Raw genomic sequence first — 144,179 nt, forward strand, 5'->3', positions numbered from 1 at the left:
GTGTGCAGCTGCATAAATTCACCTTCTTCTTCTTCTTCTTCTAATATTTCAGTTGAATGTTATCCATCCATCTTCAGAGTGAGCCGAGCTGACTGGGTCAGTCACCTCAGCTCACTCTGAAAATAGCTGGATGGCATTCAGCTGAAATATTACAAGAAGAAGTTGAATTTGTGTGGCTGCATGCCAGAAATTTTGTGGAACAGTCTTTGTGCCATGAAAATAGGAAGATACATATCCCATCCTATCCACAGTTTTAGAGCTGTCAGAGTGAATGATGATGGCATCCTGATACTCCTAAAGAACTCAGAGGAACTGGTGCTGAAAGGTTATGGGGCAACTAAGACATTAGGTATGTGAAAGAGATCAGTCCTATTTCGTGGTTTGGGTACTAAGCAAGGTGGGTGGGGGAGGGGGGGGGTGGAGGAGGGAAATATGGGGAGTACATTCCAAAGAAGTTAGGCAGATGTCCCAGCAGAAGCCCTTGAGGCGCATTCCAACTGGTAATCCCATTTGGGGGTATGTGTCATGGGGTCAATGCTCCTGGTGTGCAAAAAGAATTTGTATAGTTGGATGAGGATAAAATTGTGGTGATTGCATAACTGAGCAAGAGTCGGAAATACTGGAAATGAAGAGAGGAAGATCTCTGCTTTGGCAAGGGTACTGTACATAGCAAGGGTTGGAACTTAAATAGTGGAAACTATTTATTGACAATCGATACAAAAGAGTTACATCTTTGGACCTGTTACTGTCCTTCAAAGTAGTCACCAGCATTGTGTAGAACCCATTGTCAGCGATGTATAACATTAGCAGAGCCTGTTCTCTTGATGGTGTGAATGGAGCGTTCTACTGCCTGTCAAATCTTTGGAACAGTTCTGAAGCGAATGCCACAAAGTGGTTCCTTCATCTTCAGAATCAAATCAAAGTCACAAAGACTTCAGTCCAGGGAGTATGGTGGATGGTACAGTACTTTCCATTTCCGTTGACCAAACAGAGCAGCAACAGCTTGCACTGTATGTTCCTACGCATTGTCATGCAAAATGATGGGTGGGTTGCACAGAAAGTGCCGCCGCTTCTTTCGCAAAGCTGGTTGCTGGTGATGCTCCAAAAACGAACAGTAATACTGTGCATTGATGGTCTGCCATGGAGAAACGTAATGCATTGGGATAACACCATCACAGTTGTACACAAGAACTTTCACCAAACTGGGGCTCTGACACACTTTCGCCTTTTGTGGCAACCCACAATAATGCCATTCGTTGGATTGGCATTTCAGTTTCGGCTCATATGATGTGTCCCATGTCTCATCCAGTGTTACAATACGGCATAAGAAAGCCTCTCCTTCGCACTCGTAGTGCTCCAAGTGCACCTGAGCAGCGTTTTAACGCATCCATTTCTGCATTTCTGTGAAGCCATGCCGAACCCATCAAGATGCAATCTTTTGCATGCCCAGGCATTCCTTCAGGATGCAAAGCACAGTCATATGCTCTAATCCGGTTTTGTAGGCAAGCTCACAAATTGTATGGCGTCCACTAATGCGGCAACAGATTGCACGTCTTCTTCAGAGACACTAGGACGACCTGCCCGATGCATATCTGCCACAGTTTGCGGCCTTTGTTGAAGGCTTTTACCCAATGTGTCACTGTTCTGTACGCAATGCCAATTCCCCACATGCCTCTTGAATACCTTGGGCCTGTCATGCTGTACGACCTCTGGCACATTCAATCTTGATCCAAATCTGTTGTTCCTGCTTCAAAAACATAGTGACACCATTATGTTAGACCACTTGCTCACAAGTGACTGTGTTTCCCTAGATTGTGTGCATGCCGGTGATTTGGGATGGGCAAGTCCATTTGCTCGGAGGTAAGGCAGGCATGTCAACAATGTGAGCTATAAGCAGCAGTGGTAGATTCCATTGTGTAGTGTCTCCACACCATTGTTGCCGCTATTTAAGTTCCAATGTACGTATGATTAATTCGGAAGGTGCCAGTGGCCAGTCTTATTCCACAATGATGGAGTGAGTCCAATAATTTCAAAGGTGAAGTGCCACTGAGCCATAAACCTGGCAGCCATAGTCCAATCAAGATGACATCAGGGCCCAGTAAATACAGAGGCAAGTAATGCGATCTACACTACAACAGTTTTTGCATGGAGTTAGTCTTTAGTTGATGAATATGGAGCAACCATGTCAGCTTTTTATCAAATAGAGGTCCCAAAAATTGGAACTGTGCAACAAGTGCTGGGTACTCAAGTACAATTTCCAGTCAGGACGGATCATGCTACAACAGAAATGCATTACTTGCATTTTCGCAGGAGAGCACTGGAAGCATGGGAAAGGGTCCAAGTGGATGCCCTCCAATGGCACCTTGGAGCTGTCAATTAGCTAATGCTATAGATTGGGAGATATTCCAAATACAAAAGTTCTGGAAATACAGTGTGGGGATGAACAATGACCCGAAGGAGGCCACTAGCCCATTGATGACAACGAGGAAGAGTGTAACACTCACCACAGAGGCCTGTGGGATGCAATTCTCTTGGATCCATGATGAGCTGAGTGATGTACCACATCTAACATAAAATAACTGGTGGAATAAAAAGTGACAAGTTAAAATTGTTAGGGAACCCTGAAAACCCCCATCATGGAGGGTAAGTAAAATGTGATGGCACCAAGCAGTGTTGTATGCCTTATGGAGGACAAAAGAGACTACAGTGAGGTGTTAGTGTTTAGAAAAGCTTGTTGTAGTGTTATTTACAATCTAACCAGATGGCTGGTTGTGGACTGTCCCTCCTGAAAACCACACTTACAGGGGGACAAATGGCCCCATGAATTAAGAACCAAGAGTAATTGTCAGGCTACAGTACTTCACGAAGACTGCAGAGCACATTGGAGAGGCTAACTGGTTCATAGTTGTCAATGCATGTTGCGTTTTTGCTCAGTTTAAAGATTGGGTTTATGATTCTCATCTCTTTGAAGGGAAAACACCTAGCCAAATGTGGCTGAATCATTTGACTATAAATCAGTTCAGGCCTTAGCCCACAGTGCTTGAAGAGTGAAGAGCCACAAGCAGTTCCCTCTCAGTGAAAGGTCCATTATGTAGTTTGGCATGATGGACGGGAGGTGGCACATAATGTGATGTCTTCAGCTTGTCCTTTATGCATTAGACGTGAATGCTGTCACAAAGTAGGTCACAAGTTGTTCACCAAGGACTCACACATCAGTACAAGTATCATAATTAAGGAAGAGACCCAGAAAAGTTGTCGATATTTAGTGGTCCAAAAGACTACAGAGCTTGACCCACACATGGGATTATGTATACATTCTCAAGGAGACAGTGCTCCAGCATTCCTCCTTATTGTTTTAATTAAATAATGGGCTTTAGCATGAAGTTACTTGAAAGTTGGGCAGGTGGTCTAAGGGTGGTCTAAGAAGAGACTTTGCAGGAGCATTGAACGATCCTGAGTAGCTTTTACAATGTTTTTGGTCCACCATGTCACCAGTCAGCAGTAGAGATGGCCTGTGGAAAAGGGAATAACAGTTCCAACAGACCAAGTGATCAGAGGTGTTTCTGACACTATCATTAATGAAAACAGATAAAAAGGTGCAAAGGTGACAACACTGTTATACAACAGTCAAAACAGCTCAACATGGTAATCTGTCCGTCTGGAGGCAATAAGTGACAGCATCATCAGGAAGTGGTCACTGTCACAAAGACCACTGTGTAGCAACCATTGTAAAAAAGCCACAAGATCGGGGGACAAGGTTGTAAGGTCAACAGCTGGAAAGATACCAAGGGCAGCACTGAAGAGGGTAAAATACTGTCACTGAGGAGCAACAGATTAAGATCAGAACGAATTCGGTCAATTAGAAGGCACGTATCAGACAAAGTGGTACTTCTCCACAGCTGGTGGTGGTGGTGGTGGTGGTGGTGGTGGTGGACACTGAAATCCCCAAATAGGAGAAATGAGATGGAGAGTTGTTGGATTAACATTGTAATCTCAAAGTAAGTAAGCGCTCTGCTTGGACATAAATAAACATTACAAAAGGTGAATAATCGGGTCGTTTGCACTTGCACTGCTATTGCTTCTGATGTGCTACAAAGGATAATCCACTCACTGACGACATCTGTGTGAACCAAGTTACAGACCCCTCCAAATGCTCTCTTGGACCCAGTACAATTCCGACAGAATGCATGGTGACCTTGAAGAGTTGGGGAAGGTCATCAGTGATGTGCATTTGTTGTAGAACAACAGAGATTGCAGAACAAAAGGAAATTAGTTGGTCTGGTGTGGGATAGTAGTATCCACTGCACTTCCATTGGATCGTGTTGAGAGTGTGAAAGGGCAGGAGAGATCATGCACAGGATCACTGACTGTCACTGGTGGGGAAAGAACAACAACAAAAAATGTCAGTTCAGAGTCTGAAGGCACAAAGGAAATCTGGTGCCTCTGGGGTCAGTGGAGCAGCCTTCTTCCAACGTTTCTGCTCCTCCTCCTAATCTTTCAATGCTTTCAACAGTTAAGATTCTAGGGAGGCCTTACCTACTGCAGGTGCAAAGTAGGCAGTCCTAGGATCCACAGTTTATGGCTCTTTCGGCCACTGGCTTGAGTCATGTCTCTGATAGGTAGATTTCTGAGGAGAACATTCCTGTAAGGGATGATGGAGGAGGATTCTGATTCTCCTGCTGGGGATGGGGAGTGCTCCCTGTACAGGGTGCTTCAGGAACCGTGAGAGATTAGGGCCTGTCACCCCCATGGTCAAGTTTATTTGCAGAATGACTGGATGTCAAAAAAGAGGGATTAAATATAACACATCCTGTTGATGATCTAGCCACAGTAGTGGCCAATGTTGATACCACTGAAACTAGACACAAATGATTATATTTTTTCTGAGCTTCAAAATATGAGAGGTAATCTATGACTGTCAGTTACTGGATTGTGCATTCCTTGAGAAGGTTAGCACACTTCAAGGGTCATGGAAGGGTGGTGGTTGTTGCAATTGACACACATGCACTATGTGATCAAAAGTTTCCAGGCACTCCCGAAAACATACGTTTTTCATATTAGGTGGATTGTGCTGCCACCTACTGCCAGGTACTCCATATCAGCGACCATTAGACATCGTGAGAGAGCAGAACGGGGCACTCCACGGAACTCATGGGCTTTGAACGTAGTCAGGTGATTGGATGTCACTTGTGTCATTCGTCCACATGCAAGATTTCCACACTCCTAAATATCCCTAGGTACACTGTTTCTGATGTGACAGTGAAGTGGAAATGTGAGGGGACACATACAGCACAAAAGTGTACAGGCCGACCTTGTCTCCCAATCTTTTGACTGACAGAGACCGCCGACAGTTGGAGGAGGTCGTAATGTGTAATAGGCAAACATCTATCCAGACCATCACACAGAAATTCCACATTGCATCAGGATCCAATGCAAGTGCTATAACAGTTACACTGGAGGTGAGAAAACTTGGATTTCATGGTCGATTGGCAGCTCACAAGCCACACATCATGCCGGTAAATGCCAAACGACACCTCACTTGGTGTAAGGAGCTTGAACATTGGACGATTGAACAGGGCAAAAATGTTGTGTGGAGTGATGAATAATGGTACACAATGTGGTGATCCAGTGGCAGGGTGTGGGTATGGAGAACGCCCAGTGAACGTCATCTGCCAGCGTGTGTAGTGCCAACAGTAAAATTCGTAGGTGGTGGTCTTATGGTATGGTTGTGTTTTTCATGGCGGGGATTTGCACCCATTGTTGTTTTGTGTGGCACTATTGCAGCACAGGTCTACTTGATGTTTTAAGCACCTTCTTGCATCCCACGTTTGAAGAGCAATTCGAGGATGGTGACTGCATCTTTCAACATGATCGAGCACCTGTTCATAATGCACACCCTGTGGTAGAGCGGTTACACGACAATAACATCCCTGTAATGGACTGGCCTGCACAGAGTCCTGACCTGAATCCTATAGAACACCTTTGGGATGTTTTGGAACACTGACTTAGTGCCACACCTCACCATCCAACAACAATACCTCTCCTCAGTGCAACACTATGTGAAGGATGGGCTGCCATTCTCCAAGAAACCTTCCAGCACCTGATTGAACATATGCCTGTGAGAGTGGAAGCCGTCATCAAGGCTATGGGTGGGCCAACACCATATTGAATTCCAGCATTACTGATGGAGGGCACCATGAACTTTTAAGTCATTTTCAGCCAGGTGTCCACATACCTTTGATCACATAGTGGTGTGGTAGTGAACATGTGTAATTATCTTTAAGTGGCTGACCACATTCTCCATAAATTGGGTCATATGGTCGTATGCACACAGGAGACACAAATCCCCAAAGCATTAGCATTTAAAGCACCACACCCAGGGGTGGGGAATGTAACTCCAGATTGCAGCAGTAACACATGATTTTTTTTACATTTTCTGGAAATGAGCATATCCCCCCCCCCCCCCCCCCCAAATCAAGTTGTTGTTGAACATGCTTGTGTTAACCTTGCCTAGTGGGCTTCAACGAACATGATGTAATAAGTGGATCTCTCACCTCTCTAAGTTTTCATGTAATTCTTTGTCTATCTGCAGGGTTAGGTCCCAGAGAAAAATTAATCCCTATATCATGTTTAGGTACTTATGATGTGTGATGGTAACAGGTAAATCATAAAATTGTTTAAAAGAGATTAACACCCACAAATGGGTAGGTTATGCCACCTAAGTTAAGATGATACCACTCTGTACGAGAGCTCACCAAATACAGGGAATCAACAAAGCTATCAGAACATCTAAAGCACAACACATTACCACACCTAACAGAGTACAGAAAATTGTTGGCATCCAAAACAATTTCCAGTCAGCTCAGAATGGATAAATAGAAGTCCTGCATGGTTTTCACGAAATCTTACACCATTCTTTCTGCAAAATAATTGCAAGTAACGATGACTGACAGGTTAGCGATCTCACACCCTCTCTCCAAAGTAGACCATAAAAGCTCACAAAACCAGTCCTGAACAATGCAAGCTGTGTGAACAGGGCCATGTCATCTTGGAACACAGCCCGACCATTCTGGACCAGCCAAAATATTCATACAACCTTGAAGAGTGCTAATCCAAGGAGTAATACATTATGGCTGCTAAACCACCACTGATCCCCTACGCCCTTAGGATGTAAACTTGGCCAAAAGTTGGAAACAGTGTGTAACAAGGCTCATCCAACCAAATGACCACCTTTCATTGCTCTGTAATCCAGTTTTCATGGCTTTGGCACCATGTTTCTCTGTTATGGGCATTTGCATCACTGATGAATGGTTTTGGAGCTCCAGCTCACCCGAAATCCCATCAAGTTATGGTACCGACAGAGTTTGTGGGTGCAACATCCAGTTCTGCAATGATTTTTTGCAGCTGTTATCCTTTTATTTTTTGACCTACTCCTCTTCGGTGACCGTCAGTCACAACCACTGAACATGCACTTTTGTTCACATTTTGATTTAGTGACAATGTTTTTTCTGCTTTCTCTGAATGCAGTATAAATCTCTGATATGGTGCATCTTGAAACACCAAACACTTTGGCTACCTTGATTACAGAAGCAACTATCATGTGAGCTTCAGTAACTTGCCCACATTCTCATTCACTTAGCTCCTATATAATGCGCTCCCAACTACACATAACACTGTTCCAATCATGACTGACACTATGTATTGAGGATATTGCTCAGGTGTTGTACTGGTATCTCACCAGGTCCAGTGGCCTTTTCTGTATAGAGTGATTTCAGTTGCTTTTCCACCCCTTCTTCACTTATTTCAATATCTATCAATTTGTTACTCATTCGGTGAGCAACAGATGGAAAAGATGTTTAATATTTTGGCATTTTCTGCATAATCCTCCATTTCAGTGCCATTATTGTCAAAGTGTCTTGACAGATTTGAACCAGTGATTTCAGCTCTCTGAGACTGCAGACGTGTGTGCAAGTTGCGTTTACGTGTGTGTGTGTGTGTGTGTGTGTGTGTGTGTGTGTGTGTGTGTGTGTTCGTGTTCTCTTGGTTTTCATATTTTTGTGTAATCCATTTATCTTTTCAAGATTTTTCACAAAGAACATTGGCTTAGCAGAGAGACTGTTCAGATACAATCCACAAACTGACAGTAGTAAATGTCTGCAAGTTGCTTGGTTGTTTTCCTCTCATGGCATGGTTAAGTATCTGTCTGAAAATACTCCTGAAGCTTTGCAGCCACTGCATTTCATGGCGTGAGATATCTCATGATTTATGTCTACATCTACACTTCTAAACCTATCTTCACATGTGGCAGAGGGTACCTTATGTACCCATGTCACTTTCCCCCTTTCCTGTACCAGTCTTGTATGCTTCTCGGGAAAAATGACTGCTTGTATGTCTGTGTGGGCTCAAATCTCTCCAATTTTATCTTCACTGTCTTTCGATATACACGTACTCCCTTTGTCAGAAAAGTTCCAGCACAGGATTTATTTTATTTTTTATTTATTTATTTTTTTAATTTCTGAGTTTGCAGTACCAAAAAGGAATAAATGTTTTTATGTTCCCTGGTAAGTGTGTGTTCTTGAAATGACCTTGGTCATGTTTCCACTAAACTCCCTAGGTGGCATGGTTGTGCGTAGCAACATACTGTTTTGGTTCTTGGCAAATTAGTTATAAAGACACAGTGGATGCTGATTGTGAGCAAAGAATGAACATTGAGTTTTGCGTTAAGCTCAGAAGAACCTCTAATGAAACATGAACAATTATTAAGCAAGCATACGCAGACAAGTTACTTTCAAGAAATTGTGTTCTCAGGAGACACAAAAGATTTTAAGAAGGCAGAGATTCAGTGCAACATTGTCCTAGAGCTGGTAGCCCATCTACAGCATATACCTATGTGAATGTTGAGCATGTAAGGCAGTTATTGGTAGAAGACCATTATGCAACTGTGCATGTGATATCAGAACAACTTAATTTGAATTGTGATGCATTTAATAAGATTTTATGCAAAAATTTAGGGAAATGGAAAATTAATGCAAAACTTGCAACTCACATGCTAACAGATGGACAGAAAGAGGAAAGATTTAGAATTTCTGCTGAACTTCTGGATAGAGGCAGATGTGATTTCACATTTCTGTCAAAGATTATAGCTGGGGATGAAAGTTGGTGCTACCAGTATGACCCTCACATGAAGTGTCAGAGTGCTGAATGTCAGTCCTGGATCACCAGTCTCAAGAGAGACCCCACACTGCTTTATCTGTTACTGAGTATCTGGCCAGACATTCTGTTAATACCGTCCCACATCGGCCATATTTTCCGACCACCTTGTTTCTGATCTTGTTGCCCCGAATGAAAAGGTGACTGAAAGGAAAGCTTTAACAAGATATTGCAGACATTCAATGAGCTGTGCAAATGAGCTTACAAGCATCACAGTTGAAAATTTCCATACTTGCTTCCAAGACCTCCAGAAACATTCACAACTGTGTATAAATAGCCAAGGGGACCACTTTAATAGGAGCTGGAATCGTTACTTGGTAAGCGCACGTTTTAAATTTTTTTAACTGTCCTGGAGCTTTTCTGACAAACAGAGTGTAAACAATACATTACATTTGTTTATGCTGAGAGTCAGTTATCACACGCTACACCAAGTGTCGATCCTCTGCAAGTCTTCCTCCATTTCACCAAAAGTTTCTAGCACTGTGACTTCCCTGTATACAAAATCGCCTGTGAAGAGCCTCAGGGAACTTATGATGTTATCTACTACATCATTTGTATGTACTGTGAAAAGTAATGCTCTTGTAACACTCCCTATGAGTATGTCCAAAGTTACTTTCACTACCGAAGACTTCTTTCCATTGAGAATGGCATCTGCATTCTGTTTGCTAGAAACTCTTCCAAACTAATCTGAGAGTTGGTTTGATACTCCATATGCTTGTATTTTATTCATTAGGCAGCAGTGCATAACTGTATTGAATGCCTTTTGGAAGTCAAAGAACATGGCATCTACCTGTGTGCTTGTATCTACTGCTCTCTGGGTCTCGTAGATGAACAGAGCGAGCTGGCTTTCACGTGAACATTGTTTTCTGCACCCATTTTGATTCCTACAGAGATTTTTGATCTCCAAAAACATCATGTGATGTGAGCACAATATCCAAAATTTTACAACAGACCGATATTAGGGATATATACCTGAAGTTGTGTGTATGTTTGATGATTCTTCTTGACAACGAGAATGATCTGTGCTGTTTTACAACCATCAGGCATGCTTGTTTCCTCCAGGTACCTACATACTCAATGTAAAACTGTACTGGTATCTCATCAGGTCCAGTGGCCTTTTTCTCTATAGAGTGATTTCAGTTGTTTTTCCATCCCTTCTTCACTTATTTCAATATCTATCAATTTGTTACTCATTCTGTGAGTAACAGATGGAAAAGAAGTTTAATATTTTGGCATTTTTATGTAAACCTCCATTTCAGTGCCATTATTGTCAAGGTGTCTTGACAGGTGGGTTTGAACCAGTGGTTTCAGCTCTCTGAGACTGCAGACGTGTGCCTATTGCAACACAGCATCTCCACTATATGGTGAGTAGCAACTTTCCTTCTCTGGTATTATTAGTTAGCTGTGGTGAGAGATGGTGCTTGTGTGGGGTTGGCAAGAAGTTGCTGTACTGTTGTGTAATGTCATAATCTGAGTTTCAGATGAAAGTGTGCTGCATCATAACAACAAGAATTAAGTGCTCTATGTGCCTGCGACAAATTATTTTGCGTACATATTTTGAACAAAATACTTGAACATCCTCCTGCAAGCAGAGCAATACTGTAAATTCTTCAGCCAACCAAGACATCAAAATACGTACAATGAAGACAGTAAGTTAAGTAATGAAAATTACTAAATTAATTTTTATTGCAATCTTTGATTTATTAATTATTTAACCTGCATTCCTATTTTTTTCTCAGGGCAGAACATATTACATAAACTTAAGCAAAGACATTAATACCAAGACTTGCAATTTAAAAAAAAAAGGTTAGATATCATAGTTAAAGGTACACAGGTATGAACCCCATAGTGGCAGTCCAAAAACGTGCATCCAAAATGCTCACAGAATTATCTGAATCTTCAGTTTAAGGCTTGCATTAAGCTCCAAACAAGAGGACCACAATTGGTTCTGGGAACTATGCTGCGAAACGCTAGCTCTGCTTTTACCCTGCAAGCAAGGCTAGTTGTCTTCTACGAAGTAGCCAGCCATCTGTAGGAAGTGAGGATGGCTTCTGAATGCAGGTGGTGGGCACCATTCATGCTGACATGAGCCACAATTTGCAGCCAGGTGCATCCAGTGCACTTAATCACTCCAAGCAGAGTCTCCACCACATCTCTGAAGACCCCTCCCCCCCACTCCTGGCTAACAAACTGAGTTGAACTGATATCTTTTTCTGACCTGCCCACTATTTCGCTGAAGGGCTCTGTCACCTGCCTAACTTTTGAGCTCCCAATTACAAGCAATCTCACCCTCTGTACTTGTCCAGACCACTCAGGAAGATAGACCACAGTCCCAACTGTCTTCTGCTGGCTCATATGTACTTTCAACAGCAAGCAATATCTGAAACTTGTTTTTAAGAAGTAAGGGAACAGCTGTGCAGGTAGTACCCATTTTCACTTTCCACTCAGAGATTTGCAGCTCCACCACTGTTCGCAGCTTGCTGTCAGTTAATTGTCGACTGGCCGGAACTTGTGAATCGGAAGGCATCAAGGATCTCACCACTGCGGTCCCAGGCAGCAGCCTACAACCTGTCAATGTGACCAACACAGCTTCCAGCTATTTATGGACAGTGATTAATTGCCTCTGCATCTCTACACAAGAAGCGTAGTCCCTATCCATCCTTAATTTTTGTGTTCATCACAAGTAATGTAACACTAACCGAAGAAGTTGATGTGTGTAATCTAAGATCTCCTGTTACACTACTTCTAGTTTATACTATACTCCATGATCCTGCCTGCTCCAAATGACGGCTCTCTCATGGGTGCCACCCAGCCAGAGCAAAGCCCTCCAGGTATGATGGCCAGTGCCTGGAGTCCTGGTGCCTCCAGACAGACAAGCACCCACTCCTCAACATATGCAGGGAGGTGAAAGCTTGGGAGTAACTAAGTAATTTGGGTTTGATAAAATGTGGAGGTCTTTGAAAAATGGGGCAGGGGCAGGGGCAGGGGCAGGGGCAGGGGCAGAACATGAATTGGTCAGTTGTGCTGTTTTCGATTCCTGAACACACAACAATTCCTTGTGGTGGCTTTGAATAATATTTCTGTGGCATTGACTGAAGTATAAAATGCAGCAGGGCAAAATCTGTTTGAGTTCTGCATTAATTCTCCTTTGCAGCATTTTAATTATTTTGAAAATGGTCGAATAAATGGTTTTGGTAGTTCTGTTGGCTGTGTTACCAAATAGAGGATATGAACTCTACCTATTTTTCTGTAACAGCCATGAATACAACAGTTTTAAGCCAATGGTGTCTGTTTTCCTTAGAAACACCCTCCGCACTTATTAGCTACAATGGGATAATCCTCTGTCATAGCCTCTGTCATTAGTAGTGTTTAATGTGTTTCTTCAGATATGCTACTATCCTTTTATTATTGTAGTAGTGCTAGATCACAAGTATAATTATGTTCGGATGAAAATCAGTTCTGCTGCTGTACGAGGAGGTACCCAAGAGAAAACAGACTGTTTTAACCTTACAAACCTTCAATCCCCTAATTCCATCTTTCAAAACATAGTTTAAACTCATCTTTTGTGATATGTGACACCAACTCCATCAGCTTTTTGTTCATCTCAGCAGCATCAGCAAAACACTTCCCTTTCATCATGTGTCTTTTCATTCTAGGGAACAAAAATTGGGGTGGGGGGGGGGGGGGGGGTAAACTGCCACAGAGACAGGGCTGTGTGAGCAGGGGCATTGTCATGATGGAAAAACCAGTCACACAACAGCCACATATCAGGCCACTTTTGCCACACACTGTTGCATAATATTTTCAAAGCTTTCACATAGAAAGCCTGATTAAATGTCTGACCCTGTGGAACAAATTCTGAATGGACAACTCCTCTCATATTGAAAAAGCAAATCAACATTGTTTTACTGTTTGATTCCACCTGTCAGGCATTCCTGGGGTGAGGCAAACCTGAAGTCTCCCACTGACTTGATTGCTGCTTTTATTCAGGATTGTGAGTGTAGCGCCAAGTTTCATCATGTGTAGTAATTTTTGAAAAAGTTGGGTCACTTTGGGCCTCTTCTTTCAAAGCACAGCATGCTTCGTGACTGTTTTTTGTTCAGCAGTTAGCAGTTGTAGCACAAATTTAGCAGCCACCCTTTTCATTCCCAAATCGTGTCACTATTTGCTGTCATTGCAGTACAGGCCACGCCTGACAGCTGCACAATTTCTTCAATGGTCCGTTGTCAATCTCTATTGAGGATTGCATGAACAGTTTCAACATTTTCATGTGTTTGGGCCATGGAAGGATGACCAGAACAAAGTTTGGCATCAATTGACATTTTACTATTTTTTAAATGTGAAGACCACGCAAATACTTGACTTTTTCTCCATAGCATTGTCCTTGGACACCATTTTTAACATTTCAAGAGTTTCTGTACCACATTTTTGGAGCAAAAAGAAGAATTTCAACACTACACACTGTTCACAAAATCAGACATTGCAAAAATGAGTCAGGCAAAACAGTTGCCACTATAAACACAACTGAGACTATGTTCTGACTTTCTTCAGTGACTGTGCTCTGCTTATTGACTCTGGAATGTTTATTCTATGTGCCCCTTGCGGCAAAACACTGTACTACAAAAGCTCTTCTCACCAAAAAATTAGTTCAGTTTCTTTTGAGTATTCCCTCATATTCTGTTGACTTTTTTTACATAATTTTGTTTGGACAAAGGAAACATGGAAGCAATAAAAAGTGAACACAAAACTGAAGAGTAATCATGTGGAAATGCTAGAAATGTGAAAGTATATACAATTTTTTGGCACAGTAATCAAATAACAAGCATGAACATGCTGGATTGAAATGACGGACATTTTTATATTACTTAGTTAGATATTTCATAATATAAATGTTCACAACCTTTACCAACTCCTCTTGATTCAATTTGTTAACATGTCAACCTGTAAAGACCAGTAACTTGCTTACACTGTGAATTTAAGAGAAAATAATTTATTTGAATTACATTTCACTCTTCTCAGCAGCTGTTATTTGGAATGTAGTTCTTTTATAATACAGTTTCATTACCGAGACAGCAAACTACATTATCAATAAGTAAACAAAAATGACTCTATTCCTACTATACTCCTATTAAAAGCTGCCATTACAAATGTATTTCATAGGCATCCCCATTTGATGTACATTACCTAATTACTTCTCAAACAATGCCACATACACTTTATCAAGTTTCAGTTGACACATGATACAGTACATTACTTATAAAATGGTTATCATAATAAATGAAATCATGAAAGTTAGTGCCACATGCACAGATCTATGCTTTGTACAGGGCATAGACAACATCTTTGGCTTTCTACTCTAAAGAAACAGTGGACAATTTAAACAAATTTTGTCTTGGTAATGCTTATTTATCTCACATAGAATTTTTTTTGGTTGTGTGTTCGAAATTGTGCGTTCTTGTTTGAGGAAACATTTTAGTTAGTAATGTGGAAGAAACCTTTTTGATATTTGAGAACCCTTTAACACATACCAAAAGAACATATTACACATCATTACTGATTTACTTTCTAATGAGATGCAGGAGTGAGAGAGTTCCTGATGTCGAAACACACAACCAATGTCCCTGAACTTCCTCTGATAGGAGGGAGGAGGAATTAGTATTTAACATCCCATCGACAACGAGGTCATTAGAGCACAAACTCAGATTAGGGAAGGATGGGAAAGGAAATCAGTTGTGCCCTTTCAAAGGAGCCATCTCAGCATTTGCCTCAAGCAATTAAGGGAAATCATGAAAAGCGTAAATCAAGGTGGCCAGATGTGTGTTTGTACCGTCACCCTCCCAAATACGAATCGAGTGTGCTAACCCTTGCTCATTTCCTCTGATAGCTTGTTACACTATACATTTCTTGACTTCACAGATACTTGACTGATAATCATTTACATTTCCTCTACTTTTCTAAAAGGAACTTGTAAACCAAATACATATGTAATACTGGACAGTGACAGACACTTACAGTTATTACTATGAAGTGGCTGTGACATCCCCAAGACAAGACAAAAACTGCATTGATGTGTATTTAAACACTAAACACTCTCCTGTGCTTATTTGAGATGAGATGCACTTACAATGGATTCAGCATTAACAAAGGCACTTATGAAATTGGTATTTAACACATTTCTCTCACTTCTATATTACTATAGTTCATCTCGTAATAGATAGTTTGGTCGTTGTGTGGCATCAACAATTCTCCCAAAGAACAAAATTACATCACATGTCTTATCAAAAATGAAGTAAGAAAATGGGTGGTCTGCTCTGAATATCTTCTCTTGTTCCAAACTTCTCCTCATCCTGATTGGTGAAGCTGGCAGATGATCAAAAAAAATTACTAAAACCATGATACAATGAATTTCTATTTAATGGCTGGTAATTCTAAACTTTAGACAAACACTTGGAAACAGAATAAAACTGAAACCAACTTCCTGTAATTTCATAAGCAGAGATTTACAGTAATTCAGAAACAGAATTAATTTAAGTAGCATGTTTCCAATTAATCCACACAATTACTACTATCAGTTAAGCCATAATGACTATGGTCAGTATATGGCCCATTTCCTTACATGAGCCTTGTAAGTAAAACTATTGCCTTAGACAAGTGTATATTCAATTTGTGAATAAGCTACACAAGGAATAATTATGAACTGATAGATAATATGGTAAATTTAACATCAGAGCTATGCATTCTAGACATTTTATAATTCCTCTGACTTCTCTTTCAAATATAGAATACAGTTTAAGGTGACACTGTACTGGAACCATGTTTTTGTTACTTTTAATCTGATGGGGCATCACACATGGGATAGGTAAGCACTTTTAAAAATAACAGTGAAATTGCAGTATAGTGATACTTAGTGTCACTAAAACATACTAATTCTGCATATGATTAGCATATTGATCCAATATTTCCATCCAGATAAAATTTATGGAAGAGCATACATTCAAACAAAAATGTATTTAAAATGTTTTTAAATAAATAATTCATTTGAAGTAATGTAAGAATTTCTTTTTACTCAGAGAGAAAACACAGTTGTAAAATATTTGTAATGAAATAAAGGTCACATTTTAAATACAAGAAAAAATCTGATTTTTTTTCCTTTTTTTTAATTTTCACTTTGAAATATAACTCACACTTCATAAATTTTTCTGAGACTAGATAGAGGTAATGTGACGTTAATCTCCAAGAAAGTATAATGGGTATTTAATAGCAAAAATTGTTAAATCAATATCAAAAAGACTGTGTGTAGCAATAGGGGATCATCTGGGTTAAGAAGAGTGACAATATTGTCTAGCTTATTTGTGGTGGACAATATTAAATGTGGGTGTGTGCAGTTTCAGCACACTCAGCCCCATTGGCATAGCTGTCATTTCAATTTATACCAGAGTCAAACTTTATCAAACTTAAACCATAGAAACTCCAGATTGGAATATCAGCAATGAAAGGAAAAGATAGATTACTACTTACTATAAAGATGACACTAAGCTGCAGACACGCATAACTAAAAGACAAATTATATATAGAAACAAAGATGAGGTGACTTACCGAACAAAAGCGCTGGCAGGTCGATAGACACACAAACAAACACAAACATACACACAAAATTCAAGCTTTCGCAACAAACTGTTGCCTCATCAGGAAAGAGGGAAGGAGAGGGGAAGACGAAAGGAAGTGGGTTTTAAGGGAGAGGGTAAGGAGTCATTCCAATCCCGGGAGCGGAAAGACTTACCTTAGGGGGAAAAAAGGACAGGTATACACTCGCACACACGCACATATCCATCCACACATACAGACACAAGCAGACATATTTGGTCTTTAAATATTTGGTCTTGAAATATGTCTGCTTGTGTCTGTATGTGTGGATGGATATGTGCGTGTGTGCGAGTGTATACCTGTCTTTTTTCCCCCTAAGGTAAGTCTTTCCGCTCCCGGGATTGGAATGACTCCTTACCCTCTCTCTTAAAACCCACTTCCTTTCGTCTTCCCCTCTCCTTCCCTCTTTCCTGATGAGGCAACAGTTTGTTGCGAAAGCTTGAATTTTGTGTGTATGTTTGTGTGTCTATCGACCTGCCAGCGCTTTTGTTTGGTAAGTCACCTCATCTTTGTTTTTATATATAATTTTTTCCCACGTGGAATGTTTCCTTCCATTATATTGATAACTAAAAGACACTTACACATCATCTTTCGGCCACACATGACAGCAACCTCTAGCAGCTTGGACCAGAATGCAGCTGTGAAGTAGAATGGAAGCAGCAATCTGGAGGGGGCGGAGAAGGTGAAGAGAGAGTAGTGTACAGGTGTGGGGGGAGGGGGGAAGAACACTGCTGGAGTGAGCAGGCACTAGACTGCCACCAACAGGTGCAGTGTCGGGGTCAGGAGGCTGTGGGCAGGGAGCTGGAAGTGGGGCGGGGGGCAGGGGGCGGGGGGCGGGCGGTGGAACATGGAGTGAAAATGGAGAGGAGTGGGGAAAGATGGGAGGGGGGGGGGGGGAGGAGAATTGGCAGAGGGTGACACATGAAGAAGATAGGAGACAAGAACAGGGAGAAGGTGATAGGGCGGAGGGGATGGAAACTGTTGGGCGGAGGGCATGAGGACAGTATGTTACTGCTGGTTGAGACTGGGATAATTTTGGGAGTGGAGACTGTGTTGTAAGGGTAACTCCCATTTGGGCAGTTCAGAAAAGCTGGTGGTGCAGGGAAGGATCCATGTAGACCACGTAGTGAAACAGCCATTTAAATCAAGTATGTTGAGCTCAGCTGCATGTTGGGCCTCAGTGTGCCCACTTTGCTCTTAGCCACAGTTTGGAAGTGGTTGTTCATCCTGGTGGACAGCTGGTTGGCAGTCATACCAATCTAAGAAGCTGTGCAACAACTTCAGCAGAGCTGGTATATGACATGGCTGCTTTCACATGTGGTCTGGGCTCTCCTGTCACAGTATTACCCTACCCCAACAGAGGCAAGACCACCTATAAGCAGCCATGTCGTATACCACCTCTGCTGCAATCATCGTGGACCTTTGATATTGGTACGTCTACCAATCAGTTGTCCACACTATGAATGGCCACAACCAAACTGTTTTGTCTCCTACCTTTTCCTTTTCCACTCCCAGTTTCTCCCCCCCCACCCCCCCCCACCCCCACCCACCCACAGCCTTCGGGCACTGCACCTGTTGGCACTAGTTCTGGCACACTCCAGCAGGCAGCGCTCTTCTCTCCCCTCCTGTACATTCCAACCCCTTCACCTCCTGGCCACTCCAGATGACTGCTTCCATCGTATGTGACAGTTTTGTGTGTGTGTGTGTGTGTGTGTGTGTGTGTGCGTGTGCGTGTGTGTACGGATCTGTGTGTTTCCTTTTTTGATATGGGCTGTGGTCGAAAGCTGACGTGTGTCTTTTAGTTGTGCCTGTCTGCAACTTAATGTGTCATCTTTATGGTAAGTAGCAATCTATCCTTCCCTCACATTGTTTACTGAAATTAGGCATTTATTTATTTTCACTTTTTGTTACTTTTAAAATGGAAACTATAAGCGAACTGCAATAAATTTTATGATCACAAAGAATTTGGCAGTATGAACCCACATATCAGTATGGAGTGGATGCTTGTGCTGATTTGTTGTGAAGGGTGCCATGAAGCTGTTGTATCATATCCTGAGAGAATCTGGTCTACAGAAGTTGTAGCTGGTTCTTGCTCTCCTGAATACTGGAACTGGCATGGAGTAGACACCAGAGCTAGTTCCACGCATTCTATGGGGGAGAGACCTGGGAGCTTGCTGGACACAGGAATATCTAAACGTTACACAGACAGTTCACAGACACACATGCCATGTGTGAATGAGCACTGTCTTGTGAAAAATGGCACCATGATACTGTAGTACGAGAGTAACACACGAGGACAGAGGACATCTGTGATGTACTGTTGTGCCAACACAGTTCACTCAATTACTGCCAGCCATGACCTTAAGTTGTACGCTATGATTCCCATACCATAACACCAGAGGTAACACCACTGTGCCTCTCCCAAATATTAGAAGAATAGGACCTATTGAAAGCAGTTCCATCCAAATACTCACTGACCACAAATATTACTTTGTCTTTGGCTTAATTATGATTACCTGCTACACGCACGAAGTAATACATCGTGTTTATTGTTCTATTCCTTATGTATTTTTGCCAATTTGCTAGAAGTTTGACTGAGACTTACAATGATAAGCCACAATAAAACAATTCTTGTGCTGTGTGTAACTGACGTGTTTGGTGCATGGGTGTGATAATTACCAGATTACTACTGCACTTAAGCTTATTCTATCACACTTCTATTTTGGCACACATAAGTCAGATCACTGCAATGTCTGATCCATTTTTTAAATGTGTATGCTTCATCCTCTATCTCTACTACCTAATTTTAGAGCTTTAGCCTCTCCATCTTTACTTCACTTCCTTATACCCTTTCCCTTCATATGTTCTCCTTTTTCTTTCTACTATTACCTTAATCAGCCTATCCTAAACATCTCTTTCTAAATATGTTTATGAAATGTTGTATAAATTTTGTTAATAATGGAATTTTTGAGCAAGTTTCACCATTGCTGTGTCATTCTCGATTTTTTATTACTGTATTTCTTATTCTTATTTTTTTAATGTAATTTGGTTCTCACATGTTATGTTCCAAATTTTTCATCTTTGCCAAAGTTTTTTCCCCTCAGCCTTGAGTAATTCCACACCTGGTAACGAAATTTTAATATTTCTGTGAATTATTGCACTTTTTGAATTATTCAGCAAGATTATTCATTCCCATTGTGCTTGGTATTAGTGGTGTAGTCAGTACTTGGTATTACTAACCTTATCCCAGCATGGCATTTTACATTTTTATGTGGTCACCAGAGTTTAAGATTTCATTTCTGCACATATTTTTACCACTTACCTAGCCTTTTTTATGTGTTGTGAACTATGGTTTCATGTGTGCTCACTGCTTGGACTCCAATCAGACTGTATGATATTGTTAATGCTGTCTTGATCACCTGTCCCAGATATACCAATTAACGTGCACCTGTTTTTAGCATCACCAACTGTACTCTGTGATACTTTCATCTTTTGTTGTTGTTGTTGTTGTTGTGGTCTTCAGTCCTTTACTTTTAGCAAAGTTGTGCCACAAACTCCTCTTCTCCCCAATTCTATTCAATACCTCCTCATTAGTTATGTGATCTACCCATCTAATCTTCAGCATTCTTCTGTAGCACCACATTTTGAAGGCTTCTATTCTCTTCTTCTCCAAACTATTTATTGTCCATGTTTCACTTCCATACATGGCTACACTCCATACAAATACTTTCAGAAACGACTTCCTGACACTTAAATCTGTACTCGATGTTAACAAATTTCTCTTCTTCAGAAATGCTTTCCTTACCATTGCCAGTCTACATTTTATATCCTCTCTACTTCAACCATCATCAGTTATTTTGCTCCCCAAATACCAAAACTCCTTTACTACGTTGAGTGTCTCATTTCCTAATCTAATTCCCTCAGCTTCACCCGACTTAATTTGACTACATTCCCATTATCCTCGTTTTGCTTTCATTGATGTTCATCTTTATCCTCCTTTGAAAGGAGACACTGTCCATTCCGTTCAACTGCTCTTCCAAGTCCTTAGCTGTCTCTGGCAGAACTACAATGTCATCAGCGAACCTCAAAGTTTTTATTTCTTCTTCATGGATTTTAATACCTACTCCGAATTTTTCTTTTGTTTCGTTTACTGGTTGCTCAATATACAGATTGAATAGCATCATGGAGAGGCTACAACCCTGACTCACTCCCTTCCCAACCACTGCTTCCCTTTCATGTCCCTTGAGTCTTATAACTGGCATCTGACTTCTGTACAAATTGTAAATAGCCTTTCACTCCCTGTATTTTACCCCTGCCACCTTCAGAATTTGTAAGAGAGTATTCCAGTCAACATTGTCAAAAGCTTTCTCTAAGTCTACAAATGCTAGAAACGTAGGTTTGCCTTTCCTTAATCTTTCTTCTAAGACAAGCCGAAGGGTCATTATTGCCTCACGTGTTCCAATATTTCTGCGGAATCCAAACTGATCTTACCCGAGGTCGCCTTCTACCAGTTTTTCCATTCATCTGTAAAGAATTTGTGTTAGTATTCTGCAGTTGTGACTTATTAAACTGATAGTTTGGGGTTTTCACATCTGTCAACACCTGCTTTCTTTGAGATTGGAATTATTATATTCTTCTTGAAGTCTGAGGCAATTTCGCCTGTCTCATACATCTTGCTCACCAGATGGTAGAGTTTGGTCAGGACTGGTTCTCCCAAGGTTGTCAGTAGTTCTAATGTAATGTTGTCTACTCCTGGGGCCTTGTTTCGACTCAGGTCTTTCAGTGCTCTGTCAAACTCTTCACGCAGTATCGTATCTCCCATTTCATCTTCATCTACATCCTCTTCCATTTCCATAATATTGTCCTCAAGTACATCACCATTGTATAGACCCTCTTTATACTCCTTCCACCTTTCTGCTTTCCCTTCTTCCTTAGAACTGGGTTTCCATCTGAGCTCTTGACATTCATACAAGTGGTTCTCTTTTCTCCAAAGATCTCATTAATTTTCCTGTAGGCAGTATCTATCTTACCCCTAGTGAGATAAGCCTCTACATCCTTACATTTGTCCTCTAGCCATCCCTGCTTAGCCATTTTGCACTTCCTGTTGATATTTTTGAGACATTTGTATTCATTTTTGCTTGCTTCATTTAATGCATTTTTGTATTTTCTCCTTTCATCAATTAAATGCAGTATCTCTTCTGTTACCCAAGGATTTCTTTTAGCCCTCGTCTTTTTACCTACTTGATCCTTTGCTGCCTTCACTACTTCATCCCTCAAAGCTACCCATTCTTCTTCTACTGTATTTCTTTCCCCCATTCCTGTCAATTGTTCCCTTATGCTCTCTCTGAAACACTGTACAACCTCTGGTTTAGTCAGTTTATCCAAGTCCCATCTCCTTAAATTTCTGAGACATTTGTATTCATTTTTGCTTGCTTCATTTAATGCATTTTTGTATTTTCTCCTTTCATCAATTAAATGCAGTATCTCTTCTGTTACCCAAGGATTTCTTTTAGACCTCGTCTTTTTACCTACTTGATCCTTTGCTGCCTTCACTACTTCATCCCTCAAAGCTACCCATTCTTCTTCTACTGTATTTCTTTCCCCCATTCCTGTCAATTGTTCCCTTATGCTCTCTCTGAAACACTGTACAACCTCTGGTTTAGTCAGTTTATCCAAGTCCCATCTCCTTAAATTCCCACCTTTTTCCAGTTTCCTCATTTTTAATATACAGTTCATACAATAGATTGTGGTCAGAGTCCACATCTGCCCCTGGAAATGTCTTACAATTTAAAACCTGGTTCCTAAATCTCTGTCTTACCATTATATAATCTATCTGATACCTTTTAGTATCTCCAGGGTTCTTCCATGTATACAACCTTCTTTCATGATTCTTAAACCAAGTGTTAGCTATGATTATGTTGTGCTCTGTGCAAAATTCTACCAGGCGGCTTCCTCTTTCATTTCTTATCCCCAATCCATATTCACCTACTATGTTTCCCTCTCTCCGTTTTCCTACTATCGAATTCCAGTTACCCATGACTATTAAATTTTCATCTCCCTTCACTACCTGAATAATTTCTTTTATCTCATGATACATTTCATCAATCCCTTCATCATCTGTGGAGCTAGTTGGCATATAAACTTGTACTACAATAGTAGGCATGGGCTTCGTGTGATATCTTGCCCACAATAATGTGTTCACTATGCTGTTTGTAGTAGCTTACCCGCACTCCTATTTTTTCATTCATTATTAAACCTGCTCCTGCATTACCCCTATTTGATTTTGTATTTATAACTCTGTATTCACCTGACCAAAAGTCTTGTTCCTCCTGCCACCGAACTTCACTATTCCCACTATATATAACTTTAACCTATCCATTTCCCTTTTTAAATTTTCTAGCCTACCTGCCCGATTAAGGGATCTGACATTCCATGTTCCGATCCGTAGAACACCAGTTTTCTTTCTCCTGATAACGACTTCCTCTTGAGTAGAAGTTCTTTGGATCTATACACTGACGAGTGAAATAGAATCTCCTCCAACATTAAAGCCAACTGTGGCATTTTGTGACAATATGGGAGCTATTAAACTTGCAAAAAATAATGACACCAGTGTAAGATCCAAATATATTGGCATAAGGCATCACTTTATAAGACATCATGTGGAACAGGGAAATATAATCCTTAGTTATCAATGCACAGAAGAAATGTTATCTGATCTCCAAACCAAGCCTCTCAGTTAGGACAAATTTCAGAAGCTGGTGAAACATTATGGTTTAACCTGGGATGTATAATATGGAGTATCCGAAAAATATTTGTTCAAGGGGGAGTGTTGGGGATATGTGAACAAACATTTTCCAGTGTACATAATGGCGCACAAGATATGATGTGCAGAGTGCATTACACTCTGTGGAATATACATGTTCCATGTTTGTGTATGGTCAATGTAATATATTTGTGTAGCCAAATGTATTAATAGGTGTTGTGCAGATAAAGCAAAAGTGTATTTTGTCTCTTAAATAGTTGTTACTTGTCATTTAACTGCATTAATCTGCATAAACTACAACAGAACTGACCCATCTACTGCAGTCCATCACAGTATTGTCCTATCCCATCAAACACAGGGCCACCTGTAAAAGCAGCTGTTTTATATACCAGCTCCACTGCAATTTCTGTACAGCAGTTTTCTGTGGGTATGACCACCAAACAGCTGTCCATCTGAATGGTTGAAACACTCCCAACTGTGGCCAAGAGTAGAGTAGTGGCAAAACATGTTGCTGAGCATAAAATGCTTCATTTCAATGGCTGCTTCACAATCCGTGCCATTTGGATCCTTCTGTCCAACAGCATTTTTTTCCCAACTACATTGATGGGAGTTGTTTCTGCAATCCTCCTGGACTCAAACTGCTGTCTACTCCTCCACAACCATTACTACCCTGTCACAGGATTCAATCTTCACTCATCCTGCACACAACCACTTTCCCCACAGCCCCCCTTTCCTCTATTCTGTTACCCCCTCCCAATCCACATCATCACCATCATGTGCTGCACAAACTCAATGGTGCTGGTGCCCATCTCTCATTCCTATCAGGCACATCTTCCCCTCCTGCATTCCTACCCTGTGCACCTACTGCCTTCCTCTGAGCTACCAGCCACCCCTTCCCAATGCTCCCTCCCACTTAACACCTCTTGTTCTCCTGCTCTTCCACTCTATCTGACAGTTCCTGACTCCCCAGTCAAGCTGCAGAGCGGCAGTCCTGGCATTGTCAAAAAAGTATTCTTCCAAAAGCTAGCAAATTGCAATCTTCTTTATGTGCCCGTCAATGACTTGACACCACTTCTGCTCAGCAAACTGTTACCCGAGCTTCTACCAGGATGTTTTATTGCCATACCTATATGCCCAACCAATATTTCACACAGTTTATTTATCTTATTTTAGCGTCATGGGGATTTCCCACAAAAAATCCTTGTCGTCAAATTTCTTCCTTTCACATTTTTTTCTTGAGGACTCATGCTTGCCTACTTATACTTATAAAATCAGTCTTTCTTCAGATACAATTGTTTGACACCAGTCATCTTCAAAATAGTCCTCTTCAGTCTCTACACACCTCTCACAACACTGTTGCCATTGCTGGAAAGCCTCGTTTGGTATGGTATGCAGCTGCTCCGTCAAATTCTGCATAATGTCGTCCCTGTTCTGAAGTCTGGTCCTTTTCAGAGTCTTTTAAGTTAAGGGAAAAGCCAGAAGTCACTTGGTGCAGGGTCACACGAACAGGGAGGCTGACAAACCACAGCCATGTAAATCCAGAACTCATCACCAGTGATCACTGTGTTAAGTTGGGATTACTGTTCACAGTATCCAGCATTTCCTGTGCAATTTCTGACAAGCTGCTCCTCCTCAGTTGTTAGCAATTTTGGCACAAATTTTGCTGAAAGACTCCTAAGGTCCAAATGTTCCGTTAAATTGGAATAAACAGATTCAGCAATAATTTTAACCTCACCTGCAAGTTCTTTAACTGTGATTAATCTATCTTGCATCAGCAGGGTCCTCATGGGACCAGGAACCTCATTTCCAGATGCTGAGGGCTTACCTGAAGAGCAGCCATCTTTGAGGTGGTGGTACCACTCCTTTACCTCTGTGGTACTCACTGCTTTTTCCATAAACAGGTGTCAAATTTTGTGGATTGTTTCAACTTTATAATCGCCAAGCTTAGAACAAAATTTGATGGATAACATTGTTCCACCACTACAAAGTCCGACGAATACCATTTACATGTATTCGCTTGTCAAAAGCTAGCTGGTACGTGTATTCACTTGTCAAAAGCTAGCTGGTACGTGTATTCACTTGTCAAAAGCTAGCTGGTACGTGTATTCACTTGTCAAAAGCTAGCTGGTACGTGTATTCACTTGTCAAAAGCTAGCTGGTACGTGTATTCACTTGTCAAAAGCTAGCTGGTACATGTATTCACTTGTCAAAAGCTAGCTGGTACATGTATTCACTTGTCAAAAGCTAGCCGGTGACTAGTTGTTTCTGCAGCCATGGAAAAAAAAAAAAAAAAAAATCAGGCATGTGGAGTATGTATGCCTAAGAAAATAGAATGTGCGGGCACCCCAGTACCATTGTTGGTTTTAGCAGTAAAAAAATATGGTCAGACCTTTTTCAACAGTCTTCATGTATCATTTTTCTCCGGTGTTGTACTCATTCACCACATGAAATGAATCATTGGAGAAGAAACTGGTATCTTTCAAGAAAGAAAAATGAATATTTTGGACATAGAAAGATAGGGCACATTACTCATCCACTTGCAATATTTAGACATTATGTAAGAGAAATAACTAAGTCATTGTAATGAGCATGTGGCACTGTCTTTATTTTTGATAGTGACAGTGATCAAACTACAATAAAAAAAACAGTTAAAGTAGCTACTTACTTGTTGAGGCAGCTGCTTCTGTGCCCTTTTCATTCACTTCAATGAAAGTTCTCTGCTTCACTTGGCTCACAAAGAGACCAGTATCAGAAATTCCACTGAAGTCTGCCAAGTTTCTGTCAAACATATCACTTAATCCCAACTGAAATAATCAATTATTTTATCTGAGTGTCCTGGTATGGATGGGAAGAATAAGAAAACAGTCCAAAGAAAGCAAAGTCTAGCAACAAAAATAAATAATGAAATTCAGTCATATAAATAGGTGCATTATACAGTAATGTGGGAAAACAAGAATGAAATATTTATTCTGATTGAAAACTATGTAGTTACTAAACAATGATTTACCAAGAGGGAAAAAAACCTTCAACTCACTGAAGAAACAGTAGAAGGATATAATAGAGAAAGAAATCTGCTCTCATACCTGATGGATCACAACAATGATCACTTTATTGAGATCAAATTTAATATGTATGAAACATACTTTTTATCTTCTTCATAGAGGAGAAAGACTAAAGAGTTTAATGACTATCCTCATCTAATGTATCTAGTTCATAACTGTGACCTGAATTACTAACTAATGAAAACTGTATTATTATTAAGTCCTTCTAAAAGATACTTGCTGGAGGCTGTAAAATGAAAACTGCTGAGGGATATGGATATACATCCATCTGATAGAGGGAGCATGTGAATGCACTGACTGTCCACAGCAGTCAGTAATGCTGAAAGCAGAGAAATGGACTCTTGAAAACAAGAGAAAAAGGATGCAGCACATTTTCTTACAGTGAAAAGAGTGCGGGAATGGAAATTCATTGATGAATAGCTGAAGTGTATGGACATCAATGAATGTCCATTGGAATTCCGATGCTCAATTCAGCCTGCAACTAAGGCTGCCATCATAGCTCTATTTTCAATAATGAGGGCATTTTCAATAATGAGGGCATTCACCTGTTGGACAAAAGTATCAGTAATGTGGTGTGGTGTACCACATTGTATGCCACTTGCCTGATGATATTTGTCCTTCCTTGAATTCCTTGTGCCATGGCTTGGGCTGTAGTTCAAGATGGTGGCCAGAGTGAAAGTTCCTAGAGTATAGTCACAAAAAAACTGAATTGGGCAGCAAAAAAGCACGTGTGTACAAAGTGCAAAACTGAAATTATCTCAAGTTTGCAATTCACTGTTGGCAAATTAAAAATGAATATCTATAAACTTCAGGGAGAAAAAATTGTGTTGTTGTTATAGCAAAATTCAGCAAATCTTCTGCAACACAGCTCAAGTGAACTAAGAAAAGCAGACGAAAGTGCCATATAAAAACAGAAGATGAAAACTACTGAAGACTGTGGCATACAAAAATTTAGTGAAAGACTTTTTTTCCAAATGCTTTCTAATGCTGATTGTAGAAAGTTGTGAACAGTGTGGAACCACATGGCAAGATCAAAGACTGCACAAGTAAGACAAGATAGTAAAGAATTTTACAACAGAAAAATAACCAACATAATGTGAATGTCAACAGTATTCATTTACCGACTATTAGAAATTTTTCTGACAAAAAGAATGGAGTAGAAAATGTGAATCTAGACAGCAATCTTCCCAAACAATTACATGTAAAATTGACATTTACACTAATAGCCAAGGGTGAGGAATAGCCTCTGAATTATGAAGTATGTGTAGACATGCATGGTAAATCCAAGCGCAGATTTCTCCAACATAACAGCAGTCACGAAAAAAATTCAAAACAATAGCGATTTTCATTTCTTTCTGGCAGGGACAAATGATGTAGGATGACACACACAAACACACACACACACACACACACACACACACACACACACACACACACACACACAGTGAGAAAAATTTTGTGCTTTCCCTTGAACAGTAACTGCACAAATTCAGAAATATAAATGTGATCGTTTTTTCTGCGCTGATCATCACGACCTACACAAATGGTCCTGTGTGAATGAGGAAGTGGTGAAAATAAATAAAGATGTGCAAAATGTACAGAGGGAATTTTCTACCATGACCAAGAGCAGTGACAAAAATGTTTGTTTACAGGAAGTAAACATTCCAGCAGTTCCAACTTGGACTGCTACATTGTTTCTAATTTGGATATGCACATGCAGATGAGTGTTCACTTTAGAATGAAAGCAAAGTCTAACATTTTGAAAATTAGGTAAGACTGTATACTGAAACTTCCTGGCAGATTAAAACCGTGTGCCGGACTGAGACTCGAACTCGGACCTTTGCCTTTCGTGGGCAGGTGCTCTACCAACTGAGCTACACAAGCACGACTTACGCCCCATGCCTTATGCAGGCAAGTGCAGGAACAATATTAAAGAATATAGTATCAGGGAAACTTTAAATATTTAAGATTCTAGTTGTTCTCTTCCACTTTATGTGTATGATATTGAGTTTATTATTTAAGACTGTAGCTGCGCCTTGTAATCCGACTGCATTACTGTTATCTGTGTTGTACTACGAGTAGTGTGTAACGTTGACCCAAAAAAACAATGCTGTCCTCCATTCACTAAGGTCAAAATTTTGACAGTCGTAAATATGTCTTTGTCTGATTTATGTATGTTAAGAATAATACCACACATGTTATTTTGGACACTAGAATATATATCCAGACATCACTGGAAAAATGGATATTAACGTTCCTAGACACAGCCTGACAAAAAAAGTGATCAAAGTGAACTGTCTGAAGTTTGTCTGAACTGTCTTATTATGATCTGATCATGCCTCTCAACAATTTCAATTTGGTAGTTGGCAACCAATTCCACACTATGAAACATTGTTTTGATACACTTAACATTGAAATTCATATTAAGATTATGATTTAAAAACTGTATAACTGGTGAATATAAGTTAATTTGTGCATGTAATGTGAACATTAGTTTTAATATTTTTATTTCAACTGTAACACACTATCGCTGAGAAAAACTATTCTGCTGTTTGTGGACAATGGCATGTAAGGAATCTTAATCTGCCCTTTACAGTGGACATTCTCTGCTCTTCATACACCTGTGTTTTTCTCTGATGAATTTCTGTTTCCCACTCTCCTCCTGCTGGCAGGAAACTTGCCACAACCTTTGACGTTCTTTTGAAACCTCTCTTTCTCTGTTTTCAGCATAACTGAGTGCAGTGGATGATTGACGTGTGTAATTGCTCACTCTGTCATCACATGGGTGTGCACCCATATCCCTCTACAGCCAGTCTGGGGCCTCAGTGCTCTTACAGGGGCCACACATTCTTCCACAGGTAATGATTTTATGATTCCTTCAGCAGTTTTCATTCTACAGCCTCTGGCTGATTTCTCTATAAAGGACCCTAATAAGAAGTAATAAGAGCAATACATTTACTACCACATACTATTTATGCCTTGTTCATTTTCCTTGTTTGATTTTTGTAAACATATATGGTACCTTTTTGATAAAATCATTGTTTACTGTATAACTTCTCAAAGAACTATTGTTTTCATATTTGTGGAATACTGAGATCTTTTAATATGATGCCTCAAGTCTTGTATCTGCTTCCAACAAATCCAGCAATAAAGTAAAAGAAATGTGGAATATTATAAAAAGGGAAGAGGGGAAATCAAAGCTACACACACGAACATAGAAATCAAACTCAACAATGAATTTATATCTGACTGATGACCTCAGAAGTTAAGTCGCATAGTGCTCAGAGCCATTTTTGCTCAGAATCTATATCTAATCCCGAAGTTAGAGTGAGCTCTTTCAAAATATTCTTTAGGAGCATAGCTGAAAAACTGGTCAAAAATAATCCCAACACAAACTACCAACCAGCAAACAAAAAATATCACACATGTTGCAGAATCAATTTTCATTACCAAAGTCACTGAAAATGATGATGCAAAGGCCCTCAGAGAGTTAAAAAATTCATATTCAGCTGGAATTGATGGTATCCCAGCAGCTGTCATCAAAAATTGTGTACACACAATTGCTGAACCATTATGTGACTGTTCTTTTCAGGTAGGTACTTTCCCTGAAGCTCTGAAACTTTCTAAACTAATTCCTGTCTTCAAAAAAGATGATGATAAAGATATGAATAACTACAGGCCTATCTCAATCTCATCCTGCTCTTCTAAAGTTTTTGAAAAAATAATGTACAAAAAACTGATTGACTTCATTGGAAAAAAAATAGATTTACTAAGTTTAGCTCAACATGGGTTCAGTAGCAATGAATCTACTGAAACTGCAGTATATAACTGCATAAATACGCTCTTAGATCTGTTAGATAAAAAACAACCCATAACAGGCATATTTCTGGATCTGTCAAAGGCTTTTGACACTGTTGACCACAAAATATTGCTGGAAAAAATGGAACACTATGGTATCAGAGAAATTGTAAAGCAAGGTGTACCACAAGGCTCAGTATTGGGAAGTAAGGTGTACCACAAGACTCAGTATTGGGACCTCCACTTTTCCTCCTGTATATTAATGACTTGAGCCTGAATGTGGATTCACACAAAACAATAATATTTGCTGATGACACAACTGTACTCCTCAAAGGGGAGAATACAGAGGCTGTTCAGAAAGCTGTGAACTTGACCAAAATCAACAGATTAACTATCAACACCAAAAAGACAGCTTCCATGAACTTTCACACAACACAAAATGCAAATTAGGACTCAGCCACTTGTCACTGTAAATAACCAGCCAATAGATACTGACACTGTTTTCAAATTCCTGGATCTGTGGGTTCAAGATAACCTGAAATGGAATACACATACAGGAAAGATAAATGCCAGAATTAGTTCTGGCTGTTATGCATTGAGTGTACTGAAATCATGTGCTAGCCTGAAAACATTAACCAGTGCATACTACGCTTACATAGAAGCCCTCGTAAAATATGGTGTGATATTTTGGGGAAATTCTCCAACTGCCCTGAGCACATTCAAAATCCAGAAGAGAGCAATGAGGATTATTACCGGGAGCAAACCCAGAGACTCCTGCAAACCCATCTTCAGAAAGTTGGAAATCCTTTCACTGTCTTGCCTATACATTCCCAAGACTAAAATTTTTCAGAAACCACTTAGTGCCAACTGACTCCATACATAAACACAAAACCAGGAAAAACTCAGATGTGCATGTTTTATGTACAAACACTCAACTGTGTAAAAATGGAGCTTTCCACAGGTGCCTTCAACTGTTCAACAGTCTTCCCACTAGTATTAAGTCCACTGAAGACAACATAAAATTTAGCAAAGCCGTGAAGTCATATTTGTTGTTTCACTGTTTTTACTCCATAAATGAATATCCAGAACAGTAATCTTGCTATTTATGTTAAACTGAAAACATTGAGCAATGGAGTGAAGTAAACTTAAACAATCTTTGCTATAGAATACATTAGGATACTATATGTTAACAATGTTAACTGATATTTTCTGACATCTGTAACACACTGTGTACCATCAGATCACATGGAATAAATAAATAAATAAACACCCTAATTCTTATACATTTGAAGATATAATTTCTTCAAAGAAAGTTCCCTGAAATAGTCATCCAAAAGGATACACTTTCCAGTCAGATGACTAAGGCAGTCATCACCTATGCTAGGCAAACAAGTGAAGATAGCAGAAGGCTGGCACTGAGGGAAGACAGGTCCAGTGATATGACCTTGTATTTAAATTAGGTATCTGTTTGATCTTTATAAGAACAACAATGCAGGAGAATAGGAAATAATGGAACTTTGAAGTTTTCCCAAAAGGGGGACCACATGGCTGAGTTGGTGGTTGGAATTCAATATTGGCTCAGCATTGAACTTCACAATCACAAGTTTATATGAAAGTGAAAAATTGCTGGAGTAATATGTTAATTAAAAGTTGATTTTATTCTGAATTCTGAGGCATGTGAAGGAAACAAATAAATTTCCTAGTTACTTTAATTTTTGTGGGATAACTAGTTTAGTATAATATGTCTGCCAGTGGCCTTATAGAGCCAGTATTCATCAAAGAAGTTGTATCAAGTGAATAATATAATACCTTATTGTTCAACTGAGCCATTTGTTCAGCTCTGCTGAAGTGTTTTCTCCACAGATTTTAACCACTACCACATTACCATTAAAATAAGTGGTCACTGCTGCACAGCATATTTGTTGGAAGATGGAAAGAACAGTAAGAAAGTGTTGCATATTTGACTGGATCCTTGTATGTATCATCATTACACTTACAAGGAGATGCCCTAGGGCAGGGATTGACTTTTGAAATTATCTATGTAGGTTATGGTCCTTAGTATCACACCTTTCAGTCATTCATGAAAGTGGGCTCTCATTTGTGAGTAATCAATGAGAAATGAATTCACATGATTCACTTCAGCCTTAAATATAAGAACACTGAGCAGAGTAGCAGTGTTGCATAGGAATCAAGGAATATTCCTGATCTGCAGAAAGTTGCAGGTTTGAATAATGTCAGGTGCTTCATTATTTTTTACTTTTTAATTTTTATTGAAAAGGCTATTTTGATTCAACTGATTACTTTAAATGTAGCTTTTTAAAAATTTCTAATCCTTTGTTGCATCATTTTAATCCTCATATTAACTTTTCAAGTTGCTCTCATTTTTTTCCTTCCCAGTATTGTTTTTTATTTGGAATCTTTTTCCACATCATTTTAGTTACTGTCATATATTAACTCTGATTTAATTTCTTCCATTTTATCAGTTTATATTCACTGCTGTTCATTCACTATTTCTATTCCTCATTTTGCTTGAATTTTGCTTCATTTAAAATCCATTCTTTCCTATATATCTTCATCTGCATTATTTTGTCCTTAGTGCAACAAGACATATGGTTGAATTGTTTGTATGACAATATCCATGAAAAAAGTCTACATCTTGTGGGAGTGAAAAAGACAATTTTACACCCAGTATAGACACATTACTTTATCTTTTGTTTCTCAAGAGATAGATCAGTATTTTCAAACATTTAAATATTGTGACAGATACATAAAAATAATTATAATCATCTGGGCAAAGATTCCAAATGAAAAATGATAGGAAGAAAAAAGGGGGAAAATGGAGAAGTTAATACAATGATTAAAATGATGCAAAAAAGGACTAGAATTTAAACAGAGTACATTTAGATCAACTAACTGATTAAATGTAATGCTCAAAGTCATTTTGATACACATTTGAAAGTAAAGAACTACAAAGCAACTGACAGAATTTGAGCACATAATCTTTAGCATGTCAAGAACATATCTTACCCCTACATTACACAACCTCTGTGCATAATTACTAATTAACTTAGATTTAAGGCTCTAGAGTAGCCACAATATTCACTTTCATCTATTACTCGCAAATGATGGCCTACTTTCATGAATGACCATAAGGTAACTACAATAACCTACATGGCGGATGATTTCAAAAGCTCAATCCCACCTCTGGGGTTCTCTCCTTGTTAGCTCTAGGAGAGTTAGCATGCACCCCAGAGCATCTAACATGTGACATATTGCCTATGAATCCATTCCTATAATATACTGTGTACTACTTCTCACTCTCATTTACAATAATAAGATTAGTTACTGTGGCTAACTATCATTTCAAATACATGTAATTTAGTAACTGTAATATAAATGAAAGTCTTAATCCTTGGTTATTGTGCCTTTGACAGTTAATATTAAAAAAGAACAAACAATTTGAGTCACGAATATGTGGACCTTAAAGTAAGAAACTACACTGACCTTAATAAGCGTAGGATTCAAATTTATGTCATTTTTTAGCATGAATCGAGGCAATGTAACTTCTACCTCAGCAGGATATATTGTTCTCAAAGCCTCTATAATATCTGCAACACGAAGTTGATTTTCCAGCATTCTCAAACCATCAATCTTGCGTGGCAACAAAATTACCATACTCAGGTTCCGCCCCTAAATGAGAAATTTTCAGTAAGTTCATTTTGTACATTAGCTTTACATAGAAAACTGAAAAACAAGACTAAACCAAACAATGAAAAATCCATGATGGAATGTAACAATATTATGAACAGGATAGTTGCTACTTACCACTAGTCGCTACTCAAACAGAAAGATTGTCAGAAAGTGAGCTTTCGACCAACAAGGCTTTTGTCAGAAACAGACAACACAGACATGCACATGTGCACGCGCACGCACACGCGCCCGCGCACGCACATGCTCAGTCTCTGACTGCTGAGGCCAGACTCAGAATCATATCTGTACAACAGGCATATGGCCAGACACAACAGCCAGAGACAGAGCCCGAAACTGTGGTTGTGTGTTAGTGCATGCGAGGGTGTGAGGGTGTGCGAGGGTGTGAGTGTTTGGTGTCTATTTGTGATGAAGGCCTTGCTGGCTGAAAGCTCACTTACTGAGAGTCTTTTTGTTGTGCCTATCTGTGACTTAGCATCTCTGCTATATGGTGAATAGCAACTATCCTTTTCATACTAATGAAAAGTAAGACTCCCACTTCTGAAAAATAACACAATGTCACTTATAGGCATTCCCCTACATTATTAACTCCTTAATGTTTTCCAAAAAATATTTTTTTAATGTGATTGTTAAATACATGGTTTATTTTTCATGAGTAGTAAATACTTTCTTTAACCAAATAGTGGTTTGAGGATAACTGCTTTACTGGGCACAGTACTGTTTGAGATGATGTATCGTTGCCTCATCTAACCTAAGGATGAATAAACTCATCCAGTTAAGAAGTAGCGAATGGGACAGTATCCATGTTACAGGGCAATTTCATTCTCAAAAGCACACTGTCCTAGTAGTCCCCTGTTGTACACGCTTTACCCAATTGATTTTCCAACAAGTCCACGAGTTCAGCTCATACTATAGACAAATGACATTGTTTCATATTAAAGTAGCATAAATGTCTAGCTCCTGAGTGCAGGCCCCGGACTTCCTGCAACAACTTAGTGACATGGGTGGCAAAACAGAAGGTTCCCTCAATGCAACAATGAGCCATGTAATCATTATGACATGACACTCAGTCCCCATGGAGCTGTGGCAAATGAGATCTTGGGTGGAGCTGTGCAGTTGGGACGCACAGTCAGGTACCTAGCTGTCACTTTCAAAAGGTGCCAAACTTGAACACCAAAATTTTGAAGAATTGTGTGTGAAAGTGACAGGAAGGCTGCACAAGATCTACCTACTGCTAAAGCTGCAGGACCTGGGATCTGTTCTGTACAAGATGCTGCTGCATCCAATTTTGGAATGTGCAGTAATAGTCTAGGAAACAAGAAATGATACATGTATCTATCACCCACAGGGGATGCAAAACTAAGTTCTTAAACTCACAATGCACCTGCCTCAGGCTCTCCTGACATCCAAACTCTACAATGTAAATACTTATGTCTGTGAAAAGTTCAGGTGATCAGAGAGTGACATCTACAGGAACTGTAGAATATCCTGGAACTGACATCTCCAACCTGGTCATCTCAGTGCAATGCCACAATGCCCTTTGATTGTTGCATCCACTGGAGACATATTAGCATCCTTCAGGATACTAATACAACTTTTTTACATGTTTCAGATAGGCCCACGAAAAAACTGTCAGAAGGAAAGCTTCTAGTATTGGATCAACAAAAATTTTTGAAGGAATAGCCCTGAGGACCTTAACAGGAGACAAGGAGCCTGTGTGATGTTACTGCCGCGGGATGGACAATCTACCAGGTCTGTTGTGGGCCAGTATGAATGTATGTTGGAATGCAAGCTGTCACATGGCTGTGACAGGCAAGCATAGCAGAAGTAAAGGTGGCTAGTAAGCCAGGAGGCCCAGCAGTCACCAGGGTTTTCCAGTCAGGAAGAGGGGTTTATTCCAGTGACATGGTCACAGGGCGAGCTAATATGGAGGCACCTGTAAGGTGAAATGTCGTCACTAATATGATTTTAAAGAAAATACATTACAACTCATTACAAGCATGCTAGAGAAAAACCAAGTAGAGAAAAACCAAGACAGTTTTGAAACCACGGCAGTGGGCCAAGCTCATTGAACATAAAGACATGTCTGAAGCTTTGTTAGAAAGTTATAGACACTACTACCATTATTTTTTATAGTAAATAGCAACAACTGAATTCACCCCAAAATTCGCACGCATGATACACCAGATGAAAGAGGATAATGCCTGCGATATAATTAACAGATTATTCTTCTAATCAGACAACTATAAAAAATGTTATAAACAGTTTAGTTTATTTAAGTAAGTAGTGCCATAACTATGAACTAGTCCACAGAGACGCAAGTTATCTTCTCAGCATGAGTTTCTTTCTTTAATATTCCAATAACTTTCAATGTGTATTCAATTGTACTTGTGATTTATACTTAGTGTTTTGACTAGTATAAAGTGTGATGATTTGTGTGTTTGATATTTGCTTAAAACTGTTAAAATAATGTACAAATGAATCTATTAAGAGACTAGAAAATGACTGCAAATATTTTCAAATGTTTCATCATAAGCAATTATATAAAACTATAAGAAAATTATGAATGATGGTCAGGATGAAAGTATCTGCACTGAATCGAGGAGTGGTCAATAACCGAACGCTTGAAAAGCATGCGGGGCAGAGCTTATGGTCTTTTGAATGACATCTTGTATCTGGAGTGTTGGTGAGCTGTTCCAGCTGGAGCTGGTAGTGCTATGGGCAGTGTGTTTGCTGAAAATGTTATTTTCCTGTTTTGGGACTTGTACATTGTGATTTAGTGCATACTGCTGGGCATAGTGCTAGATCTGCACAAAGTTATACCCGAATAATTTGCACTGGTGATAGACACTGTTCAGTTATTCAATGAGTTATTTCTCTGTGGCCACCATCCACATACTTGATGCTTTTTCAAAAAATTCGCTAAGGTCTCACTGCTACTATTAGGCTTTGGTATTAATATCATACTGTGTTGTTGGGCTAAACAGCGATGGTGTATGGCCTAACCCCTACTGCGTACAACAAGGCAAAAATCTCCATTAATGTATGAGTACAAAATAAATGCCCAGTCTTTGGAAGCAGTAACATCTGTCAAGTACCTGTGTGTGATTATTCGAAATGATCTTAAATGTAATGATCGGATTACACAAGTAACGGGCAACGCGCACTCTAGATTGTAGTTTATTGGTAGAATCCTGAAGCGATGTAGTCCTTCAACAAAGGATACTGCTTACAATACGTTAGTTCATCCAGTCTTAGAGTATTGTTCGTCTGTATGGGACCCTTACCAGTTGGGTCTGATTCAAGAGATTGAGAAGGTCCAAAGAAGAGCGGCAAGATTCTTTACTGGTACATTTAGCGATCGCAAGAGCATTAAAAATCACACAGTAAGTCTGAAGTGGGACACACTTGCAGATAAGACGACATACTAAACGGAAGGGGCTGCTCACTAAATTCCAAAATCTGATCTTCACCGAGGATGCACAGCATATATTATTACCAACAACTTTTAAATCGCACAATGATCACCATTCAAAGATAGGGAAATTAGAGCTCGTACTGAGGCGTTCAGACAATCATTTTTCCCTCACGTGACCCACGAGTGGAACAGAGGGGGGGAAATATGACTTTGGCGTGAATTGTACCCTCCGCCACACACCACTTGGTGGCTAGTAGCAGAGTACATATGTAGATGTAGATGTAGCTTTTACATTTGAGTGTTAGCCTATTTTCTCGTTCATGTCTTTAATTAGAAAGGGGGGCTCAGCACGCATATTAATTTTTTGATATCAGGACTTCTGAAATGATGCTCTTACATAAATACAGGAGGGCAAGCTAAACAAGAAATACCACAAAATGAATTTTTGAATGTGCCAGGATATAAGAGTGGTAAATGGAGAATTAGAATTAAGTAAATTAATACATTTGGAGAGGCCGTTAGTGGTGCTTACAGGAAGCTCTACAGTAAAGAGGAGACTTCCAAAATCACTGCAGTGGGAACTCATCCACAGCCCTACTGATTCTGTAGAAGAGTTCCTGGGTTTCATAAAATACATGGATACAGCTCCGTGTTACAGAACAAAATTTGTTGAGCAGGTAGATAGTGAAAGAAACCACGGCAGAGTTAAATACAGTAATAATTTCAAAGGAAATCTTAGGGATGGATGGAGAGATGATGAGTGGACATAATAATCACAGTAGGAATTTAAGAGATAGACAGCAAGGAGATAATGGGAATTATAATGAAAGAAGGAAAAATTTTGAGCAGAGTAGAGAGGACGTATGGCAAGAGCAAAGACTTCAGAGTGCACAGGGTGTAAGGCTTCAGGGCAGACCAGTGAAAAACTAATGGGAGCTTAACTGAAGGTCCACAGAGGGGTAATGCATATGCAAAGAATAGGACCAGACAAGTTACAATAGGGAAGAGAATTGTAGTGATAAACAAAGAAGAGAAATTGCTATATACAACATTGATGCAATAATAGGTAATTAAATTTGTGAATGGTTTAATAACTATAGTTACTGAAACAGGAGGAACAATATTAATAATACCACCAACATGAATAAATGTAACTTAAAATATAACTTCAAATTTAAAGTGGCAAGGAAAAGTGAAGAATTAAGAGTGAGCAGGATGCAAGGGAAATGGGCTGCTTTGGTGTTTTATCTGCTCTCTCTATCCATTATATGAACACTCTTACACATATCCCTTAAGGATCTGTTTAAGGAAGATGCAGATATAGAATATGGGGATATGTGTAAGAGTGTTCATATGATGAATAGGGAGAGCAGGAAAAACACTGAAGCAGATCCGTTGAAAGAGACTCAATTAAAAAAGTTGATTATTGAAAAATTTCAACCAATTATTAGTGTCACAGTGGGCAATGTAGAAAGTATTGCATTATCAGATTCTGGGTCTAGTGTGTCAGCTGTATCTGAATCATTTTGGCAACAGGTAACAAGCATAGATTTGGTGGGATTGGCTGTAAATGGGGTTAAAATAAAGACCACAACTGGGGGATGTAACAAGCCAGTAAAGATGAAGATTCTATTCGATTTTAATATTGAGGATCAGTCTTTCGATACTGACTGCTTTGTAGTGCCTGGCCTTGCTGTGACCATTATTCTCGGGACGAATTTTTTGGTAAGTATGGTTGCAGTATTATTGTAACAGAGTTCTGGAATTTAATGAAGGAGGTAGGAGGGCAAAAAGAAAAAGAAGAGTTAAATTTATAAATGAATTGATGGGAGGTAAAGTGATGGCTCACCTAAAAAGGGAGACTGCGTATAGTGAGGAGGCATATCCTTTAGAATAAATAAATGTAAAATAAAACATAAAACAAAAAAAACTGTCATAGGATCGAAGCTCTCAGCTCAAGGTACTAGTGAGTAAATGTATGTTTTCAGATAAGCCTGGGAAAGTAGTTGATTTTGAATATAATTTAGAGGTAATGCCCCATGAAATAATTAGTGTTAAACCTTTCACTATTGCTGTGGCAGACAAGGAAGCAGTAAGGTTCAGAATAAAGAAAATGCTAGACTGGAAGGTTATTGAGTTGTGCAGGAGTGAGTATAGTAATCCAATTGATACAGTAAAAAAGAGAGGTTGGTTGTGTTAGAGGCAAGGGGATTGAATTAAATAATTGTAAAGTGACTGACCAACCAGAAAACACAAATGAACTTTAGCAAAATTTTAACAATATACAGCTTGTGTTTAGTGTAGATTTAACTTGTGGTTTCTGGCAGGTGAGGTTTGCTGAAAACAATAGGAAGTATACTGCTTTGTTATTTGAAGGGAGAACATATATGTTTAAAGTGATTCTATTTGGATTAAGTATATCAGTGGTAGTGTTCATTAGGGCATTGAATCATGTTCTTGGGATGTGAGTTGTTGAGAAAACTTACTGTGTATGTTAATGACGTATTGATAACCAGCAGCTCATGGCAGGAACATTGCCAGATATTGGAGGAGGTGTTCAAAGCTATGTATAAAGTAGGGATGACTCTTAACCTGAATAAATGTGAATTTATGCAGGCATAATTGTCATTTTTTGGTCATCTGTTAACTTCTGAGGATACAGTTTCTAACTAGGAGAAGATAAAGCCTACTTCTGGGTTCAAGAGCAAATGAAGCCATTTATTGGGCTATGAATATTGTATTGGAAATTCATCTGTGATTATAATATGAATTCACCAAATATATGTAGACTGTTAAAAAAGAATGTCACCTGGAGCTGGTCTGCTGATTTAGATAAGGAATCTGAGGCTATCACAAATAGCTTAGTTAATAGTAAAGTATTATACTATCCAGGCATGTCATAACCTTTCTGCATTGCATCTGACAGTTCAATTATGGTATAGGATGAGTCCTGTTCCAGGAAAAAAATGATAGCTGGAAATCTACAGAAAAGAACTATAGCATTTGCAATTCAGATAGTATCTAAGCATGAACTAATCTATAGGATGTCAAAAAATGAGTTACTGGCTATAGAACTTGGCTTCCAAAAATTCAGGATTTATCTGGAAGGCAGGGAGGAATGTAAACTGTCGACCAGTCAGTTAAGGAGATGGGCGAAGTTTCTGCAGCAATTTAGATATCAAATTGAATATATAAAAGGGACAGAGAACAATATGGTACATTCCTCGTCCCAGGTACCAATCAAAAAGTGCAAGGAAGAAATGGAATCAGAGAAAGAATTCCAAATAATGTATATAAAAATGCAGAGGAAGAAAAGGAGATAAAAGAAATATGCCAAGATATGCACAGGCTCCAAAATGGGGATGCAACACTGAAATTCATTAAAGTTAATTTTGTGTGTAAAGGATATGAAAAAATTAAACAATATTATAAGGTTTATAATTGTCTACTATTTAGGCAAAAATAGTTTAGACAGTGAAGAATGTAAGCTGTGTTTTGCACAAGAACAGGTAGAAACATCAGTTAATTACATTCATTATGACCATGGGCACTAGAGAGCATGGAAGTGTTTAGAAATTATGCACTAATTGTCATATTTAATAACATGGTTAGAAGAGTAAGGAAACCGTTGGCTCATTGTGACCAATGTCAAAGGGTGAAGTTTAGCATAGTAGCTACACAGGGAGAAATGTAGATAATCATCCCCAATAGAGCAGTTTAGTTTCTGGTTATCAATTTGCTTGGACCCCTGCCAGCAGGTTGTGGTGGACTGAAATATACAAAGGACTACAAAGGACATTCAAAAAGTTTTGCACAGTCTCTCTATTTTTTTTATTTTTTGCAGTAGAAGAGTGAAACCTTTTGTGAACATACTTGGAACATTTAGCTAAAAGTTGGTATATAAAAGTATTTTCTTTTATTTACAGGTGAGCCATAATGGACTGTGAAGCAGATGTCAGGTTGTGACAACGGTCTGTGAAGGAGTTCCTCTTCAAGACCAGCGATAACTCTGCCATGCTGATTCACAGGAAGTTGCTCCCTGTTTATGGGGAGGACACAGTGGATCACAGCAGTATCCAGTGGTGGTTGCAGAAGTTTAAAGAAGGTGATTTCTCTCTATTGGACAATTCACGATGCGGTAGACCATATGGCAGTGAGTGATGTGAATAAGGAGACCATTGATCAAATCATCCGAAATGACAGATGTGTGACAACAGGACAGCTTGCTGAAATGACTCGTTTGTCATTGGGTAGTGTGGTATCACTGGTGCAGTCATTAGGATACAGAAAAATCTGTGCACGTTGGGTGCCTAGATTATTGACAAGAGAAATGAAAACGATGAGGAAGAATGTATTCGAGGGTCTCATGAAGACCTTTACTGAAGAGTGAAAACAGTGTTTTGACGGCATCTGTTTTTGTCAGAACCTGAGAGCAGAACCCAATCCATGGAGTTGCGTCATCAGGGTTCCCCTTGGAAGAAGATATCAAGACTTTCATGAACAGTAGGTTGAAAGGTGATGACCTCCTCCTTCTGGGATTAGTGTGGTGACATTTTTATTGACTTCTTGGAACCTGGCTCCATAATTAACTGGGATTGTTACTTTTTGTCATTGGACAAGCTGCAATGTACCATCAAGACCCACAGACCACAGCTTCAGAGTCAGTCATCAGACTACACCATGACAATGCCAAAGCCCTACATACAGCCCTTATGACACAGGAGAAAATCAGGAAAATGGGTTGGAAAATTGTTCCTCATCCTCTCTACAGTCTGGGCTTGGCTCTGTCTGACTTTTACCTCTTTGGTCACCTGAAGGCCTACTTGCATGGTAAAATACTTGATTGTGAGAAGGACCTTATTTCCTGTGTCAAGCGATGGTGTAAAAGTCAGTCCCCAGAATTTTACCAAAGCACATTTACATCATGGAAAGAAGGTTGGGCCAGATGTGTCACAGCTGATGGAGGCTACATTGAGTAGGCTCAATGTATGCTAAGTGTTCCAAGTATGTTCACAAAAAAATTCATTCTCCTCCTGCAAAAAATAAAAAAATTAGAGACGAATGCACAAAACTTTTTGAGCTCCCTTTGTATATTATTAGCAGTAGATGTAATCTCTAACCAATTCACTTTCTACCTTCAACCCACAAGTAAGAGTGTAGTTAATAAACTAGAAAAGGACTGGATAGTGAACATGAAATTGCCTGAAAAGATTCTATCAGACAATGGTGCACAATTTACTTACCGAGTGTGGGACAATTTGTAGAAAGAGTAGGCATTAGACACACAAGGATATGGGTGTTCCACACAGCAAGTAATCCTGCAGAGAAATGCATATGGGAACTGGATAGGTTGAGCACAACTTACTGCAGAAAAAAACACACTACCTGGGTGTGGCATTTTACTGTCTTTGAAGATCTTATGAGTACAGTTAAAAGTAATGCCACTGGTTTCTTGCCATATGAAGTGACGATAGGAATAAAACCCAAAAATTTGATAGCAGAGAATACTGAGTTTGCTTCAGATAACCTTTTAACCACAGTAGAGAGGGAGGCATTAGTTAATCAACATTTGCTAAAAATTGTTCTGAAAGAAAGAAGAGACATGATGGAAAATACAGGACTGTTAAATTTAAGTGGGGAGATATAGTGTTGGTCAGAACTAAAGAAAAACTGAGTGAAATTTATGGGAAAACCAAAAAATTATTTGTACTGTATCATGGGCCATTTGAAGTAACAGAGTGCCCACATCCTAAAGCCTATAGTCTGGGATACCCGATGTCAAAGAAACCTTTGGGTCTGCAAAATGTAACTGAGCTGAACAGGTATACTGAAAAGTGAATGAAGAGAATACAATGTGCTCAAGGGTATATGAAGCATATATTTATTATCATGTTGTATAGTTGTAAGTAATTTTGTGGGTTTCTAATTAAGTGTTTCTGCATGGTACATAAATGAAGAGTAACACTATTTTCTCAGCTGACACTGGTGGAACTGATGGCAGAAGTTTCATTTAGAAGAGGATTATAGGAATTTTACTCTTCATGAGAACACATGAATGGGTGTACTGTATAATAAAAAAAAAATTAAGCAATTTGTTATCTGTATACATGTGGAAATGTAGAGAAATTTAGGTTTATATAATCATATGATTGTCACAAAGGTTATTGACATTATTACCATTATTGTTTATAGTAAATTGTAACAAGTGAGTCCACCACAAAAGTCATACTCTTGATATACCAGATGAAAGACGATAATGCCTGCAATATTTTTACAATCAAGTAACTATAAAAATGTTATGAACAATTTAATTTATTTAATAAATAATGCCATAACTATGAACTCACCCACAGAGACACAAATCATCTTATCAACACGAGTCTTTCCTTAATATTCCAGTAACTTTTAACATGTACTGAATAGTACTTGTGATTTATAAAATAGTTCAAGTTAGTATTTTGCATGGTGCTGAATGTGACAATTTGTGTGTTTCAAATTCGTTTGAAATTGTTAAAATAATGTATAAATGAATTAGTTAAGAGACTGGAAAATGATTACAAAGATCTTTGTATGCTTTATCATAAGTAATTATACACTACTGGCCATTAAAATTGCTACACCAAGAAGAAATGCAGATGATAAACGGGTATTCATTGGAAAAATATATTAAACTAGAACTGACATGCAATTAAATTTTCACGCAATTTGGGTGCATAGATCCTGAGAAATCAGTACCCAGAACAACCACCTCTGGCCGTAATAACGGTCTTGATACGCCTGGGCATTGAGTCAAACAGAGATTGGATGGCATGTACAGGTACAACTGCCCATGCAGCTTCAACACGATACTACATTTCATCAAGAGTAGGGACTAGCATATTGTGATGAGCCAGTTGCTCGGCCACCATTGACCAGACGTTTTCAGTTAGTGAGAGATCTGGAGAATATGCTGGCCAGGGCAGCAGTCGGATATTTTCTGTATCCAGAAAGGCCCGTACAGGACCTGCAACATGCGATCGTGCATTATCCTGGTGAAATGTAGGGTTTTGCAGGGATCAAATGAAGGATAGAACCACAGGTCATAACACATCTGAAATGTAATGTCCACAGTTCAAAGTGCCGTCAATGCGAACAAGAGGTGACAGACGTGTAACCAATGGCACCCCATACGATCGCGCCGGGTGATACACCAGTATGGCGATGATGAATACACGCTTCCAATGGGCATTCACCACGATGTCGCCAAACACAGATGCAACCATCATGATGCTGTAAACAGAACCTGGATTCATCTGAAAATATGACGTTTTGCCATTCGTGCACCCAGGTTCGTCGTCGAGTGCACCATCACAGGCGCTACTGTCTGTGATGCAGCGTCAAGGGTAACCGCAGCCATGGTCTCTGAGCTGATAGTCCATGCTGCTGCAAACGTCATCGAACTGTTCATGCAGATGGCTGTTTTGCGAACGTCCTCATCTGTTGACTCAGGGATCGAGACATGGCTGCACGATCTGTTACAGCCATGAGGATAAGATGCCTGTCATCTCGACTGCTAGTGATACGAGGCTGTTGGGATCCAGCACGGCATTCCATATTACCCTCCTGAACCCACCGATTCCATATTCTGCTAACAGTCAGTGGATCTTGACCAACGCAAGCAGCAATGTCGTGATACGATAAACCGCAATCGCGATAGGCTACAATCCGACCTTTATCAAAGTCGGAAACGTGATGGTACGGATTTCACGTCCTTACACGAGGCATCACAACAACGTTTCACCAGCCAACACCGGTCAACTGCTGTTTGTGTGTGAGAAATCTGTTGGAAACTTTCCTCATGCCAGTACGTTTTAGGTGTCGCCACCGGCGCCAACCTTGTGTGAATGCTCTGAAAAGCTAATCATTTGCATATCACAAATCTTCTTCCTGTCAGTTAAATTTTGCATCTGTAGCACATATTCGTGGTGTAGCAATTTTAATGGCCAGTAGTGTATGAAACTGTTATGAAAATTAAGAGTGGTGATCAGGGTCAAACATTGTTATTTTGTCAGAACCTGAGCGCAGAACCTAATCCATGGAGTGACGTCATCAGGGTTCCCCTTGGAAGAAGATATCAACACTCATGAACAGTAGGTCAAAAGGTGATGACCTCCTTCTCCTGGGATCAAAGTATCTGCATTGAATCGAGGAGTGGTCATGTGACTGAACCTTTAAATAAGCATGTGGGGCAGAGCTCGTGGTCTTTTGCCTATCCTCTTGTATCTGGAGTGTTGGTGAGGCATTTCATCTGAAGCTGATAATTATCAGTGCTTATACTGTGAATTTTATTGCATGTATTGGGACTTGTACATTGTGATTTGTTTGGGCCACCATTCGCACACATTGTTCTTCTCTATAAAAATAATAAAAAGAGATTTATATAAAACTTAAAATCAATTGTTTCGAGCAATGTTGTTATCCTTTGGAATTTTGACCAACAGGTCCAACCTGAGTACATCTTTTATTAAATTATTCACTAATGTCTCACTGCTACTATTAGGCTTTGGTATTAATATCATTATACTGTGTTATTGGGCAAAATAGCGATGGTGTATGGCCTACCCCTATTGATGTTAGTGAGCCACACTCTAAGTTAATGGCCAAACACAGCCCACACATGGGGGAACAGGAGAAAATGTCCTAGAGGACTCACAGTACGAAGATCCCACAGGGTAACTTCATCCTTTTCACCTCTCATGGAAATATCAGACACTAAAACAGTTTTAAAAAATCTTTGTGTGGCACCAATGACTTGGTCTAAATTGTGATGAGGTATCACATGCTAACACAGAAATCAAAGACTTGATCTTGGGCAAGAATTATCAACATTAGCAAAATGTATTGCCACCATCTGACTGTTGGCCTTAGCTACAACTTTCAGCAAAGCAGCACCAGTAAAAGCAATAATTTTGTAAGAATACCACCAAATTGTGTTTTGTAATGTGGATTTTTAAAATATAGTACACAAAAGAATTCTTTCAACAATCTGCACTTCATTTCTTTAACAATGTACCACAGCTTCTCTCCCTGAACACTAAGGCCTAAGATTCTCCTTGCAGATCGTCTACACTGAACAGCTATTCCATGACTTAACTGCCTATGACTATAAAGTAACGTAATACTTCATCAACAGATAACTGGAACACAAGTCTGTAAGACTGCACTTCCAATCTGTAATAATTAACTTCAGAATTAATTAATAAAACATATAATGCCACCTATTCCAATATTATGGTTACTTGCCAAACAATACTGTTTTTTATCGGAATAATGCGTTATAGTTCTCTGTTATTAGTATCTGATAGAAGCATGCCATCAAACTCTCCTAGTCAGCAAAAGCTTGCATCCTGTTTCACTACTACAACAAAAGAACACAATTCTCAACTGAGGAATGATTAGATAGGGCATCCACGAGTCATCATGTCACAAGGGGAAAAATTACGTCATCGTCGTCATCATCTAAGACTGATTATGCCTTTCAGCATTCAGTCTGGAGCATAGCCCCCCTTATAAAATTCCTCCATGATCCCCTATTCAGTGCTAACATTGGTGCCTCTTCTGATGTTAAACCTATTACTTCAAAATCATTCTTAACCGAATCCAGGTACCTTCTCCTTGGTCTGCCCCGACTCCTCCTGCCCTTTACTGCTGAACCCATGAGTCTCTTGGGTAACCTTGCTTCTCCCATGCGTGTAACATGACCCCACCATCTAAGCCTGTTCGCCCTGACTGCTACATCTATAGAGTTCATTCCCAGTTTTTCTTTGATTTCCTCATTGTGGACACCCTCCTGCCATTGTTCCCATCTACTAGTACCTACAATCATCCTAGCTACTTTCATATTCATAACCTCAACCTTGTTGATAAGGTAACCTGAATCCACCCAGCTTTCGCTCCCATACAACAAAGTTGGTCGAAAGATTGAACGGTGCACAGATAACTTAGTCTTGGTACTGACTTCCTTCTTGCAGAAGAGAGTAGATCGTAGCTGAGCGCTCACTGCATTAGCTTTGCTACACCTCGCTTCCACTATGTTGCCATCCTGTGAGAATATGCATCCTAAGTACTTGAAACCGTCCACCTGTTCTAACTTTGTTCCTCCTATTTGGCACTCAATCCGTTTATATTTCTTTCCCACTGACATTACTTTCGTTTTAGAGATGCTAATCTTCATACCATAGTCCTTACATTTCTGATCTAGCTCTGAAATATTACTCTGCAAACTTTCAATCGAATCTGCCATCACCACTAAGTCATCTGCATATGCAAGACTGCTTATTTTGTGTTCACATATCTTAATCTCACACAGCCAGTCTATTGTTTTCAACATATGATCCATAAATAATATGAACAACAGTGGAGACAGGTTGCAGCCTTGTCTTACCCCTGAAACTACTCTGAACCATGAACTCAATTTACCGTCAACTCTAACTGCTGCCTGACTATCCATGCAAAGACCTTTAATTGCTTGCAAAAGTTTGCCTCCTATTCCATAATCTCGTAGAACGGACAATAACTTCCTCCTAGGAACCCAGTCATATGCCTTTTCTAGATCTATAAAGCATAGATACAATTCCCTGTTCCACTTCTCCATTATTTGCCGTAAGCTAAAGATCTGGTCCTGACAACTTCTAAGAGGCCTAAACCCACACTGATTTTCATCCAATTGGTCCTCAACTAATACTCGCACTTTCCTTTCACCAATACCTGAGAAGATTTTACCCACAACGCTGATTAAAGAGATACCTCTGTAGTTGTTACAATCTTTTCTGTTTCCATGTTTAAAGATTGGTGTGATGACTGCTTTTGTCCAGTCTGATGGAACCTGTCTCTACTCCCAGGCCAATTCAGTTATCCTGTGTAGCCATTTAAGACCTGACATTCCACTGTATTTGATGAGTTCCGACTTAATTTCATCCACCCCAGCTGCTTTATTGCACTGCAATCTATTGACCATTTTCTCCACTTCCTCAAATGTGATCCTATTTCCATCATCATTCCTATCCCACTCTACCTCGAAATCTGAAACATTACTGATCGTATTTTCACCTACATTGAGCAACTCTTCAAAATATTCCCTCCATCTGCCCAAGGCATCCACAGGATTCACCAGCAGTTTTCCTGACCTGTAAAAAATACTTGTCATTTCCTTCTTACCTCCCTTTCGAAGACTGCTAATTACACTCCAGAATGGTTTTCCAGCAGCTTGACCCATAGTCTCCAATCTGTTTCCAAAGTCTTCCCAAGATTTCTTCTTGGATGCTGCAATTATCTGTTTGGCTTTGTTTCTTTCTTCAACATAACTTTCTCTGTCTACCTGAGTTCTAGTATGTAGCCATTTTTGATACGCCTTCTTTTTCCTTTTACAGGCTGCCTTGACTGTGTCATTCCACCAAGCTGTTTGCTTCATCCTACTTTTACACACTACTGTTCCAAGACATTCTTTAGCCACTTCTAGTACTGTGTCCCTGTACCTTGTCCATTCCTTTTCCAATGACTGTAATTGACTACATTCAACTAACTGGTACCTTTCTGAGATCACTGTTATGTCTTTGTGCCTGATTTCCTTATCCTGAAGTTCCTCCTCTCTTATCCTCGTACATATGGACCTGACCTCCTGCACTTTCGGCCTCACAATCCCAATTTCACTGCAGATTAAATAATGATCAGTGTCATCAAAGAATCCCCTGAATACACGTGTGTCCCTCACAGCCTTCCTGAATTCCTGATCTGTTGTTATATAGTCAATGAAGATCTGGTTCCCCTGCGTTCCCAAGTATACCGGTGAATGTTCTTATGTTTAAAAAAGGAGTTTGTGATTACTAAGCCCATACTGGCACAGAAATCCAAGAGTTGTTTCCCGTTTCTGTTGGCCTCCATATCCTCTCCAAATTTACCCATAACCTTTTCATACCCTTCTGTTCGATTTCCAATCCTGGCGTTAAAATCACCCAGGAGCAGAACACTGTCCTTGTCCTTTACTCTAACAACTACATCACTGAGTGCCTCATAAAAACTATCCATCTTATCTTGATCTGTCCCTTCACAATGCGAATATACTGACACAATCCTAATTTTCTTGCTAGACACTGTCAAATCTATCCACATCAGTCGTTCGTTTACAGACCTTTTTGCAAATACGCTGGGTGCCATTTCTTTCCTGATGTAAAGCCCTACACCCCATTGTGCTATTCCTGCTTTGACTCCTGACAGGTAGACCTTGTATTCTCCCACTTCCTCTTCTTTCTCACCCCTTACCCAAATGTCACGGACAGCTAAAACGTCCAGCCCCATCTTACTTGCAGCCTCTGCCAGCTCTACCTTCTTCCCAGAGTAGCCCCCATTGATATTAATAGCTCCCCATCTCATTACCATTTGTTTGCCAAGTCGTATCTTAGGAGTCCCTGGTTTGTCAGTTAGAGGTGGGACTCCATCACCTCCAAATGTCCGAGGCATTTTGCTCTGATTGTGGCCAGCATCATATTTAAAGTACCAGGGAAGCAGATTGCTAGCCTTACTTGCCCTGAGTCACATTGGGTTTTACCCCTAACGGCTGAGGGACTAACTGGTGGATTTGGTAGTCTTTGCCGTATGAGCACAAAGGTGACCATGACTCAGAATATGTCCAAGATGCCCACCCTTATTCCAAAGTAACTGGTATCCCGACTGTCGGGACCACTTACTTGGCCACGCATACGTTGCCCGTGGTTCATGAACTAGGACATGACTACAGGAATCCATACCATGAACCACAAAAATTACATATGTACAAATAATTTGGCAAGAAGATATTTTCATCTGCAGAAATATTTTCCTTCTTTGTCATAGAAGAGTGTTCATGGCAGTGGACACAAGTAGATATGAGGTAGAAGGTGATCATACTTCTTTGCAGGTCATATGATGGTGGTAAAATAATCAAATGAACAGAATCACAATACACCAGTCTGTATTAATATTAAATCAAAGGCACAAACATGAAGTTGTTTCAAAAATAAGTAATAACACCTTTGTATATTTTCAGGGTATACAAAGGTGTTATTACTTATTTTTGAAACAACTTCATATTTATGCCTTTGATTCAATTTTAATACAGACTGTTGTATTGTGATTCTGTTCATTTGATTATTTTACCACTATCATATGACCTTCAAAGAAGTATGTTCACCTTCTATACCTCATATCTACTTGTGCCCACTGCCATGAACACTCTTCTATGAAAAAGAATTGTATATTTTCAGGGTCCCGTGTGGAGTTTGCTAGTCCCCCATCGGGCACCTCCCCAGGTGGCGGATAGGGGAATGCTCTCATAATGTATGGAGACTGCGGTCAGCGCCATGAATTTGGAACCAGTTTGTACACTCATAAAACAATAGATGACTCAGTAAGGGAGTTCAAACATGTTAATAACCGTACATCATACATAACTATTCAGACGCAGTGGTTAGACATTACATTTCTAAATGCACACGCACCCACAGAAAATAAGGATGACAACATGAAAGAAGAATTCTACAGCCAACTGGAACAAACGTACAACTTTTTAAGTAGGCACAATGTGAAAATAGTGTTAGGAGATTTTAACGCCAAAGTAGGAAAGGAAGAAATCTACAAACCAACCACTGGAAATTTTAGCTTACACGAGGAAAGTTCAGAGAACGGGGTTCGACTTATAAACTTTGCAGTGACAAATGGCCTCACGATAAGCAGTACAAAATTTCACGAGATGGAAAGGTAGTCAATCAAATAGATCATGTCGCTATCCAGAAATGATTCCAAAACAGCATTAAAGATGTCAGAACCTTTAGGGGAGCAGATTGCGACACAGACCACATGTTAATAATATCAAAAATGAAAGTGAAACTCAAAAGGAAAGTAAATAGAAATAGAGAAGAAATTACAAGATATAACATAGGAAATGTGGTGAAAGTAGATATAAAAGAAAATTTTACAAAAGAAATTAAAAGCAACCTAACAAAACCAAGACTGACCAATGCAGGAACACAGGATGTCGAAATCAGATGGAGACACCTGAAGGGCTGTATTCAAGAAGCAGCTTCCAAAATCATAGGTGAAAGAAAACGACCTAATAAAATTTGGTTTAACACAAAGTGTCAAGAAAAAGTGCTGGAAAGAAGAAATGCGAGGAATGCATGGATTAAAGAATGGGACAATGTGACATTGAAGGTAAGATACTATAAACTCCGCCATGAAACGCAAAGAACCCTAAGACATTAGAAAAGGGAATACTATAACAATATGATCAGAGAAGCAGAGGATGATTTCCATCACAGGACAAGACAGATTTATCAAAATATAAAAAAATCCTTTGGTAAATTCGATAAAAGGGAACAGTTTATAAAGGATCAATATGGGAAAATACTGACCAACAAAAGTGACATACAAAACAGATGGAAGACATACTTTTCACAACTTCTCAATAACAACACCAATGAGGATGGAAAGGGAGTAATGAAATGGGCGGACATAGAAGACGTCTTCTTGATCCATGATCTAAAGGATAAAGGGACTTTCCACTCAGCTAGATGGAAAAGAGACTACAACCTCGATCTGTGCTTTGTTTCCAGAGACGCCAAAAAGCTACCATTACGCTGCAATAAACAGATCTTGCCTGGTTTTCCTCATAGCCAGCACAGGCCCGTCCTGCTACATGTCGGTATACAGATTCCAATAGTGAGATCTACACCTAAACCTCGATGGAATTTTGGCAAGCCAACTGGGAAGCCTTTACCGCCGAAATGGACCACAACATCCAATGGATCCCACCCGCATCGAAGAACTACAACCACTTTGTGGGATTACTCCTAGCCATTGCCAAAAAACACATTCCCAGAGGCTATAGGAAAACTTATATTCCCGGCTGGAGCCAAGAATGCGTAGACCTATATAATGCATATCCGCAAAACAATGATCCTGAAATTGCGGACGAGCTTCTCCAATGCCTGGACTCAGCAAGATGAGAAAAGTGGCACACTCGCATAAAAAATATGGACTTCAAGCACTCCAGCAAGAAAGCCTGGTGCCTTCTTAAAAATCTAGGTGAAAGCTCCATTAAAACCTGTATGGGTGGCAACATACACCCCAAAGAGGTAGCAAACAGAATAGTTAACCTTACAAGAAAAACACCACGCAGCAACAAGGATAAGACTATGAAAGTAAAGAAAGAGCTGAGAACCAAGCTCCGACAATCCACACCCGACAACAATTTCTCAAAAACCTTTACCATCCTAGAGATCACAGAAGCACTGAAAGAAATGAAAATGGGTAAAGCGGCTGGTTTAGATGAGGTCTACCCCGAGTTCTTACGACACCTAGGACCTCGAGCTCTACTGTGGCTAACTCAGTTTTACAATGACATCCAACGAACGGAAACACTACCACCACTATTTAAACAAACCAAGATTGTCGCCATTCTTAAGCCTGGCAAAGATGGAAAGCTCCCAGAGGACTATAGACCTATAGCTCTTCTAAGTGTATGCTACAAACTATTGGAGAGACTTATTCTCAACAGAATAAAACCCATTGCTGAGACTTTCATTCCTATTGAACAAGCCGGATTTAGACCCGGTTGGAGCTGCCATGATCAAGTACTATCTCTTACCACACATATTGAGAGTGGATTTCAAAGGAAGAAAAAGACAGTCGCCGTGTTCATAGATCTATCGTCAGCATATGACACAGTGTGGAGGGAGGCAATAATTCTTAAACTCCAACGCATTATTCCTTGCAAGAAAACGGCTACCCTAATCAACAATATGCTTTCAAATAGATTTTTTGAAGTACACCTAGATGGAGAGATACGCAAGAAATATAGGTTAAATGATGGCCTGCCCCAAGGATCCGTGCTAGCTCAATTACTTTTTAATATATATACATCAGACCTACCAGAGACATCTAAGAAGTTTATCTATCCAGACGATATTGCTCTCACATATCAACATCAAGACTTCCACAATTCCGAAAGAATCATTGAGGAAGACCTTATCAAAATGGATGAATATTTTGAAACATGGAGGCTCAGACCTAATACTTCTAAAACCCAAGTCTCCTGTTTCCACCTCAACAAGTCAGGCAAACTATGCACCCCACGTAGAGTTCAGAGGCCAGCTGCTTAACTACAATCCCCTCCCAAAGTATCTGGGAATTACATTGGACCGATCTCTGACGTACAAGGAGCACTTATAAAAATGCGCAGCAAAAATCAAAACCAGAAATAATGTCCTACACAAACTCACTGGAAGTAGTTGGGGAGCAAGCGCCACATCTCAGAACATCTGCTCTTGCACTAGTATATTCGGTGGCTGAATACTGCGCTCTGGTCTGGCTAAATAGCACTCATACAGCAACGGTGGACACCCAGCTAAACGACACCATGAGGCTCATCTCAGGCACTATTAAACCGATGCCCCACCAATGGCTCCCGGTACTGGCTAACATGGCCCCACCTCATCTAAGGCGAAGATCTGCACTGAAAAGGGAATGGCAAAAGTGTGCTAACAACTGTGACCTACCCTTACACGAAGACTGCAAGAATCCCAGCCACAGGCTCAAGTCCCATAAGCCATCATGGAGATTAGGGCAACAGCTGAATGAGGACAATTATGATATCGACGAAGCCTGGCGTCGGGAATGGGATATGTCTAACCCTGATCACCTTAACTTAGTCTCGGACCCAACCGTACGGCCCGAGGGCTTCGGTCTTCCCAGAAAATCTTGGACAACTTTAAATCGTATCCGAACAGGCTATGGTAGGTGTAATTATTGGAAGCACAAATGGGGACAGACTGACTCACCCAACTGCGACTGTGGGAATCCACAAACTCTACATCATATCACACAGGGGAAAAAACACAATTTGGAAAGATCTTTCACATGCAGTAACATTTAAGCTGCATACTTTTGTATTATTCAAAGTTGAATTCCACGAAGCACCGCATGTTACTTTCCAAAGCATCGAAATCAAGATTGTGGTGCGCCTTTGTAAGCCAGTCATACGTCATGCCATGTGGTCTCGCCAGCCAATGACAGTGGATATTCAGAGCATAGGACACGTGGTGTAGTCAGCCAATAACAACATCACTTAAGTAGTGTGAACATACAAATAGGAAAAGTTAATGGTTTAAATTAATATACACAATGTTGCTACAAGAACAGCAAAGCTCTCACATATAATATTGGTTTCGGAGATTAATAAGCTGCAAGAGAAGCTAAGCTTTCACATATAATGTTGATCTTTTGCATACAAGATACATCACACAAATGTGCCAATAAAATTTTTAATAATGACATAAATGTCTGATCTTCTACGCTCGAAATCATCTAACTGGCACATCATCAAAGAGTTGATTTTGAAATGAGAGTCAAATGCTCTGTGATTCAAGAAATTCATCTTACATTCTCATACATAGTTCATCTTGCATAAAAGGGAATTTACTTTGAAAGTACCACTTTTCGAACCACCATTCACAATATTTTCCCGTGATCTGTTAGAAACAGGCTTGTTCCAGCAGTTGCCAGAGAGCGCCAGATAACAAGCATCACTGCGTTTGGTGCAGCTACAATGATGTAGGAAGCCTGTATGTTCATACACGTAAAACATTAAAAGATCTTACATTATGTCATAAAAGAAACAAGACATCAGAGGACACTCCGAAAGCATCAGAATTTTGTGAACGAAACTACAATGCATGATCCGGCTTAAAGTGCACATTCAGATGTCCAGATTCCCAATGAAATAGGCCTTGACCTGGTATTATGCTTTTCAGTGTGCTTTTCAGAATGTAAATTTTTTTGTAGTACCGGTATTGTATTATCTCATGTTTGGATCATTATTATGGCATAACCCTGTATGTACTAGAAGATGAAAATGTGCACTTGAAATGCTGCGAACAGTTGAAACTAGCCAATAGTGTGGAATTAAGCACTTCGTTTCAAATAAATTGACTGCCTCAGCGGAAAAGATTAATGAAAGCCAAATTTCTGTAGCAAGCCAACAGAAAAAACTTCATTGTTCTGAAAGGTGATTAATGCTAACAACACATTTTAGCCTCCCATAATTATGTGAACATATTTTATTCACTTGATAGCTACCGGCCACAGAAATCTGTTCTGTTTTTATTTGACACGAGAGCAGTAAACAAAGAGGAAGCAGTAAAATTACTAAACGTAAACACATGTCAGGTGGAGACTACCCACCTCCCCACTACAACTCAGACTGCTCTGCACATCAACCCCAGATTTAAGATATTTCCAAACTGGGGCATCACTACATTCATGTTTTATTGCTCCAGTATTATTCTGCAGTAAAAGGATACAGTAATATTCCTTGTTAGAGTATTGGTTTTTACCAGTCAAAATTACAAAAATTTAACTGAAAACTGGAACAATGAAAAATTTCTGTAATTCCAAAAATTCCCATGTTTCTCCCGGTTTTCTCTTGGATGAAAAAATTACTGGGTTTTTCCCGCATCTTCTGGTTGTCCCGGATTGTATTGATTTTCTTTCCTTCACTCTGATATGAAATACAACATTTTTAGTATGGCATTACTAAATTTTAACAAGTTTACCCAACAATAATATTGCTCCTTGGCAGCTCAATACAGGTTGTCCCAAAAAGAATGACCTGATTTTAAATAGAATTATTTATTAGGAAGAAGAGCTTAACACCAACAAATTGCATACTAAATTACTCAGGAAAGACAGAAGATCTTAATGTCACGAGGTAAGTGGGGAACATAAACACATTGTTTAACATATCCCCACAGGCAGAAATCACATGGTATTAAGATGGGGGACCTAGGAGCTCAAGAGTGTAAAGCCTGGTCTTGTGATCCTGAACACCCTATCTAACGTTGAGGCACATTGGCATTGAGAAAACAGCGCAGATTGTTGTGCCAGTGCAGTGGTGCTCCATCTTGCTGATAGATGAAATAGATGAATAACCAGTTCCATAGCACTGCAAGATATGATTGTCCTGTTACGGTTTCTTCCTCAAAAAAGTAGGGTCCATAAACCTTGCTTTGCGAAACAGCACAAAAAACATTCACTTTTGGTGAATCACGTACATGTTCAATTGTTTCATGAGGATTCTTGAGCCCTCATACACGCACATTATGACGGTGAACCTTACCGCTAATATGGAAAGTTGCCTCATTGCTGAATATTAACTGTGACATAAAAGTGTCATCTTCCATGTGCTCTAGACTAGCATTGCTAAAGTCCACTCGCTCCACTTTGTCAGTATCTCAAAGAGCTTGTACCAGTTGAAATTGGTACAGTTTGAGGGCTAAATGACGCTGTAACACACACCACACTGTCAGGTGCAGTAATGCAAGTTCCCGGCTAGCACGACGTGTAGACTTGCAGGGGCTCCGCTCAAATGCTCGTCGGATTTGCTCCACCATTTGTTCAGGAACACATGATTGGCCAGGACTTTTGCCTTTACAGAGGCACCCTGTTTCTTCAAGCTGCTGATTCCACTGCTGAATGTTCTTTGGCGACGATGGTTTAGCACAAAATCGAATATGAAACACCCGCTGAACTGCGATCACTAATGGAGTATGACTAAATTCAATAACACAATACGTCTTCTGTTGCATGGACGCCATATTGCAAGAGACTGGCTGGACGCTCCAAGTCAGTGCTCATAGCAACATCTAGCGGATTTTTTCTGAAACTCTAGACCATGCCAATTACAGCTAGTGCTGTTTCAGTTACCTAGTGACATTTGTCTGAATATTATTACAAGTTAAAATCAGGTCATTCTTTTTGGGACACCCAGTATAATAAATATACAGCATGGTCAGGAACAGTCTGAAAAGCTTGTAAGGGTGTCACAGGGAGGCTGTGCTGAGAAATAATTAAGGAAAAAATTTGATACATTGCACCATATACAATTAGCATTGAAGTTAGCCAATCAGGCCGATGCACATGTAAATTCAAGTGGCCCACCAGAGGTGGTGTCATCAAATGTGTTCTCCATTTGGTTTCCTAAAAACTGAACAAGAGAGCAATACAAAAACTGGATATGGGATGGTAGTACAAAGGCTGAGCAGTCTCATGTGCTAACCTTTATCTTATGGTAAGAACTGACTAGTTGCATCCGATAATTAACCCTGAAATGGCACAATGTATATTTTTTTCTTAATTATTTCTCACCACAATCTACTCTGCAGCACCCTTACAAGCTTTTCAGACCATTTCTGACTACCCTGTAGTCAATTATTACACCTGATTTGAAACTACCAGATAAACTTGCCTCATACTGTAATTCAAGAACATCACTGTCTATTTCATCAAGTTGACTATAGCCTAGACGTTTTTTCATATACATCATAGGAACATCTTTCTTCTGAGTTCGAGTAGTATAAAATGGCTCAATTGATGTCTGCTTCTTATTGAAAGGAATTTTCCATGGTGCTTTGAAATATATTGCATTTATAAGTATTAATTTTGTGAAAGGAGAGATACTGTCTGAAACAGAAAAAAAATTATTTATTAGTATTTGTAATTGATATAAACAGAAGAATTAATTATACTTAAATTGAACTGTTAAAATATTTTGACCACCAGAATGGTAACTCTTCCAACTTTCATACCTTTTAATTCATTCTCTTCAATAAACACAGAGTTTGACACAGTATACTCAATGGCATTCTAAATCGGAGAGAGGGGGAGGGGCAGGGGAGGAAAACAGAGAGAGAGAGAGAGAGAGAGAGAGAGAGAGAGAGAGAGAGAGAGAGAGAGTAAATTATGCCATTTAAAAGCTAACATTGGTCAGTGCAGTGACCATACAAATTACTCGCATGAACTTCCTGTAGCACAACCAAGAAGCCCAGAGACAACAGTGACCATGTGTTTGCATTTTTTTTCTGAATCTGCCAAAGGGCTTTGCCCAACAGTTTATAATACCTAACAGTTTTCTTTCAATGTTCCTGTCTGTCACACAATGCCTCCTCTATGTGGTGAGTAGCAATCCATTCTATTTCATTTCGCACTGTTATTATTCTGTCCAAGAACTTCCATTGTTTATTTATTTTGTTTTACATAGTAACTGCTATTCTCTTTATACCTGTGTAGCAAAACCAACCTAAATTAATGTCAGTTTGTGCTGCCACGGCAGATAAATCGCATATGGGATAAAACATCTTTCCACTGCAAACTATTTAGTAATTTCTTATCTAATTAACAAAGTAATGGCTATAAATCATACAGAGGTGTTTCTCCCACAATGTAAGTATCACATGCTGTTAGTCATTTGCGGTTGAGTGAAAGAGAAGTAACCTGCATAATGTTAATTATTCAGTAACAGCTAGCGTTAAATAGTCTGTCTGTGCTAATTGAATATCATCACACTGGGCAAGTGTGGAAACAGCTCTAGAGTAGTGAGATATGGTTGAAAGTGTGAAAGTTGCCTACACTTTAATGTGGGAAGTGACTTTCTTGCAATGAGAGGTGGCTATAGTTTGGCAATACAGGATGATTTCACCTCAAATCGTACAGGTCATGTCAACTCATGGTCATGAATTTTTCAGAAAAAAATATATATTAGACCTCTATATCATGATTGTTAATAAATAAAGTATTTCCATTTTATCTTAATTTTTGTAAATGACAGAGCCCTTTGAAAAATGTATATTTTGTAAATAACTTTTACAACAGAGAACAAAAACAAAACACATAACTAATAAACCGAAAGTATTGGAGACCTGGTAGATGTTTAGCGTTAAAGCTCCCTTTTAGTGTGTTTAAGTTCATTTGACACTTGCGGCCTTCCTTTAAATTACAAATTTTAGATGAAATACAAAATTTATGTTAATTTTTCCACTTAAAAAATTTTTTTTTTCTAATTTGGAAAGTCACCGAACACAATTTTTTCTGTCATATTTTCAGATACTGCTGATGTAGTTACAAACAGTATCTCCTCTGCTGCAGCTATCTGTATTATGTAATTACTTATTACTAAAAATGTAAAAATTGCATTTTTACAAGTTTTTACAAATTACTGTATTTACTCAAAAAAAAAACCATCCGAAAACTTTTGACATTACACAAAATATTGTTTGGTTAATATGTTAGCAGTCAGTGCAAACACAGTGGACAATATTTTTCTGTGTAAAGTGTTAAAAATCTTTCAACATTCTGCATATTTTGCAACACTGAATTTCCAGTGCAAAATATGCATGTTGGCAACACTTTCCAGTACTCTTCTTTTTGTAACAAACAAGTGAGACCTTGCGCATAAACCACTCTGCATCAAGTTTTTGGTTTGGTCTTAACTTTTTGTTAGATACAGAGTCAGTGAAGAAATACAGTAGTGAAAGAGTGAGGTATGTGAACTATGAAAGAAGACACAGGAATGTGGTGTTTAAGAAAAGGGAGAAACACTTCACAGTTGTTGGAAATCTGTCAGAGGTATTGCAGAAATGTCTTGGTCCTCAAGTAATGTTACTAGCATCACATCCATTGTGCAGGTATTGCTAGACTCACCACAAGAAGAAATTGTGACAACTCACCTGAACGATCACCATACCTCGAATGTGAAACTGAAGAAGACAGTGCAGTTGTTTATATTCCTGGGTGTGAAGTCGTTGATGCATTGGATGTTAGCATTTCTGCTGTAGCCCCTACTATATCCCCCTTATATGTCCAGGAAAGATAAGAAGCACAAGAAGTAAACAGTATGTAAAAAGAAAAGTGGAAGAAATTGAAACTAGTTTTACACAAGCAACATCTTCAAAACTTTGTGAAGTGTATAATGTAGATGCACTTGGTGCAGAGCCCGAAGATAGTGATACATACCTGAAATGTGATGTGTGGTTCCGAAACCTAAATACTGCTATCTCAGTAGCCACTAATACTGAAAAGGTACAGTTACTGACACTGATTCCAGGTAGCTACTCTAAGCAGCAGATACAGAAATACATACCTAGTCCCCTGCATTATTTGATTTCAAATGCTTGCAAAATAAAGAATGAGAGCACTATTAGGGCATGTCCATATACTTATTGTGGGCATCTGTTGCAAGACGATATGCTTATTGTTGCTCTGGAATATTACTTAAGTGATGACAAAGATTGCATCAGGCAAAGTCCTAAACAGGCTGGCGTTATCTCTGTTAGTGAAAAAAAGACACGTGACAAGATCAATAAGAGAAGCACATCTCCTAATGAGAAAGGAGAACTCAAATTTAAAAATTGGTCTCTCTAAATTTTTACTCCTTATGACCAAAATGGGTAAAATGCCAGCCAGTGAAGGAACTATGCACATGTATTTACTGCACTAATTTCAAACTTGTTTGTTCCACCATAAGCAGTGTCACAGGAAAGAAGTACACAGAGATGGACCTGATGCTTTTGTGTGTAAGTCAAGAGGTCAAGAGCCACAAGATAAGACATACCGTATTTACTCAAATCTAAGCCACACTTTTTTCCCGGTTTTTGTAATAAAAAAAACTGCCTGCGGCTTAGAATCGAGTGCAAAGTAAGCGGAAGCTCTGAAAAATGTTGGTAGGTGCCGTCACAACTAATTTCTGCCGCTGAATATATGTAGCACCACACAGGCATGCTTTGCAGGCACAAAGATAAATACTGGCACCAAAACTTCTGCATCAGTAAATGAATTAAGAGAAAAGGTAGAAGAATGTAAACATTATGCCATGTATTCTTCCGCATTTGCTGCTATCTCATTTACAGAATGCCTAATGAACTACAAAACTAGAGTGAGACAACAGCAAATGCGGAAGAATATACATATCATGTCATGTTTATATTCGTGTTATTCTTATGCTGAATAGTGATTCAGTCAGAAATGAAGCACGGCAACTGACTAGATTTTTAAATCTAAGATGACTAATTTCTGTGCAGAATGTAATGTACTAAAGAGGCGTCTGCAAAGGTTTTCAAGCGGAGAAAAATTTTCGCTAAACTCTTGTTAAGAACATCTTCTATCATACGCAGTCTATTATTTGGTTCTTGTTGATCATTATCAAAGAAAGCAGCAGTGTAAGTAATAACAAATAGCAGTCTCTTGCCATTGTTTTGCTACTGAGACAATTCCTCTCATTTCTTTTATTGTAAGCGGCAGTAGTGCGCACAAAAGCAAGCCATGCCGCGAGCTGCGACAGCTCGTAAACACTCATTATCTGAATGTGACAAACAATGAATGACAGTACAATAATGCATTTTCAGCTTAGAGTGACATAAACACCTATAACAAAGAGAACGGCACTTATCAGATCAAAGCAAAATAAGCAATCGATTCAAACCAGACGAAGCACGTGAAAAAGTAAGGGTACCCGTACAATTAAGGACAGAGTGCCTGACACATAGCAATGGCTACTTGGTAAAGCTTAACTGTTAAGCTTACAACTTGAACCAAACTACTGTAGCTGTATCTTCATCCATTTGACCTAAATTGTGTCTCTTATTACAATGGACCAACTTTGTTTCGATTTGGAAGTGCGGTCTAAAACTTTTATCTCCCCTTGAATTTCGAGTCTCAAATTTCAGATTAGGCTTAGATTCGAGTGTGGCTTATATTCGAGGAAATACAGTAGGTTGCAGGAGAGTGCAATGTGTCCTGGTGCTGAAGTGACGACTGTTGAAGCATTACATCTTCACGATACTGACAATGACGTAACCTATGCATTGTGGGAGGGAGGAGAGTTGGCAAAGAAGACAGTAGAGCCAGAGAAGTTTGTTACAAAGGTTAGGCATTGAGTCCTGAAAGGAACAGCTCACCATCATATCAAGAGGCTTCAGAGACAGGCCATAGCAGAAGTAAAATCAGCTACATCCCAGAACACTGACACGTTAGTTCCTTATTTTGACTCTGCTGAGAACTGCTCTGTTGCTTTGCAAAATGAAATTCAAAGTTACCACTGGTACACATCACAGGTAGCGATATTCACATGGCTGGCTGGGGTGTCCGAGCGGTTCTAGGCGCAACAGTCTGGAACCGCGCGACCGCTACGGTCGCAGGTTCGAATCCTGCCTTGGGCATGGATGTGTGTGATGTCCTTAGGTTAGTTAGGTTTACGTAGTTCTAAGTTCTAGGGGACTGATGACCTTAGAAGTTGAGTACCATAGTGCTCAGAGCCATTTGAACCATTTTTGATATTCACATGTGTTGCTCACTTCCTTGGAACATCACAATGTTTTGCTGTTGTAAGTGATGATCTCATCCAGGACAGTGCACACACATGGTATGCTGCGGCATGATAATTGATGAGATAGCATCTAGAGGCCACACATTTCCTAAACATGTGTATGTGACTGATGGTGCAGCATCTCATTTTAAAAATTTCTTTCAGATTTATGAGCTTGATCAATACTGTAGTACAGGAATTAAGACAGAAAATGGGTATTTTCAGATGGAAAAAGTACGTGTGATGGAGTAGGAGGTCTCTGTAAACATCTTGTAACAAGATTTAATCTCCAGCATAAAGCTGTTGATGCTATAAGAGATGCTACTGGATTCGTATGCACCATACCAACGATATTGACAAACATAAAACTCTTAATTCTAAATGAAAGTACATTAAAGAAATTCCATTTAAAAATGAAAGAACAGTGATCTGCTATGAAGCCTGTGGTAGAAATTGAATCAAGTCACTATTGGGCTGCATCCTGGAGTAGCACATACATTGCAAGAACTGTTCCCCACAAAATGCAGCCTGTTACTATGTGTGAAATGCAGAGACCACAGTATACATTAGAAGACTTTGTAGTGAGCCACTTCATATCTTTTGTGTATGGCAGTCAGTGCTGGGTGGGACAGATAATAAGTGTGTCTCATGAGCTGCAAGATATAACCATTGCCTTTATGATGTCTCATTGTCCTGTTAATCCTTTCAAATGACTGTCACCAAAAAATTAGTGTGCAGTTCCCCAAAAAATCAGTGTGCATTTCCCATTTCCCAAGTACTGCTCTTGTCGGATCATCCTTGTCTGTATGAAAATTTGTCTTCGCTATACAACTATACAAGAAGCAGATGAAAAATAAAAGATCACTAACAGTGCAGTGTTGGTTGTTATATTGTAGGCAGATTTAATTCCTGGAAAGTCATCAAGAAGTAAAATCACGACAAAAGACAATAATAATTTATGAATAATACCATAAAAATGAACAATGGGCATAAATATTCTATATTTCATTTTCATTATAAAATGCTTTCAAATAAAATAATGTTGTAAAGTAATTATTCCAATTCAGAAATACCAGTTTTGCAAGACAATTACTTAAAATCAGCGATCAGTTTAAATATTTAAGTGTCGATGAGATTTTGACGTTGAGAGGTCTACCTAAAAAATTTCCCACATTTTGTACGGACAAGTATTGCACACTCTGAGTGTTCAGTCCTAACTAATGTACCATGAAATTTTTACAACACTTAGGATGGGTATTTTGGAGAAAATAATTTCTAAATAGAAAAATTCAGATTATTTTATCTTTATGTACAAATACTTTGACAGTTTAAGAATTTCATGTGTTAATGTCATAACTGACAGTCAGCAGTCCTTTCACTTTATAATTTCTCAAGTCTCAAGACAGTCAACATCCTGTGACTATTCAAATTTTCAAAACATGTAATTTTGAAATTTGCAAAAAGTTACAAACTTCCATAGTTTACTTATATATATATATATATATATATATATATATATATATATATATATATATATATATATGAGGTGTGTATGTATTAATCATGTCTCACAGTATTGGGAACAATTAGAAAGGTCATTAGCATTTTAACAAATAGTCAGAAAATCAAAATATTGTAGTTCTGGAGAGGTAACCTGTTGAATTTCAACATACATTTTTTTTCCTGCAAACTTTGAAAAAACGGTGTGACACATTCACTCTTGACCTGTATGATTTGAGATGAAATAGCCCTACAGTAGTTGTGCTTATTACATCTTGGTTATTGAGAAGGAGGAGCTGATATTTAAACTCTTAGCTCATCTGGCAACAGCACTGGAACAACTGAGAGCTGCAGCTGGCAGTAATAATAATAGGTAGAGGTATATGGCTGAAATGTGTTAAAGCTACCAAATCAAGCAATATATGCTGCAAGCTGCTAGCTTTGACCTAGTCATTTCTGGGGGCTTCAGTGCTCTAAAGACTGTGGGCAAAGTGTAAAGGCAAACCAAGGCATTCAAGAGGGGGGAATAAAAGTGCAAGCTAAGTCAAAGTGTTAAAAAGCCAGGAATGTCCTCCTGCAAGAGTGTAGTTCAAGAGGGTGATGTTAGAACTAGTACAGAATGGCACTCAGTTATCTTCAGTAATGAGAGTAAGTTCCAGCTGTACGTGAGTGATGGACACAAATGTGCATGTTGGTGAGCTGCCAATTCCAGAGCACATTTGCCCACGACATACAGGTTGCATCCCAGGCTGTGTGTGCATGTGTGTGTGTGTGTGTGTGTGTGTGTGTGTGTGTGTGTGTGTGTGTGTGTGTGTAGAGATGCATAAGGAAAACCAGTATTATAAGTGAAATGGAAAGAAATTAAACATGTAGGTTCACAGAGTAAAATGTAGCAGTGCACAGCGATTCAGGGCTGCAGGGAAGCTGAGGGCCTATTGGAGTTAGGATATCAGGGAATGATGCCACCTCTGCACTCACTCACTCCCTAATCCAGTGAGATGCATGCAGGCTCTAGATTTTACTGTAATACCCATTCCCTTAAAAACATAAATCTTTGTCAATAGCTGTTGTGTTGTCAGCCTGCATTCAAATTGGGGCATATCTAATTTCAGTTTATGACGTAGGTCAGTTAGGGTGATGGATTCTTTGAGTATAGGAAGTACCACCAACGGTGCTCCTCTGAGATAGCCCCTCTTGCTGCAAGGGATTCATGTGCAAATTTGGTGCAACCAATACATATACAGCATATGACAACTATTGCTTTTAGAAAGGCCAGGAACAAATTTCACCACCCTTTTACTTCTGTTTTCCTTCATTCCAAGTTTGTTGGTATGTGCAGTATTTTGCCACTCTGTGTCCCATACCCAAAATACATAGTGTCTGAGACGTGAGCGAATCTTTGGAGGAGATTAGAGGATGGAGAGGGAGAGAGAGGACAAAACCTAGTGCCAGGAGAGCCTAGTCCTAGCACCAACAGGGTAAGTGAGGATAACATTCCCATCCAGATGGGCATATCACTATCAACAGTGGCACATGCTCTCAATCCATGAGACACTGCAGACAGGTTTCGAACTCAACCCAAGACACTGGTACAAAGTCTCATGATCAGGATCAGTACAGTACTAACTCTTCTCCCTTTACTGGCCAAACACCGGTGTCTTCCATCAATAGAATTTGAATCGACTGATTCTAGTAAAGTATGTGATAGCAATCTAAGCTAGCGAGTCAAGGAACTGCAATATAGAAAAATATTAAGTCATGTGATGTTAGGGGAAAGATTGATAAATGAACCTGGTACCCAACTTTAACACAGCTTGCTGATGTAGCAATGTCATGCTAAATTCTTCATTAACATACAAATTACACACATCTCAACTTTTTTTAAAAAAAAAAAAAAAAAAAAAAAAAACATGTTAGATGTTTAAGGGGCATCTAGTTTCAGTAATTTCGGAGGTTTTGAGGCAGAAGTATGAACAAAGAGCTAAGAACTTTGGTAGGTCATAAGGTTAAATAGTAGATGACATATCCTTACTGAACATCCTAATGTTTTCACTGTCTCATGATAAATGCAATGTGACATCGCCTCACAGTTGTATGAAGTAACAAAGAGATGAGATTATGTCTTCTCTGGACACAAATTAAGAAAAACATGTGAACATTAACACATCTATTTAAAAATAAAAAGACTCACTGTTATAAAAGTCTACATGCCTCAAAATTCAGTATGAAAAACATTACCTTCTGAAACCATGTTCTTTATCTTTCCATTTGTAGCTTGTTCCACCCATTTGTTTATCACACTTGCTGCTGTTTCTGCTTGAGAAAAATCAGTGTTCTGTGCAACGGAAGACAATGATTCACCAGCCAACTTGAACTCATTCTTCACTTCAAAATGTTTTTGAATAAACATGCCACTGGCAGACTCAAGAGTCACATTGTCTGCACTCTGAAAAATGAACAACAGACAAATAGGTGGGCTTTTTGCAGCTTTTGAAGACAATTTCTGGAAAAAAAGTGGATATATATGCAAAAACTACATCATTACTGATGCTTTGCTCTTATTTGCTTGGCACTTCCTCTCACAGTTCCTGCACTCCACATGCATTTTCTCACTTGCGTAATTTCTAACATACCATTTTAATTATATTATTATGAGTTTGCTTAAACAAATCACTAGAGATAATCACTACTTCCTCAATTTATTGTCAAATTATAGTTAGGGGTAAGAATCAAATCACCAAACTCATTGTAAAGAAAGTTAATGTACAGTCCTCTAATGGTGTTCTGCTCAAAGATAGCTAGTACAAGTACTACATTAAATTAAGTTATTGATAAGACTTTGCTAATCCTTAACAAAACAGTAGCCTTCCAACCTGATCTTGACCCCTGGCTACACTACATAGCAGTACGTAATCACATCTAAGATTCTGTATTCCCATTTGTTGACTTCCTCAACTCTCAACCAAACTGTCACTTTCCAACCTAACTTAACCTTGACCTCAGGAAAGGAGTTCCATCCCATGCCCAAACTAATAAACACCACAAGCAACTCACTATACTCTATCCACACTTGAAATTCAGAGTCTTACAGTTCCACATGCGCTCTCTCTCTCTCTCTCTCTCTCTCTCTCTCTCTCTCTCTCCCTACCTACCTACCTGTCTGTCTCAACCTGCTGCATTTCTCCACAATGAAGATGGTTATGTACATTTCAAATACCTCAACTTAATTTGCTTATTTGAGTGTTGATGAGACAGAAGCCAACATGCAATACAAGGTGTCATCTAAATGTAATGGGAATTTAATTCTGCGGGCTTTATATAGCCAACTTTCGAAACTTTGTTATGTTGTTGGTGCATATGTTCTTGATGTATGTTTGCATTTTCAGTTGAATATTCATTTTATTATTGACAGTCAAAAACATTTTGTGTGTTTTCAAGCACTTGGTGAATTTTTACTTTCAAAAAAGATGGATAAAAGAATTTGCATTAAATTTTGCTTGAAAAATGGAATAAACTGCAGCACCACATTCAAAATGTGGACTGTGGCTATTGGCAAATCTACTAGGATTAAGAGAAGAGATTACAAGTGGGAGAAACATTTCAAAGAGGGTCAAGAAGACACTGAAGATGACAACTGCCCCAGAAGCCCTAGCACATCAGTTACTGACAACAATGTGGATGAAGTAAAGAAAATGGTTCTGGAAAATTGACGAATCACCAACAGAGAGGTTTCCGATGATATAGGCATATCCCTGGTTCATGCCAAGTAATTTTTTTCGGCTGTTTTGGGTATGAAATGCGCAACAGTAGAGTTAGTTCCGAAACTGTTGAATTTTGACCAAAAATGACACTGTGTAGAAGTCACTCAGGAACTGCCGAATGAAGTTTACAACCATCCAGAACTTCTAAAGAAGACTATAACAAGTGCCAAACATGGGTATATGGGCATGACATCAAAACCAAGGCTCAATCATCCCAATGGTAACTGCCTGAAGGGCCAAGACTGGAAAAAAAAAATCTGTCAAGTTTGATCCCATGTGCAGGTTCTCCTCAGTTTTTCACAATTACAATGGGGTAATGCATCATGAGTTCCTGACTTATAGCGATACAGTCAATAAGGAATACTACCTCGAAGTTATGCACCATTTGTGAGTGCCAATCAGAAGAGAACCCAGAATTGTGGCAAAACAACTTTTTGAAATTGCATCACAATAATGTTTGTGCCTCAAATCTCAATGCTTGTTCGTAATTTTTTGGCAAAAAAATATCAAACTGTTATGTTTTCTCAGCCATTGTTTTCACTTGGCATGGCCCCCCTGCAACTTCTTTCTACTCCCCGAGGCTGAAGAGAACCATGAAAGAATATCATTTTACCACCTTTGATGAGATAAAAACAGAATCGCTGATGGAGCTGAACACCATAACGAAAAGTGAGTTCCTGATGATGATGATGATGATGATGATGATGTCAGCTCCATTAATGTTGACTTGGTGAAAATATTTCTTCTCTTAGCAACACATTATAAGGGCATCACTATTCACAATATTTCCACCATATTATTCTGCATGAAGGTCATTTTCATTAAAAATTGTGGACTGTGTAAATTTCAAAATAACACCAAGCTTTACTGCTCTCAGACCTTTATTCATAACTCAAGCTGACATACATTAATAGTAGTTGTTAGATGTACAATTTAAGTATATAAAACACTTTATCAATAAAGATGGCTTTCATCTCTGATAATAGAGATCAAGGGCAACTATCATTACGGATGTCCAGCTTTGGTTTGCTCTCCACAGTAACCTTCTCAGCAGCAGCATAGAAACAGTTACTGATACTTATTTCTATATTCAACTATCTTTCGTAACAACTGAGAGAACCAAACTAAATTGTTTACCTAATAATGGTGATCAAATGACAACTATGAACCATCCTCACCAATGTTGTTTAGCTAAGAAGGGAAAAAATACAGTTTCCTAAAACCATAAATGTGAACTGAGTCACACTAATAAGAGACAATTATCTAGATGAACTGTGGAAAGAATTTTACCAAGACAATACAGCAGACAATAAATTGAACTATATTCCTAGAATATTCTTTTAACCCAGTTATCCTTTAAATTGGTTTAGTGCCAATTACAGTGGAGTCTGAGAGAATGAATGGCAAACATCTGGTCTCTATGTATCTTGTACCACTAAGAGAACTTTATTTAATGCACATTACTAGCTTTAATCAAGACATAAAGGAACATTACAAGTTATATTGCTTATTTCTTTGTTGAGTCAGCAAAAAGCAAATACTGTACTCCACAAGTCAAAAATTTCAAATTCTAAGAACAAAGCAAAGACAACTGTGAACATTATTTGGACTGAAAATAATAAACTAGGTAAGGCAACTGGGCTTCAACACAATGATGACAATGTCTGCCAGATACACAGCATTAAATTCAACACTAAATTCAATGAACTCTTCCTATCACTAACTGAAAATGGATGAGAAAAATGGATCATTGGGAGGATGGTGTAATGAAAATTTTTTGTACAATCGATAACCAAACATCTTGCATAGGCCTCTTCAGGGACTGTCTGATTCTTATACTTAAGTGGCAGTAGTACTTTATGAGTAACAATATGAATGAATTTAGGATAAACTGTGTAATTCACAAACAATTATTGGAAATAAAAATGAATTCCATATCAGAAAGGAAATTTATATACTGGTGCAAGAAACTCTTCAACAGGTTGTCAGCAAACATACAGCAAAAAACTGAAAATTTCCAGATATTAAAAAATAAACAGAAACAATACTTATTGGTCAGTTGTTCTTTGGTTTATCTTAAGCACATTAATTCCAGTCAAGACAATACTAGGTTGCAACTCGCCACATGGAGGTAAACTACTTCCAGATGTACTTTTAAATATGTCTGTCACTCAATGCCTCCTGGTGAGTAACTATCTATCCTATTTCATACTGTTGTTATTCCATCACAGATTTTCCATTGTTTAATCAAAACTTATGTTTGACACTATCAGTATATAGACACCTGACAGTGTTGTGTAGAGTTATTAAAAAGCTTAGTTTGAAGTATTAAATAAAAGCAGTAGTTTTTTTTTTTTACATTGTAATCACTTATATGCTTCTACATGTCACCTAGAAGTAATTCTGACAATTATAAATTTCAATAGCTTGGCACTGGTCATAACTGGCTGTCAGTATGCTTTACAAAAGTAGCTTTCAGTGGCTACTTCAGCCAATTAATTTATAAATTAACTAGTTCCATATCCCTGAAGGTTCTCTTTCATAGTGGGATTTATGGTACATCATGTGTGAACAAATGAATGCTGCTCCTGGTACTTCACGCTGTTAAAGGTCTGTAGTTTCAGCTTATTGTGGATCCTGAGCACACAATGTATGGGTAAATGATTGTATATAAAATTTCTTCAAGTCTCTGAATTGGGGTCAACACATATTTACTTACTAGCCTTTTCCCCGCATTTTTACTTGTGTATTCATTCAAAACATATATTGCCCACATCTACTCCTCCCCCCTCTCTGTGCCCACCTTTTCTTCCTCTCCCGTCATTCTGTCCCTCTCATCCTCCCACCTCCTCCACCCCCTTCCCCCCTGTCCATCACCCTCCCCCCCCAATCTCTCTCTGTTCATCACCACCTCCTACTCCCCCCCTTTCTGTCAGTCTATCTCCTCCTCCCCCCTCTCTCACTACTCATCTGCTTTCTCCTATCTCTGCTCAGCCACGTCCATATGCATATGGATCCCCTGAAAGGCAAGTTCATACTACCCAAACCACAAGCAAGGTGTGACAAAGTTGTGAACATATGGATGGAAATGCCTCAATGTTGATTGCCAATAAAACAGACCACTGCTATTCCCATACTACTTGCCTGCCATGCAGGGCAACCTACACGACAGGGAAAAACTGTTTTTGCTCACATCGGCACTTCTATGGGAGCTAGGAAGTTCTATTCTCCAAAATGCTGATTCTCATGGGACAAGTAGTATTCATACCAAATTCAGTGAAATTAACCCAGTGGTTTGGGAGGACATGCTGGACATAAACACATACATCCTGTTTTATACATACTGATTTATCTTTCAACCAGACAGTACAAGGATGACCAGGAAACTTATCAAGAAGCCCAGTTCAGGAAGCTCTGTACTTGTACTGCCTTGAAGACTAATGTGTTAGCTTATTTTGGATACTTTCACTCTTGTGTTTCATAGCATTATCTTCAGGGGTCACTATAGCTAAACCAAATTATATATTCATTGAGCAAAGGCTAGCAATAATACATTGGTAAGCAGATAACCAAATGATCACTAATTTAGTCCATGATGTAATTTTTTGCTGACAAAAGCAATTTTGTTTGGCTCAATCACATGGTGGAAGTCTTTCAATTGGTCATCAATTTGGCAGAGAGAAAGAGAGAGAGAGAGAGAGAGAGAGAGAGAGAGAGAGAGAGAGAGAGAGTGTGTGTGTGTGTGTGTGTGTGTGTGTGTGTGTCTGTCACATACCCCAGTTATCCAACTGGGGCACGTGGGCCTGCAATTTAACATGGAATTCAAACCACATGTCATTTCTGGTGATTCCTCACGTTGTTGAAAAGTGAAGATCAGATTAAAACACAGACTGAAAAATCTGTTGTCTGACCAGGATTCAATCCTGAGACCTCTCGGATGCCAGTAATTTACTGCTACAGCACAAGGCCTGACTGCTGACTTTATTCATTAATGTTTCAAATATGATTCTATGCAACCACATACCAAAGGCACAAAAATAATTTTCATATCCATTACAGGAGACAAATTAATGTGAATGAACTGAACTTAACTGAAAATGCTCCCATACTGAGCCTTCTCTAATCCCAGTCCACAGATGACCACTGGAAGCAATGATGACATCACATTTGCTGGCTTCACCAACTCACAACCAAATTGTTGCCTATGAAGCAAATTTATACCTCACGCAACAAATCTGTCTCTCACAACCTAAATTACAAAAAAGTACACACAATAAGTGCTCTGCTAGTATTTCTGTTTGTGGACACATGACATCACAAACCACCTCCTCTCAGGTCATAGTTGATGTCAAGAAATGGAGAATTCAATTGTTTTGCCTAGATCTCTGGTCAGATTGCTTTTTTCCTTTTGTTTTGTTTTGTTATAAATGTTTGAAACCAGTTACACAGTGCAGCAAAAATTACACACTTACCTCAATATTTTATTACCCATTATGAAAAAATGGGTTTGCAGGTATACAGGGCACTCACTAATAGCTCAATTTTCCACATATCTTACCTTCAGGACTTTGAGTAGGGAAAGGGCACTAGACATCACAGACTTTGGATCATTTGTTTTGTTGATGACACTAGCAATTTGTCTAGCTGTACTTCCTTTAGCTCCAATATAAGTGAGTGCCAGCACAATTTCCAAGCTGGCTGGAGAAGTAACAAGATTTCCATTTACATCTGCCAGTTTCTGGAAGTGAAAACATGGATTACAATTAGATTAGGCATGTTGCTGATGAAGGTTGCATTCTTTCATGTGCAGTTACTACCTCCACTGCAGTTTGCGATACTTTCTGGCAGGGAAATAACTTTTTGCTACACTGCTTACAAGTTGAATGTAATGTACAAGATTATAGCCCCCCCCCCCTCCCAGCTTAAAATATGCCTCAATAAATGTATTGCACAGTCTTACAGTTCAAATTTATTTGGGATTACTTTTAATCAAATGGATTAATCAGTGCATCAAAAATTCTGTAGAACAATGGTCAAATGATTGAGCTGCACTAAAAATCTGGAATAAATGTCAAGAAATATTCTTTAATAGATTCCACAGTTTATTTTGTGATGTGTGTAAGGTTTATTATAGCTTAAACACAAACACGTGAAATGTTCTCACACTCTCCTTGCTAAAATGAACATCCTTGACACATACCCATACGGCTATTGGTCCCCATCACGAACACAACAGAAACATACCACAGGGACCCCAAGATTTTTATTTATTTATGGATGGTTAATAGTGATGTATTGTTAAATATGACGGAAAAATTTGAAGCTGCAGCCATATGTTGTCAAAAGAGATACTAAAGTAGCTTCAGTATACCACCCTCAAAATCACAACTCCAACTTGTTTGTGGAGCTGCTAGAGAAACATACTCTTTCTACTTAAACACAAATTAAAGACGATTAGTATTTGGTGATATCACTATAGACATTAGGTTGAAGTATAGAAGTATTAGCCATTTGCTAAATACATGAAGATCCCTTAGCTTCTGCTGAATAAATTACAAAATCTCAAGGCAGGCAGCACACCTAATAATGTAATATTTAATTTTCACCTTTTAAAACAATGTGATATGGACAGAATAGACATTTCTGATAAAGGACTGGCTCAGGAAAACTGTTAACAGTAAAATACTTCCATTGAACATTGAAGAATTATAAGATCAGTTAATGACTCACAGTTAAACTAGCTGATAATTTAATTTTTTTTTGTCTGCTCTTGAAGCAAGTTATCCTAGAGGCCACAGTATGAGAAAACACCCAAGCGCAGTTGCTGCACTAAACCGCAATGTCTAAAAAGTTGGTGCACCCTGCATCTAAGTAGAATAAAAATCACGAGTTCAAAGGATAATAATACTCACAAGGAAACGTGTGTCAAAACTCTAAAGGTCTGAAATCAAGGCACCAAAGTCACTAAGCTAATGATTATATATTGAACTCGGTGAATAATTTAAAAGCAGCATGAGAAATTATTAACATAGAAATAAACTGTGGAGACGAAGTGTACCAGATAAATTTATTTGGTTAAAGCCAAAGTCCAGACAGATGACAATCGAGACAAATACGAGTAGAATAAAAGAAACTTCATGTGCAGTAAATAGGAGTAAAGCTAAGGGCAGTATCAACTTAAGTCATCAAAATATCAGGGGAATAAAAAATAAAGTAGATGAGTTATTATTGTGTTTAGATGATCTCAAAAATAAGAATGAGATTGATATACTCTGTCTGCCTGAACACCAAGTAACTGTGGGCATGGATAGTACCAGTATAAATGGGTATAATTTAGCATCTTACACTTTTAGATCTAGGATGGGTAAAGGAGAAGTTGCCATTTTCATAAAACAAGGGTATAAATGCAAAACTGTAGAAGCAAGCAAATTTTGTGTTGATCAGCACTTTGAGGTTTGTGCATGTGAACTTCAGCTAGATGATATTAGCAACAATATACAGGTCCTCATTAGGAGACTGGGAACTATTCATAAAAAAGTTTGACTCCCTATTATGCTGTCTGTCAGACAAAAAGAAGAAGTTATTAATCTGTGGTAATTTCAATGTGAACTTTCTAAATAATTCTGAGAGGAAAAGTGAACTGGAAGTGTTATTAACAACATATAACTTAGAATAGAATCAGTGATCAATTTCCCTCCATGTGTAGCTCAAGACAGCAGCACACTAATAGATAATGTATTTGTACAGAAAGAGGATGTAAAACAAACACATGCTTTCCCTGTGGTAAATGGATTGTCAGACCGTGATGCAAAACTGATTAACTTACAAAACCTAACAGGGTGTACAGTTTGGAAACCATTACGTAAAAGTGTAAGGTTGCTCAGTCCCGTATCGATAGAGCACTTCAAAGAAAGCTTAAGAAATGTTAACTGGGGAGATGTATATAATGACCCAAATACTAACGATAAATGCAACATATTTCTTGATAAATTTATATCCCTTTTTGAACATTGTTTCTCAAAGAAAATTACTGAATGTAACACTATACACTTTTCAAAGAAACCGTGGATTACTACAGGTATTAAAGTGTCTTCAGAAAGAAAAAGAAAACTTTATGAGACAGCAAGAACTAGTAAAGATCCAGAGGTAGTTTTACACTATAAAAATTATTGTAACATACTGAGAAAATTTGTAAGGAAATCAAGAAATATGTATATTAGAGAAGAAATTAACAACTCTGGCAATAAAATAAAATCAATATGGATTGCTGTTAGAAGGGAGACACGAAAAGTAACCACTGAGGTAGGTAGTATTACTATTAAGGAGAACAAGACCATCCTAACCAACAGTACACAAGTAGCTGATCTATTTAACAACCATTTCTTAAGAGTAGGAGAAAAAATTGGTGAGAACAGTTCAAAAGAAAAAGCCAGGCAGTACATGGAAGAGTCTGTTTTGAAGAAAAATTAGTCAGATTAAGTTTCACCTAACAACCTCTTGTGAAATAAGTAAAATTATTAAATCTTTGAAAAATAAATGTTTTGTTGGAGTGAATGATAGCTCTAATAAGATATTAAAACAATGTGGAGCAATTGCAACTGATGATGTGAGTCACATATGTAATGCATCACTAATTCAAGGTATTTTCCCAGACAGGTTAAAGTATGCCATTGTCAGGCCACTCTACAAAAAGGGGGACACCACAGATGTCAATAATTATTGGCCAGTATCCTTGCTTACAGCATTTTCAAAAATCTTCGAGAAAGTAATGTACTCAAGAGTGGTTAGCCATCTCAACAGTAATGGGGTACTTAGTAAATCGGAGTTCAGATTTAAGAAATGCTGTGCTAATGAGACAGCAATATACAATTTCACTGTCTACATAATAGAATCTTTAAATAGTAAAATGTCACCAATAGGAATTTTCTGTGACTTGTCCAAGGCATTTGATTGTGTGAACCATGGCATTATGTTACAGAAATTACAGTTCTGTGGTACAAATGGAATAGCATATGAGTGGTTTAAGTCGTACCTACAAAACAGGAAGCAAAAAGTTTCCTTATATGGGTCAAGTGATTTAAATAAGTTTGATACTGGGGTGAAATTAAATTAGGTGTTCCACAGGGTTCAGTCATGGGTCCCCTTCTGTTCTTGATATATGTGAACGACCTCCCACCTATCTGAAACAGGAAGCTGAACTGGCACTGTTTGCTGATTATACAAGCATCATTATTAACCCAGTAAAAGAAACTCCAATTGAAAATGATACAAATAAGGTCTTTGGAAAAGTCATTAATTGGTTTTCTGCAAATAGGCTTGCTCTAAATTTTGAAAAACCACAGTACTTCCAATTTCCTGCTGCAAAAAGTACAGTTCCTTCAATAAATATAACACATCAACAGAAGTCAGTAGATAGGGTAGAGCATACTAAGATTTTGGGTGTACACATAGATGAGAAACTTAATTGGAAAATTCATATTATAGATCTTCTAAAGCGACTATATTCAGCAACTTTTGCAATCAGAATAATGGAGAATGTGGTCAATGAATCAATTGCTAAGTTCAGTAATTGCAGAGGAGAAGATTGCTATGATCTTTCACATTGTAATGCCACTGACTAAAATAATCAATAAAATCTTAAGGTAATTATCCAGAATGTTTGAAAATATCTGTCATCAAAGCAGTTTATAAGACAGGATGTTGGGAATTGGTGAACAAAATATTTGTTCCATTGGCAGTGAGTTTATGTGTACAGATCTCTCTGCTTGTTGTATATATTCTTAGATATATACAGCAGATTTTCTGTGATATATGTCTTATTGTACTATGCCTTTGTATAGTGCTGGGAACACATTAAATAAAGTAAAATATATGTTCCTAACAGCGTCCCTCCATCAACAATATTTTACAGTGCAAATATATGATCCAACAGGTTATGGACCCATGAAGATGGTACTGAATAAGTTAAATTAGTGAACAGTGGAAAACTACATACTGCTCAGTTTATAATTTACAGTAATTATATTGTAACTGAAGTGCAAAATGGCTAAGCAGAGGACAAATGTAAGAATGTAGAGGCTTATCTCACTAGGGGTAAGATAGATACAGCCTACAGGAAAATTAAAGAGATCTTCAGAGAAAAGAGAACCACTTTTATGAATATCAAAAGCTCAGATGGAAGCCCAGTTCTAAGCAAAGAAGGGAAAGCAGAAAGGTGGAAGGAGTATATAGAGGGTCTATACAAGGGCGATGTGCTTGAGGACAATATTATGGAAATGGAAGAGGATATAGATGAGGATGAAATGGGAGATATAATACTGCGTGAAGAGTTTGACAGAGCACTGAAAGGCCTGAGTCGGAACAAGGCCCCAGGAGTAGACAACATTCCATTAGAACTACTGACAGCCTTGGGAGAGCCAGTCCAGACAAAACTCTACCATTTGGCGAGCAAGACGTATGAAACAGGCGAAATACCCTCAGACTTCAAGAAGAATATAATAATTGCAATCCCAAAGAAAGCAGGTGTTGACAAATGTGAAAATTACTGAAATATCAGTTTAATAAGTCACGGCTGCAAAATACTAATGCGAATTCTTTACAGACGAATGGAAAAATTAGTAGAAGCTGACTTTGGGGAAGATCAGTTTGGATTCCGTAGAAATGTTGGAACACGTGAGGCAATACTGACCTCACGACTTATCTTAGAAACTACATTAAGGAAAGGCAAACCCACATTTCTAGCATTTGTAGACTTAGAGAAAGCTTTTGACAATGTTGACTGGAACATGCTCTTTCAAATTCTGAAGGTGTCAGGGGCAAAATACAGGGAGCGAAAGGCTATTTACCATTAGTACAGAAAGAAGACGGCAGTTATAAGAGGTGAGGGACATGAAATGGAAGCAGTGGTTGGCAAGGGAGTGAGACAGGGTTGTAGTCTCTCCCTGATGTTATTCAATCTGTATATTGAGCAAACAGTGAAGGAAACAAAAGAAAAATTCGGAGTAGGTATTAAAATCCATGGAGAAGAAATAAAAACTTTGAGGTTCACCGATGACATTGTAATTCTGTCAGAGACAGCAAAGGAAGAGCAGTTGAATGGAATGGATAGTCTTGAAAGGAGGGTATAAGATGAACACCAACAAAAATAAAACGAGGATAATGGAATGTAGTCGAATTAAGTTGGGTGATGATGAGGGAATTAGATTAGGAAATGAGACACTTAAAGTAGGAAAGGAGTTTTGCTATTTGGGGAGCAAAATAACTGATGATGGTCGAAGTAGAAAGGATATAAAATGTAGACTGGCAATGGCAAGGAAAGCGTTTCTGAAGAAGAGAAATTTGTTAACATCAAGTGTAGGTTTAAGTGTCAAGAAGACATTTCTGAAAGTATTTGTATGGAGTGTAGCCATGTATGGAAGTGAAACATGGACGATAAATAGTTCAGACAGGAGGAGAATAGAAGCTTTTGAAATGTGGTGCTACGAAGAATGCTGAAGATTAGCTGGGTAGATCACATAACTAATGAGGAAGCATTGAATAGGATTGGGGAGAAGAGAAGTTTGTGGCACAACTTGACTAGAAGAAGGGATCGGTTGGTAGGACATGTGTTGAGGCATCAAGGGATCACCAATTTAGTATTGGAGGGCAGCATGGAGGGTAAAAATCGTAGAGAGAGACCAAGAGATGAATACACTACGCAGATTCAGAAGGATGTAGGCTGCAGTAGGTACTGGGAGATGAAGAAGCTTGCACAGGATAGAGTAGCATGGAGAGCTGCATCAAACCATTCTCAGGACTGAAGACCACAACAACAACAACATATTGTAACTGCGCAAATGGGTTCTGTCCTGATACCAAAGATCAAGAAGCTCATAGGTCGAGAGAATTATGCAACTTGGAAGTTTTTAATAGAAGCGTATCTACTACTGGACAACCTTTGGGATGTCACTGATGAAACCTTAAAGTTCATGGATACAGATTTCCAGAACAAAGACTAAGGCAAATTCAAATTAATTCATCTAGTTGATCCAGTAAATTATGTCCATATAGAAAAGACCAGCATAGCAAAGGAAGTATGGGACAACCTAAGAAGAGCTTTTGAAGATGGAGGTGTAACTAGGAAGTGGCTTTGCTAAGAGAACTTATTGCCACCCATTTAGATGAATGTAAAAATGTTGACTACATAAACAAAGTCGTATTCACTTCAAATCGTATAAGGAATATCAGATTTGACATTGCTGAAGAATAGATTGGTAGTGTTACTAGACGGACTACCTAATAAGTAATCCCCCATGATAATGGGCTTAGAGAGTTCAGGGATACTAATTACACATGACAGTGTTAGTCAAGATCTTGAAAGATGTTAAGAATGTACAAGAATATCCTATTGATAATAAGGAAATGGCTTTATATTCAAAATACAAAAAGAATAAATGTGTTTGATGCTATACATGCCGAGACATGGGACATTTTGCATCACAGTGCATGAAAAATAGGTCAAGTTTCAAAAGGTCTAGAAAGGAATGCAAGCAATAAAGGTGTGGCACTTGCTGCTTATTATTCTTATGGTAAAACTGAAAGCAACAGTACAGAATAGTTCCTGGATTCTGGAGTTTCCATTTATATTTCCAAAGACCAATCAGTTTTACATGTTTCTCCAAGAACAAACACTGGTGTTTCAACAGTGGACGGTTCTCTGTTAACAATGTTAACTGGTTGGCAAGACAAACTTTAATTTGAATATTAAAGGAGACTCACAGGATATTGTAGTACATAATTTACATCATGTGAAGAACATTGCTACAAATTTGCTTGCATTGAGATAGTGAATATGGGTAACAATGTAATTTTTGATTTAAATGGTGCAGAAAAAATTGATCAGAGTGGCAGTGTGATAGCCATAGCAGGTAAAGATGGGGTAATAGCTTAGATGTTCTTCAAGTTGGAAATATTTATCCAGTATATTCAGCCAAAAGTTCTTTTATGACTTCAAAGACTCAGTCATCTCAAAAGAAAATGTATGGTCTTATTAAAAGGTAAGGCAACAGGGGTACAGGAAAGTAATAGTTGTAACTTACCTTGTGAAATTAGTATACAAGGAAAGCAAGCCAGATTACTATTTAAACTAAGTAAAAATATATCTACTGAAATTTTGCAACTAGCTGACATATGCAGACATTTGTGGACCTATGGAAGAAGAATCTACAGGGAGCAGTTGTTATTTCCTTACCATTATTGATTATTTAAGATATACCCATGTTTATTTCCTTAAAACAAGGGCAAAGTATGTGAAATATATGCTAGTTTTCATGCCATTGTTGAAAGATATATTGGGAAGAAGATAAATGTTATCAGATCAGACCATGGCACTGAATATGTCAAACAATTTCGGCAAAAACTGAGTGAATTTGGAATCCGGCCTCAAACTACAGTTTGCTATGATTCTGCTTAAAAAGGAGTGACAGAACAATTGCAGAGAAAGCAAGGAGCATGTTAAAGGATGCAAAATTACCAAAATGTCACTGGGCAGAAGCAGTATCAATGACAAAAAGAGTATCTAAATAACAGATCGCCTACCGAAGCTGTACCAAACAAGATTCCATATGAAGTTTGGACCTGATCTTGATCATCTAAGAATTTTTGATTGTAAGGCCTTGGAACAAGTTCCCAAACAACTTGTAAGAAAATGGGACTCTGAATCTGAAAAATATATTTTAACTGAATACTGTGAAGATTACAAAGGTTGTGTGTTGATAAATCCTAAACAAAAAGGGTAATAAGTTAGCAGAGATGTATAATCTGGTGGAAAGAAAACAAATTGTGAAAAAGTACATGTAAACAGAAGACTATATTCAAGAACATGTACGGGTACCAGTACATACAAAAACTAAAGGACCTAAAGAAATTGTTTAGGAACAGTTAGACGTGTTTACTGAAAATGAAATGGATAATGAGATATAGAAAACTCCAGCAGCAGGAGACATAAATTTTTAGTATTCACCATTTACAATAAAACCTACGTTGTATCCAAACTGTGAGATTTTTGCGGCCACTCAAACATTCAATAATGAACCTCTTACAATTGAAGAAGCTTTCACCAGCTTGAATGCAGATAGCTGGAGGAAAGGTACAAAAAAAGAATTACAATCTTTTTTCCAAGAATGATAAGGCTCCTCTCAGATAGAAGGTGTAGACTATAAAGAAACATTTGCACCTGCAGTGATAGATGATTCTTTAAGATCTCTCTTGTTCCTAGCAGTAAAAGAAAATTTATTGATCCACCACATGGACATGAAGACTGCATATCTCAATGGACAATTGGAGAAAGAAAGTTTTGTGATCCCACCCAAGGAAGCCAAGAACACTCTTCAAAAAATGAATAAAATTTGGTATCTGACAGGGAGCATGTATGGACAAAAATAGAGTGGATATGGTATGAATCAGTAAATGTAAAGCATTAACAAGGCTGCAAATGAGTCAGTCAGCAGCTAATCCTGGTATATATCACAGAATAAATGATAACAGAACTATAATTTTGGCTAAATGGGTTGATAGTAATTTTTATTTTGACAAAAAGTGAAAGTTCAATTTGTGGTTCAAGAAACAACTTTAATCAGAAGTTGATCTGCTTGATGTTGGTCAAGTGAAGCAGAATTTGGGTATGAAGTTACAAAAGTGACAATTAGAATTGCCAACAGATCAATCAATGTACATAAAGAGAATACTAGAAAAAAATTGGCATGAATAATTGCAAGTCAGTTGCCACACCTATGGAACAGGATGTGCAATTGTCAGGGGCAGAAGAAGCTGAAATGTGTAAAAAGGAAGTAGCTACCTTATCTGGAGACAGCGGGAAGTATTTCATATTTACCTTACACTCCCACACCAGGCATTGCCTTTGCTACTAACGCTGTGAGCAAATTTTCCAAAGACATAGAATTAAACATTGGGCTGCAGTTATGAGAATATTTAGATATTTAAAAGGAACTGTTAATTACAAATTACGATACTGTACACCAAGAAATGGAAATCTGGAATGTTACAGTGATACAGACTGGGGCAATCAGCTGTATAACAGACATTCTACTACAGGTAGAACTATAATAGGTGAAATTGAGCCACATATGATTATTGAGCCAGCCAACGAGTTTTGTGTCAATATGGGAGCAATCAAGATAGCTCAGACCCAAATAACACTTGTGTAATCCAAGCATATTGACATTAGGCACCATTTTATTAGTCACCACATAAAACAGAAGGATATTACTAGAAACTATTTATGTACAGTGGAAATGCTTGTTGATTTATTGATCAAGCCTCTTAGAATAGACAAATTCCAGGAATTGGTAAAACTTTATGTTTTAACAACATAATGGTTCAAGCAAAGTGTTTTGAGATGATGTTAAACATTATTGTGAACACACAAATAGTTGTTCAGAGAGAGATGCTGGGATTTGGTGAACAAAATGTTTGTTGTGTTGGCAGTGAGTTTACGTGTATAGATTAAAATATGTGTTCCTAAGTAGTGTTTCTCCCTAAGTATTATTTTGCTGTGCAAATATACAATCCAACACAGGAGATATAGCATCTCCAAATAACTATCAACTTTTATCACTTGTAGCTATAATACTGAAAATAGAAGAATACTGCACGCATAAACATGTAAGTCGGTATTTTGTATCTAATGATATACCTAGCTCCTTATAGTATGGTTTCAGATCCAGTCTTTCTAGAATGCATTGTGGTTAATGCAGTCTACAACTACCTTCTCTTTGTTAAAGAAAAGTAAGTCTGACCAAAGGAGGACTGTTCATGACCATTACTTGAGGAGGGGACATACAATTAATGTGCCATATGCTAGGTTGGTGACTACCCATACCAGTCAAAATTATCTTGGTTTTGTCTACTTCATAAAATTACCTGAAAATGCCTGTACAGTGCCAATAAATAAATTAACAACTGGCCTTGTGAAATGCATGACAATAGAGTTTTACTATGCTATAGGGTTCCATGAGTTTGTGACAAAATCACCCACATCTCTTATGAGGACTGAACAATAAATAAACAACAGGCTTTATTTTGTAAACATATATGTTACACTATATGACTGTTTCGTTACTGTCTCATGTACCTTTTGTCATTTATTTGCTTAATTAATTCTTTGTCATTCACTTAACTGTATAGTACATTTATATTTTCACTGCTTTATTAATTATTTTTCCATTTACTTAATTATGCAACGTATTATTATTATTATTATTATTATTATTTTATTTAACTTCGACAACACTCACTGCATGTAAAGATGCTCAAAGATAAGCAACGGATTTATTTTTGTGTAAAAGGAGAGTATGAAGACATGAGCAACAAACATTCCTTTCTCATAACAGAAGCACTTGGATAAAGTTTTATTTTAAGCCTCTTTGGTGTCCAATTTACATTGTATAAGAAACTGTGCAATACATTAATGAACCCACTAACATATCCTGTAGCTGCCTACACGCAAAGGGCTCCAATTGGTCAATAATAATAACGGAAGGGTTTCTTTTTTACTGACAGAGCAAAAACTCTTACATTCTTTTGACAGCAAGCCAAATTTTGCCTTGGGCTGGAAAACATTCCAATACACATTTCTGGGTTCCTGACATGTTTTGAACAACGTCTTTAAAACAAAATTACGTCTCCTGTAATAACCTGTTGCATCGATTTTTCTATGTACACACTAAATGGAATGATGGAAGATGGAATGTGATCGGTAATTTCCTATATATCTACGTATTCACTTTTCCATAAATCAACATTACACACTGTGCAAATAAAAGATCACACGTACCTTATACAAATCGAGTGAAAACTTAATGTTCCCTTTGTTTCCTTCGTTACCGTTAGTGGCTATTGACGAACCGCTTACTTCATTAACGACGACTACAAAAACCAACAGACCTACAAAGTACGTAATAATGAGTTAATTGACGCTGGCTTCAGCTGCATATTGTTTCTACAAGTAAACATAAACGGTACTACAAAAGTAATTCACTATCGCCGCGTAAGGGATCTGTTGTTTCTCGCCATATACACAAATACAACATAATGTGCGATACATAGCAGTATATTTGTAACATTTGTCGCTTATTTCTGCCGTGTAATTGACATACCGAAATAAAAACGACCTGTCCAACAGACAGACCAGATATATGAAATACACGAGTGCATGCCGTTGGATGTCACTTGTCTGCGAGCATTTACTTTTCGAATTGAGCGGAACGAACCCGACGGAGTTAGCCAAACAGCGCTGATGACACTCGGGTAAACAGTAGCATGCAGATTACTTAACAGCATCCAATCTACTCAGGCAGCGGATGCCATTGGCTCTCCGAGCCAGGTGAGGCCAAACGGGAAACGAGGGAAATTTGAAAAGTTTATGTCCCTTGAAATCTATACTTACACGTTGGGCTAGAGAGTGCTATAGCACTGTGACTCAAGGAATCGTTCTACGCTGCGAACTAGCAGCGACTGACGGGCAAGTTGTTAACGTATGGCGAAGACCACGAGATTCAATAGAAACTGTGTTTTACGTCTTCGCTGTGTCCGCCTTACCGAGGTCGTCCGTCCGGCGCCCTTAGCAGAACCGCCTTAGCTGCGCGTCGATTCCTCACCCCGTAGAACCAACTTCCTACATTTTTGTTCCGTAGAAAATTTTATATCTTTGTAAGTAGCTTTAATAAAAATGAACCATCATTGAAAAAATACTTAAATGATCTATATTGATGAGAAATATTGCGCACAACAGGTTAAATGTATGCTTGTAATAAATAAATTAGAAATTGTATAAACTTTACAAAAACTGAAAGTATAGCAAAAACTATACCTCAAGGGACATATTTTGTTTGCCTCTTATAAATTATTAATAGAGCATAAATTATCACGGTAACTAGAAATAAAAGAGAGGGCTATATTAAGCGTTGAGAAAATAAGCCTTCCCAGGAATTATGTTTTTATTATAATTTAGTTTGCATTTCCCTGCTCTGAGTGAAGCAATTCACTGATTATGATATTGCAGTGTCAGTGTCATATTCTATCGACAAGGAGGCTAAATTAGAGTATGCTTTCACTTATACTCGACCTTATGTAATTTTTTATCGTCTTTAAATTGCCGAAGCTCATTTCACAAGATTCTGCAGCCAGTGGCAGTGTCATAACTGTCCTCAAAGCTATTTCGATGTTTGTCTAAGCATCTCCTAACCCAAACCTTGAAGAAAAATAATAAAAAAAACAAGAGAGAGAGAATAAAATTCAGAATACCCAAACGGGAAACCCTATTAGTGCTCTAATCAGCATTTTTCACCCGGAACTGGAAAGCAGCTATTTCGTTAACTAGCTCCACTACATCAGTCCCTATTTAGTATTTGACACCGTATTCAGGTGCACATTGGAGCTTCCTTTTAAGGCGCCTCCCGAGAAGCAATAAAAGTCACATAAAATGATTTTGAATTTGTGCATTCTGTTCTCCATTTTACTTGTTATTCTATCACATACTCTGAACGTTTGAAGCACTCTAGCTCAAACAGTTTCTGGCACAGGCAAAATGTGGCTCGCATTCTGCTATCTCTCCAGCCATTCTCTTCATCTTTCTTAGTCTTTAACAGCAAATTGTTTTGGATGAAGATATAATCACAAAAATATTTTACTTTAGCTGTGTTTCAGTTCTTTCTCTTCACAAATCGGTAACTGTTAAATAAATTTCATCAGTTCAGATACCAAACTCGATGCTGTATCAAGGGTAGCACACGTCCTTTCATCGATTTATCAGCACAGTCCAGTTTCACAAATACATCAGTCCATATCTCTAAAAGGCAAACAAGTTTGTAAACAATTTCTGTTACAAGGATCATAATATCTATCGCTGTTTTAGTGGTCCATTTGACTCTAATGATCTACTCTGCATCATCTTCTGTAAAGACGCTAAGTTTTTCTGAAGAGCTGTCACAGCTTGGCACCCAGGACACCATCTTGTTCCGCAGTTTCTCTTGAGATCGTACCAACCGAGTCGGCAGAGGTGGCCGAGCGATTCTAGGCGCCACAGTCTGGAACTGCGCGACCGCTACGGTCGCAGGTTCAAATCCTGCCTCGGGCATGGATGTGTGTGATATCTTTAGGTTAGTTAGGTTTAAGTAGTTCTAAGTACTAGGGGACTAATGACCTCAGAAGTTAAGTCCCATCGTGCTCAGAGCCACTTGAACCATTTTTTTGTACCAACCGAAAATTGGGAGCAGCTTAGTACTGTCTGTTGCGGTAAGTAAATTATACACATATCAAAGAACGTTTTGCATCAACTCAGTTCCGAGAGTTCCGGAACCTGTACAGAAAATTGGAATAGACACCAACATAAACATCATTTCCGCCCCTTTTATTGCTCATGAAAACCATACATTGCATGTTGTACACCTTCAGAGGTGGTGGTCCAGATTGCAGAACACACCGGTTCCTCCAATACCCAGTAGCACGTCCTCTTGCACTGATGCATGCCTGTACTCCTCGTGACATACTATCTACAAGTTCATCAAGGCACTGTTGGTCCAGATTATCCCACCCCTCAACGGCGATTCTGCATAATCCCTCAGAGTGGTTGGTGGGTCACGTCGTCCATAAACAGCCCTTTTCAGTCTATCTCAGGCATGTTCAATAGGGTTCATGTCTGGAGAACATGCTGGCCACTCTAGTCGAGCGATGTCGTTATCATGAAGGAAGTCATTACAAGATGTGTACGATGGGGGCGCGAATTGTCGTCCATGAAGACGAATGCCTCGCCAATATACTGCCGATATGGAAGGCACCATAACGGCTGTACGCTACGTGAATGTCGTCCTCTGACCGATAGTGCATGTCGGTCGGAGGACGGCAATCACGTATCGTACAGTCACGTGTCGTACAGCCGTTACGGCGCCTTCCATGACCACCAGTGGCATACGTCAGCCCCACATAATGCCACCCCAAAACGGCAGGGAACCTCCATCTTGCTGCACTCGCTGGACAATGTGTCTAAGGCATTCAGCCTGACCGGATTGCCTCCAAACACGTCTCCGACGATTGTCTGGTTGAAGGCATATGCGTCAATCACGAAGAGAACGTGATGCCAATCCTGAGCGGTCCATTCGGCATGTTGTTGGGTCCATCGGTGCCGTGCTGCAGGTTCCTCCGAGGCATAATCCGTAGGTAGCGGTCATCCACTGTAGTAGTAGCCCTTGAGCGGTGTCAGCGGGGCGTCATCGACAGTTCCTGTCTCTCTGTATCTCATCCATGTCCGAACAACATCGCCTTGGTTCACTCTGAGACGCCTGGACTTTTCCCTTGTTGAGAGCCTTTCCTGGTACAAAGTAACAATGCGGACGCGATAGAACCGCGGTATTCACCGTCTAGGCGTGGTTGAACTACAGACAACACGAGCCGTGTACCTCCTTCCTGGTGGAATGATTGGAACTATCGGCTGTCGGACACTCTCCGTATAAGAGGCGCTGCTCATGCATGGTAATTTACATCTTTCGGCGGGTTTAGTGACATCTCTGACCAGTCAAAGGGACTGTGTCTGTGATACAATATCCACAGTCAACGTCTGTCTTCAGGATTTCTGGGAAGCGGGGTGATGCAAAACTGTTTTTGATGTGTTTATATCCCCTCCAATCTCCGGCCAGCAAAAATCGGAGGTCTTTGGTCAAGTAGCATACCGCATTTACTTCAGCCACACTCTGTCTTCATTGTCACCTTGGAAAATTGGGTTTTCTGCAGGTAATCCGCGTCGTATTTGCACAATATTTCGAACGCGTAACTCTCAAACTTCATTGGGTGCTCCCTGAGGCCTTATCGTGCAAGCACAACGCGGATTGCTCAGGGAGCTCCTGATGAAGTTTGCGAGTTACGCGATCGAAATACCGTGCGAGTAAGATACGGATTGCCCGCCCGGTTAGCTGTCCGGTCAAACGTACTGCTTTCCGGGCGGGAACGCGTGCCGGTCCCTGTTTTGGCCTGTTTTTTTAGAGTATTCTGATACGGTGTTTCACGTGTCTTTCGCTGAATTTTAATGATGTACGTGATTTCAATATGAGCAAGTACTTACTTACTTTTCTTATTACGGATTGATGTCTCGCACAAGTGGTGACATTGAAGAAATCCGTGGATCACAAGAAACATATTAAGTGTGAGAATGTTGCCCAGGTTACAAAAGACGCCGTCTCGTCAGAACAATTATCGTGTAATTCGAAGAAAGTGTCTGTAAACCCTGCCCCACCAGTGCTCCCAAATGACGAACAGTTGCTGGATAATTTGCGTGACATGTAGCCCGCAGACAATTGACCAATAAGCTGTATCGCATCTTCCGCACCACGATGTAAAATCGTCGTTCCGCTGTACATTCCACAGCATCTGAAACTGTGGTTCAAACTACTGGAACTTTCGTCAGCAGCCTATACTGCATCTGATGACAATCTACAAGTCGTCGTTACTGCCAGTGCTTTAGACATCCAGACTTTTATGTTACTGTCACACATTGTTCGTAACATGCCCTCTGCATGCATGTACACACACCTTAAAGACCACGTGCTGTGCCGCGTTTACAAATCAAGAGACCTGCACATTCAACAATTTTTTAAAAGTAAGACTACTGGTGATAAATCTCCATCTAATTTCACCTAAGAATAATAGTGACTGAACCTGCAGTTTCCGAGGAAACATTAAAATAAGTGTGGTTCAATCAATTTCCTTTCACTATTAAAAGCGATGTAATTTCAAATAATACTGGTGATTTGACTCCTAAGTTACTGGTAGCTGACCAAACGTATAGTATTTTGGTTCATGACAATTCTTGTTAGGGCCCACAAACTGTTATGGTGTCACACACTTAGTTGCTTCAGATGCCACTAGAGGCAACAGCTCTCACTATTTGAATGATTCTACTCGCTCCAATATTATTTGGCTGCTCTCCAACACCAAATGAAGCAAACTACGGAAGTAGCACCAATTCACGAAAGCCCACCACACGGCAGCCAGCACAACCCATGCCACGATGTCAGTGACCAGTTATGCAAATGGTGTTGGTATCATTTCCGATTCATACAAGAGGTAAGAAAATGCACAAGTCCTTGCAGCTACTCAAACGACAACAGCAACTGGAAATACACACAAGCAGTTACTCTGAAATGAAGTGCCTAACTAGCAATGTCCAAGTACACAGTGGGTCTACTGTTTCGTAAGATCCGAAGTCAGCTTGTGAAAATCCGACTAAAGAAGATGGATTCCATCTCAGTATTGGTAATTTGAACTTCTCAGAAGTGCCAAATCGACAGTGCTATTAACAGTCTTGAAGAAGGCACTTGTGTTTCAAATGGTTCACATGGCTCTAAGCACTATGGAACTTAACATCTGAGGTCATCAGTCCCCTAGACTTAGAACTACTTCTACCTAACTAACCTAAGGACATCACACACATCCATTCCCTAGGCAGGATTCGAACCTGCAACCGTAGCAGCAGCGCGGTTCCGGACTGAAGCGACTAGAACCGCTCAGCCACAACGACCGGCACTTGTGTTTCGCGAAGAAAGTTAATTGATTCTGAATCATGTGCCAGTGTTCTGCCAGAAAGACTAGAAAAAGGATCTCCAGTTACCTCCTGGCTCACTGCAGTTAGTAACTCAAAATCTCCCACTTTTGGCAAATGCATCGAAGTGGTGATCTTGGGTTTCAAGAAACATTTGCTGTGCACTTTCCTGACTGCCAAAGTCCAGAGCACTTTTTCGGTGCCGATTTCCTGCACCATTTTAATACTGATGTATCCATCCAGAAAGCTCAATTCTCCGTGGGCTATGAGACTGTTTATGGATATATAGGCTCTTCCAACAGCCCTCACACATTGAACTGCACCTTTGCTTCAGATGCAGAGACTGACTTGGATTCTATGATCTTGGCTGTCATCACCAAAGATTCATCGAGACAAGAACTTCATACAATAGTGTGCACTCACAGCAAATCACTTGACAAGTTATCATCTCATAGAGATGTTAAAACAAACTTCAGTAAAGAAAAATGTGAGAACAAACCGACGAGCTGCAGAAGACATGATATACTTTGGCAAAGAAAGAAATGAGGAATTATTAAGTGCTGTGGCACTATTGCGGTCCTCTGACAGCTCATGGGCTTCGCCGTTACACTTGGTAAAGATGAAGGATGGTTCCTGGTTGTGTTGCGAAGACTATCATGCTATGAATGTGCATACATCTCCAGACAATTAACCTGTTTCCACATACTGGACTTTACAGGAGCTGTGGAAAGTTCACAGATATTCAACGTGACTGATTTCAAGAAGACCTACCACCAGATTCTGGTGGCAACTGCAGACATACCAAAAACCGGTCACAATCACACCATTCACATCACTTGAGAACATCAGGATGCCATTTGGTCTCAAGAATGCTGCCCAGAGGTGGCAACATTTCATCAACGAATCGCTCAGCAGTCTGTCCTGCTGTTTTGCATATTTACACTCCTGGAAATTGAAATAAGAACACCGTGAATTCATTGTCCCAGGAAGGGGAAACTTTATTGACACATTCCTGGGGTCAGATACATCACATGATCACACTGACAGAACCACAGGCACATAGACACAGGCAACAGAGCATGCACAATGTCGGCACTAGTACAGTGTATATCCACCTTTCGCAGCAATGCAGGCTGCTATTCTCCCATGGAGACGATCGTAGAGATGCTGGATGTAGTCCTGTGGAACGGCTTGCCATGCCATTTCCACCTGGCGCCTCAGTTGGACCAGCGTTCGTGCTGGACGTGCAGACCGCGTGAAACGACGCTTCATCCAGTCCCAAACATGCTCAATGGGGGACAGATCCGGAGATCTTGCTGGCCAGGGTAGTTGACTTACACCTTCTAGAGCACGTTGGGTGGCACGGGATACATGCGGACGTGCATTGTCCTGTTGGAACAGCAAGTTCCCTTGCCGGTCTAGGAATGGTAGAACGATGGGTTCGATGACGGTTTGGATGTACCGTGCACTGTTCAGTGTCCCCTCGACGATCACCAGTGGTGTACGGCCAGTGTAGGAGATCGCTCCCCACACCATGATGCCGGGTGTTGGCCCTGTGTGCCTCGGTCGTATGCAGTCCTGATTGTGGCGCTCACCTGCACGGCGCCAAACACGCATACGACCATCATTGGCACCAAGGCAGAAGCGACTCTCATCGCTGAAGACGACACGTCTCCATTCGTCCCTCCATTCACGCCTGTCGCGACACCACTGGAGGCGGGCTGCACGATGTTGGGGCGTGAGCGGAAGACGGCCTAACGGTGTGCGGGACCGTAGCCCAGCTTCAGGGAGACGGTTGCAAATGGTCCTCGCCGATACCCCAGGAGCAACAGTGTCCCTAATTTGCTGGGAAGTGGCGGTGCGGTCCCCTACGGCACTGCGTAGGATCCTACGGTCTTGGCGTGCATCCGTGCGTCGCTGCGGTCCGGTCCCAGGTCGACGGGCACGTGCACCTTCCGCCGACCACTGGCGACAACATCGATGTACTGTGGAGACCTCACGCCTCACGTGTTGAGCAATTCGGCGGTACGTCCACCCGGCCTCCCGCATGCCCACTATACGCCCTCGCTCAAAGTCCGTCAACTGCACATACGGTTCACGTCCACGCTGTCGCGGCATGCTACCAGTGTTAAAGACTGCGATGGAGCTCCGTATGCCACGGCAAACTGGCTCACACTGACGGCGGCGGTGCACAAATGCTGCGCAGCTAGCGCCATTCGACGGCCAACACCGCGGTTCCTGGTGTGTCCGCTGTGCCGTGCGTGTGATCATTGCTTGTACAGCCCTCTCGCAGTGTCCGGAGCAAGTATGGTGGGTCTGACACACCGGTGTCAATGTGTTCTTTTTTCCATTTCCAGGAGTGTAGATAACATGTTAGTTTTCTCAAAATCGCTGTCAGAACATGACAGGTATCTGCAAATTAATTTTAATAGACTGTCAAAGAATGGGTTGTAGATTTACTAGGAAAAATATGTTTCCAGGTATAGAGAAGTAGAATTGTTCGACTATTTAGCTACACCTTTCGGCATCACTCTTTTACAGTGTAAAGTTGACATGATTCAGTCTGTACTTACTCCAGATACCTTCCAGCAGCTGCGCTATTTTATGCACTTGGAAAACTTCTACACATGTCATCTTCTTCACACAGTGGCCTCACAGGTGCCCCTCACTGTCACGCTGTAGGGACAGAATTCAGAACAATACTCCACACTTAATCTTACAGCCATTTGACAAGGTCAAATCCAGTTTAAGGGATTCCGTCTTTTTAGCATGCTCTGCCCATTTGGCCTTTCACCATGATGGTAGATGTTAGCCAGGCAGCAACTGGGGTGGCACTTCACCAAAAATAATAGGGTATGTGGAGACTGCTTGGCTTGTTTTTCTGTTGACTGACTGATTTGCAAAATATAAATGGAGTACCTGTGACAACGAACTATTAACTGTGTATGAAGCCATTAGGCATTCCAGTCTGCAGTTGGAGGCAGGCTCCATCACAATTTTCACTGATCATTAACCTGTTTCTTTTGCTTTCAGAACTCCATGTGAATCGTCACAGTTCTACCAATCGGAATTCATTAGTCAATTTACTACTGATATCCACTATGTAGTGGGGAACAATAATGTTGTGGCTGACTAGTTTTCCCGAATTAATGCGGTTTCTTTGCACTCTGATTACAAGCAGCTGGTGATGGTACAAGACACTGATGTGCAATTACAAGAATTTATCAGCGACCCAGCTGGTCTACAGCTAGAGAAATTTACGAGTGATATTTCCCTAGTGTGGTGTGATATTTCCGAAAAGCAGTTTCACCCTCATGTTACGCCGATTTTTCAGAAACAGGTTTTTAGTTTTATCCATGGACTCACACATTCTGGGGCTAACTGCACATTGCCAATGACTGATATACTGCGTAATCAAAAAGTCAGTATAAATTTGAAAACTGAAGAAATAATGAAATAATGTAAATAGAGAGGCACAAATTGACACACATACTTGGAATGACATGGGGTTTTATTAGAACCAAAACAATACAAAATTTCAAAAAATGTCCGACAGATGGCGCTTCATCTGATCAGAATAGCAATAATTAGCATAACAAAATAAGACAAAGCAAATATGATGTTCATTACAGGAAATGCTCAATACGTCCACCATCATTCCTCAACAATAGCTGTAGTCGAGGAATAATGTTGCGAACAGCACTGTAAAGCATGTCCGGATTTATGGTGAGGCATTGGCGTCGGATGTTGTGCTTCAGCATCCCTAGAGATGTCGGTCGATCACGATACACTTGCGACTTCAGGTAACCCCAAAGCCAATAATCGCACGGACTGAGGTCTGGGGACCTGGGAGGCCAAGCATGACGAAAGTGGCGGCTGAGCACACGATCATCACCAAACGACGCGCGCAAGAGATCTTTCACACGTCTAGCAATACTTTTTTTTTGTTTTTTGGTTCTAATAAAAACCAATGTCATTCCAAGCATGTGTGTCAATTTTTACCTCTCTATCTACATTATTCCGTGGTTTATTAAGTTTTCAAATTTGTACTGACTTTTTGCTCACCCGTTATATTTATATATCTAGGCATCAACCGTAACTGCAGATCACGGGTAAACATTTACTTGGCTTGCCAAATATCTAAGATAGAGTGCCAAGTTCGAAAACCTATTGGTTGTTTTAACGAGCCTACATAGCGTCTTGCAAGCACCAATGTCGACTTGGTGGAACCTTTCAGTCCCATACAAGGATTTAAATACCTTTTTTTCAGCTGTCGACAGGTCTACACCCTGGATGGAAGCAGTGAATATTACAGACATTTCTGCAGGAACAGTGGTGCAGAATTCTCTAAACACTTGAAGCTCTTGATTTGGATGTCCCACCAACATCACAACCGAACAACAACGTCAATTTGAGTCCAAGTTTTTCCATGAGCTGACAAACTTATGTGATTTTAAACATCACCATACTACAACTATCGTCCAGCCAGCAATGGGGTGATGGAACAATAGCATCATACTTCAAAATATTCTGTAATGTGCCATTGCTCCTTTTGGCTATCTGCCCTATCACTATTGTGCAATCGAATACGATATTGGAGCTTCTGCTGCAGTGTTCATGTATGGCGAATTGCCCAGACTTCCCTCAGAATTTTTGAACAATGTAAGAGTTATGCGCTGCCTGCGATATAGAATCGCTGACCAGAGAGCAGTGTTGACTGCAGTACGAACTGTGTAACTGTAGCAGTTAGTTGTTGCTAGTCGCTTGTCTGAGGTTGTCTGCGCTTGTCTGCAGTCTGCTCTGGTCGGGAATTTGAAAATGGAGTATTATTGTATAAGGTAAAGAAGCAGTAATGTATCTGAACTGTCATCCAAATGTTTTAAAAATGTCCTAATAATAATTTTGGTAGTATAAAGTACTTTTTTTTTAAAAAAAAGCATTCATTTAAAAAAAATCAGTTGCTTCCTTTCACAAATCACAAATGTATAAGCCAGCATTGCACGGAGCTGTGCCGAAAACATTTTTAGGTAAGAGCAGATATATTCGCCGTTTTTATTGAGGTAAGAATTTTTGTTTTTTTATTCAGAATAACCTTACAGGGCCATGACGCAGCACTGCTGTCGTCCAAATTTTACCAGGATACTGAATTTTTTTTATTATGAGGTTCAAGAATTTTTCTGTTTCGTGCTTACATTAAATGAGAAAAGAATTTTGTGCGTACATTAAATGTGAATGCATTTCTGTACGGAGATTATAAATGGGAAACAAATTTTGTGTCGAGGTTAAATGTGAATGAATTTCTGTAGAGAGGTTACACTAAATCAGAATCACATTCATTATTCATTAAATTATTCTGTGGGGAGGTTACACTTGGCGACATCTGGCCAGGGTCGTATTTCTTCGTGAATCTCTGAGAAGTAGTCATATATCTGCTCTTATTTACTTAAATGTAGTTTGCATCTGGCGCAACGCATTTACTAATTTGTCACTCTTTCTTTCACAGATCATCGGCAATTTATTGCTCTTTGTTGTAATTGTTTGCTCCATTTTTTTTGCTTCGTCTTTATTTCATTTTGTGTTTAATTTTGATTAGTGAAAATGCCGCGAAAAACTGTTAACACTACATCGCGATGTGCAATGAGTGAAATAGTCCATTCGAATAATTTGACCGATAATACTTGCGACATTCAGTGTAATAATGATGATCCCCTAATTACAGATAATCAGTGCCTGCCGACCACTAGTAATGATTTTGATCCTAATGATGAACAAACAAATTCAATTGTGTCCTCTGTTAATTCAACGACAATTGATGATGCGGCACGTTCCGTTACAATGAACGCTGTCCAGTTTGACACGCCTAATTTGCAAAATTTACGTAGCGAACAGGTAAATTTTTCTCACGAACATGAACAATGTGTCAAAATACGACAGATTTATTTGATTCCGAGGTAGTGACTAACAATGCACATTTAATTGGCGAACCTTTTCAAGAATCAGAAAATGACCAAATGATTAGACAAAATGTGATAAAGGCACATACACCATCACACAGCATAGAAAATAGAGTCGCTACTTCTGGCATGGATCAAGTTATGGTGCTATTGCTACAACTTGATGAAAAACTCAGACAGACGAGTGAAAAACAAGACAACAATCACAAACAACTTAGTGAAAATCTCAAACAACAAATTAATGAAATTAATGAAAGACTAGACAACAATTCCAAACAGTTGAATGAAAAACAAGACAACAATTTCAAAGAGCTTAGTGGACAGATTACAGCCGTTGCCGTGCAATGTCATGATACTAAAGAACAATTAAGTGAGGAAATTAAGGCTTGTGCTAGGAACAGTAGTGAAGAAATTGGATCTGTGGCACAAGAATTTAATAATACACATGCAGCTACAACTGAATTACTTAGAGACGAAATTAGTGCAGTCGGTAAACAATGCTCTGAAAACGCAACACAGTTATGCGACGAGTTTAAATTAATGTCAGCAGAACTTTCGCGCACACAGGATGCAAAATAGACGCGAAATTTGACCAACACAACAACCAAATTGACGAACGCTTTAATCACTACCTACAAAACAGTGAAACGCGTTACCGTAAATTTATACAGGAACAGAATAAAGTAAAGCGACAAGTCATGGAAACAATTACTGCACAGAGACAGGAAGATAAACGTAAATTGTTTACGAAAGCAAAAACATATGTAGACAACAATATTGCTACAGTATCAGACGAAATTAATGCTATCAAACAGTTGAACACCGAATTACATGATGAAATCTCTGGTCTTAAAACAAAAACAGACACACACACAATAGACTTCCAGACAGTGACCGACAGACTTGAACAATTAGAACTAATTCAGGATCCCGATGCCATCAAAGCAGACGTTAAAAAATTGAACGAAACCATGCGTAAAATACAAAAACAAATTAATGCTTGTGATAATAAAAACGATGATCAGGTAAAAGCACTGACTGAAAAATATGATGAATTGGCCAGTCGTGTTGATGTTATCGAAAGTAATAATGATACCAAATCAGACGATACGTCACCAGTTTCGTTTAATCAAACACCCGAATTCCAAAATTTACAGCAGACAATCAGTGAGATAGGTTCGTCTAATAATACATTACGTAGAAAATTGTCAACTTTACAGCAAGAAGTGACAGGGATGAAAAATGTTTCAGTCACTAATATGTCACAGCATACGCCACTTTGCAAACATTTGTCAAACTCACACAGCCAGTATAATTTAGGTAATTTACAGAGAGTACGTGACTTAGATTCCGAACAGTCACAGACAAATAGATTTTCATATAATCCTGAACCTGTTCAGACATACAGAGACGATAATTTTGATTACAAGCATTTTCTATCCGTGAGAAAATTTAAAGTATTTAAAAATGACAGAACACAGATTCACCCGTTGGATTGGATACAACAATGTAGCTTTGCTTTTCCACCGGCTTGGCCCATAACACATAAACTTGAATTTATTTGCAGTTTTTTGGAAGGCGAACTGGCAACTCGTATGAGACTGATCGCGAGACAATGCTATTCAGTAGAAGAATTTCAGAATGCTTTTCTGTCAGCGTATTGGTCGAAGACGACACAGCGCGGAATCAAGGATCAGTTAATTAGTTTAACGAATTATGAGAACTCAAATTTTTCCACTGTCACGCAGTTTTTTGAACACATGGTGCAACAAAACCAGTACTTAAGTGAACCATACAGTAAATCTGCACTTATTAAATTATGTATTTCTAAATTACAACGATCATTAAGAGCATCACTTTTAACGGGTCAGCAGAAAGAAAATATTTCGGCATTCAGAGATCTGTTACAGCTTTTGGAAGTTCAGCAATCAGATTATTCCTTCATAAACAAAAATTTTTCATATAATAACCAAGGTCAACAAGGATACAGCAATTACGATCAGTCACGCTATTTCAATAGCAAAGCTAATAGACGCTTCAGGAACGACAACCACCAGAAATTTAGTAACAAACAAAATTTTAATCATCAGTATCGTCAAAATTTTCAGCAATTGCAGACACATTTTAGTAACAATAGAGTTTTTTCCCAACAACAGCAACAAAACCAACCGCTTAGCATACCTAACCAACAATGCAGTCTGCAAGGTCAACCAAGCTTTAATGTTTCGTCGCCTACACGTATAGCGTCAGCTCCAACAAATAGTAACGCACAGCAACAAATAAATAACTACGTACAGAAAAAACACCATTTCAGCTCATATCGCAATGCACCGTATAGAAATGACTATCATGACAGACGTAAAAGTAATGAGCACAATTTTCAGCGTACGTTTAATAACAGTCGGTCTTATCAGCAGCAAAATCATCCGCAACAACATATTATCATGAATGAACCAGACAGTAGATATCATCCCGAACGTAATACGTCAGGAAGAAATAACAGAACAGTACAAATAGTTGAAATGCCACAGCATCCTCCCGAAAATAATAGCACGTCAGATAGAATTTGACTAGATACAGTACAGGTTGGATCTTCCAGCAACGCAAGCAATGCTTTTGACACGCAGAATCTTGTTCACGAAAATATTATTACTTTTCACGACATCCGAGACACTCTTTTGCAGGAAAGACCAGTTAGTCAAAAAACCCTTTCACACCCTGTCATTGAAGTAAAGATTGGATCATCCAAATTTTCAGCAGTAATCGATTCTGGATCACCTATGTCAGTTATAAATGAGGAAACTTTCAACGAATGTAACAAAGAGAATACCTATCCTACAGTACCATTAGGCAAAACAAAAGTAAAAGGAGCAGTATCTGGTAAAGGAGTAGATGTAAAATTACAGACACATTTATCATTTTGTATTGCAGGTCATACATTTAACTCAAATTTTTGAATTGTTCCCTTATTGACGACGGACGTTATTTTAGGTACGAATTTTCTGGTACAACACGACGCAGTTATTGACTTTCAAAACTCCTATTTAATGTTAAAGGATGAAAATGTACAACTGGCTTTAGAATTTCAGCACTCTTTATCTGCAGAAGAACAAACAATTAATCGTACAGAGGTCATTTCCGCATCACGTGACATAGACTGTCATTCCACATTGTTCACAGATACGTACGTACACAACTATAATACTCCAGACGAAGCTGACTATGACGTTATACAGATGATTTCTGATAAAGTTAAACAGAGCAGTGCAAATACAGGCGACGAACGCACGCAACTACGCAAAATTCTTTTACAGCAAGCTCCAGTTTTTGACAACGTTTCTGGTACTATGTCCGGTTTTATGTATGAATTTCAAGTTAAACAGCACGACACATTTAAAGCCAAACATTATCCCATTCCGTATATTCACAGAGAACAAGTTAAGAAAGAATTGCAAGCTATGCTTGACCAAGGAATTATTGAACCGGCAGTTAGTCCGTACATAAACCCGCTCCATATTGTTAAGAAAAAGGATGGTCCACTTCGTCTCGTACTTGATTCGCGTCACATCAACGACATTATTATTAATGAAACAGATCGCCCACGGACACTAGAAGAACTTCTACAGAAATTTCGTGGTACTGCTATTTATTCCACATTAGATTTGAAATCGGGATTTTGGCAAATTCAACTCCATCCAGACTGCAGAAAGTACACGGCTTTTCTCTGTTTTGGTGACTGTTAACAATTTTGTAAATTACCGTTCGGTTTAACTATTTCTTCAGCAGCATTTATTCGCGGTTTGAATACTATACTCCCGACAGAACTTAAAGACAGAATCACAACGTACGTAGACGACTTTCTTATTGCAGAAGCTAACTGGTCTGAACGCAATCTGATTCTTGAACAACTGTTGCAAACTTTTCGTGCACAAGGACTCACAGTTAATCTCAGTAAATCGCACTTTGGCAAAACTTCTATAAAATTTCTTGGAGATGTGATTTCAGCAGAAGGCATTGCGCCTGACCCTGAAAAACTTCAAGCTTTACGTGACATTACTGTTCCTACGACGAAGAAATAACTACGAAGCTTTTTGGGATTAATTAACTTTTTTCGTAAATTTATTCATTACTCTGCTTTAGACACCCCTAGATTATGTCAGTTGACGGGTAAAAACATTATTTTGTCCTGGGATAGCCAAGCACATTATGAATTTGTGAACCTGAAAGAAGCTTTGTTGAACGCACCACTTTTATCACACCCAGATCTTACTAGAAATTTTTCCATTGCCACCGACAGTTCTAACGCCGCTTTCGGCGTACACATTTTTCAGGAAATTGAAGAAGATGGCGCTACAGTAATTAAAAACATCGCATTTGCAAGTCGCATTCTGTCAGCTGCTGAACGCAATTATTCTGTTACAGAACTTGAAACATTATGTGTTGTTTGGGCGTTTACGAGATTTCGGCATTTTCTTTATGGAAGACACACTAACGTTTACACAGATTATAGAGCTATACAGTTTTTACTTTCCGCTAAATTTACACACGACAGATTAAGCAGATGGAAACTTTATTTACAGGAATTTAATTTTACAATTGTTCACATTCCCGGCACACAAAATATTGTAGCAGACGCACTATCCCGTTCTCTCAGCAACAATCAGCAAGACATCGCAACCAACTTCTGCAAGGCAAATTTCAGCGCCATGTACATTCAACAAGTTGCATTTGAAAATTTCATTTCGTCGTCATTACAAGACATAGCACAAGAGCAGAGTAAAGACAACGTATGGAAAGAAATTAAATACCTTTGGCAAGATAGGAATAACGTTACCATTAGAAATCATTACACTGTACGGAATAATATTCTGTTTCGCTGCTCTCACCCTGACAGCAACAATTGGTTATTATGTATTCCTGATGAGCTTGTTAACAAATTAATTTGGTATACTCATTTAAGTTACGCACATTACGGAGCCAGAAAATGTTTTCTTATGCTGAGACAGAACTGTTATTTTACCAACATGCAGAAACGTATTCGACGAGTTTTAGCGTCATGTAAAATCTGCCAGAAAGCTAAGTCAGATACGACTTCACATATTCCTCCGTTACATCCCATTGTATCTGTTAAATTGAGACACATGGCTGCTGTAGATATTTTTGGTCCGATTCCCAGAACTAATAGAGGTTTTTGCTACATCTTTGTCGCTGTTGAACTCACTTCAAAATTTGTTACCTTCACTCCGTTACGCAAAGCTACTGCTAAATCTGTTTCGAAAGCATTTGTAAAACATTTTCTCTTTCATGTAGGGCATGTATTGAAAGTAATTTCCGACAATGGATCACAGCTTCGATCTGCTATACGGACACGTATGTTAGGAGCTAGAAACATTTCTCCGATCGATATATCCAGGTACCATGCTTCTTCGAACCCTTGTGAACGACTAATGAAAGAAATTGGCAAACTATGTAGAATATACTGCCATAAAAAACATATTGATTGGGACACACACATACTCTCATTCCAAGATGTAATTAATTCCATACCAAATGAATCTAGTATGCTATCTCCGACTGTCATACTGAAAAATGTTGAACCACCTAACAAAATTAAAGAATTAGTAACCTTTCCTACATCTCGTCGACTACGACACCATGAAATAATTGACACTGCGCTGAACAACATCAAACGTGCCGCAGAGTGCAGGAGAAGACAGCAAAATCAGATTTGTACACGCCGTGACTTTCACATTGGACAGAAGATATTAGTACGCACACATTATTTATCCAACAGAGGAAAGAATATGTGTAGTAAATTTGAGCTTCTATACGCAGGTCCATATCGAATCCGCAGCATTCCTCACCCCAATGTAGTACACGTCGAAACTTTGAGAACCAGAAAAAGTAAAGGCAATCACCCTGTCTCCAATATTAAACCCTTTATTAAATGAATATACTTTATGATTTATCAGACTGCAATGCTATTTCCTGATTTTTATATGACCAATGATGCAATTATATTTATGTGACTACTTATTGATGATTATCGTATTTTTTTCTTGGCAAGTGCCCGGCAAGGTAAGGTTAGCAGGTCGCTTTTCTTGTCGTTACACATCAGACCGTGCACATTTTTCCAGATAAGCTTACATATTTTATGACCAATTACGCAATTCTATCTAGTGACATATTAATTTTATCAAATTCTTTCTCCATTAAAGTCTTCAACTCTCGCCTCTATCAACTACACAACATACAAGCTGAACAAAGAAAGGCATTTCTTGTCGTTACACATCAGACCGTGCACATTTTCCATTCTTCATGTATGTATGATTGTTTTCCTGTTTTGTTTGTATGCACTATGAAATCTTTAAGATATAACAAACACCAGTTGACTTTGACATTTTGCCTTATGATATCTCAACATCGTGACTATTTTACATTTTTTTTTTTTTTGCTGCTACATTGTGATACTCTGTGTACATTTTTGCACCTGCACACTGTCTATGTTTTTGACATATTACGTTTTCTGTCATGGTATGCTGTATGCTCAATTATATCACTAGAAACCAGTTTTTATTTAATGGGTATATGATTTAAATGCAAGACATTAATCATTGTTCATCATTTTCAGAAAGCAATAACGTGTAAAAGAAATAAATTAAACAAACCACAGTGGATTACTATGAAATGGGAATTTCACCTTCAGAATGAACGAAAGAAGATACAATACCTTGTCACGAAGAGTAAATGGATCAGAATTAACAAGCCTTAACAAGAATACACTATACACATCGTATGATAGCGGTCTTACCTAATTTTTTCTTTCAGAATGCGAGGCGACTGATGCAGGCTGTCAGACAGAACTACACATCTTAGTTTTAGTGATGAAATATGCTAGAAATAAGAAACTCTATACTATGAATAGTTGTATGAAGTAAATGGTAATATGAATACTGAATAATGAAGTGCCCTTTTGCAGATGATAATGGATGGTGATCAATAGTGATGAAGAATATGGTAATATGAATAATGAAGTTTTTCTTTACAGGTGATGGTAATTATGAAGTTATGGTGATATGAATAATGAAGTTTTTGTTTACAGGTGTTGATAGTGATAAACTTTATATGGCCACTAAACGGACCACTTTTAAGTTTTTCTTTGCAGATGAGAATAATGATGAAGTTTATATACCTACTGTTAGTTAAGAAATGCTGTGTGGTTATTTAAGTATTTGTTGCAGTTCGTTTTGACAGTATGTCTTATGTCGCATGGTATAATGACTGAAGGTTTTGGAAAGGACAGCTAGAGTACATATATTTAATACACCTTTCATTACCTGTTAATTCGATGTTCACTACTTTTCAGCAAAATATGCATTTCTTCTTTCAGCTTAATAATCCATTTTGTATTTTTTCCAGGAGAAGCTATTTATGAAATTAATGTGCTATAAGCAGTTGGTCATTAGACCTGTTCTAGTACTTGCATTTTTTTACCCATTTGTTTGTGTCATTCATGAATGTGATCACATATACTCTATTTGTTTCATAACCTTGCTACAGCTGACTCATGACGAATGGCGTTACCTATCCTCATTTGCAGCAATAAGTCAAGAGTAAATATTGTTATGCCCCAGCAATTAATTATCGATCCCAACGCAATGCATTGCTAGTATAAAAAAATGTATTACCAGTCCCAAATAATGCTGCCAGTTTAAGACAGTTCTGAGTAATACTGAATTGATGTTTTCTAATCAAAGATCTTGAGTAATAGTTACAGTGTGTTACATTTTAAATATGTCGTATGTCACTTGAATGCCCGTTTGAAGGATGACTTCTGATGATTTGTAACTGGCCAATGAGTACCAATAATTATTTTAAATATGTCATATGTCACTTGAATGATGAAAAATGTTTTGTAATATTTAATACTTGCTATATGTTTAGTAACTGGCCAATGAATGCCACTGTTTCTTATATTTGTATTATGTCACTTACGTGCTATATATATGAATACTAGTAGCTTGATGCTACACTCTTTAACTCCTGTTTTGAAGGATGACTTCTGATGGTTTGTAACTGGCCAATGAGTGCCAATGATTACTATAACTAGCTGAATTATGTAAATAGTATGCCATTAATTAACTCTGGTTTTGAATGATCACTTTTGAATAATGCATAAAATGGTTTGTAACCGGGCAATGAGGGCCAATGTTCACTATAATCAGAACATTATTCTGTAATACTTTATACATAGTACAGAAATGTTCAGTAACTAGGCGATGAGTGCCACCAATTACTCAAATCAGTTGATAGACTAGTGTAAATCTCAATGATGACTGGCATAAGACTTAATGTCCTTCACCTTCTGACCTAATTACCAGAAATTACTGCAATATCCGTTTGTCCTGTCTATCCTCATGATCATGGAGCACTATATTTGGTTTTGCACTAATTCTACGTTGGTATACCTTACAAGAACGTGGTGTTGACACGACATGCTGTCCACCACCTTGAGCGATGGAGATGTTATTATGGTCCCACTGTTTGGTGTACCTAATGTACTACCAAAATGATAACATTGAATATTGATACGACATTTCAGTGTCTTGGCTACACTGATTAATACTTCAGGGAAGAGAACTTCAGATTGTCTCACTTGGTGTTGTGCTTCTGTAGAAAGATATGGACTTTCAGTGCAGCTACGTGCAACCTACTGTGCTACAACCATGATGCAATCCTTCCCTTTCCTATCCTAGTTCTTGTAAAATTGTAAAAAAATACTACAGTGTGTATGCACTTTATGTCATTTGTTAATATGTTTTGTACTCATTGCGTATACATTTTGTCATTACCTGATATGTTCTGTACTACAGTGCGTATGCAGTTTATGTCATTTGTTAATATGTTTTGTACTCATTGTGTATACATTTTGTCATTGCTTGATATGTTCTGTACTCAGTGCATGTACACTATATTTTATTTCATGTTCTGCACTTATATATATGTATATATTCTGTGACTATAAACTTAGTTAATTAAGAAAAATTTGTTGCTCATGGCAAGTCCAATTGACTCACCACCGCTGCCAAATTTTTGCCCCCCCCAGTGGAGGGTTATGTAAGAGGTATGCGCTGCCTGCGATTTAGAATCGCTGACCAGAGAGCAGTGTTGACTGCAGTACGACCTGTGTAACTGTAGCAGTTAGTTGTTGCTAGTCGCTTGTCTGAGGTTGTCTGCGCTTGTCTGCAGTCTGCTCTGGCCGGGAATCTGGAGACGGAGTATTATTGTATAAGGTAAAGAAGCAGCGTCGCGCATATCTAGTAATGCATCTGAACTGTCATCCAAATGTTTTAAAAATGTCCTAATAATAATTTTGGTAATATAAAGTACATTTTTTTAAAAAAAAGCAATCAGTTTAAAAAAATCAGTTGCTTCCTTTCACAAATCACAAATGTATAAGCCAGCATTGCACAGAGCTGTGCCAAAAATTTTTTTAGGTAAGAGCAGATATATTCGCCGTTTTTATTGAGGTAAGAATTTTTGTTTTTTTTATTCAGAATGATCTTACAGGGCCATGACGCAGCACTGCTGTCGTCCAAATTTTACCAGGTTACTGAATTTTTTTTTATTGTGAGGTTTAAGAATTTTTCTGTTTCGTGCTTACATTAAATGAGAAAAGAATTTTGTGCATACATTAAATGTGAATGCATTTCTGTACGGAGATTATAAATGGTAAACAAATTTTGTGTGGAGGTTAAATGTGAATGGATTTCTGTAGAGAAGTTACACTAAATCAGAATCACATTCATTATTCATTAAATTATTCTGTGGGGACGTTACAACAACAACGCATATATCTGCTGCAAGAGCTTCCATTCCTACTGCAACAAGTCAATAATTGCACCTCCAAATTTCGTCAGTCTCTGGCATCCCAGCACATGGACCCTAGTAGCTTCATACACATTATGTTACATACTGACTCTGTCAGTCCACCTTACATGGGTGGATCAAAGAGAGAATGAGCACAGCCTGCATTGTTGGTAGATTTTCTCCTCCCTCCCTCTCCCCCCTTTTGGCCAATTTTGTGGCTAAAACGTGATGGAAAGATCAAAGGCGTATTGTCATATTGGTTGGGGAAACGAACAGAGCCTGCATGGTTGCCACATTTATCTCACTTGTCTAGGCCTCCTATTAGTTCTCTCCCTCCTTTTCTAGGCCAATTGTGTGAGTGTTGTCACTCGTCTTCTGTATACTGTAGTGAAAGGATTGGCCATCACCCCCCTTCCCCCAATGGGAAAGTCTAAATTTCATGTAGTGTATACAGTCAGACATGACACAGGAGGCATGTGTTACACTGCTAACGGTCCAAAAATAATTGCAAATGCAAGCTAGCCACTGATTTTTAAAATAAGCGTCTACAGTCAAACATATAGCAACGTCTTCACACACACACACACACACACACACACACACACACAAACTCTGTATAACGTATTAGATACAAATAGTCTTCACGGGTTTCCCACCGGATGATGGTGTGCAAATTCCACAATATTTCCTCGAAGCAACTGTCCGACGTCTTCAGGTGGTTGTAAATTGCTGGCGGCTGGGTATGACTGGCAGTATCCGCACATCGATGGCCTGTGTATAAAACACGCACATGAAGAATGCACAGGGGCGGAAATCACACATGTGCAATGATTTGCAGATAGATGGGGTCATACTCAAACGCCCTCTGCCGAAAGTCGCAGAAAGGCCCTCCTGCGTGTACGCTGTACACTAACAGTGCGACACACGTCACTCACTTTTAAAAAAAGAAAAAAAGACCATACGAGACCAATGTTATAACGGGTGCGTTATCGAAAAAAATCTTGATTTTCTCGTCGTGATTTAATAGCAGCCAGTGCAGGGTTCCAGGCTCTTCTCAGTTGAAATCCTACATCCCTGTTGATGAGATTATCAGCTGTGCGGATGTGTATTGCTTCCTTAATGATGCAATCCCAGAAAGACAACGCCGGGTATAAAACTTCCGTCCTTTCATAAATCGTGCGGTGCCCTGTATTCAGACAGTGATCTGCAGTTGTCGACTTTTCCAGTCATCAAGAACTGGAAGAGTACTCGGAAGATATGACACTAAGTGTGTTTTTCGACTATCTGCAAAACAGAGGAACTTGGTTAAGAATGATCTTGGACTAAGGAAACGTGGTGTGTCAATGTGGGATGGCATATCAAGGTTAGACATGTCGCTCAGGAGAATAACGCTGCGATGAGCATCAGCGACATACACGTCTACGCCAACTGGAAAAGTCTTCAATTGCAGAACACTCTCTGAATACAGGACATCGCATGATTTATAAAAAGACGGAAGTTTTATACCCGGCATCATCTTTCTGGGATCACGTCATTAAGGAAGCAATACATATCAGCACAGCTGATAATCTCATCAACAGCGATGTAGGATTTCAACTGAGAACAGCCTGGAACCCTGTATCGGCTGCTATTAAATCACGACGAGAAAATTAAGATTTTTTTCGATAACAGATCAGCCATGACATTGATCTAGATTTTTTTTTTTAAATGAGTGACGTCTGGCCGCACTGTTAGTAAACATGGGGTACAGCGCATACGGGCCGGCCGAAGTGGCCGTGCGGTTAAAGGCGCTGCAGTCTGGAACCGCACGACCGCTACGGTCGCAGGTTCGAATCCTGCCTCGGGCATGGATGTTTGTGATGTCCTTAGGTTAGTTAGGTTTAACTAGTTCTCTAAGTTCTAGGGGACTAATGACCTCAGCAGTTGAGTCCCATAGTGCTCAGAGCCATTTGAACCAGCGCATACGCAGGAAGGCCGTGCTGCGACTTTCCGTAGACGATGTTTGAGTATGACGCCATCTATATGCAAATCATTGCGCGTGCGTGATTTCCGCGCCTGCGCATTCTTCACGAGAGTGTTCTGTATACAGAGCGTCGATGTGCGGATACCGGCAGTCGTGCCTAGCCACCAGCAAGGTACAACCACTGAAGATGTCGGACAGTTGCTCCGAGGGAATATTGTGGGATTTGCACGTCATCTGTGAGGACTGTTCACAACATATCCTCCGGAAAATCTTGAAAAGTCACATGTTAGATACACTACAGAAGTCGCTCTGCACCATCAGATGAGGTAGGAAGGAAGGAATGGGTCAGATACGATGATTTTATTAGAAAACAATAACAGGACAACTGCCGGTCTTCAGGGCTGCCGGACCACGAGTAACTGTTGCACTCACAAGTGGACAGCTGGGCCTCTTGACTGAGGCCCATTGCGCCCACCCCAAGTGACTGGAGTGTGAAGAGGCATGCACGCCACCCGCAGGAAGCATGAGGCAGAATGAAATTGCACGACCGATATAGAGCCCCACCTGGCGGAACTTCATGGTGTCTCCCCCACTTCCAGCCTCCACATGATAAAAAAAAAAAATACTGATCCACAGCTAGCATCCTCCATACTGGTCCCTTCAGCAGGTGTGGGCTCGTCTGCTACCCCATGTAAATCCATCTGACACTGAATGCTGATTTTACAGAGATTAAATACCCATGACACTATAACCGATACCAGACCATGCTTATACAGAGTTCCCAAGTCATAATACATCACTCTAATGGTTTCAAGTAATTATTTTCCAATAATAACCATGTTCACTGTCACCACAATTTATTAAGGTTTTCATAATTTTTCACTTTAGAAGTTTGCTATAGTGTTCATTATTTACTGCCCGCCCCCCCCCCCCCCGCCCCCCCAAATCATGTTCAGAATGATCAAATTCTCCCCTTTTATGATTTGCCAGGAAACAAGTAAGCTTACACCATAATTCATTAAGGGTTCTATAATGTGTCACTTAAGCGATTTTTTCGAGAAGTGTGCTCCCAGAAGTTGGGTGCAGAAGAGCAGGCATCTGCAGCCATGCTCCCAGGTAACAGCTTACGGTACTCCTTCTCCCAGCCACAGCTGTCACTGGACCTCACTCCCAGCGTGGCCGCTGCCTCATGACACTCATATTCCCTTGTGGGGCCGCTAATAGTACGAGAGAGCAGACTATAATGACAAAATTAATTGGAGATGAACTTTCGCGAAATTCTATTAAAGTACAGATAAGTGAACTCATTTCAATGGTTGCAAATTCGATTGTTTCCTCTGCACACTACTTTTCTAAGTGCATCTATAAATCACTGTAGTAATACTAGAGGACTCTGACATATTGAGTCAACGTAATTTATCCTTTATCACCAGACGAGATAGCAAGCAGAATTATATCAGTATTTAGAGGACCACGAGACAAATATCACACATAACAAAAAATGGTTCAAATGGCTCTGAGCACTATGGCACATAACTTCTGAGCTCATCAGTCCCCTAGAACTTAGAACTACTTAAACCTAACTAACCTAAGGACATCACACACACCCATTCCCGAGGCAGGATTCACGCGGTTCCAGGCTGTAGCCGCCAGTCATACCCAGCCGTTATGTAAACTCTAGAAGAACTTCAAGACAAAAATGACAGTTGATAAATAAGCTCATGGCAACTGGAGTACCAGTGGAGTTCTACAAATAACAATATCTCTGCAAGCAACAAAACTTGGTCACAAGGTATATGGAATGTTTTATTCGAATTAGTCTATACTACCACCTCCTAAAATATTATCTATCTCTCCCGAAAACCCCTGTATAGAGGCATGCAGATTGTTTTTTCCATTTGCAGTAAAAGGGTTAACTGCAGCAGGTGAAAATATTAAGTAAGGAATGTGTAACACTGGCGCCTTTATAATATTGGAAGAAGGTTTTTGAGAAATGAGCAGTATTATAGTGAGTGGATACTACATTCTTCTTAAAAACTGTGATAGTAACCATAAACATTTGATAGCTGTTGTAAAGAGGAATACACTGACTGAACACTCATTGCTGCTTACAGCAAAAAATTTTGCAGACAGCTGGAACATACTAAATGTGAAGAGCTGCTGCTGTGGAACTACTATTCAGCAGGGCCCACTTAAGCAGTTACATAACCCTGGACAAAAGGACAAACTGCTTTTCAACGAAAATAAATTTATTTTATTTAAATTTCAATTGAAGTGTATATTTAGAAAGTTAGTTGGCAGTATGGCCAAACTATTAAGACGATTTTGTGTAGTGGCTGAATGACAAAAGTTGTTGATTAATATTAACTTAGAGAAACATCTTTCACCATTTGCTACAGTTATTAGTATTGCTAGCAATATTACTAAAAATGTAACTTTTTAATTAAGTTCAGTATATTGCTTAAGCTTTCTTTCTTGCCTGAAAGTGCAGATACTGCTGAAATTTCCTCTGCTAATTCCACTCCATTTATGTCAACAGAATCACCATCAGTTAAAATACGTTCTAAATCCTTATAGTGTTTTAGTAGCATTTCTTTGGGCATGGTATTTAAATTTTATTGTTGTATAAGAACTGAAAATATTTATTCTGATTACTAATTTTTCAAATCTACAATTTAGTGTACTTTGTGCATGAGCAATTTAAAAATAAAAATAAAGTATTTTATATTTTTCTTTTGGATCTTTGATGAATACATCCCATTCATTGTGTCAGAAGTTCTTTTTATTCTTTTAATGTGGTGTCATGTTATTGTTGATCCAAAATTAGCTCCCACATCAGTTTCGATACGAAGTTCTTTTACAACAACAATAGTTTCATTGAAGGGGGAATTGAAGATTCACAGAAAGTATTTTGTAGTTTTGTAAAACATCATGTGCAAAGTTTAGATCAAAATCTTTTGTTTTTCTCAAACTGATTATTGGATTAATGGAATTTTGTATTTTATGCCAAATAACTAATGAACACAAACACTTAAATTATTTAATACAATTTAATAAACTTATGGCCTCATCTCTTATCAAATTACCAGTTTCTTGATTTTCATAAATGCATAGCAAGGCATTGCATACATATCTCAACTGAAATGCCAAAGGCCTTAAGGCCTCTATCCTACTCTCCTTTCTAGCCTCATTCAATGGTTTCAAAGTTAAACTGTGAACATGGTTTAAAAGTATTTCCTATCAAAAAGTAGCTGTTGTAAAAGAGAAATACAGTTTTTGGACAATGCTGAAGAAATTAGCGCTTTTCAAGGAAGATCTTGCTGCATCATTTACAAAAAGATTGGGAAAGTGGTTACTATGCAGATATAGAATTCTCACGAAATATGTTGTTTAATTCCATATTGCACTCCTTCTGTATCACCACTTATATTGCACCCATTGTTGTATCCCTATCCTCTGATATCCTGCAAATTTAAACCCAAGTCATAAAGTTGTCCAGTTGTAATATTAGACTTTTGCTTTTCCATAGATCTTTTGACCCATAAGAAACCTAATTAATTTCAACAGAAATTTTTTGATTGAAACGTATCTTATTAAAAAGGTGATCTTCTTTGCCTCACTAATGTTAGGAAAAGTATGTGGATTTTTTTTAAATTTCATCAATAATGTGAGCCTTTACACTTTGAAGCAGCAGACCTATTATCTCGTTTTGTCTATTTTCTCAAGATAGTGAGCTTTAGTTTCTTCTTTCTTTAGCACTCTATGGATGTACTCTTATTTAATGCGATCAAATTCAGATAGAAACTCAACTGTATTTAGCAAATTACCATGCCTGTAACAGAAAAACTTATCTAGTGTACCTTGAAAAGCCAGACCACTTTTACTAAGTATTTTAGAAATTTTTGCACCAAGTTCTAATGATTTGTTTCAGCATTAGTAACTCTTTGAGTGGCCTCATTTATAGTTTTAGAACACTTTATCCTTTTGGTTCATTTCAAGCCATAATTTTAGTACCTGAATGGGATTTTAGGAAATTTCATGCTCTTTTAAAATTTACCAAGGTACTTCCAGTTTTAAAACTCTCCTTTGAAAGAGAAACGACTATATACCCAAAAATTTTGCAACAGGATTAGTAAAAGAGTTTTGTGAGAGCGAGTACATTATCCAGTTAGTAAAAATTGCCCTCCATTGCATTGGAATTAAATTTGTAATTATGCAATGGTTTAGGTGAACCATGTCTTACAAAAAAAAAACTTCTCTCAGCGTCTTCTTAAATTCTTAGCCACAATGCTAGATCTGTATTCTAAGTCTGTAGAACGCTTTCTGTGGGTGTCAAGCTAGTCTCAACTTTTTTCAGTGCTTTCGTCTGGTGGTGACAGTCAGAGCTTCGTCAGTTCCAACTGATTTAGAAACTTTGTACATTTGTTTACCATTATCATCATTTGCTAGTTCCTTATTTTCTTATAGTTGATGTTGGATTCTTAGAGTTATCATTTCGTTTGGTACAACCCTGGATATAATTTGTAACACACAAACTTGTTTTTGAATTCCTTTTCTAGTCTTCTTTCCTTTGTATTGGTAGCCACACTGTTCTTTTGACTGCTAGATATTCTGGAGAAGGCATTTGCATATCGCAAAATAAACTATAAAAAATATGATAAAATGAAGATCTATCCTTGTTCTGAATAAGCTAAAACTGTAATTAACTTCAAAATCATATACTGTCAGTCGACATAAAAAGTATTTATAGTCTACACTAAATATTTTTTGTATCCTGTGAATTTAAAGAAAATCTAGTGTTGTTATATATTAGATTTATAACAAAAATATAAATAATTATACCTATAGCAAGCACTCAAATTTGATAAAACATTTTATTGGTTCTATAAACAGCCCTTTATGATAAATAAAAAGCTTATTTTATTTAAAAAGTTTTCATTGTTTCGATTCGACTATCGATTACGATCTATCAAACGAAATAATAGCTTAAATACGCATGTTCTTACCTTTCAAAACACAGGGAAAGTGTGAGCAGGAATCGTACTGTGAGGATTTGTATCGTGAATGGCGCATGACTGCCACTCACTTTATTGTGAGCCACATAACAGATGCGACATTGGTATCTTGAAGTGAGTGGAGAACCTTTGACATCGCTGAAAGTGGTGAAGATCAGACATTCTCGATCGCGCAGTAACAGGCTGCGCAACGAGTGACATCTTCATAATAACGAAAATGTCAATAACTGATGTAACATAGGTCATTTGCATGACTACAGTTTATAATTTATGTCTGCAGGCAGTAATATATTGCTGTTAATGAGTATTTAACACATCAGTATGTTTCTGACACTTATAGCCAAAATGGCATCGCTGATTTTAGGCGACCCAGACGAATGTCCAAGTTGTCCATCTCTAGAGAGGGCCCTGCATTCAGCTATACTGCCACGGAAACCTGACATGTAAGGCAAGAACTCTACTGAATCGGTAGGTGTCTCTTCACATATAGTTCTTTGCTTGCCTGTTTATTGCTTGAAGTATCATTAACTGCAGTAAAGTCTCTATACCCTTATTTCTCGACATATACTTAAAGATACAAAAAGAAGTAGAACACTGAACCGATAACAATGTATTTACCTCAATATTTCTGTTGATGAACATTGTAAGTCACCACTTTGCATAATGTATATTGTTAGAAAGCCATAATTCGATAGGCTGAATATTGCATGCTTATGTCAAATGGAAGGTTTTAACCTGCATACCAAACTGGGAACATCCGTTCCTCTCTGAGGAAGGATTTAGTCTTACACTGAACGACTGAAAACATTAGGGTATAAATGACATCAGCAAGCAGAACCTAGAAACTGAACATGTGATTATATTGTATAGGTCACTGGGCTGTTACCTCTACCTTACAATAAATAAATTAAGGCTAGCAGTTATTTATATATGATTGTTATTTCTATATGGACTGTTTTGGTATCACTCCTTTTTGTTTTGAAACGTGTGTACTGTCTTTGTATTCAGTTGACTATCACATTTATCGTTGTAGTACATTAGGCGCTATGTCTGCAGTCACAAGTAACGAATGTAGTATGAGACAACTTCACTGAAGAGTAATCGTAAAAGAACGGTTGATGTCCTGTTGAAAAGAGACTGATGGACAAAGTTAAATTGTCAGAATGTAGCAGGTATTTTTAATTCACAATAGCAAAGTTGCCTATTTATTTAATTCTACTCTTTCGTTGACATAAATGTAACACAAAATCAGCACAAAAATACAGTGACTTGAACGACTGAATGATGATCGTTTTGTAGACATCTAGTCTTCGTTGGTGAGACTTTCCGTAGAGAACTGAGAAGTAGTTACATGCATCACCTGGAAAAGAAAAGTTGATAGTTACGGAAAGTGGACTGACAGTCCAAAATACCTGTGTATCATTAAAGTAGAAAGTTTTCACGCCAGGAAAGTTGTCCCAGGAACATTCAGCACACGTAGAAACAGCTTAGCATATGTCAAGAAATGTTGTTGACTGACTTCTGACCGTTATGTAGTTCGTATTCATTGCTGAACACGTGCATATGATCGAACAAAAGACACAGCTAATTAGGGTTCCCACCTGACAACAAATAAACAAGGGACACAAGCTTATAAGTAGGGGATTTCACAAAAATAAGAGACATGCTCAGAAACGTTAAAGAACTGTCAACAATATGCTTAGATATTTACCAAAAATCGTAATTTTACATCATAATTTTATCAGTATAATGTAACAAAATAATAACGGAAAATTTATCTTGAGGAGACTTGTACATGAGTAACTGTCAAAAAACCAATTTTTTAAATTTTCGTCTTAAAAAACTCCCTCTAGTTTCCTGAACGAGAAAAAGTTTACTTCCAAGAAAATGTACCACATAAAGTAACAACATTAGAGGACTTTATAAGTGGCTGCACGCACCACGACGACCCGATGGCACAGTCAGCTGTGTCAAAAATAAAGTTATGCTATCATTTGTTTCGTTTTTGTGACTTTTTAGCCCCTTAAGATGGCTAACCTGCGAAAGCTTAAAGTTGCTTATCTTTCGTTTATACAGAGTTTAGTCATTGTTTGCTGTTGTTTTGGCGCAAATATTTTGCTTACAGCAAAGTAATTGTGTGCTTGAGTTTCTTATTATGTGTGTGAGTTTTTTATTTCACTTTAAAGCAAAGGGAAGAATTAAGTTCGGTGATAAACAACGTAAATTTTATGAAAATCTGTTCACCAAACGGATTAACTCTGCTAATGCTGAAATACAATATGATACAACACTTGAATCATCTTCAACTACTCCACAAAGCTAAAACTGAAATATTTGGACAATGGGTTTGCCAGTATTAATGCTGATAATATAGAGACACCAACTATTGATTCAGGTTGTGTTATTGTTGAACTCTCTCTCTATCTGAACTAATAAATAGGCTTGCAGTGTAAGGAATGTGGCAATAGTGGTGTGAAGGTAGTTGAGGAGATAGTGGACGTGGTCGGCTCACAGACAAAGAAATAAACATGTTGCAGTATTATTATGGAAAAGCTATAAAACAAAATAAAAATGATCTTGGGAGAATGAAAAAGGTAGTATGGGCTACCTTCTTTCATAAATCCTCCACTGATGACAACCCATGTCATGCACTCGGCCCACCTGGCAGTGATTCATCGTATGGCTACCAGAGGGCTGTTACTCAAGGTGAGACATACAACCATAAACATTCTTTGCCATTTACTGTAATGGAAGTTAAAAACCTGCACATAGGAATCTTAGTGACACAAGTTTATTAGAGAAATGTTTACATGCTAAGACTCAACATCCAAATGAAGTTTCAACAATTGTATATGGGAACAGATACCGAAAACTGTTCTAGTAGGACTAAGTACTTTGAAAATAGGTGTGCTAGATGCTGTTCTATGTTTTAATAATGATGCAGTGTCAAGGCTTGATGTTATGGAATTGATGGGTGTGCCTGATGGACTAAATACGGAACTCAAATACCCATTGACTGAAGGAAACTCTTTGAAGGAGAAAAATCAGTGTTGGAAGCCACCAAAGAAGCAAGAATAAGAAGAAGTGTGAAGAAGAGTAGGGAGGAAGAACAAAACAGAGAACAAGATGAATGAGAACCTGGGATGCATTTGTTTAACAGAGAAAGCAAGTTTTACCTTTAATTTAAATTTCCCAAAAGTTAAATTATTTCATGTTCTGGTACACTATAACTAAGAACTATTAAAGATAGAGAGCCGAAATTTTGTATACTGTCTTAAAATAAGCTTAACTAAACAGTAGACTACTCTTGTGACTTAACTTTTAAAATAAAATGCTTTTTTGAAAAAACCCTGAATTCATTTCCAAAATTATTGATAATCATAATTTTTTTGTACCACAATTTATGACAGCACCATCTTTTCAATAGCCTGCTTTAAAGGTAACAGTACAAAGAACTTGCAGGAAAAAAATAAACCTTCTACTTTGTTTCTATTTTGAGTAATGTGTACCTATGATGTACATAAATAATTAGCATGGTTTATTTCACTTGCAACAAAAAATACAATTAAAAAAGTGTGAGAGCTAAAGCTGTAGTTCCCAAAATATGTCTGAAAAGACGTTAAGCATTATATGGGCTTACAAATCTTATTCTCTGAGTAACACTGTTTAGGAAACAATTTTTTCAAGGTTTCCCATGGTATTCGCAGACTAGTCCCCTTAAAACATCTGTTTTCTTCCTCAAGTGGGTAACTATGAGTTGATAAATGTCCCCAAGGGTATAACATTTCAGGTTTAGCTGCTTCCAAGAGTGCAACATCGTTTTTCTGCACGTTGTAGAATTCTTTGCGAATTTTTCAGCACATAGTAGACTTCTTTGCGAGACATATTATTATTAACGCTAAACATAAGCTCACTCTTAGTAACAATCCATTTTTCTACCAAACTTTGTTCACATCCACAAATATTATGTAAATCACCTTTACAGATGCAAAACTCTTCGTATAATTCTTCCATAATGAGATCATGTGTCAGAGGAAACTGTTCCACTACTCGTTCCAACAATCATGAAATTGTATTTTACTTTTCCAGTTAATTATTCGTAGGGTTTTGGCAACATTACTTGCAGAAAAATCATAAGCAACTGAGAGGTACTGTGTGGTTTTAATGGTTTTAGCATAGAACTGCAAGAATTTTTTTTCGTTTTATTTCTGCCAGACGCATTCTTGTTTCTAACTGAGACTCCAAAAAAATTATTTTCTCTGTTCAGATTTATGCTTTAATGCTGACATTCATTTATATGCTTCAAGAATGGGGGTAAAAATCTTTTTCCAAGATCTCAAAAAAATCAACAAAATTTTTTGCAATATTTCTGAAGCAAAAGAAATACACTTCTACTGTTGTATCCTTCGTATCATTTTCAGAATCGAAATGTTTCTGCAAAATTGCAGAGCATTCCTTCCCAAGTTACTTGAAATAACTTTTAACAGGCCATTTATGAAGTAATCTATGAAGGCAGTATCCAAAGAAAGCCAGAAAATTGGTATATGCCTTACAGTCTCTCTCTATCCAACACCCACAGACTCGTATTACCCTTTCAACTCTTCTCTTTTCTCAGCAGATACAGAGACATGGCTATACAGTTTCACAACAAGAGATTCCACATTAACATCTAGACAGAAAATGTCGTTGTATTATGCACGATATGTACACAACAACTAAATGCCAAAAGTTTTCCATTTGTACATTTAAGAAAGTCAAAGGCAGATATCTGACTGCAGAATATGAAGACAGACATGCTTAACTTACTCTGATTATTTATAGTTGTAATATTTTCATGAATATAATTAGCAGAAGTATTAATGCTTTTGTAAGAGTAAAGTCATTTGTTTTCTATCTCATTTTCCGCTGAGAAATATCTTACGCATTATGGAAACATTTTATGAGTATCTTCATTAATGGTGTCACTTGCAATCGAGAAGTAGAGTTCTTCATGGTTCAGTATTTCCAAATATCTGTGATACATCTGAGCGATAACGCATTTATAATCAAGCTTGCCGATTTGGATCTATCACATGAAACTTGTTTGCAGTTTTCGAATCGTTAAATATATCAATCACTAACTTATTGTTACAATTCAAGCTTGAATAGTTCAGATTATGTTTGCTAGTGTGAAACACAGTGGATAATTCTACAACAGAAGTGAGATTACTTTCAGGCGCTTTAGTCTGCGAAGAAAATGTCCTTTTTCTTTAGACTGAAGTTATGTAGGCAGGTTTATTCCTTCAGTCCTAGTGTGCCGCTTCAAATCTGATTGACCTTCATGAGTGGTGGATATAATTCTGTTGCATATCGTGCAGGTTGTTTGAATTTATTGCCATGCAGAAACATTACCCAAGAAAAAGATGCCTCCCAAGGCGTCTGATGACAAGTCATTCATTTGCACTTCTTCATTTTTGGTGAAATCGAGACGCTTTCAGTTTCGTCAAAATCACACATATCAAACATAAGTCGAACAACAGTCGACTGCTGTTTAATAAAAAACACTTGAAATGAGGCGATTTTATTTAGTTCCAGAGGTTTAGGTATTCATCTACAGACTTCATAATAGTATTAGACGGTATGAGCACTCTGCAAAATACTGAATAGGTCGCTGAGGAAAATATCATTGAGTGGATGCACCTGACTTTATTATTTCAGTACTATGCGTTTTGGACATTGCCATCATTTGATAGCCTGGAACATCATGTTGAACATCGATGCAAAACTTACATATCGTATTAGTAACGATCGTAAGCTGGTCTCCTCAAGATCCTTACTGCTACAATGTGCAACTTTTGTATCTTTGGGCGACATGATGTACCAGGATAACTGATGATGGCCATTTCGCAACGGGTAAATCTGGGATTATAGAATCAGCTTGCACCCATTTTCCTCAGAGACCTATTCAGTATTCTGCAGATTCCATATATTTTTCAACATGGTTGCATATCCCCTTCGTGACTTTATGTCGTAGCTATGTAAGTATTAAACAGAATGCTGTGATTTGCCAGTTGACAGTAGCACCAACTTACATGCAACGTTTCATACAAATCATGTGTTTAGCTAATTTAAGTGACAAAGGCATATAAAACGGGACACAAATATACGTCCTAAAATATGGGGCATCCTGTAAAAAATACACGCAACACCCACTAAAATTAGTTTAAAACACAGTTTCTAGATGTACATTTACATACATTTACCATAAGGCACCAAATGATGCATAATACTCTGTACTTTTATTAATCATTCCATTTCCTTTGAGGTCAAGGAGTATTTCCGTAATACGCGCATGTTTGTTGAGTAATAATTCCACATTTGTATGTTGAAAGTGCTAGAACGATAACTGGCGCCAGACTTTTCTCTCGAGAAGATCTCCTGGGATCGCGCTCATGGAATTAAGTCTACCAGGTAATGTCTCTTCAAACAGCTGCATGATAAGAAATGTCGGACCTAGCCTCCGCATTTGCCATGTAAATATTGAAGTACTGAGCAGACCAAAAACTGAAAATCTGTCTTGAATTCGACCTGAGTGGAACATCGATGTGATTGCTCCGCAAGAGATTCACGTGGACAGTGTGTCTGATCTTAAGGCAAGAGGCAGAGTACCAGGATATGAGATACTAAGTGCCACACACCATCATGCACACAGTTGTGCCACTTATATTCGCAGCAATGTAAGAAATGCCGAGATACTCTCCTCTGGCGCTGACAATGGAATTCATAGTGTCACTACAAAAGTCAAAGAGATTTCGGTAGTTAATGTTTACAAGCCTCCAATTGCCCATTGGCCTCACGAGGTACTATCCACCCATGTCTCTAAGTGCCCACCCCAGTCTCTAAGTGGGACATTTCACCAGTCATCATACTACGTGTTAATATAACACCAATGACCTGGATGGCCTTGTGCGCATATAGACTGGATGGAGGAAAACAGCTTAAGTCTCAAATTTGATGCAAACGATGGAGGAACTTTCAGATCAGAAGCGTGGGGTGGAGACTCTGCTTCTCAACCTAGAATCAAATCAGCGAAGCAGTAAGCATATCCAGAATGGTCCCATTAGAGTTCCCACGCAGTCAACATCGCCCAGTCATGTGTGAAGTAGGCATGCAGGTCCCAATGATCCGGTCCATCCCAAGACCTAGACAAAATTTCCAAAAGACAAACTGGGAACAGTTCTCCTGATAACTTAACAAGATTGTAAGATGGATTCCAGAAATACGTAAAAATGACAACAGATTCGTAGGTGCAGTGATTGCAATAGCAAAAAGTAAATGCCATGCAGGTACCGCAAAGAATACATTCTGGGATCGAACAAGACTGTAAAGAACTTATCGAAACCTACATAAGGAATGGTGATCCGGATGTAGATGAAACTGCTACAGAGACTGGACGAAGCACAATGAAAAAAATAGATTAAGACAACTACTAACATGGGTTCTAAGAAATCTAGCAGGCAAACGTAGAGCTTACTGAAGACGTTGGGTGGATGGCAGGTGGACGGGGAGGAGGGGGGGGGGAGAGTAGCCACCAGTCAACGTAATTTATCCTTTATCACCAGACGAGATAGCAAGCAGAATTATATCAGTATTTAGAGGACCACGAGACAAATATCACACATAACAAAAAAATGGTTCAAATGGCTCTGAGCACTATGGCACTTAACTTCTGAGCTCATCAGTCCCCTAGAACTTAGAACTACTTAAACCTAACTAACCTAAGGACATCACACACACCCATTCCCGAGGCAGGATTCGCGCGGTTCCAGGCTGTAGCGCCTAAACCTCTCGACCAACACCGTCGGCCACACACAACTAGTAAAAAGGAAATATAGAAATACACAACAAGCAATACCACAGGAAAATGAGTACTCTCAGAGCTGAAGAACCAGGAGTGACTCGCAGCGATGTTAAAATCGGTAAGCCACCTGTTTTGGTGGGATGCACCCTGAATTCCTGACTCGGTTTGGGAAGGAAACGAAGAAATAACTGAGCAAATTTTACTTTCACATGCTAACGTAGGGTTGTCTGCCAAAAGATTTTTAAATTAATAAAGTAATTACAGTGCTGAAATCATACAAAGCATCGGTTAAAGTGGAAAGCTACCTCCTGATAGCCCCCTTTCAGCTGCTGCTACAAACGTCTTAAAAGACTAATTTGAACAGTATGGGTCCACGAACCATAGAAGTTATCTCACCAGAACAGGCAGGTTTTAGATAAAATGGAATTTGTACAGACTAGGTTTGAGCCTGACCAGAGACACTGAGGCAGGTTTCCAAGAACAAAATAAGGACAGCTGTAGCTTTCATAGATGTAACAGCTGCCCATAAGACTGTGTGAAAAGAAGGGCTTCTACACAATCTGATAAAAGTAATCCCCTGCTGAACCACACTGATCCAAAATGCTTTTGGATAGATGTTTCCAGGTCATACAGGTTGATAACACAAGTAAAAAGAGGAAACTGAATAACGAACTACCTCAAGAATCAATGTTAGTCCCGTTGCTTCTTAACCTCTTAATCTCTGACCTGCTGGAACCATGTGAAGGAAGTTCAGATATGCTTATTATATGGCTCTGGCTATCCAAAGGAAACAGTTAGAAGAAGCTGAAAACATTATTACTGCTGATCTAAATAAAACATGGGAGTATTTTACTAAATGGAGGCTAATAATAAGTCTCAGCAAGACTGTGGTCAGCTGTTTTCATTGAACAAAATGGCGGGATATGCGCTGAAGATTAATATAAATAACATGAACTCATACAATGAAGGCTTTCACGACCATATGGTACAGTTGTTGATAATTCTTCCGGGTTACATGGCCGTGGTCCATGGAATACTTCTATTCCTAACGTTTCAACCAATACTACGTTGGGCATCCTCAGAGGTATGGCTGGTCCTGTTGAGTTGGTCAACAGGACCAGCCATACCTCTGAGGATGTCCAACGTAGTATTGGTCGAAACGTTAGGAATAGAAGTATTCCATGAACCACGGCCATGTAACCCGGAAGAATTATCAACAACAACACTGAACTCACCTGTCAGCAATATCTAAAGTACTTGGGAGTTACTCTGCATAGGACCTTATCCTCCAATAGGCATCTCGAAAATGCATCTGTAAAATAAGTCAACGCAACAATCTCATTCAGAGGCCCTGCAGCACTAACTGGGGAGCGTCAGCATGTACATTATGAACCTCTGTACTTGACATAGTGGTCTCTGCAGCTGAGTACTGTTCACCAAAGTTATTAGTCGGCAGGCATGTAAAGAAGGTGGGCACCATCTAAACGCTGCTATGAGTATTACAACTGTATGTATAAAGACTGCTCCACTACATTGGTTCCCAACACTTAGCCATGTACCCTCATCTTGCCTGTGGAGATAGAAAGCTCTGGTGAAGGAATATCCGTGGGTGATGAATAATCCTCTGCTTTTCACCCACGACGATGCCTCAATTCTGAAAACAACTCGACTTCGCTCTAAACACCCCTTTCTGAGAGTGGGCAAACAACTGGTAGCTACTAACTTCAGCAGGCATACTGAATGTCGTAGGTCCTCCCCTGAAGAATAGTGACCATATCAGTCCAGTAGAAAAACCTAAGGGCTTTGAACTTTCATGACAGATATGAGAAAGCCGGCCGGGAGGCCGAGCGGTTCTAGGCGCTTCAGTCTGGAACCGCACGACCGCTATGGTCGCAGGTTCGAATGCTGCCTCGGGCATGGATGTGTGTGATGTAGTTCTAAGTTCTATGGGACTGATGACCTCAGATATTAAGTCCCATAGTGCTCAGAGCTATTTTTGAACAGATATGGGAAAGCCTAAACAGACTCTGAACGGCACATAGAACATGTGCACGCAATCTTCACAAGTGGGAAAATCTACCCAGCCCTAGCTGTGAGTGTCGGGTTCCAAGTCAAACAGTCCAACACGTCAGCCAGGACTGTGAACTAAGAGGCTATTAGGGTAGCCTGACTGACTTCTTCAAAGCCACAACGTCCTTCCTCGAATGGGTACCCAATCTAGATGCCAGAATATGAAGATACATGTTACGCAATTTGTCTGTTGTGATATTATGTTCTCCTTATTGTCTTATGTTGTTCTGTATTTTATCTCATTTTATCTTGTTTTATTCTGTATCCTTCACTGATGTATTTTATCATCGATCACATAATCAATGTAAACCATATATGCATTACCATACGCTAAGTAAGTACAATCGAACCTACTGGTAACAAATCTAACAGCATTCCTCTGAATTGCTTCGATGTCTCTATTTAAACGGAGCTAAACGGATCAGTACTGAAGATTGGATCGCACAAATATTCTGTCATCAGTCTCCTTTACAGATGAGCTATATTTTTCCTAGGATTCACCTGATAAACCGAAATCCAACATTCGTCTTCCCTACAACCGACTTTATGTCTCCATTCAGTTTCATGTAACTTTGCAACGTTATGCCTACATGTTTAATCGACGTGACAGTGTAAAGCAGCACAACAATAATACACTACTCCAACATTGCCTGATTATTTTCCTACTCACGTGCATTAACTTACATTTTTCTACGCTCAGAGCAAGCTGCTATTCATCAGAAAAAGTATAAATTCTGTATCGTCCTACAGTCACTCACTTATGATAGTTACCCACTCATCTATGATACTTACTCGTATACTATGGCGTCAAGAGCATATATTTCCAGATTAATACTCACCCAATTTGTCATATTGTTTGTGTATATACAGGACAAGAGCGATCCTATCACACTTTCCTGGGGCACCTATGATGATACCCTTGTCTCTGATGAACGCACGCCATCCAGGACAACGAACTCAGTTCTATCACTTAATATGTCTTTGAGCCATTCACATCTGAGAACCTACTCCGTATGCTCGGATCTACATTAATCGTCTGCAGTGGGGCACTGTGGTAAGTGCTTTCCAGAAATCTAGGAATAAGGAATCTGCCTGTTGCCCATCATCCACGGTTCATAAGATACTGTGTGAGTACAGGGAAAGCTGAGTTTTGCACGAGTAGTATTTTCTAAACCTGTGCTGATTTGTACACAGAAGCTTTTCTGTCTGAAGCAAACTTATTATATTCGAACTTACAATACTGTTGCGCTGCAGACAGATATCCAGGGCAGTTGCAAAAATATCTTAAAGTTTTCTCCAGCCAGTTCTACGCCAAGTCAAACCAGGCCAGGACGCTGTGTAGCAGTCAGAGTGATGTACAGGCAGAGAGGCAATACTGCAAACAATCTGAAGCAGTGGAAGCAACTGTTGTGATATCGAGGCGCGCCGAAGAATGCTTGTGGGTCCAGAAAACGGACCACATGCTGTCATCTTTGGAAAGACATATCGTCATTGCCTGACACGGACAGCAGTAAATACTCAGGCTTCCAGTCCGATGTGCTATTCAGTTGCAGTGAGCCAGCTGTGATGCAGACTCTGTGAAGTGCTGCCTACCGTTCACCTTCGTGTTTGCTGCCCACCTGGCCTGCCGACCCTGATCGCAGTGAGCTGCCAAATTCTCATCCATTGATGTGAAGTCTTGGTTTACTGCGAGCTGAACTGATGGTGTTTGGAGCATTGTCAGCCTGTCGCTGATTCTGGGAGGCATGTTGAACGTTGCTGCCCCTGACTTGCATCTGTCAATAGACGACGGCATCCGTAGACTTTCTTTGGTGGCGAGGCCATGATGTCACTGTGCACTACCATCTAAATCCTGTGCAGACCTGCTGGAGTTTACTCTGTCACACCCCTTCGATGTCGACAAGGGTGCTCTAGTAAGAAGCATTCGACCGTCTGGTGGTCAACGTCGCTGTATGAGCTGCACCTGCTGCCCTGCAGAGCAGCCTTGATGGAGACAACAGCTTCAAGGATCTGCTGACATGGCCGAGTCAGCGCATTGCAAGGTTGCATGCTGTGTCCACCACCCTTGTCATTGCTGTGGAGAAGATAATTCAGTTGTAACATGTACATCAAATTAATGTATGTTTGCTAATGCTATTTCATGAGCACACAGAGCGCCAACTGTCCTTCACTACCACAGTCCACACTTCACCATCCTGCAACTGTAATTGTCTCAGCCCACGTCCTTACAATATTCTACGGAATAGTGCAGGAAACTTATTTTAAGAATACTGTCTATAATTTGCAGGTCTGTTCTTTTACTCTTCTTATACGAAGGAGTCAAAAAATGGTTCAAATGGCTCTGAGCACTATAGGACTCAACATCTGAGGTCATAAGTCCCCTATAACTTAGAACTACTTAAACCGAACTAATCTAAGGACATCACACACACCCATGCCCGAGGCAGGATTCGAACCTGCGACCGTAGCAGCCTCGCGGTTCCGGACTGCAGCGCCAGAACCGCACGGCCACCGCGGCCGGCTACGAAGGAGTCACCTGCACTTTGTTCCAGCTGTTTGGGACTTGCTGCTGGGCAAGAGAATCGCGACAAATGCAAGCTAAGTAAGGTGTCAATGTCGAAGCGTACTTTCTATAAAGCCAAATTGTGATTCCGTCCAGACCTGGCGTCTTAGTTGTTTTCAACTCTTTGAACTGTTTCGCAACGCCAGGGATGCCCATTCTTAGGTCCTCCATACGGGAGTCTGTGCGAGAGACGAATGATGGTATGGTTGTGCGATCCTCCTGCGTGAACGATTTTTGAAGTGCGGAATTCAGCTTTTTCTTTTTCTGCCTTCTATAGCCACACCAGACTGATTGACGAGTGACTAAAGAAGCTTTCGATCCATTTAGCGAATTTTCGTAGGACCAGAATTTTCTCGGGTTCTCGAGAAGATCTTTTGCAAACATACGACACTATAATTTGTTTGCTTCGCGCGTCAATCTTTTTATAAACTACTAATTTTTGCCTGTCGACGTTTTTACGTTGTTTTTTTTAAACCGAGAGAGCGACAATCTCCGTTTTCTAGGCACTTTACGGATTTCATTAATTAGTTACATGTACTATAGATCAGTTCAACGATACTTTTATCGAAATGTGAAACGAGTCAGTTTGCAGGATATGTAAACGCTGCCGGAGTTAACATAAACGAACACATTATTATTTTATTTTTACTCATGCAACTTCACATAAAACAAGTATGATTCTTTTTTGCTCGCTACCTGTTTTAAGTAGACATTCGTCAATGGAACAGGAGGAGTTGTGCAGGAGAAATATTTTTAATTTAGATTTAAAACTTGCTTTGCTACCTGTCAGACATTTTATGTTTTGGGTAAATGATCGAAGATTTTTTGTTGCTGCAGTCTGAACTCCTATCTGAGCCGTTGACAGCTTTAATAATGGTTAATAAAGGTCATTTTTTCCTCTAATGTTGCAGGTATGAACATCACTGTTCTTCTCAAATCTTGATGGATGATTTATAACGAATTTCATTAGAGGATGTATGTATTGTGATGGCGCTTTTAAAATGCCTCTCATGACGTCTGCAGGTGATCACCACATATTATTCTTATTGCTCACTTATGTGCAATCAACACTTTCTTTTTGTGCGATGCGTTACCTCCGAGAATTATTCCATAAGACATTATTGAGTGGAAATATGCAGAATATGTCAAGAGGTTGATCCGCTTGTTTCCGGGATTGTGTGTGTGTTTGTGTGTGTGTGTGTGTGTTTGTGGAACCATCTCCTTCCATGTCCCATTAGAGCTACATTCTCCTGATCCATATGCACACCTAACTAAAATATAACACATATAATACAAATATTGTCTATGTTATCTCCACCTAGTTGTTAGCAACTTATAATTAAAATTGTATGCAGACAGAACATAGCTTATAGCCTTTCCTTGGTCATGATTCATAGCACTTCTACACCAGAAGCTTTCTTTTGTCCTTATTGCTGCTGAATGACAATAATGTGGCACATGGTTGGTGATGTTCAGTGATCAGTGTAGGCATTGGCTGTTAGCTGTTAGGCATTATGTATCATGTGTTACTATAGCCATTATTAGGTGACAGGTGTTAGATATTTGGTGTTACTGGGTGGAAATCTAGGGGAATGTTGACATCTTGGGGAATGGGGACCACAAAAAGGGTGGAATGGTACCCATCCAAATGGGCAACGGTAGCCAGCCTGTGAGAAAAAGATAATGATTACTTTGGATGAGAGAGAAATGTTTACTTTTAGCGAGAGAGGTATTTAAGGATTATAGTATTTGACATATGAAATACAGATATATATGTGTGCGTATATATATAAAGCATATCTTTGACATTGGAGTCATTGTAATGTTACACCACAGATACTGACCTTGGATTCACTTTAATATTAAACCAGAGATACATGACTTCCACAGACCTAATGGCTATACCTTTCACTTTAAACTGAGGGTTTGGTAATTCTTTTTACTGCATATCTGGCACACTAATTTTCGACTAACAAGCACAATTGAGATGTTTACCCAGTCTTGGATTTTTTTATACTGCACTATTACTTGTGGTAGGTGGTGCTGTGCCACTTCATGCATTGGCATTGTGTTTCCAGTTTGAAGCGATGAACCCATGTTTCATTGCCTGTGACGATGTTCGACAAAAATGTGCCACGATCAATCTCATAACGTGCAACCAATTCGTTTTCTGTTAGGCTGTGAGGAACCCAGTGGTCACACCTTTGAGTACTGCGACTGGTGGACGAGTGTGTCAGCACTACGAACTGTTGTGCACCGAGGTGTTCGAGTGTGATTCGTCGATCGCCTCCAATGAGAGTGTCCACACGTTCCAACACCGGAGGAGTCACAGCTGTGTGTTGCCACAGGAGACTGGATAGGTTTGCGCGACCTTGTTCTCATGATAACAGATGAGTCGCCCCATGACTCACGAAGCGTTTGTTCACTGCCATGTCTCTGTAGACATTATAAAAGATTAGGGAGACCAGACGTCCGGATTAATCCAGACAAGTCCTCCTTTTTAGCTCTTTGTCCGCAGTTCGGACGGATTTTTACAGTGTCCGGCTTTTTCGCAAAGTTGAGCGTAATACAGTTAAATTTACAATTCGTCCCATTCTATTGCTCTTTTCTTGAATACTTTAACTATTGGCACAGCCTTCGTGATAAACATGCACGAAGGCGGTGTTAGTAGGTGGCACCAGGATCGTCGATGTTATCGTTGATCTACCTAAAAGCGAATGAAAATATTGATTATTTAAAATTTTCGTTTCGTATCTTCGCTATGTATTGGCTTGGCTTCCTGTAGTGCACGTGTGGTTTGTGAGTGTAAATTTTAACCGAGTGAGTTACGTAAAATATTTGGCTATGCCTAAACAAAAGGGTACATGTTCTGATGTCCTTTCCTGCAAATATCCGACTTTAAGAAAGGGAGAAATTAATTTAAAGCGGAATGTAAGATATGTGGAGCTGGAACGTACGTCTTAGTGGCCAATACAGGTAAGAAATAACTCGACAGATTAACTGTCATGGTTTTATTTCATTGTTTCATAGTCATTCAATTTATTTGTATTCGGAAGGTTAAAGTGCAGTTTACATGTCGTCAGCTGCTGCTTGAATTGTAGATGTTGGTAGAGATGCGTCAAATGAAGGGAGGTGAACGGTCTTACGTTTTTCGATTTGTAAACAATTCCGTGTTGTTGAGATAACAATACAATTGACGCCACACTGTCACCACAATCAATGTTTTTAATATTTTTTTATATTGCTCACTTAACCACCACCTGACCATCAGTAACAATTAACTACCAGCAAAATATCCACGGGTGTACTGCCGGTCTACAGTATCCAACGGGCACAATATTTCTGCGATCATACATGTCACCATGAGCAGGTGAACTGACGGACTGAGCTCCTGTGAACGTGCCGGTACGGAGATCCGTACGCTATGGCTGCTCAGGGGGAACTGGCGTCGGTCGCGGCGGCGGCCGATTTAAATACCGTCCGCCCGCTGCGCACTCCCCCCGCCGTCCGCGCCCCACGCCACGGTCACGCGGTGGAACAGATTGCGACGGCGTCTGAGATGACGTCGGTGTGATGGCTCTGTCCGCCGTGGTTGTCACAACTATACGTTTGCTCGATTTACTCTTGATTAACCCAATCGCTGGTTCCCAAGCCTTGCTAAGATTATAGCCACAGTCACGGTTTATGAGGTCGTCATTGGTGCGAATTTCGGTGGCCTCTCTAACAACGCTGTCCCAGTATCTCGACGTCTGCACCAGAATCCTCGTGCGTTCATACTCCATAGCGTAATTTTCCGACAAACAATGTTCAGCGACCGCCGACTTGCTCGGATACATCAGTCGAGTGTGCCTCTGGTGTTCACGGCATCGATCCTCGACGGTACGCATCGTCTGACCAATATACGACTTGCCACATTGACACGGAATCTGGTACACGCCGGCCTTCCTCAGACCGAGGTCATCTTTGGCGCTCCCCACCAGTGCACGAGTTTTATTCGGAGAACGAAACACAGTTCCGACCCGGTGTTTCTTCAAAATGCGGGCGATTTTCCCCGAGAGTGCGCCTGTATATGGAATAAACGCAGTGCCTACCTCCTCCCTCGTGATTTCATTCATCTCCACAGGTTGTGCTGTAGCGGTTGGGCGGAGAGCACGTTGAATCTGCCACTCTGAGTACCCATTTTTTCGAAATACAGTTCTCAGATGTTCCAATTCCTGGGGTAGACTCTCTGCGTCAGAGATAGTGCGCGCCCTATGTACTAGAGTCTTAAGTACCCCATTCCTCTGTGAAGGGTGGTGGCAGCTGTCTGCGTGCAAATACATATCAGTGTGCGTTGTCTTCCGATACACCCCATGACCTAGGGTGCCGTCAGCCCTTCTCTTGACCAAGACGTCAAGGAAAGGTAATTTACCATCCGTTCAGTCTCCATAGTGAATTTGATGTTGGGGTGTATGGAGTTTAGATGTGTAAGGAAGGAGTTTATCCATACCATGTGGCCAGATGACGAACGTGTCGTCCACGTAACGGACCGTGGCGCGGGGCGCGGACGGCGGAGGGAGTGCGCCGCGGGCGGAGGGTATTTAAATCGGCCGCCGCCGCGACCGAAGCCAGTTCCCCCTGAGCAGCCACAGCGTACGGATCTCCGTACCGGCACGTTCACAGGAGCTCAGTCCGTCAGTTCACCTGATGATGGCGACATGTATGATCGCAGAAATATTGTGCCCGTTGGACACTGTAGACCGCCAGTACACCCGTGGATATTTTGATTATCAAATACGCCGGGAGAAACTTAAGAATCAATTAACTACTAGTTTTACAGGTAATTCCCGGCAGTCACGTGAGTTGTCCAAAGCTGACGGGTGGTATTCTCATCTGCAGTTGACCCGTTTGATGTGTCCTCTTTTTTCTGCCTCTGTCCTCCATTTTGAAGCTGTTTGTCCTCCTTTTTAAACAGTTCCATCTGGTCACCTATCCAAGATTCTATGAATGTCTGCGATGCTTTGGTTTTCCGCCAAAAGAAACTCAATGACAGCTTTGTGTTTGAAACGCAACTCCGTTACAGACGCCATTTTGAAGGCTACGTATACCACCGCCACCTATCGGAACCTCAGGAAACTATGGAGCCCGAAGCAGGAGTATTCCACGATGCCCGGCGATAAAAACCGTATTTTTTCAACCGAAATTGGCCGAGAAAAGAAATGTGTTGCATTGTTTACTGATCGCCCCTCGTCCTGCTGCTGCTGCTGCTGGTACCTCCATATCATCGGGCTCTTCCTTGTCCTCGGTCGACGGCGTCTCGTTCTCGCCTCCGCCCCCCTCCTCGCCTTCCCCCGCCGCTTCGGGCCTCTCGCCCTCCTCTTCGTCGCCGCTCCCATCCTCTCCCTCGCCCTCGTCGTGCAGGTTGAGGAACTTGGAGCCGGCGGGCACGCGGAACGGCCTCCAGAAGGGGGCGCGGATGTCGCGCCAGCGCAGCAGCAGCGACAGCGCGGGCGGCCGGTGCCCCGTGCAGGCCAGGATGGTGTCCTGCAGCTCGGGCAGGTGCTCCTGCGCCGTCGCGATCCCGGCCAGCTGGCGCGTCTGCTCCAGAGCGCCCACCGTGGCCGCGTCGTGCGCCCCGCTCGCCACCTCCTCGTAGTACAGCGTGAACGCCTGCACCAGGTGCTGCTCCGCCTCCGTCGCGTAGTCCTGCCCACACGCACTTTCTCAACGTCCAGTCACTGCAAGGTGTCACGGAACGGAACACGTACCTAAGGACACAACAACTTCCTTCAAATGGCTCTGAGCACTATGAGACTCAACAGCTGAGGTCATAAGTCCCCTAGAACTTAGAACTACTTAAACCTAACTAACCTAAGGACATCACACACATCCATGTCCGAGGCAGGATTCGAACCTGCGACCGTAGCAGTCACGCGGTTCCAGACTGAAGCGCCTAGAACCGCTCGGCCACCATGGCCGGCTTCCTTTTAGCAGAGTTGCGCAAATTGACTAAACTCGACAGCCCACCCTATGCTTCGTGTTAGACCTGTTTTACACGTATGCGGTTCCATTCAGTTCGGTTCGTTTTCACTTGCAACCGAAAGCGAATGAAACCATTTCACACATACTCAGTTCTCACAAGTGCTGATTAGGTCTTGTGTTTTCTTCTGTCCGTAGTGTCAGTAGTGATCATGGACTGAAGGCAGGTTTCCAGAATGAGATTTTTACTCTGTAGCGGAGAGTGCGCTGATATGAAACTTCCTGGCAGATTAAAACTGTGTGCCGGACCGAGACTCGAACTCGGGACGCGTTTCGTCACAGGGTTATTTGGTAAGCGTGATAGCGTTACGGAAATGTTTAGCGAACTCAAGTGGCAGACTCTGCAAGAGAGGCGCTCTGCATCGCGGTGTAGCCTGCTGTCCAGGTTTCGACAGGGTGCGTTTCTGGATGAGGTATCGAATATATTGCTTCCTCCTACTTATACCTCCCGCGGAGACCACGAATGTAAAATTAGAGAGATTCGAGCGTGCACGGAGGCTTTCCGACAGTCGTTCTTTCCGCGAACCATACGCGACTGGAACAGGAAAGGGAGGTAATGACAGTGGCACGTAGAGTGCCCTCCGCCACACACCGTTGGGTGGCTTGCGGAGTATAAATGTAGATGTAGATGCCTTTCGCGGGCAAGTCCTCTACCAACTGAGCTACCCAAACACGACTCACGCCCCGTCCTCACAGCCTTACTTCTGCCAGTACTTCGTCTCCTACCTTCCAAACTTTAGAGACGAGGTACTGGCAGAAGTAAAGCTGTGAGGACGGGGCGTGAGTCGTGCTTGGGTAGCTCAGTTAGTAGAGCACCTTTCCGCGAAAGGCAAAGGTCCCGAGTTCGAGTCTCGGTCTGGCACACAGTTTTAATCTGTCAGGAAGTTTCAGAAGGTAAGTTGTTGGCCGCGCGGTTTGAGGCGCCATGTCACGGACTGGGCGGCCCCTCCCGCCGGAGGTTCGAGTCCTCCCTCTGGCTTGGGTGTGTGTGTTGTTCTTAGCATAAGTTAGTTTAAGTAGTGTGTAAGTCTAGGGACTGATAACTTAAGCAGTTTGGTCCCTTAGAAATGCACACACATTTGAACATTTTTGCAAGTTTTTTCCATGTTGTCAATTTCATAAGAGACCGCGATGGATTTAAAATGGGAAACACGTCGTCCACCTTAGGTTCCGAACAGGTGAAATGAGGAGAAGTCAGGCAACTCGTATGTTAGCCAGAAGTGTAAGAGGTGTGCTGGAAGATTGCTTCACGACTGAAGTGGGTTCAGTGACAAGGCAATTTTCTAAAATCTGACTTACCTTAATACTTATCACAAAAAATAGTTTAGTCTATAATAATTTTATATGTATTTTAAATAAATGTCTTTGGTTATTCTCTTAATTTTCAAATCATTTCCTTTTAAAGTTCCTCAAAATCGCAGTGAGTTTACCAGTTGTCCTGCAGTACTATGTCTATGTCTTATAACGGGACATCCTTTTCTAGAATTACTTTTCCTCGACGGTAGTTGTCGATACCAGTACTATTCTTCGAATTTCGGAAAGGTCAGTATTATCTCAGTTGCTTTTCTGAAAACTTTCATATAGTTTTATACACAGTATGTTATATTAGAAGCAAAATTTTATGAAAAGGAATTAATTTATAAAATATTTTAATTTCGATGTTATAATAGATAAGTACTAGTTCTGAACGTACAGTTAAAATTAGTTTTTTGGAAACATCTGAAATTATGAATTATTTGGCACACTTAAAATTTCTATTATTAATTACGTAATCTAATACTCTTTATTATGTATATTTCTGGGTTCATTTATGAAATAATAATCTAAACTAATAGAAATTCATTTGTCAAGAAAAATTGTAAACCCTTTGGAATATTGTCATTACCCGGAGTGAGGTAGTAGTAAGGATGCCTCTGATGTGATTGGACGTATTTTTGTATTTTGGGCGAAAAATGTGATTTCGGCATTGTTAATGTGAAAATTCAAAAGACTATATGATATACTAAAATGAGACATAATATATTAACGTAACAACAGAAATTCTGCAACAACAATCTTCAAATTCATTTAAATCAGTTCAACCATAAGGACCTAAAATGTGAGAATTTCAGCTTCAGGAATCAGACCCCTAGACACGAAGAACTGGAGCCAGTTGTACACGAAAAGCTCAGTAAACTGGAAAGTTGATTGTAATCTTAGCTCCTCTCAATTTTTTCACAAAAGACTTTGCTTATTGTAGACAGTAACTGGAATTAAGAAGGAGGGGGGAGATTAGTCTCTTATTCAACGAAAATGAATTTTTCAATACTTAACCATTCTATTTTTTTTAAGGACGTCAAAGTCGTTGAAAATTTTAACACAAACGTCTTTCGCTGCATTCTGCGTCTTAAATTTATCCTAATATTTTTCGCAAGTTTTGTCCCAAAGCTGTAGTTTCGATTTCAGTGCAGGAATCAGCCGATGCGCATCAACCGCTCATTTTATCAGAAAAATGCGACAGCAGTTTTCAAAAAATAGTAACAAGAGATAATTTTTAAAGAGATCCACTCGCCATCGGCTTAAAAAGAAACTGAACCGTGCGTGTGTAAACGCCTTGATTGCTTTCTGTTCCCTGAACACGAGTTGGCACCTAATAGAAAACTGATGAAACCTGTTCGTGTCGAGGGAGTATTCGGTGATCTACTGTTTCTATTAGATAACGAGTAGAAGCCGATGCACCGTTTCACATTTGTCGGCAGCGACCGAAAAAGAGAATCGAACTGAAAGGAATCGCAAACGTGTGAATCAGGTCTTAGGAATGGGAAAAACCGACCAGTTAAAATTGATACCGGTATTTTTGTTCTAAATAACCGGTATTTTTCGGTATTTTTTGGTCTGGTTATAACAGGTGCTGTTTTTTACTTTTGACCAATAACTGGGTAAAAAACCGAAGCATCTGTTAGCCATAGCAGCGGTTCTATTTTCTTTCCTTTTTAAATCAACCTTTTTCTTTTTAAAAAAAACGAGTAATTTTTATTCGTAAAATCTGCATTGTCTTAAAATATTGCGTTTTTAGAGAAAATGGGAAAGGCGATCAGCGCTATTTTAATAACAATGCTGACAGAAACAAACAGAAAACTTATGGCGTAAGAACTGGTAAAACATCGCTGAGGCAATAATGCACATGTTACAATGCGGCGTGGCCTATTAGATAGTATTGTGTACATTTAGTGTGAAAGGCTAACGACTTCTGGTCTATATGGCAGTTTACTACTGTCGTCACCGTACGTCCTTTGTATATCAGAATGGCACCAACTTTAGTGTGGAAATACAGAGTGTTTCAAAAATAATGACCTGATTTCAAAACTCCATATATATAGATGAAAACGTACTAGAAACATGGGATAGATTGCAAAATGTTCACAAAATCTTGAAGTTTTAGGTACGCTATCACAAAAGCTTTATGTGACCAGCAGCAGCAGCAAAAACAACATCTTTTTGCAGTTTTTCCATGTCTAATTTCAACGATGAAGCAACATTTCTCTTTAGCGGTAACGTGCATGTTTGGGGATCCGGAACACCCATGACATTATTGAACACGAAACAGACTAACATAAAGTGTACAGTCCATTATTTTCTGAGAGAAACAAAGTAACAGGGATGAGCCGTCTTCCAATGCTATTCCACAATTTCAGGAGGACTTCGATGACTTCATTTTCCAACAGGATGGAGACTGGCACAACAACACACACCACTTTCTCAATGACACTCTGCCTCAATGCTGGATAAGGCACACGGGACCGCGTGACACTCCCATGCATTCCTGGCCTCCAAGATCGCCAGGCATGGCCCCGTGCAACTTTTTATTGTGGGGATATGTGAAGGAAATTGTGTTTATCTCCTCTTTACCTCTTCACGTAGAAGACGTGAAGAACAGAATGACACCTGCCACAATTTCTGTAAAAGCAGATACAGTGTGTAACGTTTATGACGAATTTAGCTATCGTCTAGATGTTATTCGTGGTGCTGCTGATTGACTTGTAATAGCATAGCTAAAACTTTCAGATTTTTTGAATATTTTGCAATTCATCCCATGTTTGCGGTATGTTTATATCAATAAATATGGAGTCTTGAAATTAGGTTATTCTTTTTGAAACACCCTGCATTTTACGAAGTGACAATACTTCATTTGCCTGTCATTTCTATGAAGTAATAAAAAAGGAAGCAAATTAGGGTAACAGTTGGAAATGAAATGAAGTCCCATGCTTCTTGACAGAGAGCAGGGGAACGATGCGGGAGACCCGCACCGCCGTACTGGGCAAGGTGCTAATGGAGGTGGTTTGTCTTCCTCAGACCGTAATGGTGATGAATGAAGAAGACGACACAACAACACCCAGTCATCGCGCGGTAGGTGAAAATCCCTGACTCCACCGGGAATCTAACCTGGGACCACGTGCTCGGGAAGGGAGAACGCTACCGCGAGACCACGAGCTGCGGACAGTGTAACAGTAATAAATTAGAAACTTGATAACAATATTGTTTGGAGGTCATACAATACACAGCTGTGGCGGTATATCATATTAGAGACGATCGAGTTCGGTCCAGGGCAGACAATCATTTGATTCAAAAACCGTCTCAGCTATATATTTGCTGATTACTCTTATTCCAATTACACAAATGCATAGCCGAGATGGTTTTTGGACCAGATGATGATCTTATCGTAGACCGAAATCGATAGTCTCTTCTAATGAAATACGTCATTACTTCTGTGCATTGCATAATGCTGTTCTTAAAATTAACAACAATTCATCCATAGTGCACAATAAAAATAGAAAGGAGCTGATTTGTTGCCCGTGTCTAAAAAATGCCTTTATCTGCTTGTATCCCTTGAAAACGGAGAAATTAACACGAGAAGTGGAGTTCTTCAATCTTAGTTTTCACCCTTTAGCACTGAATATTTATAATGCTCGAATAGTTATATGATCATCGATTAAAACATGATTTTTGAGCAGAGTTTAAAAAACTTAGAATCAATAGGAGAATACGTGCAATTTTTTCTAGTATTCAGCTACTTATCACTTTCCGAAAAAAGCAAAGAGCGGTGGACGGACTAACTATTCTTTCATCTGCTTGTTTAATTTAATATTTATTTGTATTGAAACTATGGGAATCAAAATTTTTCAATATTTGTTCGATTTCTACGGTTATTACAGGAAATAATAGGACTAAAATACTGAAAATCAGATAGGTTATTTGCTATCAGAAAGCGGTTATTTGAGCGGTTTTAACAGTCAGGTTAAAAAAACGATATAACCGAAAACCCTTTGTTTCAGCGATAACCGCCACAGCTACTTCATGTGACACCGTACTGAAGGCAAACCTGCATCCGTGCGTGAAAACACCTACAGTGATATACGACCGTTGCCGACAGAAGCCGAAGCATTCACTTACGGGTGCGTCTTCGAGCGGAGTAGACCGGTGCCAGATTAACCCATCTTGGGGCCCGTAGCAAACGTTAAGAACAGACCGTTGCTTTGCTTTAGGCCTCAGTTTAGAATATACACTCCTGGAAATTGAAATAAGAACACCGTGAATTCATTGTCCCAGGAAGGGGAAACTTTATTGACACATTCCTGGGGTCAGATACATCACATGATCACACTGACAGAACCACAGGCACATAGACACAGGCAACAGAGCATGCACAATGTCGGCACTAGTACAGTGTATATCCACCTTTCGCAGCAATGCAGGCTGCCATCTCCCATGGAGACGATCGTAGAGGTGCTGGATGTAGTCCTGTGGAACGGCTTGCCATGCCATTTCCACCTGGCGCCTCAGTTGGACCAGCGTTCGTGCTGGACGTGCAGACCGCGTGAAACGACGCTTCATCCAGTCCCAAACATGCTCAATGGGGGACAGATCCGGAGATCTTGCTGGCCAGGGTAGTTGACTTACACCTTCTAGAGCACGTTGGGTGGCACGGGATACATGCGGACGTGCATTGTCCTGTTGGAACAGCAAGTTCCCTTGCCGGTCTAGGAATGGTAGAACGATGGGTTCGATGACGGTTTGGATGTACCGTGCACTATTCAGTGTCCCCTCGACGATGACCAGTGGTGTACGGCCAGTGTAGGAGATCGCTCCCCACACCATGATGCCGGGTGTTGGCCCTGTGTGCCTCGGTCGTATGCAGTCCTGATTGTGGCGCTCACCTGCACGGCGCCAAACACGCATACGACCATCATTGGCACCAAGGCAGAAGCGACTCTCATCGCTGAAGACGACACGTCTCCATTCGTCCCTCCATTCACGCCTGTCGCGACACCACTGGAGGCGGGCTGCACGATGTTGGGGCGTGAGCGGAAGACGGCCTAACGGTGTGCGGGACCGCAGCCCAGCTTCATGGAGACGGTTGCGAATGGTCCTCGCCGATACCCCAGGAGCAACAGTGTCCCTAATTTGCTGGGAAGTGGCGGTGCGGTCCCCTACGGCACTGCGTAGGATCCTACGGTCTTGGCGCGCATCCGTGCGTCGCTGCGGTCCGGTCCCAGGTCGACGGGCACGTGCATCTTCCGCCGACCACTGGCGACAACATCGATGTACTGTGGAGACCTCACGCCCCACGTGTTGAGCAATTCGGCGGTACGTCCACCCGGCCTCCCGCATGCCCACTATACGCCCTCGCTCAAAGTCCGTCAACTGCACATACGGTTCACGTCCACGCTGTCGCGGCATGCTACCAGTGTTAAAGACTGCGATGGAGCTCCGTGTGCCACGGCAAACTGGCTAACACTGACGGCGGCGGTGCACAAATGCTGCGCAGCTAGGGCCATTCGACGGCCAACACCGCGGTTCCTGGTGTGTCCGCTGTGCCGTGCGTGTGATCATTGCTTGTACAGCCCTCTCGCAGTGTCCGGAGCAAGTATGGTGGGTCTGACACACCGGTGTCAATGTGTTCTTTTTTCCATTTCCAGGAGTGTAGAATAAGATAGCACTTTAGAAAACAACTTTTCTCGATTTAATTGGGTCAGATTTAGAGGTCAAATCACTGTCTCTAAGCAAATCACGAGCTCATTTCCAATGCGCTTCAATGTTCAAAAAAACGTTCTCTACCGCAATTCGTGATCGTCAAAGACAATTAAAAGCGTAAGACTATTTCTGTATTTCGGAAACACTATTCTAACGAATTTACCCTTCGAAGTTCACACTCAAGTGACAAAAATCATATGATACCTTCTTTTGCCAGTCGTAGTGCAACAAATCGACGTGGCATGGGCTCAAGAAGTTGTTTGAGGCCCTCTGCAGAAACATTGGATCATGATGCCTCTACAGCCGTCCATAATTGCGGAAGTGTGCCGGTGCAGAACTTTGTGCACGAACTGATCTCTCGATTATTCCCATAAATGTTCGATGGCATTCATGTCGGGAGATCTTGGTGGCCAAGTAATTCTCTCGAATTACCCAGAATTTTCTTCAACCTATTCGCGAACAACTGTAGCCCAATGACACGGTGCATAGCCATCCACAATAATCCCATTGTTGTTTGAAAACATGAAGCCATCAATGCCTGTAAATGGTCTCCAGGTAGCCAAAGACAACCATTAACAGTCAACGATCGGCTCAGTTGGACCAGAGCACCCAGCGCTTATTCCATGTAAACACAGACCACTTCACTATGGAGCCATGGCCAGCTTGCACAGAGCCTTCATTGACAACTTGGGTCCATGGCTTCTTGGGGTCTTCGCCACCTCGAATTCCATCATCAGCTCTTACTAGCTAAAATCGGGACTTATCTGACTAAGTCACGGTTTTCCAGTCGACTGGGGTCCAAAAATTTGTCACGAGCGTAAGAGAGGTGCGTCGCTCGTTTGCTGCCTCAGCCCATTAACGCCAAACTTACCTGCTCTGGCCTGATAGATACGTCCCATATTTCACGCAGTGTTACTTGTCTGTTTGCACTGAAAATTCCACGCAAAATTCACTGCTCTCGGTCGTTAAGTGAAGGCCGTCGACCTCTGTGTTTCCTGTGAAGAGAAATAATGCTCGAAATATGTTTTTCTCGGCACACTCTTGACGCTATGGATCTCGGAATATTGAATTTCCTAACTATTTCCGAAATGGGATGGCCCGTGCGTCTAGCTTCAACTACTATTTCGCTTTCAAAGTCTATTATTTCCCATCGTGCGTCCATAATAACATCAGAAACCTTTTCACATAACTCACCTGAGTACAAATGACAGATCTTCCAGTGCACTGTCCTTTTATACCTTGTGTACGCGATATTACCGCCATCTGTATATGTGTCTAATGCTGTCCCATGACTTGTCACCTCAGTTTATATTCATTAAGGCGAGGTCGTTAGACGTTCTTGTGCTTTGTTGTTTCTTAACTCATTTCTAATGCGTTTCACCGAGCGAGGAGGCGCAGTGGTTAGCACAATGGGCCAGTATTCTGGAGGACGATGGTTCAAACCCGCGTTCGAACATCCATATGCAGGTTTCCCGTGATTTTCCTAAAATGCTCCAGGCAAATGCTGAAATAGTCCCTTTGAAAGGACACTGGTACTGCCAACTTCCTTCCCCATCCTTGACGCAACCTGAGATTGTGATCCGTCTCTAATGATCTCGATTATAAGGGGATGTTAAACCGAATCTTCCTTCCTTCTAACGCTCTTTAATGTTGAAACAGAACCTTCTCTATTACAACTGATGATAATCAAAGACAAGTAAATGCGTAGGACTATTTCTACATTTGAAAAATACGATTCCAGTGAACTTTCCATTTAAATTTAAAAAAAAAAAACTTCCTTTCCTGGCGCTCGTGCGTTTTGCTGTCAGTAGCAGGAGGCACATATGTTTTGAGCAGCTCAGCGAGCTGCACCAGTTCGTCTCCTAGGCTTTCTTCCAAATCGTCTGGGTAAGCAATGACAGTAACTGGAATTCTTTTCAAGATCTTTTTTGCTAATAAAGACTTAAATTGTCGAGATATTCTAAATACACTAGTTACTTAATGGTACCCTCCAGCGTTTAGACAGTAAATTATCGGTTATGACAATAAGTAGCTGAATTTCAGTGTCCAGGTGTTTCATTTCCTCCAATTTCATCGACTGTAGCAGAGCCACTGAAATGGTCGTATTTTGTACTCGTATTTCGCTTTCGTTTCACAGCCTCCCAGCGCGTTGTCTTTTGCTTCAGTATCTGAAAATGTGGACCGCATTACTTGGACGTAGCGGTATAATGAGTTATAAAGGGCGTATCGAAAGCGTTCTAAGATTTCGTTCCAAGCGGCAGTCACTATTGCTGTACTAGGAAGTAAACGAACTATAACGATATAATTTTATTATAAGATCAAACAGCCATAATTGATACATACATTGTTATATACGTTGCACATAGGATCTATTTGCTTCTTTTTTAACTTGGTTCCGTATATAAACAAAATATATAATCTTAACTTACTCTTCGGTGCCTCTCAGTTTCCTGTCAGCGAATTTTGCAATCACTAGATAAAATTATATTTCACTCTCCGAATACCTTGTACTGTTGTTAAACGGTAGTATTGTATGCTATTAGTCCACACCGACCGGCAAATAAACGACACAAAGGTGAGCAGGAATCGCGAAACCACAACACAGTGGCGGCTCGTAGGTATACATTCTGGGTGTTCACAAATTTTTAAATTCAGATAAATATGGAAATTAATAGCATCTGCTGTGTAACAGTTATGCTTATCAACATATTCATGCAGCTTCAGCTGCTGTCAACATAATAATAATAGCAATAATAATAATAATAATAATAATAATAATAATCCTGTGTGGGGTTTGTCAACCCCCATCTGGCGCGTTCCCGGATGGTGGATAGGGAAATGTTTCGTAGATATGCCGCGTAGGTGGGAAATACGAGTAAAATACCACCCGTGGACCAAAATGACAACCAAAATCCATGTTGCGTATGACTTGGAGCAAGCGGCGGTATGGTCGGCGTCTGTTCACCAGGAGTTCTGCTGTAAACATGCTCCAGGAACTCCCAATATCTGATTCTACACAACTAGGAAAGCTAGAAAATTAATGGCAAGCAAACATGACTCGTACAAGTGATGACAAAATTACCCCAGGTTGCTATTCCAAAGTGGCACCCAAGCTTCCGGATTCTGGGTAGCTCGGACTTGTACGAGAGAGTAAATCAGAGTGGTCTAGTAAACATCCCCAAAAAACACATACGTATATGGGCACTTTCAATATTCAGACACTTACTCAAGCAGGAAAATTACACAATCTCACAACAGAACTCGCGAAGCAGAAAATTTAAATTATCGCCTTGCAAGAAACACACTGTACAGATTCAGAAACGACAGACTACAATAATTACAGAATCTTCAAAAGTGGAACAAACAAGAAAATTGGCAAAGGAGCTGCGCTATTTGGAATGGCCTTTACTGTAGACAAAAAAGTGCTGGACTCAGTAGCAGATATGAAACCCATCAACAATCGACTCATGAGCCTAAGAATCAAACACAAACAAAAATTACACCTTTATTGATGTACATGCACCAACAAATGGTGAAACTATCCAGCACACAAATACACCGATAGAAACGGTACACGCCTTATTGAATTATGCCGACAAAACAACCTAAAAATTATGTCAACTTCACGTCGGAAATACCACAAAAAACAAAAAACGTCGCTATCATCCATCCATCATTTGGGAGAATTTCAGATTGTGTGCGTGTGTGAATTCTTGAGGGACCAAACTGCTGAGGTCATCGGTTCCTAGACTTACACACTACTTAAAGTCACTTATGCTATGAACAACACACACACCCATGCCCGAGGGAGGACATGAACCTCCGGTGGGTGAGGCCACGCAATCCGTGACATGGTGTCCCAGACCGTGCGGCCACTCCGCGCGGCTATTTCAGATTGATCATGTTGTAATATCATATAACTACCAAAAAGAAATTGACGATGTGCAAGTACGCAGAGGTGCAAATATCGATTCGAATTATTATTTAACTAGGATATGAATTAAATTCACACTCAACAGGAATTTCAAAGAAAGACACCGCTGATCCCAAAATGTGATCTACACAAAATCAGAGACTCCAAAATTACTGAAAAATGGAAAGAAAAACACTCAGAAGATTGAGAGAAATTTCAAACTAAAATCATCAAAACAGCAAAAGATCTGATCCTTCTTCACATAAAACCAAAACGCCCTTGATAGAATCAAGTGAACACACTAGAAGAAAGAAGAAAGGCATTTCAGAATTACAATTGCAACAAACCAGAAGAAATTTTTCGAAATGAGCAAAAAGACGTCTAAGATTTTAAGACAAATTAAACGAAAATATGTCAGTGAGCAATTGCTGTCAATCGAAGAAAACTTCAAAAACTACAACACACGCGATTTCTATAAGAGCTCCGCAATCCAGATCAAAGAGTACTCACCTTTGATTTCTAAAACAAGATGGTAAACTGGCCCTGACAAATAAAGAAAATTGCGAAGTACTAGCCACATATGTTTCACAGCTTTTATATTGTCCAGAACCCAAAGAGAGATTCCCGAAATTGCAGCCAGAAACCTCACCACAGAACTCGTCACCAGCAACACAAGAAGAACTTTATGCACACTTGAAGCAACTTAAAAGCAATAAAGCATCAGGGGAGGACGGCATTGTAGAAAACTCTTGAAAAATTTAGGCCCAAATTCACTCAAAGAAATTACTCAAATAATCCAAAACATCTGGCAAAACGAAAAAATCCCAGATGACTGGAAGATTGCTCTGATTCATCCACTAGATAAAAAAGGTAATAAATCAGGAATACACAACTATAGGTGGACCTCTCTGTTACCAGCCATCTAAAAAATTCTATTAGCTTATCTCTTGAATAGAACACAGCAACAATTAGAACCCAAAGTGGCAGAATATCAAGCAGGATTCAGACCGAACATATCATGTCCGGAGCAAATTTTCAACATCAAAACTTTACTCAAAATGCGAGCTCTCAGACAAAAACCTGTAGTATGCACATTTGCAGATGTCAGAAATGCATACTATTCAATAGACAGGCCCTCACTATTCCAGATTTTAGAAGAGAGGGTATTAGATTCCAAAATACAGGAAATCATATAACAAACACTAACTGACACGAAATCTAAAGTAAAATGTATGGGGGAGATCTCAGAACCCTTCGACATTCAAACCGGTGTGCGATAGGGTGATGGACTCTCTTCTTTTCTGTTCAACGTAGTTCTAGACAAAGTTATGGAAGAATGGGAGAAAGAACTCAAGAAATGTGGGGTTTTGAAGACAATCCGACTGGGCGTTGCCAAAAACAGCCGCTACATACCATATCTTACATTTGCGGATGACCTGGCGATGCTAACAGAGGATGCGGAGACGGTAGTCAAACAGCTGGAAATACTCAAAGAATGTGCAGAAAAAGTAAGTTTAAAAATTTCATTCGAGAAAACTGAATTCTTTTGTTCAAAAACGGTAATAGCAAACTTAAAAACAAAATATGGTAAAATTAACAGGATCCCATAATTTAAATACCTTGGAGAATTCATCGAATTGACAGGTATTGAAAAAATCTCACAGTAACATTGCCTCCAAAAAATTAAAAAAGGGTTAAGGTTAACGCAGACCTCTACAACAAAAAGCAATGTCAAGAGGGGCAAAAATTCGACACTGCAATACTGTCATAAAACCAGCAATCCTCTACGCAAGTGAAACACTAAAATTTAACGGAAAACAACAACTTGAAGACACCAAAAAAGAAGAGAGAAAGATCATCAGGAAAATTCTAGGCGGAAGACATACCCAAGATGGTTATAGGCTACAATAAATTAAAACAACAGAAAAGTTTTCAAACATCGAAATCGATAATAGGAAAAGGCGAATGAAATTCTTTGCTCATCTCAGCCGACTACCAGAAAATCGATTGACGCAGAGAAAAATAGATTATGTAACCGCACTTAAGAATTCCACACCTTGGCTAGATGAAATTTGAATGGGCCTAATAATGCAAACATAAGACAAGCCGACATTCTGAAAGAGACACCTTCAGACACAAAGTAGACAAATGGGAATTTATATCAGAGCAACCAAAAGAAAAACAGTTCAGAGCAAAGTGGTCGTATGAGCGTAAGCAGGCCTTTTCGTAAAGAATGAAAGCCTATTGGAAGAACAAGAAGAAGTCAAAGAAAAATTGATCAAGTTATTTGCTTAACGTCTTCCATTTC

General features: G+C 39.6%; 1 protein-coding gene across 1 annotated transcript; it reads right to left on the reverse strand.

The window, feature by feature from the left end:
* Positions 1-14,000: 14,000 nt before the first annotated feature.
* LOC124776275 (leukocyte elastase inhibitor-like) lies at positions 14,001-84,400 on the reverse strand. The gene is made up of 8 exons (XM_047251179.1): positions 84,223-84,400; positions 83,901-84,010; positions 72,627-72,806; positions 66,546-66,753; positions 57,918-58,132; positions 33,982-34,167; positions 26,283-26,421; positions 14,001-15,570 (listed from the first exon to the last, which is right to left on the reverse strand). The coding sequence occupies exons 1-8, from the start codon at positions 84,278-84,280 to the stop codon at positions 15,404-15,406; spliced, it is 1,263 nt and encodes a 420-aa protein (XP_047107135.1). The 5' UTR covers positions 84,281-84,400; the 3' UTR covers positions 14,001-15,403.
* Positions 84,401-144,179: the final 59,779 nt, after the last annotated feature.

The sequence above is a fragment of the Schistocerca piceifrons genome, chromosome 2 (genome assembly GCF_021461385.2).
Source record: "Schistocerca piceifrons isolate TAMUIC-IGC-003096 chromosome 2, iqSchPice1.1, whole genome shotgun sequence".
Lineage (NCBI taxonomy): Eukaryota > Metazoa > Arthropoda > Insecta > Orthoptera > Acrididae > Schistocerca > Schistocerca piceifrons.

Coding starts and splice junctions, on each gene's coding strand:
- LOC124776275 (XM_047251179.1), bottom strand. CDS start 84,280: ATGCACTCGTGTATTTCATATATCTGGTCTGTCTGTTGGACAGGTCGT. Junction 84,011..84,222: donor GACAGGTCGTTTTTATTTCG/GTATGTCAATTA, acceptor CGTACTTTGTAG/GTCTGTTGGTTTTTGTAGTC. Junction 34,168..57,917: donor TTCTTGAATTACAGTATGAG/GCAAGTTTATCT, acceptor TTTCTCATTTAG/GGGCGGAACCTGAGTATGGT.